This window comes from Carex rostrata, chromosome 13 (genome assembly GCF_964058835.1).
Source record: "Carex rostrata chromosome 13, lpCarRost1.2, whole genome shotgun sequence".
Lineage (NCBI taxonomy): Eukaryota > Viridiplantae > Streptophyta > Magnoliopsida > Poales > Cyperaceae > Carex > Carex rostrata.
The window spans coordinates 9,577,885-9,722,063 of NC_135930.1; the positions used below are offsets into that span (position 1 = coordinate 9,577,885).

A 144,179-nucleotide genomic window follows, 5' to 3' on the forward strand; every position below is an offset into this window, starting at 1 on the left:
AGTAAAAAACAGTAAAATTTTCTGGACCATCAGATCAGCGACTTTCAAAATTGCTTAATAAATAGTAAAAAAATTCCAAAAAATGTAAAATTTGGTCTCCAAGCACATTTCAATATGGAGAACAAGATGAACGGTTCGGATCGATGTTTTGAACTTTAAAATCGCAAAATATGAGCGTGAAGTAAAATAGTCGCTTTACTTCGCAACTCACCGTAGCCCACCTCATATATATATATATGCAGGGGCAGATCTAAGACTTAGTCAAAAGTGGCTAAGTCACCCCTATAATTTTAAAATTTTAATTATACATATAGAAATTTAATTGAATTTTTTTTATATAGTCTAGCCACCCTTAAATAATAATATATGTTTAGTTGTAGCCTAGTAGTTAAAACTCTATTTTATGGTTGATAGATCTTAGATCAAAATCCCACTAACTTCAATTGTATATTTTAATTTTGAGCTATTTCTATCAAAATTTTCTAGTTCCGCCCAGCATATATGTAAGAATATGATAAATGATGAAAATGAAAGATCAAGACAACTATTAATACCTGACAAACATGTTTTGACTTTATCAGAAGTGCATGATAAATGATGATAATTGGTTTAAAGTTTAAACTGAAAAAACGGAGAGTATTTATTTTGTTAGTTTGTTAAGTAGTTATCATGGCTAATGTAAATATCATATTCCTAAAGAGAATTAAAGAATTCTTTTTTAAAAAAAAAACATAAATTACAGATGTGAAATATAGAAAATTAATATGTAATGAAAAGGGATCACTTGACAAAATCATTTATTTCAACATTTGATAATTTTCAAAACCAACCTAAATTTGGAATTCTATATAGTTTATATGATGCACATATCATGTCTATAAAAACAATAAATTATATATATATTTCATCATTCAAATAATTTAATATATCAACAATTCTGGCGCTAATCTAAAGTTCAACCACATTAATTTTAATTGATAGTCTATATGTCCAATAATATTTCGATACAATTAACATTTAATTTTCAGTTAAAGTTAAATTGATTTGAAAAATTATTGTTAAAATTGTTATAATAAACATTTTTCTTTCGAAAGGCCTCTGAAAATCTCACAATCCCCTAATTTAATGACCCCTTAAAATGGTTAAATCAATGCCTAAATTATACTTTCGCGAAGGATCAAATACCAACTTTTATTAAAAATACTACTATCATACCCGTGCGTTGCAACGGGGACATATTATAAGAAACAAATATATCAATGAAAATAATAATTATCTAAAAATTAAAACACATGTTAATAGAAAATTTATATGATTCTGTATTTTTAATTAACTTTAATCGTGATCTCTGATAACAATTTGATGATGTGATGATTTTTTATTTTTAAGTACCAATGATATCAAATAATAGCTCGATTGGAATCTAATATCAAATATCATACAACAATTCAATATCAACATATAATATGATATCAAAAAACATAAATAAAAAGTGTTATCGTGTGTATGTATAGAATACACACACACACATATTATAAGAAAAATATATATTCACACACACGTTCTAATTTATATTTTTCTTTGTTTTCAATTTAGAATACACACACACACATTGATATATTCTATATCGGAAATATATATTCTAAATTGCCCACAACAATATGTACAGAAACAAAGAAAGAGAAATAAGGAAATAAAAAAAAATGATTTCCATTGTGATCCGTATAGAAACGAATAAGTAAGGAAACAATAAATAAGAAAATAGAAGGTGGAGTCTTCTCAATTGAAGAGGAGAAATATGGAAACAAAAAAAATAAGGAAACAGATAAATATATCGCTAAATTTCAGAATTTATTCAATTTTAATTGTAATGTATCGTGTGGCACCATATGTGGTGGGTATGTTTTTAACTAAATTTAGACTTCTATACATAAAATAGATGTATTTAATCAAAAGAAGACAAAATATGTAATTGAAGAGCTGAGATCAAATCAGAAGTTTCATTTCTCAATCGTAGCTATTAGCAGATCAAACACCCAATGTGCTTAATAATAAAATAGAGATAGAGATATCCATTAACCAAGAAAGCTCCCTTTTGCCAAAAGCAAAAAATCGTACATTACCGACGTCAATTTGACAATACTTATTTTCCTTTTGGCGGCTAAAAGATACCCCAATTGGAATATTTCATAGCCTTTAATTTAGTACCAAATATACCTTCCTTTTAATTTATCATAGAAATGCATATGCAAATATAATATAAAATGAGGTTGTTAATTATATGGATGCGGTGCCAGGACGGCACATGGTACCTCAACTTATTTTTAACCAATTCTTCTAGAAAAATAAATAGGTAAGTGTGCACCCATCATATATATATGCAGGGGACGGATTTAAGGTTTAGTCAGAGGCGGCTAAGTCACCTCTATAATTTTAAAATTTTAATTATACGTATAGAAATTTAATTAAATTTTTTTTAATTTTTTTTATATAATCTAGCCACTTTTAAATAATAACATATGTTTAGTTGTAGCCTAGTGGTTAAAACTCTATTTTATGGTTGATAGATCTTAGATCAAAATCCCACTAACTTCAATTGTATATTTTAATTTTGAGCTATTTCTATCAAAATTTTCTAGTTCTGCCCAACATATATGTAAGAATATGATAAATGATGAAAATGAAAGATCAAGACAACTATTAATACCTGACAAACATGTTTTGACTTTATCAGAAGTGCATGATAAATGATGATAATTGGTTTAAAGTTTAAACTGAAAAAACAGAGAGTATTTATTTTGTTAGTTTGTTAAGTAGTTATCAGTGCTAATGTAAATATCATATTCCTAAAGAGAATTAAAGAATTAAAAAAAAAAAAAACATAAATTACAGATGTGAAATATAGAAAATTAATATGTAATGAAAAGGGATCACTTGACAAAATCATTTATTTCAACATTTGGTAATTTTCAAAACCAACCTAAATTTGGAATTCTATATAGTTTATATGATGCACATATCATGTCTATAAAAACAATAATATATATAGAGATGGGCTATGGTGCATTGCAATGCATAGGCCATGGTGTGCATTGGACCATAAATCACCGATTCAAAGTCCAAATGACCGATTCAAACCGTTCATCTTGTTCTTCATATTAATATGTGCTTGGAGACCAAATTTTATATTTTTTGGAATTTTTTTACTATTTATTAAACCACTTTGAAAATCGTTGATCCAACGGTGGCTTCTGATTTTACTGTTCCAAACAGTCACCGTTGGATCAGCGATTTTCAAAGTGGCTTAATAAATAGTAAAAAAATTCCAAAAAATATAAAATTTGGTCTCCAAGCACATATTATTATGGAGAACAAGATGAACGGTTTGGATCGGTCATTTAGACTTTGAATCGGTGATTTATGGTCCAATGCACACCATGGCCTATGCATTGCAATGCACCATAGCCCATCTCAATATATATATATATATATATATAGAGAGAGAGAGAGAGAGAGAGAGATGGGCTATGGTGCATTGCAATGCATGAACCCCCTTATGCATTGCACTATAATCACGGATTTAAAGTCCAAACGACCGATCCGAACCGTTAAATGTTTAATCCATATAGAAATGTGCTTGGAGACCAAATTTTATATTTTTTGGAATTTTTTTACTATTTATTAAGCATTTTTTAAAATTGCTGTTTTGCTGTGAACAGTAAAAAACAGTAAAATTTTCTGGACCATCAGATCATCGACTTTCAAAATTGCTTAATAAATAGTAAAAAAATTTCAAAAAATGTAAAATTTGGTCCCCAAGCACATATTAATATGAAGAATAAGATGAACGGTTCGGATTGGTCGTTTGGACTTTAAATCCATGATTTAGAGTGCAATGCATAAAAGGGTTCATGCATTGCAATGCACCATAGCCCATCTCTCTCTCTCTCTATATATATATATATTTCATCATTCAAATAATTTAATATATCAACAATTCTGGCGCTAATCTAAAGTTCAACCACATTAATTTTAATTGATAGTCTATATGTCTAATAATATTTCGATACAATTAATATTTAATTTTCAGTTAAAGTTAAATTGATTTGAAAAATTATTGTTAAAATTGTTATAATAAACATTTTTCTTTTGAAAGGCCTCTGAAAATCTAAATCTCACAATCCCCTAATTTAATGACCCCTTAAAATGGTTAAATCAATGCCTAAATTATACTTTTATTAAAAATATATCCATTACCCAAGAAAGCTCCCTTTTACCAAAATGCAAAAAAATCGTACATTACCGACGTCAATTTGACAATACTTATTTTCCTTTTGGCGGCTAAAAGATACCCCAATTGGAATATTTCATAGCCTTTAATTTAGTACCAAATATACCTTCCTTTTTAATTTATCATAGAAATGCATATGCAAATATAAAATGAGGTTGTTGTATCGATGCGGTGCCAGGACGGCACATGGTGCCAAATTCCAACATCGCTTTTGTTTTTCTCATTTCGTTACCTAAAATTTCAAAAAAAAATTATTGGTCTTCAAAATTTCCCAATTCGTACATTATTATATCCATGTTGGGAATACACATAAAAAAAAATATTATCATAATATTTGCATACTAATTTGCTAATTTTAATGAATTATTTTAGTGACATAAGATGATGTAGTTACCATTAGTAATATTTATGTCAACAACACAAAAGGATATTCATGCACCCAAGGAAGCAATATAAATTATATAAATGATATTTTAGTCTATAATTACTTTATCATACATCAATTAAAATGGATACTTTTTGAGAATTATGTTTCGATTAGTAGTTGAAGTATTACATTTAGTGTGAAAACTCACAGGTTCAAAATTTAATACCCGAATTAATAAAAGTCAATACTTACTCTCATCTTTAGCTATAAATACATAATAATAAAATAAATATTTTTTATCATTCATGATATCCGTATCACTATTATAGTTCAGCAATACATTTTTATAGCTGATGTTTTCGAGTAAAGACTGGATTAAGTCACCTAATTATTTAATATCCACAAGAAATTTTTCTATATAATTTTCGAACCTGCGATCTCCCACGAGGGCATTATCTTTGTTACTATATTAAAGATTGATTCTCATTTTTATAACTAATATTAATTGGCAACACCACCAATATAATATGAATATGAAAATTAAGGATTTTTTTTTAATTTTAGAGATCAAAACAGAGTTCGCCAATATAATATGAATATGAAAATTAAGGATTTCTTAAAATTTTTTTTGAAATTTTAGAGATGAAAACAGAGTTCAGATGGTTGAGGAGCATTATTGTTTTTGTTTTCATGCGTCTGTTTTTTGTTTGTATTTCATCATTGCTGAAATATTCTATTCCCTCCTGATCTCTCTTTGTCGATGGCAATGTGTTCGGTTTTACTAATTTCTAATGTACGACCGTCGACCGTCAATTCTTAATCAATTAATTAAAAATAAAATAAAAGGCTGTTTGTTAGCCGCCCATTGGACATTTGATTGGAGGAGTCACTGTGGCTGTGATGTAAGATTACGTAAGAAAGTGGAACTTCTAACGATATATTTTTTTTCCGGGTTCTTCTAAGTTCTAACGATTCTATAGGTATCTTTGTGCATAATTTTTATCTCAACATTATAATTTTACAAAGAAAAATACAGGTGTTTCTTTCTTTATCACTTCGTGTCCCGTAAGAAATACGAAAATCTCTTTATTTGGTGGAGGGTTAACCGAGAACAAAGCTATCATGAGTTAACTTTATTATTTTTATTCAGCGTATCATATTTTTATGTTCGAAATCTGGATGGGTCCATTATGAATAAGGCTAGTTCTTGGTCTAATAATATGTTATGTAACTGTAATTGTTGTTTGAGGAGGGATTAAGTTACAATAATTTTTGAGTTACAATAATTTTTTATATTTTTAAAGTTCAAATTCTCGATCCAAACCGTTAGATGTGATCTCTACAATAAAATGTGCTTGGAGACCAAATTTTACATTTTTTGAATTTTTTTTACTATTTATTATGATGGGTACAAAATTCAATGGTCTGAATTTGACTAGTTTTTGTACCCATCTTAATAAATAGTAAAAAAAATTCAAAAAATATAAAATTTGGTCTCCAAACACATTTTATTGTAGAGATCACATCTAACGGTTTGGATCGATGATTTGGACTTTGAAAATGTAGAAAATGGTTGTTGTAACTCAAAAATTGTTGTAACTTGATCCCTCCTTTGTTTATATTGATAAATGTACTGTTTTTGGTATAGTTTATTGAAATTTAATTTAGTGTTTTTGTACTTATATTTAAAATTTGATTTAAATTTAGATTTAAAGTCTTATTGAATTTTTTTTTAAATACGAATTATACACGGTTGTTAATATTTTTATAAAGGAAGCTGATATGAGTACCCGCACAGTACCCACACCTAAACTGCCATAACTGCTTGTGGGGACCGCAACTGTTTCAGATCTGTAACTTTTTTTTTTAATATTAATTGTCAAATCTTGAAGTATGTAGTTCAAAGAACACAAATATTTATATCTATATAGTAAACAATGTAAACGATAAATTAATTATTTTTAAATAATCGTACCCGCACCTTTTTTTGAAATTTCTGACGTCGTACCTGCACCTAAACTGCCATAATTACTTGTGAGGACTGAAAATAATCGTACCCGCACTTTTTTTTTGAAATTTCTGACGTCATACTCGCATTAGGAACCACTCAAATGGCATGGGGGAACCATAACTGCATGTGGGGACTGAAAGTATTAATATCTAAGTATTGAAAGTATTTATATCTATACTACGTTGTGCTTACAACAATCTCAAAAAGTGTTTATAACTATACAGTTATCATAAAATGAAAATTATTTATCTTGTATGCATAAATCATCTAAAAAATACACATTTAGATCAATATCCATTCTGATATTGAACAATAAAATGAAAATTATTTATCATTTTATATATTAGAGATGAAAAATATTAATATCTATTATAAGTAATGTAGATATATATCCAATCAAGTATTAACATAAATGTAACAAAGTATTAATGCCTATAATGCTGAAAAAGAGGCGGCGAGTAGAGGAATGTGTTCGGTTTTACTAATTTCTAATGTACGACCGTCAATTCTCAATCAATTAATTAAAAATAAAATAAAAAGGCTGTTTGTTAGCCGCCCATTGGACATTTGATTGGAGGAGTCACTGTGGCTGTGATGTAAGATTACGTAAGAAAGTGGAACTTCTAACGATATTTTTTTTTTCCGGGTTCTTCTAAGTTCTAACGATTCTATAGGTATCTTTGTGCATAATTTTTATCTCAACATTATAATTTTACAAAGAAAAATACAGGTGTTTCTTTTCTTTATCACTTTGTCTCCCGTAAGAAATACGAAAATCTCTTTATTTGGTGGAGGGTTAACCGAGAACAAAGCTATCATGATTCTTTTTATTCAGCGTATCATATTTCTATGTTCGAAATCTGGATGGGTCCATTATGAATAAGTCTTGTTCTTGGTCTAATAATATGTTATGTAATTGTAATTGTTGCTTATATTGATAAATGTAGTGTTTTTGGTATAGTTTATTGAAATTTAATTTAGTGTTTTTGTACTTATATTTAGAAATTTCATTTAAATTTAGATCTAAAGTCTCATTGAATTTTTTTTAAATACGAATTATACACGGTTGTTAATATTTTTATAAATGTGTATTTTATAAAAAAAAATACCAGGTAGAATTACTGTTTTTAATATATAATTTTATTTTTAAAACCGTGTATAATATGTTTTGGTGAAAAAATCAGCCAAAAAAAATATTGTAAACGATAATTCTTCACAACTATTGAGAATTATATCAACATGAGCTATTATTAATTAGGAGGAAAAGTTCTTAGTTGAATCATCGGAGCACCTCTTTTTTTTGTCACCAATGTTAGTTCTCTTAATTAAATAACCACATTGTAACTAATTATGAAACATGCTTTGAATAATTAAGATAAGAATTTAAGATACTGCCATAATGAGCGTTTAATATAAGAACGAATTAATTTTTAATTAAATAAATGATAATAGAGGCAATAAATAACAAAAGAAATTAATTGGTATTATGTTATGAATCTTATTCTACTTAGGATAACGTAACTCCACACACATGTACTTCATAAAAATCAAAACAGTGATACATTATAATGAATAGAATTATGGTGTTCATAACTTCACTAAGTTTCTTTGTGAATTCAATTCTCAATTTTATTAAATTGACTTCAAATGACGAATCTAAATCATTAAAATTCTTCTACCTTACGAGTGATGTGTCTACATACGAAACTTTTAAAATTTTAAAATAATTTTATATAGAGTCAAGTAGTTAAAAAACATCCAAAATATGTATGCATTAAAATTAAGTTGTATATCTTCTAATTTTAACCGCTTAACTTTATACGATTAATTCGAAAGTTAAAAAATTTCACTTGTAAACACATCACTTGTAAGGTAGAAGGATTTTAACATTTTGAATCCGTCATTTGAAACCAATCTGATAAACTTTAGAGTTAAGTTCACAAAGAGTTTTTTTTTTTTTTTTTTTTTTTGAGAAAAGACCCGTAGGTATAGTTCACAAAGAGATTTGGTGAACGTAAGAACACCCTAGTTCTACTCATATTATAATTGCTCTATATCGATCATATCAAATTAAAAAATATATTTTACAAAAATTCAGATGCAATACGAGATAATTAATTTTGATTAAATGATTTATATCAAATTATAATGTACAATTTATCGCAGATATAGATTCTAGTTAAATATATGTGGTCCATGTTGCAACACATATCTCCATATGTGGTACTTGGAATCTGAAAAAAAAAATCCTAAAATATTAAAACATAAATTGATCAAAAATCACATTTTATTTTTCAGTACAATGACAACACGAAATCAAAATAGAAGGATGAGAAGTCGTCCTTGCTAATTTCATAACCAAAACAACTATTTGACATTTTCATACAATAATTAAGAACTGTAAACACCAACAAAAAAAATTAAAATAGGAGCAGAGGATGATGATTTGACCGAGGAAACAAATTTTCTATTCTAGTTCCTCGTAGGCTACTTTTGACCACATGGAATTATTGAACTAAAGAACCAACTGTGGGCCTGTAGCTGTCACCTGAGGCGACTCTGGATTTATCGAGAGAAGATCACCTGTCCTCCGGGGTGTAGGAAAATTCTGCCCCCTCTATTTCTGTAACTGGGACCGGTCACTCTTAAAGGGAGCTGGTCACTGTTCATTTTTGAATTTGGGTTCCACTAACAGTGACTCTGAAAGCAGGAATTTCCTGCCCCCAGAGAAGCAGAGAATTCGATCTCGGATTTATCTCTATTTAAGTCACTGTTCATACTGATAGATAATAAATTTATACATAACCAGCTACTGTTCGCCATGCTTTTTAAAAAAAAAAAAAAATCAAAGTTACTGGCTCCGATAATTAATAGGATAATACATCATAATATCATACCTATGACTAGATAGGTAGTTCATTGTGAGAAATCTGTGCACTTTATTTTAGAGGCATCCAGCCAGAAAAATAAAATAAAACACATACTAAAATAAAAATGTGTACAAATGAGGTATATATACAACCAGGGCAAAGACATGATTATTGGACTATGAGGGCTAAATATGTATATAAAGTTGCTACTTTTAATTTTATCTGAAGATATGAGGATCATTCTTAGAAAATTTGTAAGTATGACTTTATGAAAGAATTTAAAAAATACGGCAGTAATTTCTCAAATATCTGAAGACTATTGACGCCCTTGAAAAAAATATATAATGATACATCACTAATTAATATCAACAATTGTCATGTAATTTTCGATGTGACTTAGATCCAGGGAAAAATGCAGCCTTTGTGATCAGACTTTTTTATCTTCTGACAAAAAGCAAAACATTATTGATCACTAGAAAGTAGAAAGCCAAAGGCCCAAAATTCGGAATGCATATCCTCTGCATTAACTCAAAAAGGATTCTTTTTGAGTTAATGAATCTCAACCGTCTGATTTTAAACGGAGCCAATCCGATTCCTTCTTATGATATAGGGGGGCCTTTAATATTAGTGAGGATTAGTCTGCACGAATCTTAAAGCAGATCGGATGGTCAATGTTCATTAACTGAAAAGATGCCCTTTTAAGTTAATGCAGAGGATACGAATTACAAAATTAGTGGTGGAAGTCTACATCAATAGATTGGAGTATTGGACCACCTGTAATTTGCAAATTGGATAAAAGGTTTCTCAAACAGTGCAAAAGCAGAGTAGATATATAACTCCAAATTCAACATAAATTGGGTACTTCCTGAGACTTTAAATTATAGTGATAAATTTGGAATTTGAATAATGATTTAGCTCCCGTACACCATTTTTTTTAGAGAACTTATTATTTTTTTCGATAATTTAATCGAAGTAAGAGCAAGTAGTGAATTTTTGGTCTACTTTTAAAACTAGTTCTAATCATTTACATCCTTTATATATTCTAATAAATAGGATTATGATAAAATTATTTTTTTATATCCTTTTCATTTAATTTTAGAAATATTTAATAACATTATATTACCATATGATCAAATGAATATGAACCATCTAAAACAAACTTGGTTTACTTGAGCAATTTCTAAATCTATTTAATTTTGTGAAAAATACATAATAGTAACATGATTCAACTCTTAAGTGCAAAGATTTAGAATGTTTATTTCATTGATCTTTAGTATTGCTCTTCAGAAAGACAATCTATCTTATATCTTTGTTATTTTATTTTAGAACACCTTAATAACATAGGATAACAATATAATCAAATAAAAATATGAACCATATAACAAAACTTGATTTACCGAAGCAATTTTTAAATATAATTATTTTGTAGAGAGTACATGATAGTAACATGATCAACTCTTGAGAGCAAAAATTTGAAATGTTTATTTCGGTGATAACTAGTATTGCTCTCTAAAAGATAAATCTGTGGGGCTATGTGTGCCAAAAAGCATGCAAGCCAATTACCCCACTTCCATGTGGCAATTTGTCATCTAATACAGAATTCCATGTTCAGTCATCTACCCTTCAAGAGAGAGAGAGAATCCCAATTCTCTCCTTTTTTTAAAAAAAAAAAAAATTGGGCAGCTCCAGCCAATTTCTTATAGAAAAGAAGGAAAAAGTGTGAGAGAGATAATCTTTCACATCTCATCCACCTAATTAAGGATATTAAAAGAAGTATACTTTGGTGGTATCACTTATCACTTATCACTGTTAGTCATAGTATTCTCCTTACTGAACACAAAAGGAAATAGAGATATTTTACAAGACAAATGAAGGTTCACTATATATTTAAAGATTTCTGACTTTTGAAGCTCTCTTAAAACACTTTTCTGCTGTCTCTCTCTCTCTCCTCTCTCTCCAAGCTGGAGCAATGGCAAGTGAAGAACAGCAAGAAACAATTGAAGAGAAGGTAATTTGCTTATAATTTTTTCTTTGCTTTTTTACTAGTTAGTTATTTTATATGCTCTTATATATGTAACGAGTTATGTTAGTTGATATGACATATATACTAAAGCAGTATACGTAAGAGAAAAATATATAATTTCAGTAATATACTCGCTTTCCATGTTTTCTTCGAAAACTCAGATCTCTTTTTAGTTATTAATACTATTTTCTTGTAAGAAAGAGGAAGCTAGCTAGCCCTTACTTTTCAGAAGCTTAAATTTGTCGAAATGTCAATAAAGTTGATATTTTCTTTTAGAAAAAAAGTAGAGTTTATAATACCCAGTTTCAAACTTTGCAAATTCCTTTGTTTTGTTGGGAAAACTGGATGCAGATAGAAGCATCTACACTTTTTTAGAAATTTCAAAACTACCGCCACCACTTTATCTAATTTTGTGAGCAGAAAAGCGGTGCCAAATACGCACAGCACATGGTGCTTCAAGATCCCATATCGTTATTTAATTTGGCCATAGTATTTTTAAAATATTACCTTATGGACTGTCACGTCGAGCTGTGCATTAATTGTTAATTATGTACTACATAATAGAAGGGGCATTATTGACCAGTGATTACCAACTTCACCATATAAAAATTATAGATGTGATCCTTGTTAAAATACAACTTGAGAATCATGTAATTCTTATTTTCTGTATACCTGTAAATTACAATTTTCATTTGCTAAATACGTAACAATGCCTAATTATCTGATTGTGTATATTTTGTACAGAAAGCGTCCAATGAATCTATAGATTTACAAGCTATTCACAATCCAATTACCACCGAGAGCAAAAAAGGACAAATGGAAATCAAAAGCGATGTTTTAGATGAAAATACTGTAAATAAAGAGGGGGATTTCGTTAAAGAAGAGATAGAAGTTCCATCTAAACTTGGCATCTTTGTTGAGCCAAATCAAATTATCACAGAGAAACCAGAGAGTTTGGAGAAGTGCACAGAAAAGTTGGAAGGGGAATTAAAAGAACATGAAGTACTAAGACATGAAGAGGCTGTTTCTCCACTTGAAAAACCAACTGCTCTGGAGCAACAGGAGAAAGTAAATGGAGAAACAGAAAATGAACTATATTCAACTCAATTTACTGAGCAACTATCGCCGGAATTAGTCTTGAAAGGGGATGCAATTCCGGAAAATGTGACTTCCATTTTATCAGATGAGGTTCAAGAAAAGATAGAAACTGAAGAAATTACGAAAGAAAATGGACATCAAAATCAGGTGGGCAATAAAGAATTTTGGTGCCATATTTTACATGACTGTGCTAGTAACATGTATATCTACTAGCAACTGATATATTCTTGACCCTTTTTTATTTTTATTCTATTGTTTTTCTTATGTTGGGTCCAGTGTAATGCGCAACTAGATGGTTATTTACTCAATAGTTTTTTTGCAGTTCTGCATTGTTAAGTAATTGCAAAATCCATAATTTAGAGGATAATTTACATCCTTGTACTCTACAATTCCATCTAACTACTTATTTTTCTCTTTCTTGGTATCACAATTAGATCTCCGAGAAAGATCAGACTGAAAAGGATGCGATTCTGGTCTCTTTGCCTGAGAAAGATTATCAGAAGGAAGTTGAATTACCCATAGGAAATACAAGTCAAAATCCTGAAGAAGATGTTACCAATGAAGTAGAACTTCCATCAAGCACAGCACCTCTGGTTGAAGAAGAGGTTTTGGAGGAGGCGAAGGAAGAAAATGGTGCTTTAGAAGAAGTTCAAAAAGAACAAATACACCAAATTGAGGTAAATGAAAGGGAGTTAAATACCAATAGTACATATCAGTTTGAGAGGCAACTGGTACTGTATCAAACTGGCTCTGTACTCAACCATTTAGTTAGTCCCATGACAAGCCATCTCAAATTATTTATCGTTTTCTTAAAGTACTTAAATGTCTATTTTACCCTTTGTAGACTGCCAAAGAGACTATGGCTGAAGAGAAGGAATGCCCAGATGAAACAGAGGATCAAAACAGAAATGTTTCTGTGGTAGTAACTCCAGAAGAAACCATCCCAGAAGAGGCAAGCCAATTAAATCAAACTCCAGAAATGGTATGAAACAAGGGATACTGTACCAGTACTAAACTTGCTGGGGACTCTTATTTACTGAAAATTCCAAAAAAAATACTGAATCCTTAGTTGGCCCTTTCCTAGGGGTTAGACGATAACAAACAAGTTTTATCAGATCGGTATTTTCAGATACATACTTTTATATGTCACAAATAAATTTCATGTACAAGATAGGTGGAACATATAAATTACTAGAAGCTGTAACAAGTTTGATGGTTGTACCACACAATTATCTTGAACAGATTTGTGAAGAAGTCAAACAAACTGAGGATCCAACTTTGTATGATCAACCAATTACAATTGAAGAAACCGGCAAAAGTGATGAAGGATCTGAGCATATGTCAGAAGAGGTTAAGGAGAATGATGTTCCTACAACCACGCCTCTGATTTCAGAAGAGACTGAGGAAAGTGCAGATATCAAAGAAGATACAAAAGAAGAGGCACATCAAGATCAGGTACGCTATAGGGATTTCTATTTCTAGCTAATTCAACACTTGCACATGATTGAGGTAATAAAATGCATTATGTACTGGCATGCGCTAGATTAATTTGGTTTTCTATATTTTTATTGGTACTTCTGTTGCTATTAGGTTCCTAGCTATGTTGCACAATAATAAATTGTACTAGTAATGAGTTTTTTTTGTTTTGTGTGTTTACAAGTAACAACTTAAAATGACTCGCAAAATCCAGAAACTATAACATCTTTACATTCTTACATTGAACATTTCAACTACTAAATTTTTCTCTATTTCTTGGTATTCCAATCAGATCTTAAAAGAAGATGAGACCGGCGAGGATGCCAATCAAAGTACTTCAGTGGTGTACTTGCCTGAAAAACCATGTGAAAATGAAACTGAGAAGACAATAGAAAATGCAAGTGGAAATCCTGAAGAAGAAGAAGAAGTTACAAAGGAGGTTGAAAGTGTATCAAGTGTGACACCTCCAGTTTCAGAAGAGGTTTTGGAAGAAGCAAAGGAAAAAATTGATGCTGTAGAAGAAGTGCAAAGCGAACAGGTAAACCAAACTGTGGTAAAATGAAGAAAGTAAGGTACCCAATATTAGATATCAATCAGTTCACAACACAACTGTACATTACCAAGCTGGCTTTTTGCACCAGGATTGCAGGTTCTTTATTAGACCAAACCATTTAGGTTTCTTCCCAAAATAAATCATCTCAAGTTGAAATCACCTTTCTTAAATACTCTTATATAGGCTGCCAAAGAAAATTGGGCTGAAGAGAAGGAATGCCCAGCAGAAGCCGAGGTTCAAAACAGAGATGTTTCAGAAGAAACCATGCCAGAAGAGGAAAGCCCAGAAAAGGAAACTCCAGAAATGGTATGAAGCTAATTTAGTAGCATCGTCGCCATCTTTTACAATAGTCATAACTAATTTTATACTTTTACCGCTTCATTTTTTAAAGCAGATTTCTGAAGAAGTTGAACCATCTGACGATGCTATTGATATGGCCGAAAAGGATGAGACGAGGCAAAATGACAATGAAGAAAATGCTGTCCATAAGGATATAACTTCATCACATCCAACAATAGCAAATGTTGAAACCTCCAAAACCAATGATAGTTCAGAACACATATCAGAGAAATCTACCCTTGAATCTGTGACAACAAGAGATATAGCACCCGAAATTGAAATAAAAGGTGCTGAGACTGAGGCTCTGACCAGTGAAATAGATGATAGGACTATTGAGAAATTGGAAAATGAAGAAGAGGAAAAGGTTGGTGCTTTATATATTGTGTTACTCAAGTACATATCCTGCATTGTTGATCTCATAGACATATTTTGAATTATTCCTAGCAGAGTCCTGAAGAAGTCAAACTGAGTGAGAGCAAAGATGCTCCAATGGAAATTGTGGAAGAAACTCTAAATGACTTTGAAGAAGAGAAATCAGGAGATAGCAAGTCGAAGGTAGAAAAAAAAAAAAAGCAATTCTCATAAGGCACCTTAATGCTTTTTATTAATAGTTGGTTTGTCTTCATTCATAATAAGAAAGTATCATAGTTTTTATGGACAGAAATAGACTAGAAACAGGACAAAGTAAATATGTTTTTGAAAACATCTCTGCTTTTTTTTTTAATATATGTAAAGCAGCAGAAAGAAACAGATGATGAGAAAGAAGTCAAGTCTTGCTTTACAACTGAAGAGCAACTTGATGAATCAAAGGCTCCTCCATCAGAGGAAGATATATCTGCTGAGAGGAATACAACAGAAACAAAACCGATTAAAGTAACAGAGGGGGATGAACAGAATGTTGCGCAAAATGAGATTACATCAGATTCTAAAGAAGCATTTAGTAAAGATGATGATGTTGTGAATTATGACGAAAAAGATGGACAAGCAATGGAGATGCATATAGATATAGCTGAAGAACACAATGCAAACAACGACATTAATGGAGATGAACTAGGGGAAGGAAATGGTAAAGATGATGAAGCCAACAAAGGAAATGTAGAAGAGGTATGTAATTAAGTAGTATCATCATTTTTCAAGTAAAATTAAGTATTAAATTCCGAAGGACACTTGCTCTGCATATATATATAACTTTAAATGTACCAATTGATAATTAAGGTACAAGTGTTATCAATGTTTTATTTATACTTTTTTCTCATTTGCTTTGCTTGATGGCTCGAGGATAACAAATTTAAAATTAAAATAATCAATCTCAAGCAGATATCTGAGCCAACTGAACCAATCAATAACACTGAAGCCTTGATAGATGCTGAAATCCAAAGAGAAGAGATTGAACTTCAAAGTGATAATCCTGTCTCTGCACAATTATCAGAGGGTGAAGAGGCTCTCCAAGATACACCATGTGAAAGCACAACACTTTCTGAGATGGACAAAGAGAACGAGGGGTCTAAGGCAGTTGAAAATTCTCATGAAGACGATCCAAATGAGGTAAATTTTTCTTAGGTTCAGTCATGTTTAACATGTGAGATATCAACTCTCGTTGCACCAGATTGACCTAACCTCTCATAATTGTCACTTATTTGCTGAAAAAAGAGATAATTTTAGTTTGCGTAACCGAGGCAACTTGACATTTTTGATTAATTTGAGGTTTTAGTACAAACTTGAGCATGCTCTAGACTTATATCTTATTATTTTCATTCTGCATTATGCAACAGCTTCCAGATAAAGCTGATACAGGTGCAAGCGCATCAGAAGATCACACAAATGAAAATCGCATCGAAGAGGATGGAAAGGTTGACATAAATGAGAATGAGGAAGTTGAACAAAAACTTGAAGTTGAAGAGAAAACAGAGGAGAATTTGTTTGACAATATTGAACATGAAATAGCACCAACCATTCAAAACGAGGAAAATCCATCAGAAAAAGATGAGAACATCAAAAATGAAATAATAGATGAGGTGTGTTTCTTGAAAAATTTCATTTACGCATTATGATGATGATGATAATTTTTTATTAATCTTCCAATAGAAAACTAATATTATCCGTGAATTGATATTTACATCTGCACAAGCATTAAGAAACTTGAAGTGTGTATATATTTATTTCAAACTACCACAATTTATATTAACAACAAACTTATTTGACAACTGTAACAATAACTTACATATGGTCCGTATTTAAGTTTACTAAGGATGTCCTATAGTGTTCGAGCAAGAAAGATTTGTTAGACTAGATTCCAACCTCCATTCTGCTGCTATATGAATTTAAAATTTCCTTCTGTAATTGTTGAAACAGAATCAATCTTCAATTGATGATGACAAAGTTGACACTGAGAGACTTGAACCTGGTATTGAATCATATCTGCATGTAAGTTCCATAACCCTACCTATAAGCCAAGAGGAGAGCACTGGAACTTCAGTCACTGAAGGGAATTCAGATGATGCCGTGCTCCAAAATAGCAATGAATTGGAAAGGGAAGTGGAGAGTACTTCTGAAATCCATTGTAATGAGGAAGATCCAATAATTAAAGAACAATGTGTTCAAGATAAACCCAAGGTGTGTTAATAGTTTGATATGTTCTTTTATACGTGCAATTTTTTATTTTTTTTTCTTTTGAAGTGAAACTGAAATTGGTTGATGGTTAACTTATATTTTTAGCTGGCAATCACATCATATTTCATTTCATACTTGTCATATATATTCTATTCATTATTTTGCATTTCTTATCACCAATAGAGTAGTGACGTCGTAGAAGGTTCAACTGAGGTCACTGAAGCTCCAGAAGAAGATGGCTTGAAAATCTCATCAAATGACAATGAATTTGAGACTGAGAAACTTGAAATTGGTGATGCATTAAGCCATGAAGAAGAGAAATCCAGTGTACTCGTTCAAAATGATGATGAATTAGATTTGAAACTGCCCGAAGAGAAGATCGAAGCTGAAACCCTCTCAAATGAGGAGATCACTCAAAGACTAGAGGAGGTTGAAGAACCACCCATCACACATAACAAAGAAGAGGTATCCATGCTTTTCAGTACCTCTAAATTTTATGCATTAATTTGCTTGTAGAGTCTTAAAATGAAATTTTGTTATTTAACACCTCTTAATTAAGCATATAAAACGCTGAAGCTCACATTTTCAGTATTATTCTTGAGGTACTTTACTATTGTTCAATTGTTCTCCACCAAATCAGTTGAGGTTTTACCAGTTCACATTTATTTTCTTTTTCTTTTTTCTGAAATCAGCTTCCCGAAGCAGAGAGTACAATCGAGTTCAAGGAAACTTCGAACGAGCCCAGCATTAGTACTATTCAACAAGATCAACAAAGTGAAGTGTTAGATGCAATGCCAACTGAAGCAAACCAATCGACAGATGACACCTCATTAGAGGATGGCTTGGAGACCAATATAACATTGATCTCAAGTACAGAACAAATTGATGAGAGATCAATCACTAAAGACGAAGGAGACAAAATGCAGGAAGAGATTATTGTTGCCGAAACATTAAAAGAGGAAACTGAAGGAGAATCAACTGAGAAGCAAATAGAAGAGGTAAAACCTTTACCTTACCCAAACAAAAACAAAAACAAAAACAAGAAAAGAACCTGCCATCTTGATGATTTAAAAACTGGTACCGACCGGTACCAATTTCCACTTGCCATTTGGTGCTCAACCCATGAGTTTCTTTAAAGAGACTTTTTTTTTTATCATTTAGTGCTGAACCAAAACGAGTTTCTTAAAGAGATTTTTTTTTTTTGCTAATGAAAAGTGACTTTTTTTTTAAAAAAAAAAAAAAATTCAGATATACCCCCTCAAAAATCTTGAATTATGTATTTCTCCTTCTAAAATTCATAATATCATATTTACCTTTCTAAATTTTCAAAAATCACAAATTTGCTTTATTTATTGTATTTTCTATTAAAATTAATTTTGAATTTATAAGTACCAATTTTATTATTTATTAAAAAAATATGTAGTTTGTACAAGAAAAATATTCTGTCTTCTAATTGGTCAGTTTTCAATGATAAATGATTTATTTCTCTACTTGTGATGCATACACCATGGCATTTAAACATGCACTTGTATTTGTGTCACAAATGAGCCAATTAAAATGAATCTGTTTATGAAATGAATCCGTGATTGGATTAGGAAGATTCACATTCTGTTAATATTTTTACTTGTAGGGTTAATAATCATAGTTAATATTCTCTAATTTTCTTATCACCTAAAACAGATTCCTCAAATTACCAATCCAAGCGAGGCCCCTGAAGTAGACCTTAGCCAAAGTGATACAGCAGCTCCTGAAACAGAAAACTTAGAGGTGGTCTCAGATGAGAAATTTGGAGATGAAAGCAAATCCGCTGATACGGATTCAAAATCAGTAGAATTGGAGAGTGCGGCAAATGAATTAACCGAGCTGAAGGAAAGTTCAATCGAACACAGCAATGCAAGAGAAGTGCAAATTGATCAACTAAGCCTAGAATCAGATGTAAAGCCAACCGAACCAGACAGAGCAACAGATGAAGTCTCAGCACAGCAAAACTCAGAGGTTGATGCCACATTGAGTGCAAGTGAAGAACAAATTGGAGAGGAATCAGTTGCTCCGGAGGAAAGTGTAATTTTACAAGAAGAGGATCTTCAAATGCCAAAAGAGGGTGCAGAGATGATAGAAGCAGCAGCAAATGAAAGACACATAGAAGAAGAGGTAAATCTTTACCTTCTAATCTCAAAAACAAAGAAAAATCCATCTGAGTGGGTTTCACAAAATTTAAGGGAAAAAATGAAACAGATTCCATACCATATTGGTCAGGTCATTCTGGTACGGTACTGTGTACCACTTGGTGATGAACCCAATGGGTTATCGCAATTTAGCACCTATTCAATCTTTTACTGAAACTAGTTAAAACGACCATAAAAAATTAGCCAATCACTTTATCTTTGTGAAGAGAATTTTACTCAGAAAATTTGCATAATGAAAACACTAATGAAGTATTACGTGTCATTTCACTCCTTTTAATGCACCGATCATTCTGGCCACGTGTCAATTCTCACGGTTACTTAGGCGAGCGTTTCCGAAACCCCAGGCCCAGGCCCAGCCTACGGGCAACTTGACAAAAAGGGGGGAAATATGGCCATGTGATGTGTTGGGTTCCCAATTGGAAAACATTTTCTATTATTCTTTTTCAACATTTTTTTCAGATTATTTTCAAATTTATCGAATTATACCAACAACATACAACTAATCCGATATTAAAAATGAAATTTATGACTTTGTTATTTATGTTATAAAAATATAATATTTTGATGTATTATTTATATTATAAAATAAAAAATATATTGATATATTTTATCTGGAAATAACAAATTTAGACATTGCTGAATTATTCTTAATTTAGGACCTTGTTGCTATGGTTCAATTCCGTTCTAGTACAATGGAGTTGATTAAATAAGATGTAAATCATTAATTTCTGATCACCCGGTTGAAATCAAACTTGATGTATGATTAAGAGGTCATTTCAATCATCCGATCTGAATCAGATGGTCCAAACTTTTTAGAATGATTCAACAACCCATCTGGTACATTTATTGATGAGAGGGAATAGTATATTATTATGCATGCTCCTCAAACATTTTGAAATCACGTATTTCCTCCTCTAATATTCATAATATAATATTTACTATTTTAAATATTAAAAACTCACAAGTTTACTCAATTTATATAATAAAACTAGTCAGATTTATATTCATTTCATGGAACTATATTATAAAGGTCATAGTGTTCATACATATTACGGCGCTTGGAAAACATATTCATCGTTGATAAAATAAGATCAAAATTATGGTATTCAAATTTGCTTTAATTTGAATGCATGCTATTTTTCTCAATAATTTTGTTATTAAAAGTAGTTGCTTGTGCTTGTTGAAATAATCTCATTGCGCAACACAAATATTCTCTATATTATATCCTAAACATGCCTAGATAAATAAGATGTAGCTTGAATACACAATTAATTTTGCAAGTCTTGCAAACGTGTTATTGTTTTTTCTTTCACGTTTATAATCTTTATTGATATTATTTAATATTTATCTAATAATTTGTGATATAATAAAATTTATAACATTTCTTGAGATGATGAGGGCTCAAATATCTCAATTTTTTATGCCACTAATATGCATTCATGTCTCAATTTTTTTAATTCTCCAATAACACTAATTATAAACTTTATATGTTAAAATAAAACCATTATATATGATCTATGTTAGCTTCTTTATATGCACATTAGTAATGATCATTTTTTAATTTTATTTTTATGTAAATGAATAAGTTAACAAATCAAAGTTAAAAATTATATGAAATGTATTTTTACAAACTCTTGAACAATCAAAATAAAGTTAAAATGCCGTAATATTTAATATGTAAATAGAGAAGATGATGTAAATCATTTTTGTTTTGACATTTAAAATTTTAAGTTTTAAGTTGTAAAAATTTTAAAAATAAAACACGATAGAGAAAAAAAAATAAAGATATTTGAACTCTCGTCTTCTAAAATATTTAATTATAAGTTAATTATGATTAACACTTTGCTTCATAAACTATACTAGTATGACATCTGTGTCACCCTATATATTACCAACTCCAAAACTTATCTAATAAACTTCAAACGATGAATCTAAACTGTTCAAATCAATATACTTCATTAGTTAAGTGTTTACTTGCAAAATTTATAACTTTTGATATTTATTTAACATCAAGTTAAACTATTAAATATGAGAACTTTTAAGTTAAATTTAATATATTGATTTTTCAAATTTTTAATCGATTGACTTAACACTAATAACTTGAAAAATATAAATTTTATATATAAATAAGTTTGAATGCAAATTGGTTTGAATTCGTTATTTAAAGTCTATCTCTTATGACACCTAATACTAGCTGGAATCTAAACTATAATATTATCAGTACGGTCGTACCGGGTTTGGATCCCCTAAAGTAACTCAATCTTTGAGTTTTAAATTGGGACCGTCCGATTCAAATCTGTTGCTCGAGATTACTTCGGAATTCAAATTCATCTTTCGGAATGTGTGCCTCCACTTCGAATAGATTATTTCGGATTCAAATCGGACGGTTCCAATTTAAAACCCATTCTTTGAGTTACTTCAAAGGATATGAACTCCAGTCGTACCTGCTAATTAAGAATGGAGTTACTTCAAAAGGATATGAACTCCAGTCGTACCTGCTAATTAAGAATGGAGTTACTTCAAAGGATCTGAACTCCAGTCGTACCTGCTAATTAGTGAGTTCCTGCAAGTGGAAACTTGAATAAAAGTTAAATCAGTGCTAAGAAGAGGATTGGCTATTCCTGGCAAATAGGGAGGTGGGAGGTAACTTTTAACAGTTGTGAGGAGGGCCAGAGCCAGAGAAGAGGTGGTAGTGCGGTATGAGTGGAGGAGGTATAAGAGGAGAGGGGATGGCCAGCGGCTTCCCTCTCATTGAGACAGAAAAGGGTAATAGGAGGGGGAGACGGAGAAAAAAAGGTCCAGTGACTCCTTCCCATTACCAAGATCTAAAGGTGACGCACTGGTTAAAAAGAGAAAGAGGAAGAAGCGAAAGGGAAGATGGTAGACTGGTGCTACCTTGAGATGCGTTCAAGTAAGAGAGAGAACAAACTTATGTGCGTTAGTTTTAGATAAGAAGAAAATGAGAGAGCCATAAGATCCATTAGCAATGCAACAGCATTCCTTGATTGGCCTCTAAGATTTGGATTTTTTTTTTCTTTCTAATTTTTTAGGTTTATTTTAGTTAAACGGTTTCTTCATCTACCTTTTCTCTTTTGTCACAAAAACAGATTCCTCAAATTGTTCATCCAAGTGAGATCACTGAAGAACAGCTTGTTGAGAGTGAAGTAGTAGGTTCTGAAGCTGAACACTTAGAGATTGTCTCAAATGAGAAATTTGGAGATGAAAGCAAACTCACGGAGACTGATTTAAAATCAGCTCAAATGGAAAGTACACCAGATGAATTAATCGAGGAGAAATGGAATGCCAATCTTTCCTCAAGTGAAAGATCTGTGGAGAGTGAAGTTTTACTTCAAAATACTGGTGAGCGGGTACAAGGAGAGAAATCAGATGCTGAAATGCCAAAAGAAGAAATCTGTCAAGCAATTGAAGCGGCTGAAGAACCATGCGACAAGCATATAGAAGGAGAGGTAAATTTGAGCATAACATCTCTCTCCATTTCACTGTTGAAAATTTACTGATTACATCTTTTCATTATATCTGATTGCCTGTTTATAATTTTGTTATTGCTCTAGTCCTGGCTCTGAGGTTAGTATTTTCCTAATTGGCACCACTGCAGAGCTCAACTTTGAGATAATCAAAAGAAACAAAAAAGAAGATAAACCAAATTATAAAAAAAAAAACAGAACTTTCAGAATAGGTACTTTATTACGACACTGTATGGTGGCCTTTGGGTGTATGTACTGGATGATATTACAACTTCTTGTAGTACTGTGGGTTAAAGCGGATCCTGGGAGTTATTTATGCTTGTTTCCAGACTCCAGCAATACAACACATTACCTGAAATTCTGTTACTTCTCTTTAACATGGTCTTAACATCAAGTTTCAATTAAAGAAACTTATGTTTCTGTGTGCTGTTAGTTTCAAATTGTGTCCTTACCAGCTTCATAACAAGTAAAACTTTTTGTGTTTGTTTATCTCAAACAGATTCTTAAAACAGCAGATTCTGAGATCTGCAATGCAGCAGAAGAAAAGGAAGTAGATCCTCAGAATTTTGAGACTCAAACAGAATCACCTGAACAGGAGAAAGTGACAGAAGAATCAGCCTCAGTAGAGGAGAAATCAGATGCTACTGCTATTTTGGTTCCCAGTGAAGGGCATATCGAAGAAAAAGAAAATGCAATCAATGAAAGCAATGTTGTACCTCAGAGTACCACTGAATCAGTGCTAGAACCTGAAGAGAAAATTTCCCAAGGAGTTGAGACAAATGAAGAACCAAGTGACATGGTCATTGCTGGAGAGGTATGTTCTCCTTGTACCATAGCACAGAGTACATGCTTTGTCTTTTCCAAGACCAAATTGGTGAGTGAGTATCCTCTGCGGTACCGGACCACGTAAAATACTTGTAGTCGAACCAAAATCAATTCAGAGCCTATTTGGAATATAGGGGTCTGCTTTAAGATTTGTACCAGAATAAAACAGAATGCTGCATTGGATCTGAATTCCAAATTGCTTGGGCCTGAATTGGCCAATGTAGCTCTTGGCTGGCCAATAAAATCCATTAGCAATTCACAATACAACAGCAAACCATGATGTCTCTATGATTAAGATTTTTTTTTTGCCTAATTTTTAAGGTTTATTTTAATTAATGTTTTCTTCATCTGCCTTTTTTAATGTGGCCCAAAACAGATTCCTCAAATTATTCCCACAAGTGAGATCACTGAAAAACAGATTGTTGAGAGTGAAATAGTAGGTCCTGATGCCAAACACTTAGAGATTGTCTCAAATGAGAAATTTGGGGATGAAAACAAACTCAGCGAGACTGATTCAACATCAGGTAAAATGGAAAATACGTTAGATGAATTAATCAAGGAAAAATCAACTATCGATCTCTCTGCAAGTGTGGAACAAATTAGTGAAAGATCTGAGGAGAGTGAAGGTTTCCTCCAAAATACTGGTGAACAGGTACAAGGAGAGAAATCAGATGCTGAAATGCCAAAAGAAAAAATAGGTCAATCAATTGAAGTGGCTGAAGCACCATGTGACAAGCATATAGAAGGAGAGGTATATATCATCTCTGTCCATTCAACTTTCAAAATTAGCTTATTACTTTTTTTCTTTATACCTGATTATCTATTTATAAATTTTGTTATTGCTTCATTCCTTACTCTGGGGTTAGTAAATTCCTAATTGAGACAACTGGACATATCCATTGAATTGAACATTGAGATGAGAAAAGGAAACAAAAATATAACAAAATTAAAAAACTGAACTTTCAGAACTGGAGAGCTCCATTAAATATATACTTTATTGCGTTGGCCCTATATGGTAACTGTTGGGCCCAATGGTGTATGTACTGGACAATTGTACAACGTATTGTCGATTGGGTACTTCGAAGAGGAATTGGGGTATTTTATGTTTGTTTCCAGGTTCCAGCCATACAACATATTGCCTGACTTTTTGGTACTTTTCTTTAACTTGGTCTTGAAGCATCAAGTTCCAATTAAAGAAACTTTGTTGTTGTGTGTTGTTAGCTTGTAATTATGTCCTTATGGGCTTCATAACTAGTGAAACCTTCTCATATTTGTTTATTTCAAACAGATTTGCACAACTCGAGATCTTGAGATATTTGACGCAGCTGAAGAGTCGAAGGCCATATTAACTGAAATGGAAGTTGATCCTCAGAAATTTGGGACTGAAACAGAATCACCTGAACTGGAGAAATCAACAGAAGAATCCGCCACAGTGGAGGAGAAATCAGATGCTACTGCTATTATTGTTCCCGGTGAAGGGCAAATTGAAGAAATAGAAATTGCTAACAAGGAAAGCAGTGGTGTACCTCAGAGTACCACTGAATCAGTGATAGTATCTGAAGAGAAAAATTCTCAAGTCATTGAGACAAATGACGAACCAAGTGACAAGGACATTTCAGTACAAGTATGTTTTTTTTGTCCTATAGTCCAAACTACAAGTTTTTTGGTTTTAAGACCGAATTGGTCTGGCCTGAACTCCCATGTAGCTCATGGCTGGTTTTAATTGAAACACTTTTATGAATCTATTCTTGTATGGTACTTCAATTGTACATCATTTTTTTTTTTTGTTAAAAGAGAGTGCTTGTGCTTGGTCTCTTTAGAGAGCGGTGAGAAACAACTGTTGAGAGATAGAGTTGCCTTTGGATTTGTCTGGGACTGGTTTCAAACTGGAATGTAACTGAGAGATTGTATTCAAGACAATTTGGACTTAGGGTTTATCTCCTTCTCAGAATAACAAGAGTTTGTTGGTTCATTGCCTCGCAGTATAGACTAGGACTAGTTTGTGGCAGACATGGTGAAACACTTGAAATCAGTATTCTCTGGTTGATCCTCACTTTTCTTAATACTGCCAGTGTCAAATTGTTCCCTGGTAGGCTTCATAACAAGTTAAAATTTTTCTTCATTTTCTTTGTCCCAAACAGAGTTCTGAAATTGCCAATCCTGAGATCCATGATGTGGCAGTGCAGTCTACGATTGTGTCAAATGATGAGGAGGTAGATTCTGAGAAACTTGGGACTGAAATAGAATCAACTGAACTGGAGAAAGCAACAGAAGAGTCCACCTCGGGAGAGAAGAAATCAGATGCTGGTGCAGATTTGGTTCCTAGTGAAGGGCAACTTGAAGAAATAGAATTTTCAAACAAGGAAAGCAGTGTTGCACCTCAGAGTACCGTTGAATTAGTGACAGTTCCTGAAGAGATTGTTTCTCAAGGAATTGAGACAAATGAAGAACTGAGTGACAAGCACATTGTAGGAGAGGTACTTTTTTATTTATAACATAGCACCACTTAAAATACTAACTTGTTGGGTTTTAGATAGAAATCATTTTGGCCTGAACTAGCCCAGCAAGCCCAATGCTGGTTTTATTGAGTATAATTGCTTAAATGGATCACTTGCCTTAAATTTAACAAATTTCTTTTGTTATTTGACCTTTCAGTTTCATGAAAAGGATATATCAATTGATAATTTTGAAGCTTCAGAAGAAATCAACCTTGTTCTGGAAGACAAGGTTGACCAAGGTCAAACTACAGCTTCTCCAGTAGAACAACCTGATTCTAAGAATGTCAGGACTGAGATGGAATCAATTTTCTTGGAGAAAACAAATGGTGACATAGATGTTAAGGCAAACCTTGAAAAAACTACTGTTACGTCATTTGTAGAAGATGAAGGAGCTGTGATAAATCAGACTGATAATGGATCAGAGACTGTACCAGTGGTGGAACAAACACATGAAGAGGTACATAAAAAAGCTTAAATATCCAATATCAAGAAAGAAAGTTTCATCTCTTTCTCTTAGCACCTAATTCCTAGAGAACTTGGAAATCGAATTCCATTTTAATCTTCCAATAAATTATCTGTTTGTTTTGTCATGCAGGAAACCAAGCTAATTGATACTGCAAACAACACAGAAACTGAGGAGCTACAAGTACAAGAAGAGGCTTTAGACACTGTTGTTACTGAGCCCGAAAATGAAACCAAAGATGAAGATCTGATCAGGACTGAGACAAAAGAAGAGATCTCTGAAATAGAAACGGTTGGACAAGAGAAGGATATTCCCACAGAATTCCTGAAAACTTCTGAAGAAAAGGTGGTAGCTGTTGAAACCAATGAAGACACAGAAGAAACTGTGCCAAATTCTTCTGACCAAAACAAGGAGGTAGAAGAAGCCTATCAATCAGAAGGACCAGAAGAATCCGCCTCAGTGGAGGAGAAATCAGATGCTACTGCTATTATTGTCCCCGGTGAAGGGCAAATCGAAGAAATAGAAAATGCAATCAATGAAAGCAATGTTGTACCTCACAGTACCACTGAATCAGTGATAGAACCTGAAGAGAAAATTTCCCAAGGAGTTGAGACAAATGAAGAACCAAGTGACATGGTCATGGCTGGAGAGGTATGTTCTCCTTGTACCATAGCACCGAGTACATGCTTTGTCTTTTCCAAGACCAAATTGGTGAGTGAGTATCCTCTGTGGTATAGGACCGCGTAGAATACTTCCAGTCAAGCCAAAATCAATTCAGAGCCTATTTGGAATATAGGGGTCTGCTTTAAGATTTGTACCAGAATAAAACAGAATGCTGCATTGGATCTGAATTCCAAATTGGATGGGCCTGAATTGGCCAATGTAGCTCTTGGCTGGCCAATAAAATCCATTAGCAATTCACAATACAACAGAAAACCATGATATCTCTACGATTAAGATTGTTTTTTTGCCTAATTTTTAAGGTTTATTTTAATTAATGTTTTCTTCATCTGCCTTTTTTAACGTGGCCCAAAACAGATTCCTCAAATTATTCCCACAGGTGAGATCACTGAAAAACAGCTTGTTGAGAGTGAAATAGGAGGTCCTGATGCCGAACACTTAGAGATTGTCTCAAATGAGAATAAACTCAGCGAGACTGATTCAACATCAGGTCAAATGGAAAATACGTTAGACGAATTAATCAAGGAAAAATCAACTGTCAATCTCTCTGCAAGTGTGGAACAAATTAGTGAAAGATCTGAGAAGAGTGAAGGTTTTCTCCAAAATACTGGTGAACAGGTACAAGGAGAGAAACCAGATGCTGAAATGCCAAAAGAAGAAATAGGTCAATCAATTGAAGCGGCTGAAGCACCATGTGACAAGCATATAGAAGGAGAGGTATATATCATCTCTGTCCATTCAACTTTCAAAATTAGCTTATTACTTTTTTTTCTTTATATCTGATTATCTATTTATAAATTTTGTTATTGCTTCATTCCTAACTCTGGGGTTAGTAAATTCCTAATTGAGACAACTGGAAAGCTCCATTGATTGAACATTGAGATGAGAAAAGGAAACAAAAATATAACAAAATAAAAAAACTGAACTTTCAGAACTGGAGAGCTCCATTAAATATATACTTTATTGCTTTGGCACTATATGGTAACTGTTGGGCCCAATGGTGTATGTACTGGACAATTGTACAACGTATTGTTGATTGGGTACTTAGAAGAGGTATTGGGGTATTTTATGCTTGTTTCCAGGCTCCAGCCATACAACATATTACCTGACTTTTTAGTACTTTTCTTTTACTTGGTCTTGAAGCATCAAGTTCCAATTAAAGAAACTTTGTTGTTGTGTGTTGTTAGCTTGTAATTATGTCCTTATGGGCTTCATAACTAGTGAAACCTTCTCATATTTGTTTATTTCAAATAGATTTGCACAACTCGAGATCTTGAGATCTTTGACGCAGCAGAAGAGTCGAAGGCCATATTAACTGAAATTGAAGTTGATCCTCAGAAATTTGGGACTGAAACAGAATCACCTGAACTGGAGAAAGCGACAGAAGAATCCGCCTCAGTGGAGGAGAAATCAGATGCTACTGCTATTATTGTTCCCGGTGAAGGGCAAATTGAAGAAATAGAAATTGCTAACAAGGAAAGCAGTGGTGTACCTCAGAGTACCACTGAATCAGTGATAGTATCTGAAGAGAAAAATTCTCAAGTCATTGAGACAAATGACGAACCAAGTGACAAGGACATTTCAGTACAAGTATGTTTTTTTTGTCCTATAGTCCAAACTACAAGTTTTTTGGTTTTAAGACCGAATTGGTCTGGCCTGAAATCCCATGTAGCTCATGTCTGGTTTTAATTGAAACACTTTTATGAATCTATTCTTGTATGGTACTTCAATTGTACATCATTTATTTTGTTAAAAGAGAGTGCTTGTGCTTGGTCTCTTTAGAGAGCGGTGAGAAACTACTGTTGAGAGATAGAGTTGCCTTTGGATTTGTCTGGGACTGGTTTCAAACTGGCATGTAACTGAGAGATTGTATTCAAGACAATTTGGACTTGGGGTTTATCTCCTCCTCAGAATAGCAAGAGTTTGTTGGTTCATTGCCTCGCAGTATAGACTAGGACTAGTTTGTGGTAGACATGGCGAAACACTTGAAATCAGTATTCTCTGGTTGATCCTCACTTTTCTTAATACTGCTAGTGTCAAATTGTTCCCTGGTAGGCTTCATAACAAGTTAAAAACTTTCTTCATTTTCTTTGTCCCAAACAGAGTTCTGAAATTGCCAATCCTGAGATCCATGATGTGGCAGTGCAGTCTACAATTGTGTCAAATGATGAGGAGGTAGATTCTGAGAAACTTGGGACTGAAATAGAATCAACTGAACTGGAGAAAGCAACTGAAGAGTCCACCTCGGGAGAGAAGAAATCAGATGCTGTTGCAGATTTGGTTCCTAGTGAAGGGCAACTTGAAGAAATAGAATTTGCAAACAAGGAAAGCAGTGTTGCACCTCAGAGTACCATTGAATTAGTGACAGTTCCTGAAGAGAATGTTTCTCAAGGAATTGAGACAAATGAAGAACTGAGTGACAAGCACATTGTAGGAGAGGTACTTTTTTATTTATAACATAGCACCATTTAAAATACTAACTTGTTGGGTTTTAGATAGAAATCATTTTGGCCTGAACTAGCCCAGCAAGCCCAATGCTGGTTTTATTGAGTGTAATTGCTTTAAATGGATCACTTGCCTTAAATTTAACAAATTTCTTTTGTTATTTGACCTTTCAGTTTCATGAAAAGGATATACCAATTGATAATTTTGAAGCTGCAGAAGAAATCAACCTTGTTCTGGAAGACAAGGTTGACCAAGGTCAAACTACAGCTTCTCCAGTAGAACAACCTGATTCTAAGAATGTCAGGACTGAGATGGAATCAGCTTTCTTAGAGAAAACAAATGGTGACATAGATGTAAAGGCGAACCTTGAAAAAACTACTGTTACGTCATTTGTAGAAGATGGAGCTGTGATAAATCAGACTGATAATGGATCAGAGACTGTACCAATAGTGGAACAAACACATGAAGAGGTACATAAAAAAGCTTAAATATCCAATATCAAGAAAGAAAGTTTCATCTCTTTCTCTTAGCACCTAATTCCTAGAAAACTTGGAAATCAAATTCCATTTTAATCTTCCAATAAATTCTGTTTCTTTTATCATGCAGGAAGCCAAGCTAATTGATACTGCAAACAACACAGAAACTGAGGAGCTACAAGTACAAGAAGAGGCTTTAGACACTGTTGTTACTGAGCCCGAAAATGAAACCAAAGATGAAGATCTGATCAGGACTGAGACAAAAGAAGAGATCTCTGAAATAGAAACGGTTGGACAAGAGAAGGATATTCCCACAGAATTCCTGAAAACTTCTGAAGAAAAGGTGGTAGCTGTTGAAACCAATGAAGACACAGAAGAAACTGTGCCAAATTCTCCTGAACAAAACAAGAAGGTAGAAGAAGCAGCCTATCAATCTGAAGGACCAGAAGATAGAGATTTTGCTTCAATTGTTAGCAGCTTCTTAATTAGTAAGGTAAGTACCAAAGTAAATCAATGTAAAAAGGCTTGTAATTAGATCTGCACCTCCCTCTCCCTAGATATTGTTTACAAAAGAAGTCTTTGTTGAAGAAAATTTCAATGAACTCATCATTGTGGTACGAGCACATAATTATAGAAAGGAAATCAGGGGAAAATGTTTAATGTAGAAAATTATTGTTACATTTCTATGCAATTTTTCCTATATAAGACCTATTTTCTTTTCTTTTTTCTTCTTTTAATTTAGGTATTATCTGAGGAAAACCCGAGGACCGATGATGGTGCAAAACAAAACAATGATGCCTCATTTATCCCAAAAGCATTAGATGAAGAAACCATATCAGAGATCACAACTGATAAAAAAGAACCTGAGACAGCAGATGAGGAAATATCATATGCAACCAGTTTAAGAGAAGAAGGGAAACCAGAAATACAAGAGCGAGAAGAGGAAAATGGGGAGAAGAAAACAGTGGAAGATGGGGAGGGAGATGGAGTTGAGCAAGATTACTTGCCAGTATCTCGGTTTTTGATGGATAAGATACTGAGGCAAGAAGAGAACAAAAATCTTGGGGAGGAGAAAGCTATTGAGGAGACTGATAAACAACTGATCACAGATGATGGAATTCAAGTAGAGGAAAAGATGGAGTATAATAGCAATCCTGTGGTGGAACCTGAGCAAAAAGGTGAAACACCCTCTTCTTTCGCTGAAGTGGCAAGAGATTTTGAGAAGGAAGAAACCCTGATAAAAATGGTGGATGACACATTTGTTGGTGATGGTGGAATTTCCATAGAAGAAAAAACCGAGGAAACTAGCTCTGTTGCGGCATTACCTAAGCAAGAAGGAGAAGGAAGCCATTCTTCCATTGAAGTAGCAAGAGATTTTGAGGAAAAGAAGCCAGCTGACAATGCACTGAAACCTGTAGAGGACAAAAACAAAACCGTGGATAGTGATGTTGGAATATTAAGTGTAGAGAAGAATGAAGAGGTAAATAGGAGTGTTGGGGTTGTAACTGAGCAAGAAGGTGAAAAAAACATTTCTCCTATTGAAGTGGTTAGGGATTTTGAAAAGGAAGATAAAATCATAGAGCAGAAGAATGAAGGGTTGGTTACTAATGAGGGAATATCAATTATTGAAAAATTTGAGGATAACACTGGTGAAGAGACGAGGGATTTTGATAAGGATGTGAAGCCTGCTGAGATAAAGGATGAATCCTTGGTTAGCATTGATGGAGCCTGTAGTCCAAAAAATATTGAGGAAAATTACAAAGTTGCATTAGATGAGCAGGATGGTGAAACAGAACCATCTGTCGTAAAAGAGGTAGATGGTTTGGCCAGTGGAGAACAGAACAAGGATTTGGAAGAGATTTTGGTAAATCCTCATGAATTTTCGAAGCCAGAAAAAATAATTGATGAAAACAAATCTGTGGTCACGCACGAGGAAGAAGAGCAAACAACTGAGTTGATTGCTGATGAAGAAACACCGATAGATTCGAAAGATGTTGAAGAAAATTATGTTCTAGTAGAACGTGAGGTCGATCAATTTGAGGAGTCAAAAGAAATACCCATGCCGCTAAGTGATGCAACAATTCCGAACCTGGAAAAGAAAGAAACTAATTTGTCGGCTGAGATCCAAGATGTCGAAAGGAATTTAGTTCAACAAGTAGAAATTACTGAAAATAGCATGAAAAACTCATCAGCAAGTTCCAACGAAATTGAAGAGAGCCTTCCTGATATACCCCAAGTCCCAATGGCTGGAGTCAAAACAGAGGCAATTTTGCAAGAGCCATTAGAAAAACAAAGAGATTTAGAAGCTACTGAGAATAGGAAGGAACTGGTTGGCAATGAAACAAATTATACTCGTGGAGAAGAACAAGTGAAAGAAGTTACTGGTACGGTGGTTGAGAGAACTCAAAACAAAAATCAAGAAATCACAGAAACAGAAGCCACCAAAATAGAAAAGAAAAGTGAAGAGATCAAGGATGAGGGACACAAAGAAGAGGAAAAGGAAGAGGAAGAGGAAGAGGAAGAGGAAGGAAAGCATCAGGATGAAACTGAGATAATTGGTAGGGATCTCACAGTCAAGACTGAAGCAAAAGAGATAGAGATGAAGTTGGCGCAAAAGAAGTCTCATAATATACTATCAGGTGTGGGATCAAAGGTCAAGCATTCCCTTGCAAAGGTGAAGAAGGCCATCACTGGCAAATCAAAGAATGTCTCGCCATCAGCAAAATGAGTGAGCTCGTATTTTATTTGGGCTGGTTTTTTTATGGATTTGCTTTTTCTTTAGTTGTGTGTATATATCTGTTGTGTTGTATGTAGTTTTGTAGGATGTACATCTCCATAGGTTAGAAGAGTGAGTTTTTTGCCTGTTAATTTGTTCATTTTGTAAATTTGCTATGCTCGTTATGAAAATGCGTGGTGTGCTTGTACTTGATATTATTAAATTATGGAAGTTGTCCTGTTGTATTCAAAGTTGGTATTTTTTTTCATTCATCTTTTGTATTAACCACTCCTGGAGTCCTGGGCAAGTGCTTTGTGGAGTTTCATATGCTCTATAGATTAGCAAGTACATCATCTGATGTATATATATTAACTTTTAGGTCAGAAAATCATTTTTTTTTCTAATGAATTGTTTTTCAACGCTTGTAGTACAAAAAAATAGTTATATTGTACAATTAAAATATTTTAGAAAAATAAATAAACTAATGATATATTATCTTTCTATTTAACTTATTTTTATTTTCTTTGGTAACATGTTTAATATTTATTTGAGCACTATTTTTTTATTGAAATATTATTCTTGCACCTCGTGTACAGACCTCTTAACTGTACTTCAAAAGTGTTTATACTTGATAGAATTGCTTATATGTGAATTCACAGTGGATTAAATCTAGCATATAATTTTTTTTTCTAAATAATCATGAGAAAGTTCAAGCTAAATATTTTGCAAAATAAATAAACATACATGCAGTTTTTCCTTATAATAAAATGACATTGGAAAAGAAAACAAAAATGCTCTTGCTGAAGTAAAGGTTTTAGCAAGCAACACAATATATCCTGGCATCACCTTTGCTTATTTTTCTGTTCATGTTCAAGGGAGAATTCATCTCTCTAAAATTGATTTGAGATTTTTTTCACAGGACAGTTGAAATAGGCACTGCATAAAACTGATTTAAATGCAATCTGTTCAAAAGGCAAAAACTAAGCATCCATTGAAAATAATTTCAGTTGTTACACAAATAGTTGTTTCGACTAAAAACAGTTCTGAAATTGATTGAAGTTTTCTGGGTATTCCATTTCAACTTTGTCTATTTCTTTGTGTAGGGGGCATGGGTATCCATTTTAACAAAGCAGCAGCAGTTATGACTTGAGTAACTGAAATATTATACGCAAGCTCTTCTCAAATATTAACAAGTTGATCACATATGTCACATATGATCTCAAAAGAACTATGTCATTGTTACAGTTTCTCTGAAAAAAAAAAAACTCAAAGTCTACCACATCATGCCAAAAAACAAACTTGGACAATGGTATACAATGCTTCTATTAAATATATAACTAATTTGAGTTTCCAATGTTGCTATTCTGACCTAACATAAAGAAAATACGATTTCACCAATTCAACATAACAAAAGAACAAAGGGATATAAATAACGAAAAATGGTTCCTCTTTTCTTTGCTTCGTAGAAGTAATAATAATAAAAGACTAACTATGCCTACCTTGTTATAAAATAATCTGTCAATAACTGGAGAAGATTAATTCTCAGAGCTAATGAGAGCTTTCCTTTTTGCAAATGCAAGAATAAGGGAATTCATGGAAATCACCTCTCCCAGGTCTCATCTCGTCAGGCTCCCCCATGAAATTGCTCTGGGCAGACTTTACCTTTATCGAAAAGGCTTCCCAGTCTAATTTCATCTGGTTTCTTGCTCTGAAAAGAATGCTGAGCTTCTTTGCATTGGGCCGGATAGTTCTCTTGTGGCCCATGTACCTCCTGTAAAGGTCAAGGGAGAAAACATTACATACCATATGAACTACTGGTTTGAAGTACACTTTAGCAGAACATGCAAAATTTGACCTGACCAGAGAGTCCTACCATACCATACAGTGGTACCAAGATCAACTCCACCTGTGCTTTTTGAAAAGTTGAATGGCCTTGATTTACCCAAACTGAAGCCAACTGGTAAAAAAACCAGACCTGAACCAAATTTACCTGGAGACCAGGAACCAAAGTAGCATGCAACTTAAATGACTTATCTTGTGTTGTAAAGTTTCACGTGAGGTGACTGAACCAAACCTAAACCAAACTTAGTCAAGATATAGGTTTTGCTTGACCATGCACTGATAAGAAGCCTAATTAGGCGATAAAGCAAAAGTAGAAAAGAACGGACACAACAAGTGTTTATTAAAGCATGAAATAGACAGACCTTCGACCAGCTAGTATCTTGGCCATGTTTCCATTATTATTTGTGACAAAAACATCACTTTCATCAGACACGATGAAATCGAGAGCAGCAAGCCGAGAAGAGAAGGGAAGCAAAGGCTCTAACTCACCCGGGTCAGCAAGCATTTCTTTGGTGTAATAATTTGGAAAGAGGTTCTTCAAGGGCTGAAGTGTCTTTTCCCCTCCATATATTTCTCCTGATGCTACATAAAGATATGTGTCATTTTCGAATCCAAGCGCCTTTAACATCACGCCAATCTCATGTGGGGTTAAGGGACATTTGCCCCTGCTTCTCTCTCCCTCTTCACTTAAATCCTGTTAGAAACGTTTTTGTTCTAGGAAATTACTTTCAAGTACTTTTTGAATAATTGTGTAACTGTGTAATACTTCTTGTATTTTTCAATTTTAATCAATACCCAACAATTTTTGAATAATTCATAAACTAATACACTTAGTATAAAAAAAATGGTTAAAATGCCCCTCGACTTCCTATCCCTACACAAAACCCCTTTCATTATTGATATAGATAACCTGTTCACCCAAGATAGATATCCAATTGACTTGATTTTAGTTTGATCATACTATCCAAACACCAGGTATGATCTGCATACATGTCAAGACTTGATGATTTTTTCTGTGAATATAAAAAAAAATACTGATATCTCAAAAGCAAATGACTTACAAGCTTGCAACATTTAAATATTAATGTTAACCTACAAATCGCAATTGTACTCCTATAATTCTTTTGCACAACTGCTGAGTGTTTGTAAGTGTGCACATCAGCCAGTGAGAGAGAAAGAGAGAGAAAGAGAGAGAGAGAGAGAGATAGTACTGGTAATGTTGCCCACCGCTTCCTAATTTCACCAAGCTCGGCACGTTCTTTGTCACCACCACCGTAGTAACAACCAGAGAAGGCTAGCATATCAGGTTCAAACCTTACCTCATCAAAAAAAAAAAAAAGTTAAAAAAATAGAAAAAGCTGATCAGTAAATAATTGTCATTTTTAGGGACAATGAAAGTTTTAAGCATTCTTCACAGTACTTGCTCCAAAAGGATCAATACAGGCATAATAAATACCTCAAATGAACGGAGACATATCTTGAGCTCATACCCCTCATTTTTTGCACCAATTTCTGACCTATACTTTCAATAGATGATGTAAATCTCAATGCATGAAAATTAGCCCGGCATCTCAACTTCTGCAACTCTTCATCAAGTCTATTGGTAAGCCTGTAATCAAACTTTGTCAACTGCAAGACCTGAAAAAAGAAAGTTTTAAGTTTTTAAATAGCTTTTATTTGTCCTCTTAATATATTAAAAGTTACACGAATGTAATTGAGAACTAATCAGCTGGTACAAGGATCTCCAGCTCCTTGCGTAGTAAATTAAAATGTACCTTTTAACGTAAATATCTCAACAGCTGGCTATCTGATTATTTTTTCATTAATGGGTAGCTAATTATGTGTTTATTGTTTCACGCAGTGAATATTACTGCTGCAAAATGTTTCCATAGAGTTTAGGGAAAAAAAATGGAGAGTTTGCTAATAATTAAAAGCAATTCTTTGTCGAGATGGCATGAGGAAAATATTTGGAAAATGAAATGTGGCCCAAAATTGCTACAGGAAGGCATGGCCAGAAGCTTTACAGAAAATGTATAGCAGAAAAACAAACCAAGTAAAAGCAGCACATTGCAATTCAAACATAGTGACAAAAAGGGTCATTGGATAAAAAAAGGTACAATGATAAGAAGGGTGCACCAGTTGAAGGTGGTATGGTTGCCAATTGCAATAGAATTCAATTCCAAGTAACATGGAAAGGGTCCCTATATAAAAGATACTCACATGCCTTCGCCTTAGTATGGGCAGTACTTGTTCGAGGTAATATTCTGGCATGGATTTACGTGGGGGACGCATTGTCCAAGGCAGTTTCTCCATCGACCTCATTACTCTGTCTGGGATTCTTTTAACCACAGGCACATCGTTTGAGAGGTAGGAGATAAACCAATCAACATCAAATATATTCGCAAAATCACTGCATATTTCAGTATGTAAACTAATTTTTGAGAAATAGTGAAACCATATTCATCCCACATTTCCCGTCAGCTATATTTGCATGTCAATGTCATATGAAGGTGACAAAGTTTATAGACTTATTTACAAATGATGAACCAAAAGAATGATAATACCAACCTATCATCCTTCCAAAACGATTTATGATCCATCTCGGGAATTACAAGAGTTGCATTCAAAATCCAGGCTACTACAACAGCATCAGAAATCTGAGAAAAACAGGAAACAACAGTATTTTGATCATGCACGACGCTCGTTTTGTTATGTTAGTTCTCAATTTTGTTCAACTCAAGAAACTTGTGCTGCTACAGCCTACAATCAGTTAAATCTCTGAACCATAATTGTAGCCAAGGGCATTCCATTTCTTGATATTATCAGAAGAAAATATTGATACTACTATCCACTCTGTTTCTAGCTGATAGCTTGTTGTGGCGCATGCGCTTCTGTGGGGAGTATTTAAAAAAGACTTAAAAAAAAAAAATACAGAAAGTGGGCTATTAAAAATACTTTTCCCGGGCACTGTTCATAGACACAATAACTAAAATCACACTTTAAGAAGTACCCATAGAATGGAAAAATAAAAATACCTTGCTGATATGTAATGATTCGATGCCTTTAGCACAAAGCTTAAAGTACCAAAAGTTGAAACAGAGTAGAAAACTCACCCCGGTCCGTTGTTGGTTTAGACCTCCACTTGTTGCAATCAGCAAGTAGCCGTTAGATCTGTTTTCAGGCACAGCATCTAGTCAATATGAAATAAAAGTTTGTTACAGTTGCTTGCTTAAAAAAACATGCAACTAAAATAGAGCAATAAATTATCAGAACCTATTGGGTGGAATTGAGAAAATGCAGAACTCACATCTAAAGCTAGCACCTCTAACACTGCAGCCATAGTAAAGATCTGAATAGTTTGATTTCCATATGTCAAGCCTTTTGTTGTGAAAAACCTGTGAAGTACAACATGTACAGATTCTTCACCATAAAGATAAGAAAAATTATTGAACAAATCATCATGATGATACTGACGACCATTTTCTATCTTTGATTCAAAATTTCCTTCTTTGGGACCCAATAATTTTGAAGAAATTAAAGAAACAAAAGTAATTTTGCTTGAATTGGATTTCATTGCGTGTCAAATTACAGCATCATGGGTTTTATTATTGTTAAAGAATACAATATTAGAAATATTTTGGAGATGATTAGCTTTACTTTGTTACACTTAGTTACAGTTAGAACTTCTAGATCATTGGTTTGCAGCCTACATATACACATTGTACATGGACATTTGTGGGACTGATATAGGGTGATTCATTTTCACTACTCTCTCTTCACTCTATATTCTCTCTCTCAATGCTTGCTGTTTATTCTCTCTCTCTCTGGAACTCTCTCTCCCCTCTCTATTCTCTCTCAATGCTTGCTGTGTATTCTGTCTCTCTCTAGAAACCACAATTAGTGAGATTCATCACTCATCAGCTCCTAAAATCTCTTCAAGTTGCAAACAGTGTTCAGATGAGGATCAATCAGAATTGAATTTATGAATGAATTTAATCTACATTCCATCTATACTTGTCCAAAGCTCGAAGAATCCAAAAGTTCACTACTGTTAGCGGCATTTTCCGAAAGAACAAGAAAGATAATCAAATACAGAAAAGGTAATAGCTTTTGTATGTTACAAATTGAGAGACAAATAATAACAATAATGATACTTTGATAAAAGTTAAATTATCTTATTCCAGCACATTTTAAAAATTAAGAGGTTCAATCTTACACTTTACCTTCGGCTGAATCCGACGCCTGAACTGTGACCAGTGAAGATTAGATGCGATATTTCCCATTAAAAGTGAGGTCAGACCAAGTACAAAGAGCATTAAACCTACCCCAAAGGAGCGAGAGAACAATGCCTTCTTCATACAAGGCCAAGGGCGCCTAAAGCGTTTCTTCTCCATCAATTTCCAAACCAAGGCACATCGAAAGCTAAGAAAATGTGAATTGGTTTCAGTTGGGATTATTTAGAGTCTTGAGCTCTGCTCATGCAACGTCAGCACAATTGAGGTCACTTATACTTGATTATAATACCACCTACGAAACTTATTGGGGATTATTTGGAGTCTGATAGTGTGTCGTAGGATCCAAATATAGAACTTACTCCCAGAAAGAGGGGCCTACAGTTCTATGCCCTCCTACAAAAATCAAGTTTCAACAAACATCATAAGTAGTTCAGAGAGAGTAGTTGAAATGATGCATTCTGGTACATATCATGTACCAGCAAAAATGCTATTTTTGGTAAAGTAGCTCAAAGTAACAAAAAAAGGCTATTGCTCAACTACACAACTACACAAGCCAATAAGGGTCTCGACGGTCTCATTCAGAACAGTATAAGCTTGTTTGGGATTGGTATCATCAGTTTGCAAGTGAGGTAGAAGATCATAAGCTCAGCAAGCATGGCATGTTTGCATAAATCATCCAAATATAGGCTTACATTAAGCATTGTAAACAAACAAAATGGCTTATACCATATCATTACCTTGTCAGATGCCTATTTGCGAAGGTTTATAATTAAGAGTACCTTGTCGTGATTGGCTCGTGGCTTGCCAATCCGAGCTGAGTTAGCTCATAAAGGATGCATTGTCTCAAGGAATGGAGGTGTTTCTGCCATGACTGTTATTTTCATGTGCTCGCCTCGTCACTGTATGTACAAAAGAGTGAGAGAGTTGTGACATTTGCTAAGGTAAAGAGAGAAGAAACTAGACTTGATTGAAGGAGAGGGATCTACCTTGTTGAGGTTTTGAGACGCTCAACGCTTGAGGGCTCGAGGGAGATAGAGCGACCGCGGCTTTGACTGGGGCGAGGTAGACTGGGCCGCTGGAGCGTCGAGCGCGTCGCGATAAGAGGGAGACGGGGGATTGGGGTGGCCGCGGCCGCGAGAGAATCAAAGAAAGAGAAACGAGAGGGGGTGGGGGAGAGGAGGGGAGAAACGAGAGGGACGGGACTGGAAAATTGGTTAGCTCGTTTATGGGCCGAGCTGGCCCGAGCCGAGCCACGCTCAGTTCGAAAATTGTTAAATTCCGGACCAAGTTTGAGCCGATCTGGCTCGGTTCAGGAAAGAGCTACCAGTTTTCTTATCACCTCTGACCCGGTTTATATGGCAGAGGCCGCAGAGCAGAAGTAAAGCTCGTATGAAAGTGAGGCCGACATGGAGTAATGTTATCATAATTGGGCTGAACATTAATTTGATTAAGTTTCAGATTAATAGTTTATCGGTCAGATTAGTGGAGCAACTGACTCAACTACCGATTTTTTTAAAACAATCGTAATTTATATAGTTACACATGTACACATAGAAAGTCAAATAAAAAACATACAATTATATTGGTTCATCATAGAAAATCCACCAGAAATTATTAAAAACATAAAATAATAAAACTTCCTTTATAACCCCAAAAAAACCTAAATTAACATTAAACTTGATATGTTCCTCTAAACACAAGCGTTGTTCTTAAATATACATAAAATTGAAAATTGAAAAACCTATATGTGATTACTTTCTCAAATATATACAAACAAGAAATTAGAAAAACCATGAATTAACATTTTCACATGCAAAGTACACAATTTCATCCAAATTTAAAAATTCATCTAAAAAATCATGAGTTCTAGTAGTAATGTAATCAGAATTTTGAAATAAATTATATTAAAGTTCATAATTCTAGCTAGTTTATGAAAAAAATTATCATTATCTTCATTAGTCTGTATCTTGAGTGCAGTCATTTGCTTGAGAAATTCCTCAATTTCATCAACCTCAAGAGTGGTGGATCATCCTCCAAAATCCACTTGTCCTTTAAAATAAAGATTATATTTATTCAGCAACAACATTAAAAAATACAAAAGTTCAGAGAGAACATAATTCAATTAATGTATCAATGAAAACTTTTAAGTATCGTTGAATTCAAAATGTAAAATTCTTTTGTTAGTGAATTCAGTTTGTTGTCTTTATTTGAAACATGGCTTGCTATGACAAAAGAAAAAAAAAATTACAGTTATTCTACAAATAATGACTAACACAACAACATTATTTATTGGCTTTTTGTAAACAATAACTTGGTGGTGGTATTATTTCAGATCATTTTCTCAAATATTTTCACAGATGTATTCATTTTGACCCGAAATATATGCTGAACTTTTTAAATTTGATGGCCACCACCACAATCCCATGATGATCAATAGTTTTGTATTTTTTATAAATAAAAAAATCGATAAAATTTGTACCGATTTAAACTTTTAAATCGGTACAGGTTTTACGGATCGAACATATTTTTTATTTCTTTTATTCAATTAGTCAAATGAGAAATCTTCCTTGAGGAGTCAAATTTTAAATTATATACTTTCAAGGAGAAAGCAAGGGCCAAGTCAGAGCAGCGGAAAAGGAAAAAAAAATTCTGATTCTTCTATCCGTAGAAATTTGTTCTTATTCTTTCTGTTTTCTTTCTCTTCTATTTTAATATTTTCTATGGATAATAAATTCTCGGTTATCCGGTTCTAAAACGGGAAGCGTATCCTCTGCGGAGGTTTTACCTGCGGTGCTGTGCGGTGGTTTTGATCTGGTCCGTTCGTTTGGAATCGGACGGACCAGATCAGATCTTGCCCGAATTTAAAAAAAACTCAAAATTTGGTGAACCCTTAATCCAGCCCGTCCGATCCGAAACGAACGGACCAAATCAAAACCACCGCAGGTAAAACCTCTGCAGAGGATAGCGTTTCTCTAAAACGGGTAAGGATAGAAGGATTGACCGATTTTAAATGCACTTTCCTGCTGTCCGGATTCATGCCATAACAGCTATGTGAACAGTGAACCCGCTACCCCGGGAGAGGATAGAAGTTATCCCATCTCAGCAATGGCGTCCGCCCCTTACTCCCCATTTCGGACTCTAACCCTAAACCCAGAACCCAAACCCGCATTCCCTGCCCGAATTGGAACCCGAAATCCCCTCCTTTCCATCTGCCGCAAATTCTCCTTCCGTGCCCAGTCACATGTCGACCTCTCACCGGAGATCGCCGGTGGCCTCCAGCTGAACCTCCCGATGCAATCATATAATCCACTCGAACCAGCGGCGGGGGCGGTGGTGGGCCCTTCCGTGGCGTTCGTACCACGGCCTAAACGAGCGCGAAAGAATGTGCTCTTGTTCTATTGCGAGGAGATGAAGGATCTGGCAAGGCGTGTGGTATCCGAGAGCGATGCTATTGAGCTCAGATCTATCTCTTGGAAGTAATTCTTCTCTAATCTCTTTGAATTTTCAAGTTTGTGGTGCTTTTTTTAAAAAAAAAAAATTTAGTTTTGGCTGTGGCTAACTTGAGAAAAGTTAGGTTCTTTGAAATGCGCCGAGTTCAGCATACTGGTAAATTTCTAGCTTTAATAATATGATAACTAACAGTAGTTAAGATTGGAGTGTTTGTAACTTGCGAGGAGTACTAATGCAATGCTGGTTTGCTGGTTGGTTTAGTGACTTGCAGTCAGTTTTATATCGGCACCAGCACATAACTGTGTGAACTCTGAAGTCTTAATTTTGCATTCAACAAGCATATAAGCTTATTTATGTCTTTTTTTGCATTTTTTATGCTTGACTTTTATATAATAAAAGGAAAGCTTCTATGCATAAAGCTCTGAGTAATATTCGACTTGCATTAACAATACCGTTTCTCTGGCTAACAGACTCAAGTTCTAAGTTGCGTAAATGAATGAGTTAATTTCCCTCAAATGTTTTATACTTCATAATAAAACCTATCGATGAACGTTTCATTTGCTTTGACTTTTTAACCCTGATCTTAGGTTCAGAAATTCGGAAAGAATCTCATATGAGTAGGGTCAGAGTTGTCAATATAATATGTTGGTTTGACAAAAATGTTGATGTGTTATTTTCCAAGAAAATACGACGAATTATTGACTAATTGTTAAGTGACTAAAATGTTTCAAATTCTAATTAGTACATGTGAACCTTAAATCAGCCTAATCCTCTTGGCATTATTTAAGCTTAATTTATGAAAGAAGCTTTCAGTGATAGTCGCAATGAGAGAAAATGCTACTTAACAATAATTGCAAAATATTTCAAAAATTGTCTTGCTATTCTTCACAAGCATAATAAAGTACTGAGTGTTGTTTTTGAATAGAGAACTAACAAATTACTCTAATTGTTTTTCTTTTCTTGCTTTTTTCGAAGAAAATTTGAAGATGGATTCCCAAATCTGTTCATAACAAATGCACACGAAATCCGAGGCCAGCACGTGGCCTTTCTTGCCTCCTTCAGCTCTCCACAAGTCATTTTTGAGCAGCTCTCCATTATTTATGCTTTACCACGGCTGTTTATTGCCTCTTTTACCGTGGTTCTTCCTTTTTTTCCCACTGGCTCTTCTGAGAGGATGGAGGATGAAGGTGATGTGGCAACGGCCTTTACCCTCGCAAGAATTTTATCAAATATACCCATCTCGAGAGGCGGACCCACAAGCATCGTGATTTTTGACATTCATGCCTTGCAAGTGTGTTTAGTCTTCTTTATGTGCCTTCACATTTTTATTATATGCAATAGAATTATTTCATATCACATGTTTGTCCAATACATACCTGTAATTACCTGCTTAATACAAAAATGAATTCCTTATTTAGAGATGTTGATGGTTTTTACAATATAGCTTTATTATGCTTTCAAAATTTCAAGGAATACACGTCGTAGCATCATGATTAGGTACTGGTGTCAGTAGGCCAAGCCAAAATCAAGTGTTTCTGTTCATTTTAATTCTTTTTTGTTGTTTTTTTTTTCCTTACTTTCCATCTTGACATGCAATCGTTGATATTATTCTAGGTGTTCTCCAAGTTCAAACTGCAAAACCAAGAACATATCTGAATGTTTGGTATTTATAGTTTTGTAATGTATATACTTAATATGATTATGTCTAAATTGATCAGGAGAGGTTTTACTTTGGGGATAATGTTTTGCCATGCTTTGAGAGCGCGGTTCCTTTGCTAAAGAACCGGCTTCAAGAATTACCTGATTCTGATAATGTTAGTCAATTTTCATCCATGTTTTGATTCTTTTTAACATTTTGAAGAAACTTAATCTAAAAGTGAGCATGGACATAAAATATGTAATAATTAATCTAGAAGAAATTTTAGCTTCGTTGTTTGTTTTAATATGTATTAAAGTAAAATTTTAAGTTTATTTGTAAGAAAAAAAGTTGCATAAATGCTTTTTTGTTATTTAACTTTTGTCAGATATCCATTGCTTTTCCAGACGATGGTGCTTGGAAACGGTTTCACAAGCAACTTCAACATTTTCCTGTGGTATCTATTTTATTCTCTTTTCATTTATTTTTAGTTCTTCTACATTGCTTAGCTATTTGTAAATGATAAAATTATGCAAAGTTGCACTAGTAATTCTTCTGCTGGTGTTAGCATGGATAACAGTCTTTTGAAAAGCTAGCAGACTTTTCAGCTGAGTTTTTGTGATCAAAAGCATTACTCTCTCTTTTTTATAGATTTTTATTTTGCTTATACATTCACTTCTATTTTCATGGCTAGATAGTGTGTAACAAAGTTAGAGAAGGTGACCAAAGAATTGTGAGGATTAAAGAGGGAGATCCAAGAGGTCGTCATGTTGTCATTGTTGATGATTTGGTACAATCAGGCAGTACCTTGATTGAATGCCAGGTGAAAAATCTTTATCAACTTTTGAGAATTGCAATAGTTTCCTTGATCTCAGGAGAAACCTGAACTTATGACATGGAAGGCCCACAGGGAACATGTGTATTGCAAATTGCACCCAGTTGATTGTAAATGACACCCAACATACTTTCAAATAAAAGGCATCTGTTTTTCTGATATTTTGCAATAGCTCACAATCTAGAACCATAATTAAGCAATTAATGATATCTTGCTCCTGGCCTTATAATTTTACTTGATAAATTGCTCCATGGCAGCCCTGCAAATCCCAAAATATCTCTTTGAAGTTTCCCTGGCTTCATTTTATTTTAGTTTGGTTTAGAGAAAAGTGAAGCTAATTAAAGGGTGAAAATGTCAATAGTTGGCACTTAGCAGCTAGCAATTATTGTGTTATTTGGATTTAATATTAACTTATAGGTGCTATTATGATTAAAAAAAGTTATTGTGTCATTGTTGTCCAAGGGCTGAAATGCCTCTATTTTCATCCACTCAAATCCTTAATAACAAAAATTCTGAAACTCAAACAACAAAATGAAGATGTAAGATTTGATCACATAAAAGAAATTATCGCATTTCGACTTTGATTTGATGGGAGCCTAGTTGAAGTATTTACATCAATCGTTTTTTACAAGCTCTCGATGCCAATTAAAACAAAATCAAAATATCGTAATTTTTGTGCATAGAAAAAGTGATATATCACATCTAACGTTTTACGATATCTGAGTTATTAATGTTGTAAAAATGAAGGCATAAAGGAGGCATTAGTTCGGAGGTATGTTCCATAGCTTATGTAACACACGTCATTTTCTCTTTGTAGAAAGTATTGGCGGCTCATGGAGCAGCAAAAATCAGTGCTTATGTAACACATGGCATTTTCCCAAACCAGTCATGGAAGAGATTCAAATATGACAATGGAGGTACGTTCCTTGCTACTGCATGCCACTTCTTGGTAGAAATTACATGCACCACACATACTTTGATATTTACTAAATTGTTAATTTGATAATATTTCAGTGGGCCCAGAAAATGGACTGAGTCATTTCTGGATGACAGATTCGTGCCAGTTAACTGTTAATGAGATTGAAAATCAGGCTCCATTTGAAATCATTAGCCTTGCTGGTGCCATAGCTGCTGCACTTCAAATATGATATATATGTTGAAAACCTCAAACAATCTCTATGCCTGTTTTTGTGTGTTTCCCAAGTTCTTCTTGATTTTGTTCTCATAAGCCAAATAATTTTGTGTTCATTTAGCGGCTTTAGTTTTTTTTTTTCTTTTCTAGTTAACAAAGAGGAAGAGATGGTACAAATAAACTATTTAAATCTTATGAAGCTGGAATACTGAGTTGTCTGCGTATATAAATGCAAGTACATATAAATGAATTATAGTTTTCAAGTTCGTAATAATTCATTGTAAAAAGATATTGGACAAAAACCTCGTCAATAGGCTTCTCAATGGCTAATTTCATGTACAGGCTTGTCTCATGGTCATTGGTCCCATAACAATATAACATGCTAAACTATAATTGGGAAATAAATCTGCTAGGAACCTGTAATTCTGATCCCAACCGTTCGAATTCTTTCATGTGCGAATCTCAACGAGGATCAACGGTTGGGATTGGGATAACAGGTTCTATTCCTTGCAGATTTATTTCCCTATAATTGAAATGACCACCCTATCTCATGGTCTAGATCAGAGGAAAGTTAAAACACATTTAGTTGCTCATGCTAGACTACAGATGTTATAATAAACAAGAACCTTGTATCTAGATAACATTAAGACAGATAAAAGAGGAGAATGGTGCAGAAGAGGGGTTGGATGACTATATTGTGAGTAACATCATAAGTTTAGCTCATCTTCAAGTAATTTCAATGATTGGTACACAAGAAGTATGAAAAAATGCATGACAAATGCAAGTAAAAGAAGTGTGAATTAAATTGTGTTAATCTTTGGTCTTTACATTAAGTAGCTATTTTCTTTTCTTTTGAGGAAACGATCCGTTGTCTACATACAAGTATATATATATATATATATATATAGGCTGTGGCTAAATTGCTGCTGGCAGCAGTTCTGTCCAGGTGCTGCCGGGGCTATTTTTAGCCATGTGATGTCCAAACAATAAATCCAAACCGTTAGATGTTTAATCTATATTATAATCTACTTGGAGACCAAATTTTACATTTTTTGAATTTTTTTTACTATTTATTAAGCTGGTTTGAAAACCGCTGATTTCAATGCTGCAGAAAATTACTGAAATCAGCGGTTTTCAAACCAGCTTAATAAATAGTAAAAAAATTCCAAAAAATGTAAAATTTGGTCTCCAAGTAGATTATAATATAGATTAAACATCTAACGGTTTGGATTTGTTGTTTGGACATCACATGGCTAAAAATAGCCCCGGCAGCACCTGGGCAGAACTGCTGCCAGCAGCAATTTAGACAAACCCTATATATATATATATATATATATATATATATATATATATATATATATATATATATATATATATATATATATATATATATATATATATTCCAATCGTTTGTTTCTCTGCTTCCAATTGACTGAAACAAGTAAAAGAAGTGTGAATTAAATTGTGTTAATCTTTGGTCTTTACATTAAGTAGCTATTTTCTTTTCTTTCGAGGAAACGATCCGTTGTCTACATACAAGTATTATTTTTTTTTTCCAATCGTTTTGTTTCTCTGCTTCCAATTGACTGAAACAAGTCAAATGGATAACCTGTAACTGTGGTATTAGAGAGAACTGATTATGCATTGCAATTTCTTCTTTTGTACTCTGTAAGTGAATTTCCTAAACCTATTTATGGACTATGACAAAGAAAACACAAAATATTATGATCGAGGCCATACGACCTATATTTTTGTGGGGTTCTGATTTTAAATATCATATGAACAACGTTATATGCTCAGTAACTTTAATAGTATGAAATTTATTTTTGGAATAATTTCTAGGTGCTTATATAAACTTATAAAGATAGCTAATGTTTCTGTGAAAACACCGTAGTATCCAATATTTCCATAAAATCATAAATTTGTTCTTCTATCATTTTTTATCTATTTAATTTTTATTTAGTTATTTAAATTTTTTTTTTTGCAAATTTAACCTTTCATTTTAAAGGGGGAATTTCATGTATCCATCTCAAAAACTTGTATTATGTATTTTCCCCTCAAAAGTTTATAATATCATATTTGCCCTTCAAAAATTATAAAAACTCACATATAACTCTACGATATATTAAATATATCTAAAACTTATTAAAAAAAAATTTCGAGACTCTAATTCACTTCAGACCATTATACTCTTCTATCTTTACCTTTCTCGTTCTTTCTCTCTGATACTTTCTTTCCGTCTGATGTCCGCCAAACGCTTCACTCTCTCGCCAAATATTTTCTTATCAATCTTAAAATAAGGTGACACTTAATTTGGTATTCAGTATGTCAAATAAGTAAGGGTTGAGTTCAAATTGAGGAGCTAATGCCTGCTTCCAATTTTATCACCTAATATTAGACTCCAGAAATTGATGAGAAACCTTATCTCATATTTTCTTTTATAGGGTTCAAGAAACAGATATCAAAATGACCAGCAATGATTGAACTTTGATTTCACTTGACTGCATTCACCTTGTACTATCCAAGCTGAGATGACTGATGGCATCATCACAACTAAAATGACTGGTTTCGAGCCGTCACCTTACCAACAGTACCATCTTGTTCAATTTTCACACTAAATGCTTGTGTTGTGAGGAGAACAAAGAGAATTGAGTTCAGTAGTATAGAAAATTAATAGAAAGTTTTTAGTACAAGAAATAAATGTTAAGATTTTTTCCCTTAAATAGTATAGTGTTTTTATAAGTAAATTAACTATATTAGAAATTTATATGGACACACTAATTCTTTTTCCTTTATTGTTCTACCTTTTTAATGAAACCACCTCCAGCAAGATTAATTAGCTGAAGCGCTAACTTTGAATTTTTTTTTTTTTTTTTTGAACACGAGCAGCAGAGATGAAATGCCGCATTTGATATTAGCCAGCTCGCCAATTCAGAACAGGGCTGATCTAGAGAGAACTGGTACATTGTTGTCAGAAAAATCGAGACTCGAGATACACCTCATCAACACAAGCATAATTTCTTTGTTGTTTACTGTGTTTTTTTTTAAAAGTACATGTTAACTTGAACCAAGGAATGGTAATAAAAAAAAAAACTAAGGGGTTAACTGGATTAATTAAATCATGATCCTGCAATTATGACATTAAAGGGACCTAATGCTGACCTTAAGCACAGTTTTAGAGGATACTAACATTCGGTAATCGGTACTACTGCTAATTTTGGAACGTGTATATAAACTGAAATAATTAGAGAAGATTCGCTAATAAAAACAATTTGCCTAAGAATAAAATAGAGAAGCCCTCGTCTCTCTTTGAGGAGGGGCTGGAGAGCGCATATTCAATTCTCGAAAATAACATCTAAATTTCATGTTTGATTGTGACCTAAAGCTAACGAGGCCTAAATTAGTTATTTCAATTTAGGCCGGTCTAAATTATTCATGTTTGGTTGAGGTCTAAAGTTAAATCATAGCTTAAATTATTCCTTGTTTGGTTAGAGTTTGTGAAGAACTAAAGTTTTGAAAGTCTAAATTAGTTAATTATTTATGATAAGATACTAATTATATAATATTATTAATAATAACTGTAATATATTATATATTATTATAAAATTTATTTAATATATTAAAAATATAAAATATTTATTATAAACTAATAATAATTATTAATAATAAAATACAAATTATATAATTATAAATTAATAATAATTATTAATAAAAAGATACTAATTATATAATCTTATCAAAATAATTATCTAATATATTAACAAAATAAAATATTAATTATATAATTATATATTAATAATAATTATTAATAATTATTAATAATAAGATACTAATTATATAATATTAATATATCAATAACAACTATAATATATTATAATATTATTATAATAATGATTTACTATATTAACAATATTAATTATTAATTATATAATTATAAATTAATAATAATTATTTAATATATGAACAATATAACATATTAATTATATAATTACATATTAATAATAATTATGAACAAGAAAATATTAATTATATAATATTAATATATTATAATATTATTATAATAATTATTTAATATATTAACAATATAGGATATTAATTATATGATTATATATTAATAATAACTATAATATATTACAATATTATATAATAATTATTTATTAATAATAATTATTAATAAAAAGATATAAAATTATAATATTATTATAATAATTATTTAATATATTAACAATATAAGATATTAATTATGTAATTATATACTAATAATAATTAATAATAATAATATATTAATTATATACAAATAAATATTATTATAATTATTTAAGTTAGGTCACGATGTGGAATAAAAATTAAACCACAATGTGAGGTGGTTTAATTTAGGCCGGTCTAAAGATTAGCTTATGCCATCTTAGTCCGGCTCAATTAAGACACGTTTGGTGGAATAACGAGGTCTAAACTCTTTATTCCACCCTTTAGGCCACAACCAAACACGGTGAAAGATGTTGGATATACCGGGATACTTTAATAAAAAATAAAAATAAAAATAAAATAGAGAAGGCGGAATCTCATATATTCATTTCATAACCATGATTAAAATTAAATCTGTAGACCATAACCATGATTCATGAACAGTTGTCAAGGAACAATATATTGGGCTTTTGGCCCAGCAATAACAAAAGGCGACTGATTTTAGAAAGCCCATTAACACATCATTGGGCCGTGATAAGGCCCTAAGCAAAGGTCGGATTTGTTACCTTCCTCATCGACCGTAGATTCCCAAAACCCCTATTTCGTGCTTTAATCCCATTTTTCCTTCTCTCTCTGCTCTTGCTCTTGCGGCGGCGCGGCGACAACAGCTACTGCGCATCCATCGGCGGTCTCTCTCTCTCTCTTAGTCGCCCTATCTATTTTTCTCTCTTCTCTCCTAATTTGATTCTAGGGTTTATAATAGACAAATCGGGTTAGATCCTTGTTTTGGTTTCCGATTTACCAGATTACTTTTATATAAATTTGGTTGCTTTTTGTTCAGTAGCTTGGAATCGAGCAATTTCCTTTATCTCTCTGCAAATAAGTGGTAGTGTTATTTTTTCGTTCTGTCGAAGGACCTGTTAAATACCTGGCATGAACGAATTTTATGTCACATATAGCATGACAGAGTTGGAATTATTCCAGGTTTTCAGAAGGATAAAGTTTCGGTTTCCATTGTGTTGGGAATTATGCATTCGAAATCTCAATGTTGTTATTGGGCTTGATTTCTTTTGCGCATCTGAGGATCCAAAAGTTATTTGAAAGTCATTGTATTGTTTCTAAAATTGCAACCTTTTTTCCCTGATTTTAATATAATGATTTTTGCTGCAGTTTGTTAAGTACATCTCAGTAAAGCCGCAAGCTACAATGGGTTCTCGTTTCTGGGTAATTACCATTTAAAACTCTAATTTTATTTAATCATTTTTTTAGATTTCTTTCTCTTCATCCCCCCCCCCCCCCCCCCCCCCCCCCCCCCCCAAATTGTAAGAAACAAGTTAGGGAAAACACCAAAATCTTTTGAGGGTCGGTGTTGTTTGTAATATGAATATCAAAATATCCTGTAATTCTGCAAATAAATATCATGGTTACTCATTACCCCTAAAAACAACATCATTATTTAAGAAATTCAGTTACTTTAAAAGACTCCCAATCCACCTTTCCTTCCTCAGTAAATAACATTGTCATTCTTTGAATGGTTGTGAAATAAGACAGAAGAAGGTTAGTGACACTTCCATATTTTTAAGATGACTGTATAAGATAATTCTGTTTGTAAGGGCACACATGGAAGTATTCTTATATCCACTGCTTTCTCTATTTTATTCAGGCAGACAGCGAATCCGAGGAGGAGGAAGAGGAAGTAGCTCAATCTGACGATGAGGGGAGTGAAGAGGAATCAGCTGCCGCCCCCTCAGGCAAGGCTGCTGGGGCGTCTCGCTACCTTGAGAAGTATGCCCACAGTGACAGCGATGACTCTGACACGCAGCGCCGCACTGTTAAATCTACCCGTGAGCGCCGCAATGAGGAAATGCAATCCACTCTGGAGCAGATCCGCAATGCCACTAAGATTAATGACTGGGTTAACCTAGTTGACTGCTTTGACAAGCTCAACAAGCAGCTCGAGAAGGTGTCCCGTATCAATGAGTCGAACAAGGCCCCCACCACCTATATCAAGGCGCTCGTGCTACTTGAAGACTTCCTTGCTGAAACACTTGCGAATAAGGAGGCAAAGAAGAAGATGAGCAGCAGCAATGCTAAGGCACTGAACTCCATGAAGCAAAAGCTGAAGAAGAACAATAAGCAGTATGAGGAGATGATTGCCGAATATCGTAAAAACCCAGTGGAAGAAGAGGAGAGTGATGAGGAGAGTGAGGAGGAGGCAGATGTGTCTGATGACGGGGGTGATGATGTCATTGAGTATCCGTCTGATGCAGACCAAGAGAAGGGTGAAGAAGACGAGGATGAAGAAAAAGGGGATTGGGTGAAGAGTCAAAGCAAGAAGGATAAGCAGATGGACAAGCAGTTCATGAAGGATCCAAGTGAGATTACTTGGGACATAGTGGATAAGAAGCTCAAGGAGATAGTTGCTGCCAGGGGTAAAAAGGGAACTGGACGTGTTGAGCAGGTTGAACAGTTGACCTTCTTGACACGCGTGGCAAAGACACCTGCACAGAAGTTGGAGATATTGTTTAGCGTCATATCGGCACAGTTTGATGTGAACCCTAGCTTGCTGGGACACATGCCGGTTGGTATGTGGAAACGGTGCGTGGCAAACATGCTACTTGTTTTGGATATACTTCATCATTATCCTAACATTGTTGTGGATGATACGGTTGATATGGACGAGAAGGAGACCCAGAAGGGGATAGATTACCAGGGAACAATTAAGGTTTGGGGTAATTTGGTTGCGTTTCTAGAGCGGCTTGACTCAGAATTTTTCAAAAGCCTCCAGTGTACTGACCCTTACACCAAAGACTACATAGAGAGGCTCAAAGATGAGCCCTTATTCATGGTTGTGGCCCAAAATGTGCAAGACTATCTAGAGCACATTGGGGATTTTAAATCTGCTGCTAAGGTAGCTCTGCGCCGTGTTGAGTTGGTTTACTACAAGCCCCAGGAGGTGTATGATGCGATGCGCAAGTTGGCTGAACTGAGTACTGGAGCGGATGGAGAATTGGAGGGAGAAGTTCAGGAGAGGAGCAGGGGCCCACCAGATTTTATTCAGGTCCCTGAGATTGTACCCAGGAAGTCCACCTTTCCTGAGAGCAGCAGAGATTTAATGGACACCTTGGTGTCACTTATTTATAAGTACGGGGATGAGCGTACCAAGGCCAGGGCTATGCTTTGTGATATTTACCATCACGCCATCTTTGATGAATACCCTGTGGCAAGGGACTTGCTATTGATGAGTCACTTGCAGGATGGTGTACAACTCATGGATATTGCCTCTCAGATTTTGTTTAATCGAGCAATGGCTCAGCTTGGCTTGTGTGCATTTAGGGCTGGTTTGGTAAATGAGGCCCATGGATGTCTGACTGAACTGTATATGTCGGGTAGGGTTAAGGAGTTGCTTGCTCAAGGTGTGTCTCAGAGCCGCTACCATGAGAAAACCCCTGAACAGGTATGAACTAAAATAACTAAATAAAATTTCCTCTTTCTCATCTACTTTATTATAGGGTCTTGTACTGGGGTTGTAATAGCAGGCTGTACTAGTGGACTATACTATGCAAGAAGACTTGTCTATACATTTCTTGTCAGCGCTAGATTTGATCATAAGATCTGGTAATTTGTTGTTGAATTATCGTGCAGACTGCATTTTAGTAAGCTAATTTACTTGGAAACTCTTTCCTACAGTAGTAGATTACACAAGTTTTTTTTGTTTTGTTTTTTGAGAGGGTCATACATAGGCTTATACAACTGCATGTTGATTGTTACCTTCTTAACTGCACAATATTTGTTATGTAAAATTTATCTTCCAACTGGGCGATCAAATTTATGTGTTCTATGAATAACTGAATCTGTTTCACCTGTGTGTAACCTATACTCATGCATGTTCCTAATGTAGGAAAAACTGGAGAGACGACGCCAAATGCCATATCACATGCACATAAACCTGGAGCTGCTTGAAGCCACTCACCTGATATGTGCCATGTTGATAGAAGTCCCAGGGATGGCTTCCCCTGCCTATGACCGGCGCAAGCCTGCGAACAAAACATTCCGCCGCCTACTTGAGATTAGTGAGCGCCAGGCCTTTGTGGGCCCCCCAGAGAATGTACGTGATCATGTCATGGCTGCCACCCGTGCACTGACCCGTGGAGACTACCAGAAATCCTTTGACACCATTGCCAAACTTGACACCTGGAAGCTGTTGCGCAACAAGGACCAGGTGCTGGACATGCTGAAAACAAAAATCAAGGAGGAGGCACTTCGCACCCACCTCCTTACCTACTCCACTTGCTATGAGTCCCTCAGCCTTGATCAGTTGACCTCTATGTTTGACCTGTCCGAGGGTCGGGTGCATAGTGTAGTTAGTAAAATGATGATGGTTGAGGAATTACATGCAAGTTGGGACCAGCCAACTCGTTGTGTGGTTTTCCATAATGTTGAGCAGACCCGTTTGCAGGGATTGCTTTTCCAGATGGCAGATAAGCTGTCTGTCTTGGTAGAGAGTAATGAGCGTGCCTACGAGGCAAGGACAGGCGGCACACTTGAGGGGCTGCCAAGGCGACGCGGTGAGAACCAAGAGACAGGTGGTGGTGGTGGACCCCAGGGGAGGTGGCAGGAGAACTTCGTGGCAAATTCACAGGGACGGGGTCGGTTTGGGTATAGTGGCAGGGTTGGTGGGACAGGAGGCGGGTATCAGAAGGGGACACGTGGCGGATATGGAGGCATGAGGTATCAGGATGCAGCACATGGGGGACGTGTTGGAGGTGGAACAGGTGCAAGAGGTGGCCAGGTTGATGGTGCGCCTCGTATGGTTAATCTTAGGGGAATCAGGTCTTAAAACTTTTAGGAGGGTACAAGAGAGATTCTCGTCATACACTTAATTATAATCGTTTGTTCTGCTGCCAGTTCGGTTTAAGTCTACAGTTGAACTTGAAAATTTTGGTGGATTATAGTAATTGTTGTTGTTGAGTATTTGTGTTTGTCTTTTTTTGTTATGGATCTGTTAAACATGGTGACTCGTTGTAGCAACCTATTTATTTTGTTAGTATCTTGTGTTTTATTAGTTCCTCTACTTTTGTCTCGCATGAGCTGTTTTTTGGTTGCATATTGCGGTCGTTGCGGGAGGTTCTTCTGTTGTGTGAGGTTACATTTTTAACTGGCTTGGCACATTTTCTTTGGATCAATTATTCGACCTTGTGGCACTTTATACTTGCGCTTGAAATTAATCACATTTTGTTCCTTTTTGTTCTTTTTTTTATTATAATTTTTTTATGCCAGCGCACATTTATATATAACATGTTAACATCCGTGATGTTACTTTTGAATTTCAAGTGTAAATTTTTAGAGGAATTCAGAGAGTTGTAGTGAATGCTGATACAATAAATAACAAGAGTACAGTTACTAATTTAGAATCTCATAGTTTATCTACGACAAGTAACTTTATTTCTTTTGTGTTTTATTCATAATAGAAACCTCTAACACCAACCAGCTCATTTGAAGAACAAAATGCTCAAGTAATTCATATTCTCTTCTAAATGATGACATGTTGTTCCGTAAATGTATTGCTCATGGCCAGACTAACAGAGAAATGAAATGAAGAGCCGCTGTGCTAACTGAAAAAAAAAATTAAGAAATGAAATAAATGAAAAAAAAATATTGTAAAAGTGGGAAATTAATTTGAAATAATTAATTATTTTTTTATAACAAAAATAGGTCAAGTCTCTAATTTATATTTTATTTAAAACGAACAACAAATTGGTTTTGTCCCTGCTGGCCTGCTATATGAAATCAACAAAAAAAAAATCAACCTATATGAAATTACTTGTGTGTGCCTGCTATAATATTATAAGAAATACATTAAATTTGAATATTATAGCTTAACAAAAAAAAAAAAAAACTTCCTATATGAATTTATTTTTGACAATCAATTAAGAGTTAACTTTAGCTCTGTCGGGTAGGTCCTACCAGCCTCCCTGATCAGGTGTAACGGCCTCGGCCTCACTGCTCATTTTATCACAGACCTCGTCACTTCTAATTAATTATACTAAAATATACTAAATTATGCTAATTATAATAAAAATAAACTAAATTATGCTAATTATACTAAATTAACTAAATTATGCTAAATTAAACTAATTAACACTAATTAAAACCAATTGAGAACTAAATTATACTAATTTTGGTATATTTGTAACAATTTTTAATAATTTATAACTATTTTGGACTTAAAATTAAAAAAAAAAATATAGGAACTTTTTTGAAGGTTGACGGGAAAAACCGCCAACAATTATATTAATAAAAAAATAGATCAAAGTGATTCAAATTACTACAATAGGAACTTGTATGCAAATGTGGAAAGAAGAGGAGAAATTTGGAAGAAAGATAGAAAGTGATGAGAGAGATTGTGAATTTTGTGAGAGTGAAATTTTGAGAAAAACGGATCTCATGTCCAGAATTATATAAACATCGGAACAGGACAGCCAAAGTCTTGGCAGTTTGAATAAAAATTTGGCCGGCCATTTATTCAGATAGTGTTATATAGACTGAAATAACACTGATGTTATATTAGCCATACTCCTGAATTGATTCAGGAGCTCTCAAATTAGCATTTATCCAGGAGCTCTCAAATTCTTGCTTAATAACTAAAGTTGACTCTTAATTGATTGTTAAAAATAACTGATCTCTTATGCTTAATTTGATTTATTGAACAAAGCTTTTATATTAATTGCATCCGTAATTTCCTAGTTATTTGTTATATTCTACATATTTGTTTTTGTCAAAAAAAAAATATCTAGAATCAATGCTAATTGAAGTGACACGCTCATTTCTTTATTTATTTTATTGAAGAAAGATCAGATAATAATCTTTCTTTTAATTGAATAAAGATTAGAAAATGATGAAGTTGTTCGAATGAAAATATAGTTTATAAGAAAACTAATTCACAAAATTATGAGAAAATATTGTTGTTATTCAGATATATTTTTTCTTTTTCATAACTTGGGTTTTTAATTGTGTGCTAATCCTAGTTTATGCATAAAAAGAGCTAATGATGAAGATAAGTAATTTAAAAGAGTTAATAGAAGCACCATTTGTTTTATACAAAATATTTATATATTTCTTTTCAAAACAATTAAAGGTCCATTTCACCATTATAAATATCATCCTAATCTAACGAAGCAGGAAATCTTTGAACATAATATGATCCAAAGACCATCGGACAAATTCCAGACCAAGTAATACAGCGAGAGTAAGCATGTTTGGATCAGGATCGTTTGATTCGAATCTGTCGCTTGAAATCACTTCGAGATTCGGATTTGTTACTTGGAATGTGTGCGGTCCACTTCGGATGGATTATCATGGATTAGAATCGGACGATCTGGATCCAAAATCCAAAAGTTGGGTTACTTTACTCTAAGAAGTTGTTTGTTTTATTAGAGTTTATCAGATTTAAATTTTTTTTTAGATTTGCAAATTAAATACCAAAATATCATCACAAAATAGCAAAGATTGTTCATAGAGAGTATGAGAAGAAAAAAAAATGAAGCAACAAAATAAATAAAATGCAAAAAAGAAACCAATTAAAACCTGCAAAAGAAAATAAATATTCCTAAAATACAATTAGATGATTTATTACCATTTAATTAAGAGATATCGAGGTCAACCCTCTCTTAACAATATGAAACGCATTTACAACATCCTTCTTTTGCTTTCTGATATGAAGGCCAGATTAAATATGTAAAATGAGAGTGAGTTATCTACTTAAAAGAGTAAATAAGAGAAGGCACGTGGAAAGCACGGAAGAGAGTCACGTGAAAACTTTCTATAATTCATTTGGACCAGTTTTGTAAAAAAAGGTCTTAACGGTCGTTTAATTGTTAACGGCGGTCAAACTGTTACGAATATACTTAATGGATGCATGTTTGCGGATAAAAACGATTAATCGACCATTTTATCATTTAAGTAGTTTAATTAAAATATTAAATTGTCCGTATAATTCTGATTAATCGACCGTATACTGATTAATCGCTTAGCGGTAATCTGTCCGTCTAACTGAAATTGAACCTCGGAAAAATCTAACCTACAAAACGGAGTCAAATTCAAGACTAAAATGGGAGAAAAGGAGGATGCAGCACAGTCAGATCCCTGACCGAAGCTCTTTCCCCGCAAACCATCCGGACTGGGCCTTGTCTCCCTCCGCGCGGGTTCCTTTCTTCAGCTTCAGAACGCTCTTCCGGTTTCTTTTTATTTCCCGGACTCCACTTGTCAGCAAAAGAGCTCTTAATAAAATGCCTGACCGAAACTCTTTCCGCGTTGACCGTCCGGACCGGGCCTTCGTCTCCCTCCGCGCGACGCCCAGACGGGTCCAAATTGACCCATTCGAGCTCGGATCGTGACATAAATTTTTGAAAAAATTAATTATTTGTTATTCCAAAATCTTAAAATTTTAAAAATACCACTCCGAAATTAAAAATTATCATAATGTCACTCTAACTTAGTTAATTTTTAATTTTGTCACTTCAAATAATTAACGACTAATCTCTCCTCCCCCACCTCTTCTTGTCTCTTCACCACCACCTTCTAAACTTTCTGCGAAGCATGACTAACCGAGCATAACTCAAAGAGTATACAGCCGATACTCCACATATCGCAAGCATAAGACCATCGAAGCAAGAGGTAATACGGGTAATTAGGTCAATTGCCCACGATAGCAGGATGATTTCACAGAATAATACGGGTTATTATTCTGTAAAATTATCTTACTATCGCGGAACCTAATTACCCGTATTATTTTTGGGCAATTGACCTAATTACCCGTATTATTTTTGAATAATTGCATGGTTCCGAACATACTTAATTTCCGAGTCTTCTTTCACTTCGCGGTGCCGCACTCGACCCCTTCATTGCAACCTGACAATTCATGGCATGAAGTCCTGTCTCTTCTCTCCTGCCTAAACACTAGATCATATTCTCCCGCCTTCTTTCACAAAACGCACTTGCATCTACACCCTTCCCAATCAGGTGTCGCTCCATTCCTATTTTCATCTTTTGATAAATCTTAACTTTTAGATAAGTTATTTTGAGATTAAACTCTGATTTAACCAAGTAAGACAAGGTTTAACTCGATTTACTTACTAATTAAGCCCCAAATGCAGTCAATTTTGTTCAGACCATTTCAGTTTGGGTTGAATTAGGTCTGATTTGTGATATTCTGCATTGGCAACGAAAATCACAAAATAAGGATCAGTTATAATTAATTCAGTTAATCGAGCTGTAATTGCAGAGTTAGGACAACTCGGTAAAATGTGGCTTATTTGCACTTTTTTTTTCATTGATACCAAATTTCTTTTGAGGTTTGAATGAACGAAGACAATCATCTTCTACTTCCCTTTCATTCTTTCTGTCAATTTGGCTTATGATTTTCAAATCAACAAATAAAGACAATTTTTTTTTCCTTTATTTTGCCAGTCATCTGAAACAACTATTTGTCAATTTCTTGGTTCATATGAGCTCTACATTACCCACTTTATTTCCTTTAGTTGATCTCAGAGAAATTCTATGTTTGTTCTCAAATTAGGAACCAATCGGGCTATTAGATATTGTTTTTCTGGTTGTACATGATTTCTTTTCTTTGTTTGATTTTATATTAATTGTATTAGTCTTCAACTTATGTAGAAACTGGTATTGCAATTTCTTTAGAAGAAGTTATGTTTCCTTTTGTCCAATTATAATATCAGTATTGAACAATTGTTAGTCATAACCTCAAAGAAATTGTCTCTTTTATTACCAACCAAATTAGTAAATAAAACAAACACAAATAGAAGACCTGGTTTCGAATTAGATTTATGTTTTAACCAAATTAAAGGTTACAGACTTCCATTCAAACCTCGGAAAGTGAAAATAAAATATAAAGGATCCTATGCTATGCATAGCACAATTGTAAAGCTCGCCTAAATATGAGATGTATATAACATATTTGAGTAGGAGTAAATGTGTCAATTGTTACTTATGACCAGGAAACTGCGAAAACAAATCAAGATGTATATGTTAGGCCTCATCTGTCAAATGGTAGTTGTTGGCGGTGTATGGAAAGAATAAGAGCCGAATGCATGTAACAATTTGTTTAGTGATAAGGCTTGGTTGGAAAACCATGGTGCCACTACTCTCAAAAAAAAAAAAACAAGGTGTTGTATTATAGATTCCACTGCACGTGGCACTACTGCAGGACTCGTGGCACTAATGTGGTATTCGTGGCACTCACAATTTCTTTCCCTAAAGGGCTAAGATTTCTTCCTGGCTGCTATAAAAGAGGTAGCAGTAGGTGTTCTCCAAAAAATAGAATTAACATTTATTTGGTATAAAATATGGTAAACTTTTTTCTAATTAAGGGGGAGCTTATCATAGGAGAGGATGTTAGGATTTCAATTTTTCAACCTCAGACTATTGGTATCACTTGGAAGAATGGAAGTTTTGGCAGATTCGTTGTAAACAACGTTAAGTCAATTTATATTTGTAATTTTGTTTGATTCTGTTGTTTATTTTTTCGCTCCCCTCCCATTCTTCAAATTATCTGGTTATGGTGAGTTCTAAAGTATAACTTTTTTTAGCTAGTTCATTTTATTCTCTGATTATACACAATGATTTTTGAAGTCCGTTAATTGTAGTACAACCTATATTTATTCTCTGATTATAATTTCTTAAATTTTTTTCTGTCTCAAATATTTGAGTACTTTAGAACCTCATTGCAGTGCCCCTCCACGGCATTCCATGTCAATCAATATAACTATTAGTACTGCTTGATGTCATTGATACATCTCATAATGTCTGTAATGGCAGGTGTTTTTAAATTTTGAGTATCCAAATTAATACTATACTACCAGTTCTAAATTATAAAGAAAAAGATACATTAAAAAAATTTATATAAAACATATGTTGAAATAAACTTTACTTTATACTCTTCACTTCCCCAACAAGATTAGCTCTGGTGAAATTCATATATATAGTTGTGAATCAACTGTGTTTTCTTAACAATCTCAAATCATTTTTTCAGTTGCGACTTGTGGGGGAATCTTTGTGGGCAATTTCCATCCCAGAGTGAAGATATTCACAAGATCTTCGAACTATGGAAACAGACCCTTGTCCTCTTCACTTCTGGTATTTTGTTGCGATTAGTTCCTGTTTGGTAATTTTACTATTTTCACTTTGAAATGGTGTAAGGAGTACAAATTGAGTAGAGATTTTTTTATATATATAAATATATTCTTCTCTTGATATCACATTTTTTATTATATAGGTCTCTCTTTGCAGTGAATCTGGCTTTTTCTTGGTTAGACATGTCATATGGAGCACCGATGGCTATTTGTTTGGTAAGTTTATTCAGCATTTAGTGGCAATTATTATTACAAGTGTAAATATTGCAAAAGAAGAAATTAGATACTTTTTTTGCATTCAAAAAATTAGATCTTCTTCTTCTTCAAAGTCTTTATTTCCAAACAAGTTGGGGTACGCTATAAATGAAACCCAACCAGAGTCAACAACACAGGGACTTCCCAGGAGGTCACCCATCCCAGTACTATTCCTGCCCAATTCGTGAGGGTTTCATTTCCATAAAGAGCTGTTTTTTGATCGCTGACTCGCCAAGCCTATCATGAACCGTTCTCCTTTTTCCTGACTTGGGACAGGCTGTGTAGAAACTACACAGGCCAAGTTCATTCAAGAAATTAGATACTAGGAAAAATCTGCAAAGCTATTGTAATTTATCAGCTTTCTTTAATGGTAGTTGGTACATCAAGGAGAACAATTCAGATATTTTACATCCTTCATTTTGAGTTAATATTGTACATCCTCCATAATCAATGATGAGTTAATATGATTTTCTTATTTAAATTAGATTTTGGTCAACTCTAATAGAAATGATACCAGACTAGCAGTTCTTGGTCCAACTATCTAATAAACAAATTGAACTGACAAGGGATTCAGTGCATAGCTGAAGCTCAATCCAGGATATTTGGGGCTTCTTACAGATGCAAAGGGGAATAAACTCTCCCTTCTTGTAATATTTAGTGCAATTTGTTGAACTTTATGGCAATAGCAAAATTAGCTTGTTTCTTCTCATACTCAAGTTTATTTTGTTAAATGTTTTAGATGTTATACCTCACTAATTGTTTCATTGTATCGTTATTGGTCAGGTAATATGAAGAATTCAGTCAAGGCAGAGATGAATAAATGGTTCCTTGTTATCAAACTGTACCAGTTCTTAGTCTGATCCAGGGGTCACCTAGCAGATTTTGGGTGTAATTTGTTTCTCTTTTACGAGTTTGTCAGTAACTGTTTAGATTGGTAGGCTAGGACCGGGTCCCATGTGTGGACTATGTTTTGTTTAGGATTGTTTCTGTGAACATTTGAATGGTAATTTTAAAGGGGTGGTTTTCAGACATTGTTGTCACCTAAACATATATATAACATGTACTATATTGTGTATTTAATTAATTTTACTATGCAATGAATTATAGGCAACGATATGTTGCTTCTTTTCTGAGGAAAAAAAACGAGTAAAAGAAAATTGACAATAAATTCGAAACTATATACGTAATACAGGTCTTAGTAATACAGATCTTAGTGTAAGTGAAAGGGTACTTAGTCATCTATGATTAAATTTTTTTTAATTATTCAGCTTTAGTCGATTCCAAAAAATTGGAGAACGTTTGCATGCGCTCCTTTTTAAATCCTTTTCAAATTTCTCTCTTCTGATCCTTATATCTATCCAAGTCCGGCTGAGAACTGTAAATTTAGCATAATGTAATATATTAAAGTGTCCTAACGTATGTAATATTCTGAATTTAGCTCTTTGTTTTGAAAATTCTCTTTTAATTTGATACAGGTATTAGGAAGAAAAATCAAGGGAGAATTTCATATATACCACTCAAAAATTGTGAAATTACGTATTTACCATCCAAATTTCTATAATTACGTACTTACCATCTAAAAATCTAATAACTTACATATTTACCCAATATAACTTTAGTATATATCAAATGTATCCAAAGCTCAAATTAATTATGTTTAATATTCTTAGAGAGAATTCATATATACCACTCAAAAACTGTGAAATTACGTATTTATCATCTAAATTTATGTAATTACATATTTACCATATAAAAATCTAACAACTCACATATTTACCCAATTAATCAAAAAAATGAGATTAATTAAGTTTAATGTTATATAAAAAAGTTTATTTAGTCTCTTCCCCTTCTCTACCACTTCCTCTTCTGCGCATATATTTTGCTCTCACTTTTTTTGGCGTCACTTTCCCCTTCCCGCTGAAACTCTCTCCTCATCTTGTCTCTCCCGCTGAAACTTGGAGAGAAGGGGGCAGCAAACTCGAAGATTAGGATTTCAGCTCCAGCTTGATCGTCTAAAAACAATATAACCACTCGTCTTTTTCAACATAACAACTCTAACTGAATTCGATGCTGATATCGCAGCCAGTTATCAAAGTAATAACTGAGTTTGAAAATCTGCATTTTGTTACTGGCTCAGTTTGGAATATCTATTTAATCTCTTATATTGGATATAAAGGAGAACATATCTAAGGGAAAAAAGATAGAGTGTTAAGTTAATTCTTTCTTAGAGGGAATTTCATGTATCTAAATCTTCACATGTCATTAATCTAATATCTCAAAATTTAAGAAGGTTTAGCTACAATAATATAGCACACAAAGCAAGCTTGTTGTGTTAGAAAAATAATTACATAAAAAATCCAACTGTACAAAATATATTCATAATATTATAATAATGGAGAAAACCAACAATATTTTATTTTTTCCAAATTCTTTTCTCCATTTCCAGCAATATTCGACAACATATCCGTGTACAATTTACTAGAATTCTATCGTCAACCTCACAATTAGATCCAACCACAGAGTGAAAATTGTTGGATCATAATCCAACGGATCACAATATCTCACCCTCCCAACCCAAAATTTAATAACATATCATTGGTATTGTTGCCGTTACTTAGCTACCTAGCTACATCTATAATTTTTTAACATTAATTACAAATAACTACATTCCCACGACAAATAGTTAAGTTAATATATATCATTTTAACATTCTTGAAATCAGTTATATTATTATTCAGCATCCCTCAAACCTCCAAACCTAGCAGTAGGGGTCACAGGTTATACCTTGGTGCATTTGCGTGGTTGTTTATAATATTTCAGCTTTTACAATGGGTATATGTGATTTTACCCTAGTTCCCATGGAATTTTTCGTTATTTATGTTTGGCACAGCTGAAAATGCGTGATACCGTTACAGATCCCAGCATGGTCTGCATACGAGTTTGTTCTCCCATTTCAATTAATAAATCATTTGTGGTTTGATCAAATTCAAGTCATTAAATTATTTAATATTCTTATTACTACAATAAATAAAATAATTTTTTTTTCGTCCGAATTTCAAATCTATGACCTCTCTCATAAAAAATCATGTATTTTTGTTATTAAATCAAAGGCTAGTTATTTCGTTTGATAAAATTTATATCTTGCGTCTTCTCTTCAAATTATTAGCTTACTTGTCAACTTGACAGATAAAGCAGGCCTTTATGCCTTTCGTTTATATCCAAAACAAGAGAATGCTTGCAAAAGAATTTTCTAATGCTAGGTGAATATTAAAGAGTCTTTGGTTCTTTCTTCTTAGTTCTTACAAAGAATTCACAAGTTTACTTTTAATCGATTCAAAATATCATTTTGAAGTACGAAAGATCCATGAACTAGTCATGCCTGACTACCATAAAAGATAAATTATTCGGGGCATACAAATCCTTCTCCATTCCAAAAAAAAATCAAGCAGAATTACTTTTGAAGAAAAGAAACAAGTAATTGAACATTATCATGACATTTCTACTTCAAAAAATTAAATAAAAAAAATATCATGACATGGGTGCTACAAACTGACTGCTGCACTTTGAAGTTTGAACTGACAAATCTTTACTGGTCTTATCTTGGTTTTATGTGAATTTCAAATATCAAGGTTATTGTTTTACCCTGGGAACTTCTGTGTAGGAAAACTGTGAAGATTATTTATAATTTATCCTGCCGCAAAGTGGGATCTCACACAAATATAAACAAAGCAACTTCCCCAACCCAATTAAAAGGATAAGGAAGTGATTACTAAACTTTGTGAGATAATTTTATGAAGTTCATCAGCCTCTTCAAAGCCTCACCGCTGTCAATAGCCACTCTCGCTCGATCTAGGGCTGATGTCACATCCTCGGCCCCGCTACAGCCTAATAAATGGTCCACCATTCCAGCATTCAATACAATCCGGTCATAGGCTGGACCTCTCTCGCCACCCAATGCTGCCAACCCTAGTCCGATGTTTCTTGCGACCTAATACATAAAGAGCATTGCAAAAAGAATATTTATAAGAGTTTAAAATAACAGAATCATTGATAATTTTATAAGTTAAATAATAAAGAAAGTTAAGTGCACTCAGTGTTCATTAATCATGAAGGCCAAAGCAGCAAAAATAAAAAACATATGTATGAAAGAGAACAAAAAACATAAGCTTACTGATCTATCTGTTCTTGGAGTTTCTGATGACTCAAACCCATAATCCTGTGCATTCACCACCATACTAAAGTTCTCACGTGAAATCCCTAAAAATTAATATTAACAAACTAATTACAACAAAACTGTCATTTTAGATGCGATGAATTATGTACTAGAACCCGTAAGGATCAAAAATCAATTTACAAACCTAACAAAACTGAAGGTCCAGAGAGAGAGAGAGAGAGATACCATCAATTTCAGAGGAGAACACAGAATTTGGAGAGCGGAAGCCTGAGCAATGATTAACTGGTAACCCTTTTGAAGCATGTGCTGATTTTGCTTTTGTTGTCATAGACAGGGCTCCTTCCTCCCCCTAAACAATATAACCATGTTGAAGCTGATTTATACCTTTAATTGCAGTACCAGTCAACTATACATCCCATACGAGTACTTATGCAGAGTGTCATTCTTTATTTATTTCCTTTTTAGTTATTTTTCTTTTCATTTTTTATATTCCTCTCTTTTGGTTTTGGAGGCAGATAAGACAAATATGGGAAGCAAAGACACTAACCAATAAGAAGGTATACATGATGCCTTAAAGAGCTAAAATCCAGAAAAGAAAAGCTTGAATGAAATAAATATAAGACAAAAACAAAGTTCGGAATGATATTTCATGGCATACCTTAACAACCAAACCAGAATGGACACTTCTTCTCTTCATAAGCATCAGCAATGGATCCTCATAGCCCTCATGATAAAAGCCCGCAACTATGGCTTCCTTCCCTCGTGCCTTTATGAAGCCAATAATGAAAAAAAGTCAAACTTCTAATCAGTGGTGAAAAAAATTTGAATTTGATTTCGTACTCGTATACTATTATTTTCCCTACTCTGACATATTGCTGAACTTTTTCCGATGTTGCCAATGGTGGTCGTTTCTTTATGTGTTCTCTAAGCCCAACCAGTGAGAATCTACAATATAAAGAAAAAGTAAAGAGCACAGAAAAAATATATTTTGATGGCTCAAAGGAGAAACAAAATTGGAAATTTTTTATTTAAGCAACCTTCAATCTGTTTCGAACTAACCTAAGGTTTTACAGAAATCCTTCCTGCAAAGAGTTTCTTTCTTATTAAAAATTATGGTTTGATTTATAACACAATTGCTGTTTCACTCAGATGACAACACAGTGTAAATCACATGAATAGGCCTTCCAAAAATAAAACAAGCTCTTCTTTATCTAACTTTAGAAATGCACTATTTTAAAACATGAGCTGTCAATTGATTTAATTATGGTTATTTTTGTCACTTCAGTAGCCACATCATCCTGTTGTTGTGATGTGTTTACATGTTGTTCATGACCCACCAATGAAGGGCTTTTATTATGTATTTCAACACCAAAAAGTGTGCTTCCGCTAAAAAAAGTGACTTCCCTCAATTCTTGACAAAAGACGATACATGTCATGCTAGAAGGTGACTAAGGAACATTGCCATAGAATGACTAAAAAAAAGATAGCAAGAGAAATAAAATAGGGAGCCAAACTATGTCAAATCTTACAAAGATGGCCTAGCTTCCTTCAAATTCACATATGAAAAGCCAACACTCTCGTCCTATAAAATTGAGAAAGGTTACTGAGCATGGAAAAAAAAAACACAAGAAGTTGAAATAGAGCAAAGGATATATACCTCCAGCAAACTTTTAGCTTGATCAGGAGACAATTGTGTATTTGCCCCCATGAATTTCAGCAATTGCCCTTCGGTAATGCCCCCCTGAAAACCTTGACATTTGCATAACTTAGACAATTCCATTATAATAAGGCTTATTATGGTGAAGTATTGAGTTGGCAATTAGTCATGATAATGACTGTAATTGGCTTTGTTTTTCTCAAATAGGAATTGGATATTGTACTTTCCAGGAAGGAATTTCTGGAGCGAGAATGGGGGTTAACCTTTTGTACAGATTCACTTTGATTTTGAGATCTAAGTAAGAGGTTATATTTTTCTATTTAATAATTACAAAGGTAACTCCAAAGTTTAATAGGAATTAGTATTAATCTAGAGACCCAAAGCTGAATATCCTTTTCTCATGAAATCTAACCATTCAGGAGTCACAGATTATGAGCTTCCTCAGAATTAAAACTTTTATCACTATTCCATCATACAGTCATCAAAAAGAAAGATTAGAAAAAGAAGACTAGATAAGATGGAACTAACCTTGGGTGGCATCCATTCGACTCCATGAAGAAGACATGATTCCCCATAACATGCTCTGACAGCTGCTACAAAAAGTGTGCTCTTGAAAAAACGTGTATTTCCATCATATGGCTCACCATAGTGCGTCAAAGAGCTTACGTCAGCAATAGGAGGAGGCCCTAAATATGAAATTTTATTGTAATAATTTATATCAAATAGTGCATTTTAATCGATGCCCAGGTAGGGTTTCCAAACATGTGGGAAAGGACCCATTAAAAGGTACAGTACACCACTGTAGTAAAAAAAAAGAAACCTAAGGTCAAATGTGTCTTCTACGGAAAAAATTACAGCCACACCTGTCAAGAAGCTAACATTTTCAAATTACCTTTCATAAAGTAAAATAGGATCAGTATTTACCAGATATAACTTGTTTTGTTAGCAAAGTATCATATTATAGGTAGCGAAATATAATGTTCAATAACCTGCATTATACAATTTTTTTATAAGCTATAATATTCAAATTTAATGTATTACTTAATATAATATTATAGCAGGCACAAAAATAGTTTCATATAGAGAGATTTTTTTGTTAAGACCTTGTATTAATGTTGACTATGATGAATAATGTAACATGTGATGTCACTGGCATGGCCCTTGTTGAAATGTTTTTAAGTAATTATAATTTGGAATTCTAATAAACAAAATGACATTTGCAATATAAAATACACTAGGCTGCAAATCAACAAGTGAATGGAGCTGTGAGCCTCTGGGGTAAAGGACAGAAAAGTGGTACATAACCAAAATGGAACGCAGATATCATAGATCAAACTTCAAATGATTGATTACAACAAGATATCAAATATTCAAAATTTTCAAACTTAAAAAATGAACTTGCCCAATTCTTCATCGAAAGCAAGACAATACGCCTTAAGTTCTCTATCGGTCTCTCTATTCATCCTCTGGCCAATCAAAAATGCCGCCAGAAGAGCCTCTCTTACCTTTCTCCTCTCCTGCTCACCCTCTTTATCGAGTGGAAGCACATCCCTCAGCACCCCTAGCACCTCCTCGTACCCCAGGTGAGCCCCAGATAAAACCTGATCAAATGCACATGCAGGCTTAGAATAAGGGTTCGGTTTTCAGAAAGAGAGAAGAGGGAGAGGGGAAAGGGGGTCCTTCCAAAAAAAGTTTCAGTGAGATACACTCAAATTTTATTTTGAATATCAATAATCCACAGTCAGAGCTAAAGAACACTGATCTAGAAGGTCTACTTTATGAAAAGAAGGTCCCAGAGTCCAGATTAAAGGAATTGACCAACATTTGTCATGTTTTTCCGATACCAAACATTTCCCAAATTTGCAACTAACAGCCAACATACTTTGAGATATTTGCAACACCTTCCAACTGTACATACAGGTAATGGTGAATGCATAACCTCTCTGATAGACCGTTTTGCCTAACAGAATATACAATTACTCTTTTGCAGTACCAAGTTGAACTACAACAAAGAAAATGTATCCACAATTGGTCTGCAGATTTCTATAATTGAAAGATTCCACTGAGATTATTCCAGAAAAACTTGAGCAGTCTTTTCCGAAACAACCCAAAACATAGATTTTAGCGAGAAAATTCCAACAAAAAAAAAGACATTTTTATGGGAATCTGCAGCACCTCTCTAAGGGCCCCCACAAGACGCATCTCGCCAGGGCCTCCATTTCCACCAGAGTACATAGGCCCAAGCGAGCTGCCCATTATTGCCCCCTCAGGGTCGGCAAGGAAAATGATCTCTGGAGGGAGAGAGTGGGCCAGGTCAGGCCAGCAGGCCTGCATGGCGGCCCACTCCCCTGGGCTCCACTGGGTCGGCTCAGGGAAGGCATTGGCCCGAATAGTCATGCCAGCAAAGAATGCACCTAGCTGAGCCTGAGAGACAGGCTCCTCTCCTTTCAGCTCTCCCCTAGCTTTTAGAAGAAATTACAAAAAGAACGTTATTTCTAGCTGTGATGTTGCCTTTGTGTGATAGTAAAAAGAAAATGGGGAGTGGATGTATGTAAAACTTAACACATCAGCACACAAAAATAGCAAATCAAAAGTAAGTTGGCAGGCTGGTCCATCTTGATAATGCACCGATTATGTTACAATTTTGGCTAGGTAGTTCTCATAGTAGCATTTGTACCAGTCAGCTCTATACATGTAAATACTAAAGTAATCATGAGGCCCCAGTATGTTTCTGTGCGAATCAATACACCCAGATTGTATCAAGTATATACAGTGGTGCACCTACACTATACACCCAGCCGGGTCAAGTGCATGCAGGTTACAACTATGCATACAGTCAGATCTCTTATATAGGGGTACATACCTAAACCAGTCATGTCAGATCCTGTTCAGCTCTGGTACTTTAACTTCCTGGCAGCACTTAGAAAATACCTAGTATATGGATCCAGCACCTATATGTACCAGTAATTAATTGGTATCTATTGGTCAATGCTGCATATGCACCTGTGTGTACTAGTTAAGCAGTTGGTAGCAACAGTTTTCTCTGGAAAATGATGCTAGAAGGTTGCCTATACATTCAGGTAATGGCATGTAACAGAGAATCGATACACAAAGTGATTAAATCTGATTTGGCATTAGACTCAAAACTTCAGTCCAAAGCCGTATGATATGTCTCAATCAAGGACAAACACCAGTCAAACCAAGTACCTATAATACATAAATAAATCAAAACGACAAAGACATATCAGGAAAATGTCTCCTTCGTCTATACTCGAAAACATTACCCGGTGTTACAATACGAACTAGGCTGAGCCAATGGGAAGTAAAGTGAAAAGCTTTATTGTTAACGGAAAATGGAAAGAAAAAAATAGAAATGTAAAAAGTGCCGCTTATCTAACACACCTGATCTAACAATCGTATCCAGAACAGCCATGGTTTGCGCCTGATCCAACGGTCGAGTCTGCGCCGGGCCAGTGCAAACTCTCTGCTGGGCTTCCAGAACCGTTCGATTTGGCGTCGGTATATCCAACGGGCGGTACGAGGTGGAAAGCGTCGGGTTTTTGGTCGCCTCGCTTCCCAAAACGCCCTTCATATCTATCGCTGATTTGACGGTCAAATTCATTCTTTTGGTTCGAGAACGGATAGAAGGCCGCATGGGCTTAGCATAATGGATTGGTTTTGCTAGAGAATTCATGGCGTATTGGACATAGAGAGAGAGAGATGGTAGTGAAGCTAGAAGAGGTGGAATCGTAGGAGAAGGTAATTTTGACCCCTTATTCTGACATGTGGGGTCAGATTTTGGTTTGACTTTGGTATACTGTCTGCGAGTCTGAATCTGGGTTTCCTGTGGCTTCTCTGAGAAATATATCAGTGCGGCATGTCACTGACAGGTTTATCCTTAGAAAAGTGGATCCCACCTTATCCAAAATTCATACGTGAGTTAACTGAAAAGTTGGATTTATACCTCAACCGTCCGATCTGATTTGATCTGATGTAGTACGAATATTTAAATCCTTTATTTATTAATAGGAAAATATCAAATAAAATATCGGAAAAAGTTAATAAAATAAAAAAATTCTAAATCTAAAAAAAATGTTATGGTTTATAACGTCCAAAACATATTATTAACCACAACATCCAGCCAAATTTTCATATTACCCTCAATCCAGTTTTATAAAAACAAAACAAAAGTTGTAGAAAAATGTTATGGTCCATAACATCCAGCTATAGTAATTTATTTTATTCATTTTGTAAAAATTTACATATTATAGAAAAAAATTAGAAAATGAAATCTTAAAAAACATCACTATAGTAGATCATAACATCCATCCAGCTACAGTAATCTTATTTATTTACAGGACTCAAAATAAAGTAGAAATTTAGCTGAACGTTATAATTAATAACGTCTATTGGCTGTTATAAAGCAGGACTTTCTCTTAAATTTGAAATTTCTCCAATTTCTTTAACTTTTTCCTATATTTATTTATTTTTAATAAAAAAAATCGGATATTTAAAGGGCCAGGTGTCCGAATTGGATTCGGCCCGTATTTTGATTGGACGGTCCAGATGTAAACTCAAAATTTGAGTAACTTCGACGATCCGGACTTCATCCAGCGAAATATTTTGCCCTATAATTTCTTTTTTAACATACAATTCCTACCGGTTCCATTGCTGGAGTGTCTGACTAATCTGGACCGTTAGATTCTCATCAGCATCTTCTCTACGAGTAACACAAACAGATCTATTTGCAGGACATTCGGTTCAACAAGTCGATCGACAAAATAAAATGATACATGTTAACAGTACAAGTTGCCTCATGATAGAATTTACAAAAAGGTGTTTTTCATCGCCTGAAGGCTGAATCTCATACGTACAAAGCGAACCAATGATATCATATCTAGTATTAATAAGCAATCAAATAGCCAATACTACTAGCAATAAAATTTGCACTGTACAATTTCCCCCATTAACAATGAAAAATTTATATGGTTATATAATTACACACTAATTTGTTTTCCGTATACCCCCCTTCCCCTTTCTATGAATCAAGTTCTTCAAAAGCTACCAAGCCCAAGAATTTGCTTCTATTATCAAAGAAAATTATGTCCCATCTTCTCTTCATTTTACTGGATAATACGATGCTGGAAAAAACCTCTCTAAAAGATAATACTTCAGCTTGATCAATAAAGGAAGTACAGCATAGCATGGTATTTGCATCAACGCCACCGCAAGATACCTATTAAAAACAAATGCATCATAAAGCATTGGTTACACTGCATAATTTATTTTTCTCGTTTTCCCCCATTTTCCTTGTTTCTTTTCATGGACAATGTTCTTTTAAGATAGTTTCATGAACAAGTTTACGCTTGAGCACTCTAGTATTAGTGGAACGGATTCCAAACTTAATAAATTTAAATAGTATCATAAATCTAAATTGGCCAATCTGTGTTGAGATTTGTGCGAACGGATTTCAAACTTACCAAATTTAAATGGTCTCGTAAATCTAAACCGTTCGAGTGAATTTTGGTACGGATCAGACGGTTTATGCACGACTTTGAATAAGATTTAGCCCTTTTGGACAAGAACCCCACCTTTTTAATGATAATACAAAATACTTGTTGTTAATACATATTGATGTATGCATATAATTTAACTGTTAAGCCTAAAAAACATGATTCTAAAATGAGAAAAATTGAAGTACCACAATGGGGCACGACTGGATGACAAATCTAGAAACGGGTAAGGCCACCTGCAGTAAAAGAACATGCAGCATTAGTATAGTTGTTGCAACTCAGTTCACTGCAAGCAACATTTTTTTTGTTTTTTCAATTATTTTTCTCTAACAAGAAAATAAGGAATTCACATACCATATTAAAACGCATGCATGGATGGTCCACTGGAAAATGACATATGTGGATGTCCAAAGAAAGAAATAGGCAATGCGAAACCATGGGAACCTCTACATAACAAAATAATAAATAAATATGACTCATAATTTTAGTAAAATTGCTAAGTTTAGATAAATCTAAAGTGTTCCCTTGTAAAAGAAAACAGAGAAAGTTTATGTACCAAGCTATTTAGAGCAGTATCACCAAGAAGAAAGACAGCATTGACTGAATGCATCCCAACAAGCAACTAAAAATTAAAGTGTTGTAAGTATTAGTAGATGCACAGTTCATTATTGTAACTTGAGAAGAAAGCATTGTACTTAGATTGTATGAAGAAAATAGAAACAGAGTAGAATTACATACAAAGTTGAGTTCATAATCTCTGATGAAAAGAAATGGAAATATTATGAACCAAAACACGCAATCTGTCAGCATCACTGCTCCAGCATTTGTCTAATTAAAGAAGAACAGTAGAAAATCGGAGAAGTGAAAACAGAGTATACATTTTCTGTACATAATATACAATTTGTTATATAATCCAAAGCATTTTTGCTGTGTTTTTGCATATTATTTCTTTTGTGAGTATACTGCACCATTTTTACATTATCAAACTTTGGAGCAAAGTACAAATGAGTCCAATGCATTAGCATTATGATTTATATACAAATGCCATTCATTATTTTGTAGAAGTCTAACAGGAATTTTAGCGCTTCACATTTTCACAGCTAGAATTATATCACACAATAATATAACTCAAAGTATAAAAATAAATTCAATAGTAAAGGTACTCAATTTCATGCAAATATTGCCTAATCAACTTACCTGATAAATAATCTGAAAAAGATACCCCCAAAATCCAGCAATCTCCCTTTCTTCACTTACTCCAGGCGAATTCACAATTTTGTTTATATGTGAATTTGAATTTTGATTTGAATTTCTTCCAATCGAAGGCATATACCTGCCTCTCTCTAGCTCTGACCTCAACAAATCAGCATTATCTCCTTGTTCTTTGCTCATATATTGGTGGCATCCGTAAATAGAGAGCAAAGAACCAAGCTGAACAAATAACACATTTATTAGAGACCTTTCTGAAAAAATGACATATGACTAAATTCATTTTAAGAGAACTTACCCCAAAGTAACATGTCACTAGAACGAAAGTCCACCTGTACAACAAAACATATGAAAAATTAATACATTGGCAATTAGAGAATGAAGATAAATGATAGAAGTACTACAAAGTTATCTTGATTTTACATCTATCCACCCCTAAACTTTGAAATTCTTATAAAAGTAACTAGTAAAAAAAAAATATACAAACCAAACAGTTTTAGATGTTCAAATTCTTGTCAGGCTTGGTCCCAAAACTGTACCAGCCAAATCACCACTAGATCTTGTATTTAACCAAGTTAAAATAAGCCTTTAGCAAGACATTTTGGCATCACCATGTAAAAATTGACAAAATTATCTCGCATAAGGTCATGAACATGAACCATAAAAATTTGATGCAATAATACAGCTAAATAGTGGTCCTAGTCCTACTATAGCCAACTAAATCTATCAACACATATTTCTTGCATCAGTAATAAAAAATTTGATGATATTATATATACTATCGTGTCATGAACACGGACCTTGAAAATTTATGTAATAATTGCAAATGATCAATAGAAACAAAAACATGCAGCTTAAGTAGGGTCCAATTAGTCACATGCAAACTGTACTCATTTAATTTCAACAACTAGGCAACAAGAATTATCCAAATAAATTGCTAATGACAATGTGACATGCTAACTGTTATGAATATGGCAACCTCTGCAAGACACAGGATTTTTCCATGAATTTGCAACAGAAATAGCAAGAAAGTACAGTGCATAGACCCGGTATGACATACTAAATATCACAAACCACAAGTACAGATGAAAATTCCCTATGTTGTTAGTATATATATTTTGTTTTTTTATGGTTAATGACAGAGGAATATTTCCTATGTTGTTTCACAAAACTATCTATGCTGTATCCTGCATTGGACAAATAATAAGTTATTTCTCAATGTGTATTTCTTCATGGGCCATCTAGTTGATTGAAAAGTAAAAAAAAAAAATTGTAAATTTAAGAAATTGAATGAACTTACTGGGTATAGTAATAAAATATGCTTCCTTTATCAACTACAATGATCACAATAAGCAACCCCAGTAGAACAAAAAAAGAGACTAGCCGATATGCTAGAAGCCAGGCCGGGTGAATCTCCTTCAAGCACGGCCGCCATGCCTCGTCATCATATAGCAATCCTTCTCGTTCTTTCTCTGACGATTGAGGCCTTGAACCATGCCCTTCGTATCGCCATATCAGAATTGAGGCAACAATCATACATGCAAGAATCCAGATTGAGCACAACAGGACCCTCCAGTTTAGCCAATAACTGGAGGAGGTTGTTCCGACAGCCATTGTAGGTTCCCAAGATGTGCCTGTTGTAGGCATTTGAAGAATAATTTATTATTTTTTACCACTATGATTTTGAAAGGTTGAACTGTGAACAGGAAGAAGGGTGCTTGTGGAGAGAAAAATCAAGAGAAGATGTCAACTGAGACAGAGCATGTTATGAGATTATGACTTTATTTGAGAAATTGGAGAAAGGCATGAATAATCAATCAGTTTCCCAAGTTGCCTTCTTTCAACAAAAATTGATAGGGAACAGGATGCTAAGAGAGACAGAGAGAGCAATGTATGAACAACCAGAATAAAGCGGTGTCTTATATGGGAAGAAAGAAAGAAGAGAGATGTAAATTGTAAGAGAGAGGTTTCATATGTGTGAAAAAATGTGGCAAAATAGGGAAACTTGTACCGGAAAAGAGCCCCAGATTGTGGTAACTGACAAGCCTAGTCTTTTTTTTTACAGAAAAGATTCTTTGACTACTAAAAATTAAGAAATGGTGAGAAGGTTATTAGAAGTGTGAAAAGCAGAAAAATCAGAGGCGGTCTGTTAGACAGCTCATTTGGCATGCAACAGACACACTGTACTTGTGAAAAAAAATGCTCAAGGGAGAGAGAAGAGGTAACAGAGAGGGAAGGGATTAAATGGTTAATAGTTCATGGAAAAAAGATGCTAAACTTTGGTGACAACCCATTAAAGGCTGGTAAAACCTTAAAATAATGCATTAGATGAGGGAATTAAAACTAAGGGAGAAGTGAGAAGAGAGAGAGAGGAGGGTGTACAGAGAGAGAAATGGGAAAGTGAAGATGCTTACACGCAAAAGAGAGAAAAGGAATGAGATGCTTTGCTTCTGCTCTCTTTGGAGGGAAAACAATGTATGATCTATTAGGTGGGGTCAGTTTTAAAGTAGAGGATTTATGCGCGATTTCTACCCTCTAAAGGCTCTAACAATTAATTCTACGTGCGCCTACGGGCTTTCAACCAAAAAAATTAATTCTACGTGGATTTGATCCTGTGTTAATAGACTTGGAATTTGGAAGTTTAGCTTTTCCTGGAAGCAGCTTTTGGAGTAGGCTACCGCCTCTGGTAGACCCCACCTCCTTGTGCAACAAATTTGCTAGACATGTTACCTTGAATTAAATGCTTGGACCGGGAAACTTCTTAGTGAAGCTATGGGGTATCAAATGTAGCTTTTGAGTCATCTTGTTTTTCTAACATGATAAAGGAATGATAAAAGTGTAATTTGTAAATTGGTGAGCATATCAGGATAAAATATTTATCTATTGAGTGATTAATAGATAACAGAATTCAGTTATCAATTATAAAGGAGCATGTTTGTATTAAGTCTAGTTATTTATATTAATAATTAGAAAAGTAATAATAGTTGTAAACTTTTATATTTTTATTCATTTTATTATAACTCATAAGACTTTATCATTGAAACTATATTCTCTACATTAAAATTATATAAATTAGAGTCAATATTTCATTTTAAACATCACGACAGGACTTTGCAGCATCTACAAAGGTATTAAAAAAAAAAATCACGACCAAAATAACTTAGTTGTCCAAGTATTTTCATAAATTTAGTACGGTTAGAAGTTATTATTGGCTTCGGAACTAAAAGAGAAAACTGGTTGACCAGAGACAGAAATTAGTGCCGGTCAAAATGTACAACACTCTTCTTCAAGTTTCGAAATTATATGTGTGAATAAGGAGCAAAAAAATCATAGTATATATATAATATGCTAAATTTACTAGTATGTCCCCTCTAGCCCTTTACTTTTTAAGTTTTAAAGTTTATATTTGAAAATCGATGCTTTGATATTATATTGTTTCTCTTTAAAATTTTGTTCAAACTTCTGCTACTTATATTAACAAACAAATGGTTGAAGACTTGAAAAATTCCTCTTATGTTAGCTTTAGTTATAATTTTTTCAGTAAATTAAATTAGAAACTTGACTCCTATCATATTAATAAAATAAAAATAAAAACTAATTACATGCTCACGCATTTTATTTTATTTTAATATATAAAAAGGTTTATCTAAAAATTTATTTAAACACGGACATATTCACAGTAGATTAACTAATTTATCATCTTCTAGTTCTTTTATAAATAATCTAATAGTTCAAACATATCAAATATTACTATTCATAATTGAAAGTGCTAAATAGAAAGTTTCGGAACTCATAAAAAGTTCATCAGCCTTCCGCTGGCAAGTCTCTTCGGTCCACAGAACCAAAATCAGACCGCGTTCATGTAGTTCGTTGTACTGCTTATGTCATCCTCAGAACGTAGGTTGACCATAGTCAAACCAAAAGACAGTTTCGGTCCCATTAAATTCTGGAAGAAAACAATTAAAAATTACAATATTCGTATCTGCTATGCATTCACGTATTACGTCCCATCAAACAAAACAGAGTGTCAGGCGCTTTATCGGACTCTTCCCCTCTCCAGTTATTTATAAACAGAGAATCCATTTCCTTTCTCACCGCCACTCTACTTGTCCAGTTCAATTAAAAACTGTACATAAAAGGAAGCTAAAGAAAATAACAAAACAGGGTTTAAGTCTGTAATCTTAATTAATCATTGATCGTTTGTACTTATGTGGAAATGTGGAACCATTTTTTTTTGCTAAAAATTGCATAATGATACCGGTGCGATTTGTACGAATATTTTATCAAATCAGTCATTTTCAGTTTTGGACATTAGCCTGAAATGATTGGTTTCATACTTTCCGTAAATAATAATTTTATGATAGGAATTAAAAAGTGTAAAGATTCATTTCAATTCGTTAAAATACTACTAACTTTTTTATTTTGACATTCTCATAATTATAGTAGGTCGTTATAATTAGAATTTGTCCAATTTTAACCTAAAACTAAAGTATGTTTTAAATCGAGAAAAATATTATATATCAGGTAAACACTATAGTTTTTAATAAGAGGAGGGTTCCGATTACATCATTTTTTGGTGATACCGGATTACATCATATGTTTACAAAGTCCAAACAGTCGATCCAAACCGTTCAACTTGTTGGATATGTTAAAATGTGCTTGCAGATCAAATTTTACATTTTTCTGATGTTTTTTACTATTTATTAAGGTGGGTACAAAAATTCAACGGTCTGAATATAGCGATTTGTTAAATACTTAATAAATAGTAAAATAATTCCAAAAAATGTAAAATTTGATCTGCAAGCACATTTTAACATATCCAACAAGTTGAACGGTTTGGATCGACTGCTTGAACTTTGTAAACTTTGAAAATGGAGAGTGTAATTCGGTGTCACCAAAAAATGATGTAATCGGATCCCTCCTCTTTTAATAAATACAATTACATAATAATTAATTTCGGACATAATTGAAAATTTATTAGTAAAATAATTTGACGTGTCTTAAAGATCAATAAAAAAAATTATCAATTATAATTAAAATTGCTTGTTTGAATGCACAGAGCAAGTATTTATGCCACAAATATATGTACTCATGTTATAATGAAAGAAAAGAATGTTTTCCTGCTTAAAGTCCCAGGCTTAATTTTCAAGTCCCTTTCTCTGATTTTTAATGATTACAGGTCTAGAATGTCTCTTGTTACATTAGCAGACATTAGTCATTTTCAACAAAATCTTTTTTTTTTCTCTTAAACCCTTTATCAAAGGTGTGATTGAGAAGTGCTAATTACCAACTAGATTTTTATGCGCTTGTCTCTTTAAGTCGTCATCTGTGTAACTGTAAAAATGCGACATTTCAACCGGTTAATTTATTACGTATTAATTCTAATTCATGTTTCTCATCTTCTCACACTTATAATTCAGTACGGATGTAAATACGTGACGCACTGACCTATCATGTCGTACTGTAATAAACTTAAATTTTCATGGGTAAGGCTAAGGTGCTATGAGTTGTATAGAGATTTATGGTGTTACAGCTCAATATTTGAATTTTCAAAATTTAAATGGTCGATCCGAACCGTTTATTTTGTTCTTCATATTAATATGTATTTGGAGACCAAATTTTATATTTTTTGAAAATTTTTTTACTATTTTTTTAAATAGGTAGAAAATCAAATATCTGAATGGTGCAGAATTTTTTAGATCAAGTGATTTTCTATCTATCTAAAAAAATAGTAAATTTTTTTCAAAAAATATAAAATTTGGTCTCCAAATACATATTAATATGGAGAATAAGATGAATGGTTCGGATCGACCATTTGGATTTTGAAAACTCAAATATTGAGCCGTAGCACCGTAGGTCTCTATGCAACCCATAGCACCTTAGCCTTACCCAATTTTCATACTATATCGTGCTATGATTACATTTGAAAGGATAGTCATGATATATTTATCGTACTATGATCAAAACATGCCGTGACCATGCATGATGTGTTCAAATATAACTTGTCACAATTAATTATTTTTTCATTAATTTAAATTTATTTATTCGAGATTTATCATTTGATTAATGATCTAATGGTCATGATCACTTATGACTCGCGTAACCACATGTCGTGACCAAGTCTTTCCCATGTCGTGTCGTATCCTGTCAATGTTCTAAAAAATAGTATGTCATGTAAATGATCACAACACGGGATACACAAGTCAGACACGTGACCGGCACACATACGTGTAATATCGCACCATGACGTATCCGGTTAATTACGGCTTGACTTTTATTGAATCCCTAAATTAAGTTGTATTGGGATTTTTCTAATAGAAAAGTATTAATTATGTAGGATGTATACAATCTATGTAGTAGTTGTCCACAGAGAATTTCGCCGCTTATTTGCATGCATGGATTGCAACATGATTTTTATAAGATAATAATTGCAACTTCCAAAATGGGTTAGTTGGTCGTGTCTTTGTACAGCTTCGTGTTATAAAAATTAGTGGGATTAGCCAACAAAGGAGGAGGCTCTCATGCGACGTGGTGAAGTACTGACCATCATGCCGTAATGATTAAATTAAAGCTTAATCTGAATATAATTATGCCTTAGTTTTGGAAAGCTATTCCTACATCTCCGTATCTGTCTCGGTAGTGCTATTTATACTTATATTAAAGTGTTACTACTTAATGAATAAAAAAAAAACTATATCTTTAAATTGTATGTACAACTATATATATACTTATTCATTATAACAGACTGTAATATTGTACTCAATACAATCTGAATATTTAAAATCTCAACTTTACAAAAGCAACAAAAAAAAAATTATATCTACGAACTATACAAGAGGTAGAAAAAAAAAATTCCCTTCTTTATTGCCCGTTATAAACACTTTCTGAATGAAAGTAGAAATTTTTTTTAGAGGCTTAGGAATATATAATTGTTTCCTTAGCATTAATTGAAGGTTTTACTATTTGGAAAAAAAAAAAAAAAACGCTTTAAGTGGGAAAAAAGTTTACATACTTGCTCATGCTCTTTCTTTTCTGATATATGATTTAACTATATATAATACAAAGAAATTATTTCATATAATTTGTTATACCAAGTAAAAACTTTAGAAACTCTAGTACAAAGGAGTCACAAAATCAAAGGAAGCAATTGTTCAAACATGAGAAAATTTCTAAGATGATAATCAAGTTAAATACGAAAAAAAATATTCTAAAAATAAGGATATAATTGTACCAATATAGACATTAAACAATCATATACATATATTATATATTAATATTACTAATACTACCAATAAATACGGTTAATTAATGCAACGTGTTATAATTTTGATATATAGTGCTAATTTTTTATTGTCCAAAATGCCCGTAATCTCTCTCTCTCTCTATATTTTTTTTTTTTGAGAAAATGCCCGTAATCTCTATATGTATTGATAGATACAGTGCTAATTAACCTCATTTGGAAGCACAAGAGGTCCACCACACAGGAGGCAGTACAGTGTAAAGTTGCGGTGTATCCTGAAATAAAGATATGTAGGCCATCCATAGATAGATATCACTGGGAGTAGATTATGCTTTTCATTTGATAAATAAAATAACTAATTAGAGTATCACATAGGGAATGAAAATGAGATTGCTTGGTAATATTTTAGTACTTCAGAAACAAATAAACAATGTAAAAGGTAACAGGAAGGGTTTAGACATCTTTGGGTAAAGTATTGTATAATAAAACCAGATTCTGAAGTAGGTTGTATAACAAGTCATCTAATAAAAAAAATACTAAATGCTAAAAGGCTAAAAGCACAAAGTGTTGCAATTTCTTTTAATAAAATTTCGGTGACAGCGAGTTGGAACACAAAAGGAAACATGAAAGCATCACAAAGGAACTGGACATGAGACAGTGGTTAAATGCTATAATGCTGTCATAAGCTATCTATTATTTGGATAGAGTAGTTGATGCCAAAAAATAAGCTAGCACTGGAATCACATTAAAAAAAAATTAAGGTCAATTGATAATTGAAACTTTTTTGTAATATTTTTTTTAATTAGCATGGTCCTTAGAAGGAGCATTAATGACTGTACAGCCTACAGGTTGGAAACTGGAAACTGACTTGCCTGTAACTGGAGATGCCGAGATGCATTGACCACAGTTGCTGTCTAGAGAGAGAGAGAGAGGAACAGAGACACACTGGACAAGTGGACAGCCTCTGGCCCTCTGCCAAGTTTTAAAAGAGAGAGAGAGGCACGATTTCTGAGATAACCAACAGGAGGCGTGCTGGTACGCGTTGATCGATGTATATTTTTGTGCGAGAAACGAAAACAATCCATGCTGTTCTAGAAAAGCAAATTAATTTGATCTTTGATACCGTTTGATAACTTCATTTTAGGAAACCTAGCCTAGCATAGCATGTATTGTCCTGAAGGATCCTGATTCCTGCTTGCCATTTGTAATTTGTAATTTCTAAACATTATGAACTCTGATATTTGAACATAATAAATATTTAAAATGAGAATAAAACCAATTAAACAAGATAACTTTGTATTAAAATTTGATTAAATTTTATAATGACAATTTATTTACTTTACAAACGCTCTATATTTATCACTTAAATAATTAATAAACGTAAGATATAGATAATATCTACATTAAAAGTAGACAAGTGAATCTCTTACAGTCACTCAAGATCCCAATCTATACAAAAACATCCTTGAGTACTAATGTGAGAAATTTAAAATTAGTACTAGTACTGATTTCCTCTGTATCGTATCTCAGTTGTTTCTAACGAAACAAATCATAACTTCTTTTCACCTCGTGCTACTGCTAGTCAAACACAATTTTACACCTACCAACCTGATTAAATCATTTTCTTTCTCAACTATTTATTGTAGCCAACACTAAATTAGATTGGCTGATTTTCAATTTAGGGATTTTTTTTTTACCGATATGTTCGGCTGCTCAACAATTGTTCAAAAGATCATTGCACTGTTCAGATCCGATCAGACGGCACAAATACAATCTTTTAATAATTTTATTTTGTGTGACGAGTTAGGATGTAAATTTGTGTCGTGTCATGTCATGCTGTGACTGGTCACGCAACCACTTGGGTCATGTGTCGTGCTGTGATCAAGTCTGATTGTTACATGATATGTTGTGTTGTGACCACACGTGTTGTATTCAATTTGACTAGTCATGTTTGGCCGCGTCAAACTTTTTTTGTAATTAAAATTAGTTTAATCAAAATTTCTCATTCAATTAAGATCTAATGGTTCTAATCACGCGTGACTCGTGTGATCACGTATCGTATCATATTGTATTATAATCAGATCAGTTCATGTATCATGCCATGTTATTTTTTTTTAAAGATGATCATATCACACGAATTATCACAGCGCACACATACCGTGCTATAACGTATCCGTCGTGACAGTTGCTGTTGAGACTCACCGACTCAGAGAATGCTGGAGCTCTGAAAATGGCATCTCCGTTTTGGAAGTACTGGAGAGGACCAAATCTCTCTGTATATTGCAACTTGTAAATTTCTCCGAGAAAGAAGAGATGAGGGAAGTTGGGAACAGGAAAAAGGTAAGATTCAGAAAAAGAATAAAAATGGATCAGGAAAAAGGAAAAGGAATCCATTAGGAAGTCGTGAAGTACTGCACTGCATCGCTGACTATGTACTGAAACAGAATTATAGATATGGAAAATATTAATAGAAATTCACATAAAACCAAATTCATGAGGCTTTTTATGAAAGCTTGGTTTTGTTGCATTGGTCCCCAAGCCAGTTAGCCAGATAATAATTTTATTGTTTTTTTCCCCAAGACCAGAGCAAGACAGATTTCTCTCGTGAGAAACAAACATCCCATATGCTCGCTCTCTTTCGTGCATAGCTGTCAGAGATCGGAAACAGCTTCTAAACATTGATCAGTTTTGCTTTTTTTTTTCTTTTTTTTTTTCAAGAAGATAAATTAGAAGGAATTAAACTTGTCTGGTGAGAAAAGGTTATTAGGTCACTGTATAGGAGCTTGACCTAGCGTATTTCCCGGGAAATGAGGAGAAAAATTAGACGAGATTCTCAGAAGGTTGATTGATTGAAAGCAATTTATTTTCATAGATTTAAATCAAGGTTTATGAATTTTTTTCTTTCCGTGTGGTTTAGGCTAGACTTAACTTCTAGGAGAAGTTGTTTCAAATGTGAGGTAATTATTTCTCTTTATTTTCAACGAAGAATAATTGTGAATAATACCTATGCTTTATCATATTGTCAAAAAATTACTTTATTAGTAACTGTGCAATAACACCTAAACTTTATTAGTAACGGAATCAGAAAAAAAAAAGCCCTCGGCTTTACTATTTGTTAATTATATAATTCTCAACTTAATAAGAGAAAATAATATGTACTCTCTTTTTTTAAAGCTTCGCAGAAATTACAAAGTCATGAGAAAAGTTCGAACTCTCGATTTTTTAGTAACCGGTATGAGAGCACAATATCTTAGTCAATTATAATTGACGTTAATTATTAATTTCGCCTCACACATTTAAAATACACGAAAGTAATTTTTGTCAACAAAACTAGATGTTATTGTTGAACTGAAGCGCTTTCTCATAAAAAAAAAATGTTATACCGAAGGGGGATTTTCAGTAGATCGAAACTTAACAGAAAATAATTGTTTAATTGAAAGTTCGTTGTTAGTATTCTTTCAAAATAATAATAATAATATTTGTGGCTAGTGACTGTTGCTTACTCCGTGTAGGAAAAGCTGTCCTTGTTTAGAAGTGATGTGGACTGGCAATCAAGACAGTAAAAAAAGAAAAAAAAAAATCTAATTGAGCCACTTTTTATTGTAAATTTGTAATTAAATTGGTCGCTTGCAATTTTATTCAAAGACTTGTTGCAATAAATTCGGCCATTTTTATTAATATCCTTAAAAAAAAATTAATTTTAAAAATACTCCCACATTGAATTTCTTTTTAAAAATGCCCCAACAGCCAGGCCCACGGGTGGCCCAAAACAAAAGCGGACCGCCCGTGGCATGGGCGGTTCACTGTTCACTTTTTTTTTTTTTTTTTAGAGATATTAGTATTTTGATTTGAATAATTTTGTGAAATTTTTTTTTCTTATTTAGAGTGTATGCCAAAAAATAAAATATTTGATATATTTACGAAGTGATGTCGTAAATCTTTATAACTTTGATTTTTTTTTTTTTTTTTTTTTTTGGTGAACTTTGATTTTATTTGTCAATTGGATATCACAAGTCTAAATATAACAATAATTAAGGACTTGGCCTTTATTCTGATTTTTATTTGGTCTCCAAGCACATTTCAATATGGAGAACAAGATGAACGGTTCGGATCGACATTTTGAACTTTAAAATCACAAAATATGAGCATGAAGTAAAGCGACTATTTTACTTCACGCTCATATTTTGTGATTTTAAAGTTCAAAATGTCGATCCGAACCGTTCATCTTGTTCTCCATATTGAAATGTGCTTGGAGACCAAATAAAAATCAAAATAAAGGCCAAGGCCAAGTCGTGTATATGTGTATATGTTTATATGTGTATATGTGTATATGTGTATATTATACATATATTATAAAACCAGAATAAAGGTAAGTCCTTAATTAGTGTTATATTTAGACTTGTGATATCCAACTGACAAATAAAATCAAAGTTCACAAAAAAAATAAAAATAAAAAAATCAAAGTTATAAAAATTTACGACATCACTTATATCAAATATTTTATTTTTTGGCATACACTATAAATAAGAAAACTTTTTTTTCACAAAATTATTCAAATCAAAATACTAAAATAAAAAAAAATAAAAAAATGTGAACAGTGAACAGTGAACCGCCCGTGCCACGGGCACCCCGCTAGTTAAAGTGACCCGCCAGTGGGACGGGCGGTCCGCTTTTGTTTTGGGCCGCCCGTGGGCCTGGCGGTTAGGGCATTTTTAAAAAGAAATTCAATGTGAGGGTATTTTTAAAATTAATTTTTTTAAGGATATTAATAAAAATAGCCGCAATAAATTTTGTTCCGAATGATGTAATTATAGGTTCTATACAAATCCAACTAGGGATGAAAACAGATGAGATACGAATCAGATAGTGGTAAAACTATATCCGTATTTATTTTTATTTTTCAAACATAGATGCGGATCACATTAATAATTATTAAAAATATATAAATGGTATTAAAAATTAGAAGGTTAATAAATTAATTTTAGTGCATTTATTTTTTGAACTTTTTTTGACCGCTTAACTTTATACTAAATTAATTCGAATATTTAAAATTTTCACATGTAGACTCATCACTCGTAAGGTATACGGGTTTCAACGGTTCGGATTCGTCATTTGAAACAGATTTAATAGGTTTTAGAGTTAAGCTCACCAAATACTTTAGTGAGCTTAAGAACACCTAGTTCTACTCAAGAAGATGTAATAAAAAAGATTGCACCGAAACCACTGTTATTTGCAAGGTGCAGCTTACATTATCTTATACTTACTGCATTATGTAGTGATAAAACTAATTTCATAAAATGAACTACGGTAATAATTGTTCTATTTAATTTGAGACCTTTGTTAACATTGTTGACTAAGATATTATCTTTGTCTGTATGAGAAGTGTGGGTTCGAAATATTTTGTTATTGTATTTATATAATATGAGATCACAATTAACATTGTTGACTAAGATATTATCCTCTATATGAGATGAGAGGCGATTTCAGAATTTAGCTCTCATCCTTTATAAAAAAAAAAGTTATTATAAATATACAGGTTTTGCAATTTACAAATAACACGGGGCTTACATGTAAGTTCGCTAAATATTAAACTGCAATTAGTTAGTTCCACTTCAAATAAATGCTTTGAATCCGTTATAAAGGTAAGTTCCAAGCAAAGAGTATTTATGATTTATGAAAGGTAGGTACTGTAGCTTCTTACATCACCTTTTGCCTAAAAAAATGGTCGCTGAAGCCTGAAAGTAACAGGGGAAGTACTTTCAGAATACCCCGACCGGGGGGGGGAATTTTGGGCCAAATTGGGCCGATATATTTCAAACTCAGTAACCCAATTATCAGGAAGATTTGTACTGGGTTTACGATTAGTTGGGTCAACATATTTTGAGTATCTATGCGGTTCTCTGGATCCTTCGTTTATATTACTGTAATGGATATCCAATTGAGATCCTTATTTAAGTAGCTGCCATGTGGTCCCCTAATTTATCATATCGTCAACCTACTGGTGAGAATTGTGAAGTTGCTTGGGATCTATTTTGGAGAGCTAGAAAGAAATATATTTATCTGTTCGTGGAGTCTATTTTGTTATTTTAGTTTTTTGATTGTAATGGCGAGCTCAGTACAAACCTCCATAATAAATATATACTGATAATAGATCAACATCACAATTTTACTATCATAAAAAAAATGTAATCTTACAATTGAACCAATAGAATGTTTTCATTTATATCATCACGTGAAAATAAATAAAAAATTGAAACGTGTTCTGTTGTTTATCAAACTAAACAACAAAACTAAATAGTACTCAAATAATATATAAAATTTTATACACAATCAATTCACAAGGCCATAAACGTATCTATAAATTTTATTCTTATATAGCTTGATGTGAAAATGTATTGTCAAAAGGGGGGGCATTCCAATTTCCGACGCATTAAAAGTGCAATTAAATATGTTAATTAAATATATAGTTAAATATGGACAATTTCATTCAAGTTACAATTTTATTCTTATAGCCTTAAAAAGTGTAATTAAACATTCGGGAGGGTATAACTTGCATTATGATACCGACGCCCATGTATCGAAAAACATCCATAAAAACGAGGAATTTGCATAATTGTTGAATAAAATCATAAATGCACTTGAAAAAATGATAGGATAGAAAGGAACAAGTAATCACATGAGCCCCAGTTCCTAATCAATTGAAAGAGAAATTGTAGATATTTTCATATTTTGCAGAAAAATCTTGGCTAAACATGGTCCAATAAGGCTCTCATATCACTTAAAAGTAAAAACATATGGTGAACAGTGAAGTTGCACTGCAGAAAACAAAATCTCTATTACAGATACAACATGTCAAACAATTGGTGAATCCAAATACTACCGAAAGAACAGCACAAAAAATCTCTCAACCTATAAAAATTTATCTTACTAGAGATGAACCGCATTAATGAGTAAAATAAATTAACCTAACCAAAATTGACTAATGCATCATAAATTACCCTTTTCTTTCTTTTACTTGGTCTCCGTCTTGAAAGGATTAAAAGCTGCACCAAGTTGAACTTCACAAAGCGCACAAACTTCAGGTTTTAATGCTTCCACAAATTTTTTATTCAGATGTAGTCCAGATACTATATTTAATACCCTTGTACAAAATCGCCGCACATCAGCTCTCCTGGACTGCTTCCGGGGAAAATTCGTCAGAAGCTCTCCTATTAATCCACAGATAATTTTCAGGTGCTTCTTGACCAGCTTGGATGAACTGGAGGTGTCTTTTTCATGTGATTTCATGATGGAGTCGAGAAGATCTAGGGTTTCAACCCGCCTGAACTCAGCCTTGGTCGAGCCACACTTTTCTAATAAAAGGCCGACAAGGGGTGCGCCCACCCAAGGGTACCTCCTAACAACCTCTTTCACAAATCCTAGTTTTAGCCTAGACTTCTTATTGTTAAAATAGTCTACCAATGTGTTCTGAAAGACTTCAACCACACTCTCCAGTTTGGAGTTTGGGCAATTCATGGAGGTGATGATTTTAAGTAGCCAAAAGGTCGCATTTTGAGCCAGGTTGATGACATCTTTGAACCGGGAACGTGAAACCAATTTAAGACTTTTCTCAATTAGGGTTTTGAGAGTTTCAATCTGGTTTTCAGGGAACTTTGGGTATTCTTTTGCTTTGAATATTTTCTTTTGTATGATGCCAGATATACGTTGTCTAAATTGTTCGCCACCTGTATTGGCATGTGACTTTACATAGGCTTGCAACAGGAAGGAGTACACGGTCAAAACTTGGATTTTCCCTGTTCATTTGAGGAAAAAGAAGAATTAAAAAGGTGTTCAAACCTCCCAAGATGTATGATGACGTTTTGCTTCTTCCCATATGTAATTTATTATACAAGAATAGACCAATAGAAACAGTAAAAAATTTGGTCCTGAGGGAATAAATTAGTACTCGGCACTTGGGACCCGTTCCACCAGTACATGCACCTACTTATTGGAGCTGGTCTCAGTCTATATTCCATGTAACTGGATAGCAAGAAAATAAATGGCAGATTTGGACCAGACCAAATTAGCTCAGCAAATGGCCAGATACTTGACAGGAAAACACGAGATCGTGATCTCCATAACACAAACACAAAACAGATCATGAAAAAATAGGTAGAGATGAGTTACCCGGGTTCTTGTGGAGGTAGATCTCGAGGAGGGAGAGGACCCGAAATCTGAAGGACAGGAACTGTGACTGAGCAGCAGAGTCATTGCCCGAGATCCTCTTCTCATTGAACATTGCTGCCAGATATGCATCCATCCTGAACATAGCATCGTCATCCATCCCCTCTGAATCCTCATCTTCATCAGCCTGTTTCAAACCAAAACAACATGGATGTATGATTAGAAAAGTAGCATACCTTTTTTCCATTTGTAATTTCACCTTGTTTGTTGGGTTTTCAAATTTCTTGTTTTTTATGGCTTTTCCTAGCTGCTATTAGTCAGCACTAACCTCATTGGTGGTTGTGTCGACATCCATCCCATCCTCCCTATCCTCATCATCTCCATCAATTACAGAACCGGGCTCTGCTACCCCTTCAGACTCGTCACTCAATCCGGCCCCGCCAGTCCCAGCATCATCGTCATCCTCTTCGATTTCAAGGAAATCGTCTTCATCTTCATCCCCACTATCGCCTTCAGCCGGTGCCAGGCGGCGTGGATTCAGCTCTTTTTTTACAATTCGTAGCATCCGAATAAGCCCTGCATCAGTTACTTCCTCACAGAAGCATCGGAATACCTAATTCAATACAAAAAAAATAACTGAGGTCACCAACAGCTTCCAACAAATGAGAAGACAGAAAAAAAAGGATAACAAGGCTGCATTTACTGCTAGAGTAAATCAAACTGGGGCTGATAGTAGGAGGTGCATAATATATGAGCTTGTAGCTCCTGCATTTATTTAATATAACCATTTGAATTAAAGCAAAAGGCACTGAAGCTAGTGAGATCAATACAAGATTACAAAAATACCAATGCCACAATTTTTCATATTTTCTTTCTAATTATTATATTTTCAGCTCGCAAACCATGAAGCTAAGATTAGCGATTTTGGGTGTTATATGAAAATGGGGGGCAAAATCTAGGTACAATTAGTGAAAAGGAAACACAATATCCCTCATCTACTTGCCTGTTCAATAGCATAGTTTAGCGGGCCTGAAGAATGGGGCAAGAGGGAAAGGAATGTGTCGACAAGAACATCCATGAATTGAGGTGCAGGACCCTCCTCTTCCTTCTCTTCCTCCTCCCCCTTCTCTTCATCCTCTGAAGAGAGAAAAGAGAAGGTCTTCTTGCAACAGATAGTCAAGTCGATTGCCGCCTCGTGGAATTCACCAGGATGGAGAAGTATCTGGAGCAGTAGCTGGATTAAAAGGAACTGCATTGCATGCATTCTAGATGAGTCGGTTCCAGGGCTCATTTTTCTTTCCTGTGTGAAAAAAAGGCACTACAGATCAGCTAAAGTGTGATGGATTATTTTTCTTTTTATGATTTCTTGTCTTGTGTTTAGGGATGCTTTATGTGGATTAACTGGAACCTGGAGATCTGAAGCATTAAGTTACTGCTAAAATACACTGACGAATTTCTCTTTATTGTCAAAACAACAATACTGACCGCTAACGTACTACAATTTATAAAAAAAAGACATCATAATTTCACTTTATTCTATTTTATTTTTTCCCCCTTTGCAGTTGTGGTATGTAACTTCATCACCTTGGTCAATATCTTGGCAAAAAAAAAAAAAAACCCAGAGAAAATGGCACATTTAAGCATACACAAGGAAGCCCTATATTTATTAGTAATAAAACAACACATCATCCATCTTACTTATTATTCCCCTAAGAATATTATCTTCAACTTCTAATTTATTTTGACTTTAAAATGTAAAAGCTGCATCCACAGATCAAAAATAAATCATCTGATAGAATGATTGCTGGAATTACCTGCAATAAAAATGTTTAAACATGATACAGTGTTTAAGAATAACTTTGATATATTTTTCTTTTTGAATTTCTCAAACAAGGCTTAGTGAAAACAGTTAATAAGACATGGGTTATTTTCTTTTTGCAAGCTTCTCAAATGATCATTGCAAATTGAAAGAGACTGAGAAAGGGAGGGAAAGAGGCTTGGGGGTTCGGGGGTGTGGAGAGATTACCTCCTTGGACAGTTTCAATTCCATTTTCAGGAGCTTTTTGAATGCCCTGTCATCCTCATCCCCTAAAGCCGTGAAAAGTGACACTGAAGGAATGCTGGACACTGTTTCCACAAATCTGGTGAAGTAGGAGGCAAGATCATTTGGCTCAATCTCGTTTAGCACACGGGCCCCCTCCGACTTATGTGCCTCTTCCAATAATACCTGCAGGTGCTCAATGCATGACTCTCTTAAAGCGTTGGAGATTGCAGCTTTTGGCCACTTGAACTTCTCTTGCAGCTCAAAAGATGTAACCTCTGTACCTGTTAGGAGCAAAGAAAATAAAATCAGTAAATCTTCAATAGCATAAATACACCCTTTTTTTAATCTAGTTTCATATCAGAACCAGAAAAGTTCTCCCCTTAGCATATTTCAACCAGTTAAAAGTCATGATGTGTTTATATGCGTGTTCATTCTCTTTTCTTTGATATCCTTTTTGAGAGGGCAGGGAAATTTTCAGTAGCAACACAGTTCTCATACTGTATTTTTTTCCCATCTATTTGTACAAATTTACTGTGTTTTTATTAATTGTCTTAGAGCTAAAAGTTCCTGCCTATGTGTGCTCATGGTCAAGTCTTCCCGTTCCATAGCTTACCTGACACGCATAAGCTAGGGTTTGAAAAACTGGGTAGTTGCTAGTCAAGCTCAAATTATTTATCCAAGTTTCTAAAACTCTTGGCCAAAAGAGGACAAAGTTACCCAAAAGCCCCTTATTTATTAGAGTCCAACATGATGATCATGCGAGCATGCAAGTTTTTTCATACACGCCACTTTTGAATTTTCAACTATACACATCCTTATATTTATAGTTCAACAATCATGTAACCATTATCTAAATTTCACATCTACACAACTACAAATGAATAAATCTTGCAGCCATAACGCACCAGACATCGTATATGATATCATGCGAGTACAATTCCCCACAACAATACCAACTGATTGGTCACTATAAATGCAAAAAGGAGGGATGTCATAGGTAATACATTGGGATATATAGTACCTAATGAAGCAGTAAATAGACCCTGAACCGTGAGAAACTTCATTATCGCAGCTTCGACCTTAAACTTATCCTCAGTAAACCTAACAATCTCTTCGTCCGACAAGGATTTCAAATTTGAATCCAGTTTCAAATTTTTAACGACACGCGGCATGGTATCAACCACCCAGTTCTTCAACGTATCTGATCCATTCCCATTTCCATTTGTTAAGAGGTCCTTGTCCTCAGCAGAACCCACCTCCGAGTTCTCATCAGTTGTCTGGCTCTGGTCTGATGGCTCATCAGAAGTGGGCCCCTCATCAACAAACAAAGACACCAAACTTTCCACAAAGTGCATGCATCCCTCAGCATTATCAAACTTTGCAATAAGTTGTTTTACTGTATGGGTTTTTGTGATGTTATCAAATCTACCCCGGCTATGCTTTTGCAAGGACACTATTGCGGCAACCATTCTATCCAAATTTTCACCAACAAAGTTTATAACCTCGGTTAAAAAGTGTTGACCTGCCTTGTAAAGCCATGACGACTTGTTCGATAAAATATCCATTAAACAGTAAACAACCTTGCTAGAAAGAATAACTTGTAGGCTTGAAGCAGGTAATTTAGGTAGGGTCAACAGTAGTATGTTGAGTGCCAGGTACTTCCGGTCATGGGAAGAGAAAAGGAGCGATGATTCTATTACAACCTCGCAGAAATTGCAAATGTTGACAGAGCTATCCTCAGTTGAGCTGCCTTTTCTACTTTTTTTGTGCTTTTTGGTGGCTCGGGTTGTTGGGTTTGTCTCTTCTGGAGGGGGCATCTCTGGTAATAGCATGTTTACCACCACTGGCCAAACTCCATGCACACGTGGCAGGCAAAATGCTGATTCCTAATTGTTCAAAAGACATTTCAGTAAAAAGCAGTCAGTACTTTATTCATTGTTTGTCTTTTGTTATTTGGGGTTTTTGAAACTTACATGAAAATTTCTCAATGTTTCCAAACAACATAAAAATGAAAGTTTTTCCATGTTTGAAACAAACCTCCAATATTCCCAAGATACCAGTAGATTACAGCAAATGTCATATCAAAATTCATGAATACAAGTAAAAATTTTCATTATAAATAATGTAGCTGCCTTACTGGATTTCTGAAAACTAAATAAACTCTTTTTAATGCTTACCACAAAAAAAATATATATATATATACTGGAACTTTATAAGGCTGGCTTTCCTATTTTTGGTTTTGGAACAATATAGTATTTACTTTTCCAATAGACACAATAAATTTCAAGAATCATCAGCTTTGTGTCTAACCTCCTACATATCTCTAAATTACCTGAAGAAAACAGGTAGTTATTATTTGGCCAAGCTCGCATAAAATAGGGGACATTGGTCAGTTTTTGCTTGAGTAAATGGACCTATCCGCTAAAAACTCAATTATACCAATGCTACTTTTAGGTTTGCTAAGTGGTTGGCTTTTTAAAGAAATCCAAATTGCACTGTTGATTTAAATTTGCAGAATATCATTATACATCCCAATACAACATTCAAAATCTTACCTTGAAACAAGGTGAGAGAAACAAGAGATGGTCCCGAGCGAAGAACTTGTCAGCACTGAAAGGACATGGGAGTAAATTTCCAAACACATCATTTTCAGTGTTTACCCTCTCCTGTAACTTGAGTGCAAGGAAAAGTGCATCAGGGTCCCCATCTTTAGCAGCTCTTTCAAACCAGTCCTTCAAGCCTGGGGCTTCCAACACTTCAGTTAATACAGCCTCCTCAGGTAACTGCAACATAAAATGGTTCCAAACATATCTCATCAGAACCGCAAACTATTACAAAATTAGTTTTCGAAGTAACTCTAATACAAACAAGAAAAGGTACTGGATTTCAACTGTTATCAGCTGGGACATAAATTAGAATCTTTTGCAGTTCCTTGGTTGTTTTTCTTGAAGATTTGTTACTCCATTAAGATACCAATCAGAATGGAGCTCTATATAACATTACAATACCAAGAAGGTAGAGCAAATTGTGCCAATTGCAGGTTCCAAACATATATCATCCTATTGCCTGGGTTTTTTGTTCTTTTTTGTTTGGGACTAGAGGCTTGGTTGTTGTTGTCATCCTGCAAGTATCTATACCATAAATGTTTGGTCCAGTACTAGCACATACTAGTACTGGGTAATCGGTGGTTTGGAAATCCTTTATTCTTATCAAAAGAAGAGTACCAACAAAGCCAAACATGCACAACACTGCCACAGACCTTATTGGCCAAATCCAAAATGACAGAAACAGCTGGCTCGCTCAAATAGCGCTTCTTCGCTGCAAGTGAAGTCACAGTACCAACAAAATCCTTCACAATTGATGAACTCTTATCTGACTTCCATTGTTCAGAAATTCGTGATGATCTGGTGAGTGATCCATATGCAAAAAGACGGCCCAAGAGATTGTCTTTTGCTTCCTGTAAAATAATGCCCAAGGAAACATTAAAAAAACACATCTCTATGCAAGTTAACAAGCCAGTTTAGATAATTGTAGTTCACTTTTTGTCACAATTTTACAAAAAAATTGCCAAAAATTCTCAACTTATCAAAAACTGCAAAAAGAACTTATTGATGCCTAGAAAAATATCTACCCCTGCAGTTTTAGTTAGTTGATAATCCTATGTTAGTGGATTCAAGATAACAATTTTTGTTTTGTCTATGGTACCAGATTGCAGTTTCTAGCAGAATATGTTGTATTCCTGAAGAACCAGCTCATTGGTATCACAACTGACACCAAACTTTTTGTTTGTTACAGGTACAGTGACAAAAACAGTTACTAAGATCCAGTTAACCTCAATAATCATGCCTCTATCAAGCACTTAACAAGTCCTAAAAAGAGGTATCAACAAAAAAAAAAGATAGCTAGACTGGTACAAACTTGGTACAGGTTTCAGTTGCCAATACCTGACCCTTCATGCCAGATGAAACTTCGAGCTCTTCCACAATGAGCTTCATCAAAGAATCCAATTTTATTGCATGAATTTCACCAAGTACAGCTGCTAAAGCCAGTGCAAAACCTTGCCTTGCAAACTGCAAAAAAAAAAATTACAAAAAAAAAATGAATCAATAATACAAAATATGAGCAAATAATAGCGATGACATAACATAACAATTACCACGCTGAAGATTTAAACCAGAAGTTCATCTATTTTTTGCAAATTTCTACTAATATATACTAAGAGTGTCGTATCCTTATTCATCAATGGCTGTGATTGAATTTTTAAAATCAATTTTGGTCTCTCAGGGAAAACCGACAGGCATTTCTCGTCCCCCCCCCCCCCCCCCTCCAGTGCAGTGAGTGTCATTTAGGGTAGCTCTTGAATATTTAAAGAGCATGTCTCGCGTATCCTTCTATCCAACACCATCAGCAGAAATTCTTTGTTTAAGCATAATAAATCTATTCAGTTAAAGCTTATAAGTTATCACTTTTCAAAAGAAAATCCCAAAGAAAGTATAAGGCTCATTTGATTAGGTATTTTGCATTTAAGGTGTCAAGCATGGTAACAGTATCGAGTGTGACTTGCATTATTTGGTTCTAAAGTTATAATAGAACTGCCCTTTGTGTATTATCTTTTTTTCCTTTATCTTGTCAGATATATTTACTGATCATTCAATATGCAATCTGTCTCTTCATCTTTGAATAATAGAAGCTGATATAAGAATCTTACTAGGTAGATCTAATTATTTTTCTCTAATTCAAGTAGTCAGATATTCCACAGCTAAATAACAGTTACTAACTTCAACCAGTAGGATACTATTTTGTACAAACTGGACAAAAAATTAAACATGTATTTCTCTCACCTCCCTGGAAGAGGATACACCGCGAATAAACCTCCTAATGGCATATCTCAGAGAAGGTGCACAATTCTCCATTCCATCATCTTTCTTTGCCTCCATATTGACCACCTCCCCGGCCCCTCCATTCTCCCCATTGCTCTCCTCGTAACTCCTCTGTACATCCCTTAACTCTCTGACCAATTGTTCAGTTGCCTCCTCTCTTACAGAGCTCTCTTGTGAGGAGAGGCCGCTGAACAAATCCAAATGCAATCCTGGCTGTGCCAGAGAGGTGCTAGTCACGCTTGTACCCGCTTCTTTTGATTCCTGCTTCACTTGCTTTGATTCCGATTCTTCTTTTGGTGCTTCTGTTGTAGATTCTAATTTCGATTCCGCTTGTTGCTTGCCTTCTGAGGCAAGGCGACGCCTTTCCTTGTCGAGAGCCTTTCTCGCCTTGCGCTTCTCCATTTGTTTGAGGTTTTCAGATATTTTGCTGGAGGAAATGGTGGAATCAGTTGCCATCTCTGTCGGGCCGTTGGTTGTTTCTTCCATTGAAGCTGAAGTTCTCTTCTTAACACCCATTAGTTTAATTTGCGATTGTCAAAGGGATTTGAGGTGGAGTTTTGGAAAATCAGGTCTAAAGTTAGGGTTTAGCGAGGTAGAGGGAGGGACGAGGGTTTTGTCTGGAGAAACGATGGCGGCCGAGTTGTGAAGCATTTTGATCCGTGAATTTAATTATAAAAATAATTGAAAAAACAAACTTGTGTTGTACCCTTCTACCCTCGTGAAAAGGTACAATTTGTACAACAAGCCCGGATCGGTCCAACGAATTCGTATCCTCTGCATTAACCCAAAAAGGAATCTTTTGAGTTAATACATCTGGACCGTTAAATAAGCTTTACGATTCGTGTGAATTAAATTCGCACTAATATTAAAGATCCCTCTATGTTTTAGACCGGGGCCGGATGGGCTCCGTTTACAATCGAACGGTCAATATATATTAACTCAAAAGGTGCTCTTTTGAGTTCATGCAGACGATGCGGACTCCGGTTCAACGACTCAAACCTGTGTGTTTTATGGTGTCTATTCTCTTAAAATAAGCAATATAAGCATTTGAATGTCCTGATCAGCAAAACAGACTTAATTAAAAGATAAAATTTCAACTTAAATATCAGCTATTCAATCAAATATTCCTTTTTTCTTTTATTCTATGAATTTTATTTATATTATTTTATATACAGAAGTCTAAATTTAATTAAACATGTACTCGTCACAACTCAAATATTCTTTTTTTCTTTTACGTGTTTCTTTTTTTTTAAATATCATTCAAGGAATTTTTAAATTAATGATAAATTATTAGTCACATCTTCATTTCTTTTTATTTTTTATATCATTTAAAGAATGTTATTTATTATTTAATGATTTTATTTAAATGAGCACGTTTTTATTCTCGATTATTTTTGTTCTATTTCTTTTGCATCATGCTATATCTTTATTTGACTAAATATATTTTTTGCATGAAGGCATAGTTTGAATTTAGAACAATTTTTTAATATTATTCATGTTGAATATGTTTATTGGTCTAATTTTTTTGTAAAAATATATTATTTTGTATGAGATTTTTTTTCTTCTTATAATATGTCCCCATTGAAATGCTATTTTTTTTTTAAATAGCGCAATTGTTAGCCGCTTTAATGTCCGTACTATTTTAAAAATATAAGGTCCGCTACATCATGTATTTAATGAATTTATTTTTTAATGTCATAAAAATCGAGTCTACTACAACTTGAAGTTGGAAATAAAAGCCATATTTTACTTGATTTAACATTATCCACCTCAAATACTGAAATTATTTAATTATTTATAAAAGATCCCAACAAATTTGAACCCATAACCTCATACAGTATTTGTCAGTAGACTGAAAGCTAATTCTATCGTATATGAGTTTTGAAAGCTAATTCTATCGTATATGAGTTTTGTTGATTGTATGGTTTAAAATTAATTGTAATAAAAAATCAGTATTTGATTTTGTGACAAATATAAAGTTGTACCATATGTATCGAAAAATTATCCCTCGATTAAAAGTTTCCTAATAAGTTGAGAAGTTTGACTCACAAAACCTTTACTTAAAAAATTAACTGAACTTAGAAACTATCTCTCGGACAGAAAGAATTAAAATACAGGTCGATTTTTTTTGTTTTTTTTTTGTGCCAACGGAGGTATGAAAGCAAAATAAAAAGAAAAATCTCCCAATTTTCTGAGGATGTTGAAGACATGGCCCATTTGTCATCTCACCTCTTGAATATTCACAAAATAACTTTCATGTCATTATGCATTAATTTATAAAAATAATGCAACTTAGCGCGAGTTTAATCTCGTAAAAAGAACTTGTCAACTTTAAAATATCTTTTCGGACATAAATCTACAAAATTAAACTATTGCATTCCATAATTATGAGGTATCAAGTTTGTTTTATAAATAATTACGATATTGGAATTAAGAATTTTATTCTGGAACATTATTTTTCAAATGGGCTTTAAATATTTTCAATTTAGAAAGTAATAACGGGAAAGGTATCAATATTATCTATTTATCCATAAGAGAATCTGTAGGAAAAAAAAAAAAGCAAATGAAGAAAGACGAGAGAACAACGGCTAAGTTTGTATAACTGAGAGTTCGTATGCTGCTATTAGTCTGCTATTAACATCATTGTTCTTGAACTAAATCACGTTATAATATATATTTATACTTTGAAACAATTGATAAACTTTAGCTCACTTAGATTTATTATGTGATTCAACCAAAATTTTATATTCACCGTGATAGAATATTAATTATCTCAAGAATAAACCGGCACTAGTATTTTCCACATGTTTATTGCCATATAAATTTGCAAGTTGCATTGAATTTGAGAACTTAATGAAACGATAATTGCCACGTGTGACGTTGCATTGTTAACAACAATCTTGTGCCTACTTATGAGACCTTTATCTTATGACTTCCTAAAGATGACATTTGATCAAATTGTTTAATTGATGATTTGCATTGCATTTCATGTCTAGAGTTGTACTAACTCATCATCACTTTGTGGTTTGATCTAAATGAAAGGTTGACAATACAGTTCCAAGAATGGTACACAAACTTATTGTCAAATTTGCCAGAGAATAGAGAGTTCTCCATTATCATAATTTTGTAAATATATTTAGCATAGTTAAATTTTTTATATGATTATTTATTAGCATAGCAGCCAAACCTTCATAAATTTCAAGATATTAGATTTTTGACAATACGTTGAAACCTATATAGTATCATTTAAGAAAATGGTCCAAATATGCATGCTTGATCATTCTAATAATATTCTTCACCTAACTATATCATGAAAATGATACAAACTTGAGGAGAAGCAAATAAATGCATCTTGTATTCACCCTTCAGTGGTAAAATACGTAATGCGTTCAAACATCAGCTCTCCTGGACTGCTTCCGGGCAAGTTCCTATCAATTCACAGATAACTTTCAGGTGCTTCTTGACCAGTTTGGATGAAACTGGAGGTGTCTTTTTCATGTGATTTCATGATGAATTTCATTCCGCCTGAACCCAGCCATGGTCAAACCGCACTTTTCTAATAAAAGGCCGACAAGGGGTGGGCCCACCCAAGGGTACCTCCTAACAACCTCTTTGACAAATCCCAGTTTTCGCCGGGACTTCTTATTGTTAAGATAGTCATCCAATGTGTTGTGAAAGACTTCAACCACACTCTCCAGTTTGGAGTTTGGGCAATTCATGGAGGTGATGATTTTAAGTAGCCAAAACGTCGCATTCTGAGCCAGGCTGGAGACATCCTTGAACCGGGAACAATAAACCAATTTAAGATTTTCCTCAATTAGGGTTTTGAGAGTTTCAATCTGGTTTTTAGGGAACTTCGGGTATTCTTTTGCTTTGAATATTTTCTTTTGTATGATGCCAGCTATGCGTTGCCTAAATTGTTCGTAACCTGTATTGGCATGTGACTTTACACAGGCTTGTATCAGGAAGGAGTAGACAGTCAAAACTTGGGTTCTTCCTGTTCAGTTGAGGAAAAAGAAGAAGTTAAAAGGCGTTCAAGCTTCCGGAGATGTATGCTGATGATTTGCCTCTTCCCTTTGTAAATTTAGTAACCAAGAACAGACCAATAGAAACAGTAAAAAATTTGGTCCTGAGAGGTACAAATTAGTACTCAGCACTTAGGACCAGTTCCACCAGTAAATTACAACACACACCTATATTGGAGTCGGTTTCAGTCTATATTCCAACTAACCAGACAGAAACAAAATATAATGCAGATTCCGACCAGACCAAGTAAACCACCCAATTCAGCCTGTACAGCAATAGCTAGATGTACTTAAACAGGAAATGTTTTACATGAACTCTTTATAGCAGTAAACATGACATCATGAAAATATAGGTTGGAATGAGTTACCAGGACAATTGTGGAGGTAGATCTCAAGGAGGGAGAGGACCTGGAATTTGAAGGACAGGAACTGTGACTGAGCAGCAGAGCCGTTGCCCGAGATCCTCCTCTCATTGAACATTGCTGCCAGGTATGCATCCATCCTGAACATAGCATCGTCATCCATCCCCTCTGAATCCTCATCTTCATCAACCTGTTTCAAACCAAAACAATATGAACGTATGATTAGAAAAGTAGCATACTGTTGTTCATTTGTAATTTCACATGGTTTGTTGGGTTTTAACATTTTTAATTTTTGACAGCTTTTCCTAGCTGCTTTTAGTCAGTACTGACCTCGTTAGTGGTTGTGTCAACATCAATCCCATCGTCCATATCCTCAACATCTCCATCAATTACAGAACCGGGCTCTGTTATCCCTTCAGACTCGTCACTAGATCTGGACCCACTAGTCCCAGCATCATCATCATCCTCCTCAATTTCAAGGAAGTCATCTTCACCTTCATCTTCATTTCTCTCTTCATCTTCCACTTCATCCCCACTATCGACTTCAGCTGGTGCCAGTTGGTGTGGATTCAGCTCTTTCTTTACAATTCGTAGCATCTGAATAAGCCCTGCATCAGTCACTTCCTCACAGAAGCATCGGAATACCTAATTCAATAGCCCAAAAATAAACTGGGGTTACCAATGGCTTCCAACAATTGAGAAGAAAAAAAGGACCGGGCTGCTTTCACTACTAGAGTAATCAAACTGGGACTGATAGTACGAGGTGCACTATGTATGAGCATGTAGCTCCTGATCCATATGAATTTATTTGATGTAGCCATTTGAAATTATAGCAAACAAGCACTGAAACCAATGAGATCAATGCAAGATTACAAAAATACCATGCCACATTTTTCATTTTTTCAGGTGGCAAACCGTGAAATACTAAGATCAGTAGTTTTGGGTGTTATCTGAAAATATGAGGGAAAATCTCGGTACAATTTGTGCAAGGAAAATAACATTCCTTATCTACTTGCCTGTTCAATAGCATAGTTTAACGGGCCTGAAGAATGGGGCAAGAGGTAAAGGAATGTGCCAACGAGAACATCCATGAATTGAGGTGCAGCACCTTCCTCTTCCTCCTCTTCCACCTCTGAAGTGGCACCACCCTCTTCCCCCTCTGAAGCAGCACCCTCCTCTTCCCCTTCTAAAGCGGCACCCTCCTCTTCCTCCTCTTCCTCCTCTTCCCCTTCTGAAGCAGCACCATCCACTTCCTCCTCTTCCCCTTTTAAAGCGGCACCCTCCTCTTCCTCCTCTTCCTTATCTTCCCCTTCTGGAGCGGAACCCTCCTCTTCCTCCTCTGAAGAGTTACCTTGAGAGAGAAAAGAGAAGGCCTTCTTGCAACAATTAGTCAAGTCAATTGCCGCTTCGTGGAATTCACCTGGATGGAGAAGTATCTGGAGCAGCAGCTGGATTAGAAGGAACTGCATTGCATGCATTCTAAATGAATCAATTCCAGGGCCCACATTCCTTTCCTGTATTAAAACAGAAAATACAGATCAGCTCAAGTGAGATGAATAATTTTTCTGTTTATGAGTCCTCCGTCTTATGTTTAGGGATGCTTTATGTAAATAAAGTCGAACCTCAAGATCTGGAGCATTAATTTCCTGCCAAAAATGCACAGACATACTTTTCTTTATTGTCAAAACAATACTCATCACTTATCCAAAATTCTTCAAAACTTCTGGATCAATTATAAGAAAAACCCGAAGGTGAAGCCTCCTTGTCAACAATACTGAGTGTTCCCATACAGCAATTTATAACAAAATGACATCATATTTTCACCCAATTCTTTTATTTTTCCCTTTGTAGCTGTGGTATATAAATTCATCCCCTAGGTCTGTATCTTGCCATAAATTCAGCATTCACAACAAAGCCCTATATTTATGTAGTAAACCTAAGCAACAACACATCAACCAACCAATCTTACTTATATTTGTTCTAAGAATATTATCTTCAACTTCTAATTTATTAGGATTTAAAATGTAAATTAGATCCACAAATCATAAATAAATCCTCTGATAGAATGATTGCTGCAATAACCTGTAATAAAATTGTTTAACCATAATATTCTTTTTGAATTTCTCCAGCAGGGCTTTGTGAAAACAGTGAAAAAGGCATGGGTTCTTTTTGTTCATGATGATTTTGATTCTTTTCTTTCTGCAAATTTTTCAAAAGATCATTACAAATTGAGAGAGACTGAGAGGGGGAAGGGGGGACAAGAGAGAGGGATTACCTCATTAGACAGTTTCAATACCATTTTCAGGAGCTTTTTGAATGCCCTGTCATCCTCAGCCCCTAAAGCCATGAAAAGTGACACTGAAGGAATGCCGGACACCGTTTCCACAAATCTGGTGAAGTAGGAGACAAGATCATTTGGATCAATCTCGTTCAGCACATGGGCCCCCTCTGATTTATGTGCCTCCTCCAATAGTACCTGCAGCTGCTCAATGCATGATTCTCTTAAAGTGTTGGAGATTGCAACTTTCGGCCACTTGAACTTCTCTTGCAGCTCAAAAGAAGTAACCTCTGTACCTATTAGGAGAAAAGGAAATAGAATCAGTATAATTACGCCCTTTTTATCTCATTTCATGTCAAAACAGAAAAGTTCTACCCTTGGCATATTTTCAACTAGTTTAAATTCACGATGAGTACAAGTACATGTTCTTTCTTTTTTCTTTTTCTTAATTTGAGAGGACACGGAAATTTTCTGTAGCAATGCAATTCTTGTACTATATTTTTTCTAACATCTGTACTTTTTTATGTTTCCACTGATACAAATTTAGAATGTTTTTTAAAATGTCTTAAAGCTTGAGGTTTCTGACTATGTCTGTTCATGGTCAAGTCTTCTCATTCCATAGGTTCTCTAACACACATAAGCTAGGGTTTGAAAAGCTTGGTTAGTTGCTAGTCAAGCTCAATAACTAATCCAAGTTTCTAATACTCTCGGCCAAATGACGACGAAGTTACCCTTAAGCCCCTTATTTATTAAAATTCAACATGATGGTCAATCATGTAAGCCTTATCTAAATTCCATCTACACAACCACAAATGAACAAATCTTGCAGCATAAGGTACAAAGTATTATAGATGGCCACTATAAAGGCAAAAACGATGAATGTCATAGGTAACATTGGGATAAGTTGAATATTATATAGTACCTAATGAGGCAGTAAATAGACCCTGAATTGTGAGAAACTTCATAATCGCAGCTTGGACCTTAAACTTATCCTCAGTAAACCTAACAAAATCTTCATCTGTCAAGGTTTTTAAATTTGAATTCAGTTTCAAATTTTTAACAACACGTGGCATGGTATGGACCACCCAGTTCTTCAACGTATCTGACCCATTTCCGTTGGTTAAGAGGTCCTTGTCCTCAGCAGAACCCACCTCTGAGTTCTCATCAGTTGTCTGGCTCTGGCCTGATGGCTCATCAGAAGGGGGCCCCTCATCAACAAACAAAGAAACCAAACTTTCCACGAAGCGCATGCATCCAGCAACATTACCAAATTTTGCAACAAGTTGTTTTACTGTCTGGGTTTTTGTGATATTATCAAATCTACCCTGGCTGTGCTTTTGCAAGGACACTACAGCTGCAACCCTTCTATCCAAATTTTCACCAACAAAATTTATCACCTCGGTTAAAAAGTGTTGACCTGCCTTGTGAAGCCTAGACGACTTGTTTGATAAAATATCCATCAAACAATAGACAACCTTTCTAGAAAGAATTACTTGTAGGCATGAAGCAGGTACTTTAGGCAGGGTCAACAGTAGTATGTTGAGTGCCAGGTACTTCCGGTCATGGGAAGAGAAGAGGAGGGATGATTCTATAACAACCTCACAGAAATTGCTAAGGTTGACAGAGCTATCCTCTGATGAGCTGCCTTTTTTACTTTTTTTGCGTTTTTTGGTGGCTTGGGTTGTTGAATTTTTCTCTTCTAGAGTGGGCATCTCTGGTAATAGCAGGTTTACCAAAACTGGCCAAAGGCCATGCAAACGTGGCAGGCAAAATGATGATTCCTAATTGTTCAAAGACATTTTAGTAAAACTAAAGCAGTTAGTGCTTGTCTTTTGTCATTTTGGGTTTAAAAATTTACACAAAATTTTCTCAATCTTTCCAAACAACATAAAAAAAATCTGTATCTTTAAAAATAACATAAAAATAAAAGAATTTTCACGTTCGAAACAAACCTCCAATATTCCCAAGATACATACAGATAACAGCAAATGTCATATCTTGATTACATTTTTCACTCTAAAAAAGCAAGTTTCCTTGCTCTTATGGGATTTCTGAAAACTAACTAAACTCTTCTCAATTCTCTTAAAATAATATATTGGAACTTCATGAGGCCGGTAAAAATTTCCTATTTGGGGTTTTCTAACAGTGTACTATTCACCTTTTCCAATAGACACAATGTCAAGAATTACACCTTATAGACAACAGGTAACTATTATAAGGCCAAAATCACATAAAATAGGGCAATTGATCATATCTTTCATTCGAGTTAAAACCTATCCTAAAAAAATCAAATATATCAATGTTACTTTCAAGTTTGAGAAGCGGTTGGAATTATAAAGAAGGGTTAATTTTCTATTTACCCTTGTACTCTTGATTATATCTAATATATCACTCAACTCTCATTTTTCTTTTCTATTTATCTTTTGAGTTAATAAACTACAATTACATATCGTGTGATTTATTTGTTTCCCATCATACCCTTGCCATTTTTCTGTGATTTAAATGTTGTAAGAGGCAGAGGTGCATGGACACAGGAGAGATGGAGAGTGAAATAAAATAGGGAGTCTGTATAAAAAGCAAGGTGCGGAGGCACGTCAAAATCACGAGGAGAAAAATAATGGTGAAGGCTCTGAGCAGAAAAATAAAGGCTATAATGGAATTTTATATAATACATTGTATCCTGGGAGAAAACACCTCTGCCCCTTGCATAAGTATTCTTATATTTAGGGGAAAAAATACCTAAGATTTGGCAGGAGCCTGATGCATACAATTCAATCAAGATTTCTACCAATCCAACAATACATCTCTAAATTGGATAGCATGCGAGTAAAAAGCAATGATCGCTGGTAAAATTCTAGGCTACAACGACGGAACAGGGTCATTTTTGAAGCTGCTGGTAAATGGAGACAAGGCTATCAAAGGGATATGAAAAAAATACCAATTGATTCTCCATGTTTTCAATTTTTGCAAATTGGAAGGGACGGATAGCTGCTGTCTTTAGTGATTTAAATTAGTTTGGTAGTATTATTTTAGAATTATTTTACTTTCGTAGAAATGTAACTTTGTATAGATTATTTTCAATTAATGCACTGTAACTACGGGTTTTCCTAAAAATAACAAGAAAAGGTGAAATTGAGAAGCCAATGGAGTTTCAACACGGCATGGTTTTAACATCTGACACCCTACCATGCTGTTTTGCCTTGTATTCGGTCTTGCTAACAAGGATTTGTAAAGATTATAATCTGTCATTGAAATTGGTGGATGTACCCATATTTTTTAAAAAGAAAGGCATTAGCTTGATGTTACACCCAATAGTACTCTTATAGAAGGGCAATGGCCAATGTTAGAGATTAATTTTCAAAAGATCATCCCATTGGTAGTGTCAGACCTCCATATTGCAAATTGAGTTGTTTCATTGTGAGAGAAGGAAATATAATCCCAAATCACAAGAGAGCACAGGAAGGAGGAAATATCAACTTACAAGAAAGGGCAAATTTGTCTTTTATTATTTTAACTAGAGATTTAACTAAAATTAATTTCATAGTTACTGTATAATGGGTAAAAAGGAAAAAATTTCAAGAGTTATGGGATAAATTAGATAAATTGAAGTGGGGAGGGATATATAGGAAATTAGAGAAGTCTTGGAGGGTATACTAAAAATTAACCCTATAAAGAAAACCAAATGCACTATTGGTTTCAATTTGCAGAATATCTTTATTTATCCCAATACAGCATGCCAGAATCTTACCTTGAAACAAGGAGAGAGAAACAAGAGATGGTCTCGAGCAAAGAACTTATCAGCACTGAAGGGACATGGGAGTAAATTTCCAAACACATCATTTTCAGTATTTACCCTCTCCTGTAACTTGAGTGCAAGGAAAAGTGCATCAGGGTCCCCATCTTTAGCAGCTCTTTCAAACCAGTCCTTCAATCCTGGGGCTTCCAACACTTCAGTTAATACAGCCTCCTCAGGTAACTGCAACATAAAATGGTTCCAAACATACCTCATCAGAACCGCAAACTATTACAAAATTAGTTTTCAAAGTAACTCTAATACAAACAATAAAAGGTACTGGATTTCAACTGTTCTTAGCTGGGATGTAAATTATCATCATTTGCATTTCCTTGGTTGCATTTTTCATGAAGATTTTTGCTTTATTAAGATACCAATCAGAATGGAGATTCATATATCAATACAATACCAGGAAGGTAGAGGAAATTGTTCCAATTGCCATCACTGTAATGAATCTGTAGTCGACCTATCACTTTTGTTTTTTGTTCTTTTTTATTTATGGTTGTCATCCTGTAAGTAACCATAAACATTTGGTCTGGTACTAGCACATAATAGTACTGGGTAATCGGGTGGTATTAGAATCCTTTGTTCTTGTCTAAACCAACAAAACCAAACATGCACAATACTGCTACAGACCTTATTGGCCAAATCCAATATGACAGAAGCAGCTGGCTCGCTCAAATAACGCTTCTTTGTTGCAAGTGAAGTCACAGTACCAACAAAATCCTTCACAATTGATGAGCTCTTGTCTGACTTCCATTTTTCAGAAATTCGTGATGATCTTGCGAGTGACCCATATGCAAAAAGTCGGCCCAAGAGATTGTCTTTAGCTTCCTGTAAAATAATGCCCAAGTAAACGTTAGAAAAACTGATCTCTGTGAAAGTTAACAAGCCAATTTAGATTATTGTTGTTCACAGTTTATCATAATTTTACAAAAAAAAAAAATTGCAAAACATCTCAGCTTATCAAAAAATTGCAGACAGAACTTTACATGCCTGGAAAAATATCTACCCGTGAAATTTTAGTTGATAATTTTATTCCAGCTACATTGAAATGCTACGATAGTAGGTTTCTTTACCATTTTATTATAATAGAGGGGATTTGGTAAGGTAACAACTTTTGCTTTGACTACGTTAGTGTATTCAAGGTAACAATTTTTGTTTTGGCTATGTTAGAGGATTGCATGTTCTAGCGCAGTATGTTTTTTTACTGAAGAACCAGCTCAGGTATCACTACAGTGACAAAAGAAGGTACTAAGATCCAGTTAATCTCAATAACATGCCTCCATCAACCACTTTACAAGACCAAAAAGGGGGTACAATGAACAAAGAAATCAAAACAAAAGCTAGAATTGTACAAACTTGGTACAGGTTTCAGTTGCCAATACCTGACCCTTCATGCCAGATGAAATTTCGAGCTCTTCTACTATGAGCTTCATCAAAGAATCCAATTTTATTGCATGAAGTTCACCAACTACAGCTCCTAAAGCCAGTGCAAAGCCTTGCCTTGCAAACTGTAAAATTATTTACAAAATAAAAATGAATTGATAGTTTAAAATATAAGCAAATAACAGTCATGGTGTTAAGTAGCAATTACCATGCTGAAGATTTAAACCAGAAGTTCATCCATTTTTTGCAAATTTCTACTAATATATACTAAGAGTTTTGTATCCTTATTCATCAATGGCGGTGATTGAATTTTTAAAATCAGATTTGATTTGGCCTCTGCATGCAAGTTCTGATACAGAAACAGTTCAGATTGACCAACTTGAGTCCGGAATCAATCCCTGCCACCTGAACAATTGACTAATTTGATATAAGAATATTACTAGGTAGATTTAATTATTTTCCTCTTTTTTCTCACTAATTTAAGGAGTTAGATCTTCCTAGGCTAAATAATAGCTACTCAATTCATCCGGTAGGATACTATTTTGTACAAACTGGACAAAAAAAAAAAAATTAAACATATCTTTTCTCACCTCCCTGGAGGAGGATACACCACGAATAAATCTCCTAATGGCATATCTCAGAGAAGGTGCACAATTCTCCATTCCATCATCTTTCTTTGCCTCCCTATTGACCAAGTTCCCTACCTCTTCATTCTCCCCATTGCTCTCCTCGTAACTCCTCTGGATATCCCTTAACTCTCTGACCAATTGTTCAACTGCCTCCTCTCTTACAGAGCTCTCGTGTGAGGAGAGGCCGCTGAACAAATCCAAATGCAATCCTGGCTGTGCCAGAGAGGTTGTTCCCGCTTCTTTTGATACCCGCCTTTTTTTGTCTAGAGCCTTTCTCGCCTTGCGCTTCTCCATTGTTTCTTCCATTGAAGAGGAAGTTCGCTTCTTAACACCCATTAGTTTAATTTGCGATTGTCAATGGATTCGAGGTGGAGTTTTGGAAAATCAGGTCTAAAGTTAGGGTTTAATCGAAATTCAGAAATAGAGGAGGGAGAGACGAGGGTTTTGTTCGTATAAACGATGGCGGCAGAGGAAGCTTTACAGTCTATTCATAGAGACTCTATTTCCTAACCATCACCAATTCTCCTATTTTGGAATGAACGGGGAACTAAATGGAGAGCTGGCCGATCCCTTGATCTGCGCCATCTTGAGCTGAACGTGCTATTTCCCATCTTGGAATGAAAATTGGTGATGATACATGAAGATTTGCACATTCCCCATTGGTTCGAGCTACCAAGCTTGAGGATTTGCAAATTAATAAAGAGGATCCACATCTTCGTCTTGCCACTTTTGCATTTCTTGCTTTTACATGCACCAATCGGAGAGCAGAGGGATTCCTGGGTTTGGATATTTTCTATATTGGACAGTGAGAGGGAAGCGTATCCTCTGCGGAGGTTTTACCTGCGGTGCTGGTTTTGATCTGGTCCGTTCGTTTCGGATTGAACGGATCAGATCAGATTTTATCTGAATTTTAAAAAAACTCAAAATTTAGTGAACCCTTAATTTAGCCCGTCTGATCCGAAACGAACGGATCAAATCAAAACCACCGCACAGTACCGCAGGTAAAACAGAGGATAGCGTTTCGAGAGACAGAGGGCGGCAGCCTGATAAAGGGGTGATGATACATGATATATAATTATTATTTTTTTATATTAACACAACAATTTCAAAAAAAATATTTATAAGGACAAATTTGTCCTTACATTCTCCTCTGGATATCATATCTTTTTAAGATGCACTTTCTTTATGCTAATGATCATTGATTATTTATTTTATATCATTATTAAAACATCTAATGAAATCTTTAATAATTTATTAGGAATGTTTCATTTTTTTTTTCAAATTTGAAAAGTATACATTTTTTTTTTTTTGAGAATTATATGAAAAGTATAACTAGCTAGAGGAAAGAACCTAAATTATAATTTCATTCTTACTACGTGATTAAAGTACATACAAATTCAAAATAACAAGAGCGAAAAAAAAACTGCAATAAAAGTTCATATAAGATTTGTCGAGCATAATAATCATATGCTATTGTCTGGAGAAGGAAGGGATGAAGATGATATAGTGAACTGGGATGAGATTGTTTAGCTAGTATAATTAGGGCTTTTGTAGGGTCTTATATGCAAATTTCTGTCATATACTTGTCAATGGTAGTCGTTCTATGTTTTGTTAATATTGTGTTGTTATGGTTGTAAGAACAGATGTAATACTTGGCATTTGAATTTGGTATCTTTTTTGGTACTAAATCAAATGCTGATGTGATTTCAATATGAAATAGGTGGTACATACCACTTTTATTCAAAAAAAATAATCATATGCTATTATTGTTGTTTCTTTTCAATTGATGTTGTTTTGAATTTGTATATGCTGTAGTAACATAGTAAGAATAAACTAATTATGTTATAATTCGTTAACAAAAACATAATATTATAAAAAAATTATATTTTTATACCAAATATATATATATATATTCAAACAACAAAGGACCGAAATAAATATTTACAAAAGCTAAAATCATTGATGCACAACTAGAGATGCATCGGTTGATTCTTCTTCTTTTTTCCCCTCAAATTAGATAAAGATCTAATAACTAATAATATATAGTAACTAATTAATAATAACGAAGAATATATATAGTAACTAATAAATGATTCTTTAGCGTAAGATTGCATGATTTCCGAAGAACAAAATAGCAGTTGAAAGAACTATATATGTACAGGGGTAAAACTGTCTACAAAGTTAAAAAAATTGAAGTTGTTGTGTTAAAATAAAAGTTATTGTGCTAATATCAACATCCCTGATAAAGAGTTTTTGGGAAATACAATCAAGGAGCTATTAGTTGATCGGAAGACTGATATTTAATCTGAAATTTCATCTTTAATCACTACCGTTGACGGATCAGAACATCTAGTGCTTAATATAAAAGAAGAGATATATTATCTGCATTATAAAAATTCGAATAATTATTTATTTATATGCATGTTATATACAAACAACTTGTAAACCTCATCATAATTCCGAATTTATTACTAACAAGTAACACTGTATATGTTAAATTGGTTGCAATGTAAGTCTGTGAATGGTGGCATCATGTTTTGAATTTAGTAACTCAGAATTGAATTGTAATACGAACCAATTGGACTAGAGGTGCTATCAGGTCGGGTCGGGTCTGGATACTATTATATTTGGATCCGTACCCTAAAAGTGCCCGGGTCCAAATTTCGAACCATATACTTAATTACTTATTTGTTTCAAATCGGGTCGGGTCCGGATCCGGATACCTACCCGTAGATATTTTGGGTTCGGTCTTTCGGTTCTGGGTAGATAAATACCCATAACTTATTTGTAAATTATCAGGTCCGGTTCGGATACGGGGCGGTTCCGGATCCAGAGCATATATATGTCACAAAAAAATCAGGAGGATGGAGAGAAAATAACTTTTGAAAATAAAAATATTAAAGAAGAGATATAATTTTTAGAAAGTAAAATATTGGAGATGACGATTTCCTTTTCTATGGTTCAAAAAAATTTATAAATGGAATACTAATAATTTGTAGAAATGACATATCAATGAGAGCAATAAATTTTCATTATTATGCAGAGGATATCAAGACAAATATTGAAGGATGTATTCATGGCAATAAAATTTATTTGAAAAATTAATGCGGCTATTATAGAAGGAATAAATTTGGCATCCATCTGTGTATATAAACATAATGAACATGTGACTGTAATCTATTTTCTTACATTAAAAAAAGTACTGGGCTCACCACGGCTTATGCAAAAATTAATATGCAAAGTTATATTTTTATATATTAATAGTTATTGATATATGTTTTATCAGGTATTTATACGGGTATCCGGTTGGATTTGGTTATGGGTCGGATAATTAAATGAAACTCATATCCTACCCATTAGAGTATCGGTTCCAGTTCGGATCCGGATCGGATATTAAATTATTAATTTTGTAACCGTACTCATAATTTAACCAATTATATTTTTTAAACCATACCCTATTCAAATTAATCGGGTAAAAGTAGCACCTCTAAATTGGACTTCATCAGATTTTTTTTTAAGTATTCGTGTAGATTATGACAGAACGGTCCGGATCCAAACTAACATTTTAAGTTAATTTAGGTGATCTAAGTTCCAATTTGGACCAATAAACTATTCTCCAGCCCCACTTATTTCGTATTCTTTAATCGATTTTCATGCCTATATCATACAGTAGGCAAAAACGGCTCATTTTTTTTTTTTTTTTTGGAAATGTCAGCCCGTTAAAATATCAATCATGTCAAAGCACTGGTTTTGCGTTTACCAGTGGCGAATTTCCAGCTGCTAAATTTCTATGTCGGATTTTCATTTTCTTAACACCTTCTCCAAGCGGTAAAACCATGGAAAAAAAAAAAAAAAAAACCGATGGTTAAAAAGTAAGATTCGGTCCATGATTTTCTTTTTCTTTTCAAGAAACACTTGCTTTTGTAAATGGATGCTGGATAATTTTGTTGTCTTAAAAATTGAAGTTTTCTTGTATTTGGCAGTTTGAAATTGGAAAATGAGTTATCTTGATAGTTTTTTTGCGTTCTGCAATTTGAAGTTGGAAAAACGAGTTATATCTTGCTTGATTTTACATTATCCCCCAAATTCTGAAATTATTATATATGGGTTCTGATAATATTGTGATTTAAAATTAAGGAAGCTGATATGAGTACCCGCACCTAAACTGTCATAACTGCTTGTGGGGACCGCAACCGTTTAAGATCTGTAACTTTTTTTTAATATTAATAGTCAAATCTTGAAGTATGCAGTCCAAAGAACACAAGTATTTATATCTATATAGTAAACAATGTAAACGATAAATTAATTATTTTTAAATAATCGTACCCGCACTTTTTTTAAAAATTTATGACGTCGTACCCGCACCTAAACTGCCATAATTACTTGTGAGGACTGCAACCGTTTCAGATCTGTAACTTTTTTTTTAATATTAGTGGTCAAATCTTGAAGTATGTAGTCCAAAGAACACAAGTATTTATATCTATATAGGAAACAATGCAAATGATAAATTAATTCTTTTTAAATAATCGTACTCGCATTTTTTTTTTGAAATTTCTAACGTCGTACCCGCATTAGGAACCACTCAAATGGCATGGGGGAACCATAACTGCATGTGGGGACTGAAAGTATTAATATCTAAGTATTGAAAGTATTTATATCTATACTATGCTGTGCTTACAGCAATCTCAAAAAGTGTTTATAACTATACAGTTATCATAAAATGAAAATTATTTATCTTGTATGCATAAATCATCTCAAAAATACACATTTAGATCAATATCCATTCTGATATTGAACAATAAAATGAAAATTATTTATCAGTTCAACATTTTATATATTACAGATGGAAAATATTAATATCTGTTATAAGTAATGTAGATATATATCTAATCAAGTATTAACATAAATGTAATAAAGTATTAATGCCTATAGTGCCAAAAAGATGTGGCGAGTAGAGGAAGCACGCAGGGGGGGCGCAGACGGAGACTAGTGAGGTAGAGGTGATTTGGGTTGCAGAGGCTGTCGACACGATCTAAGAATTTTTTATTTTCTCTGCAAGCGGATCAGATTGGGAGCCGATATATATCGCTAATGGAGGTGGGGGAAGAGAGAGAGAGAATCTATTTTAGAAAGTTATTAGTTAGGATGGTCAAATTAGAAGGTTGACTGAGTTGGAAATTATGTGGGTACGGTGCGGAGACGGAGGTGTGGGTACTAAAATGATTATTCTAAAATAATTGTAACATAGAATCAATTTTTTATCTAGTTTGTTATGCCTTCTGTTTCTGTGCTATAACTTTTGAATCCAACTAAAATTCCAAATAAAAATTAAGTTAAAAGGTTTGAGTTTGACTCGCAACCTTTGAAGCCCAAGAGAGGTCCGAAAGTAAAATAGAAAGAAAAATCTCAAATATATAATGATTACGATATGTTTTGTAAAGATGATATATGATTAAATTATGAGGAGGAACTCAATTACATTATTTTATAGTGACATATTTTGACAATATATATATTTATAAGTTATTGTTGTGATTTTAAAATTTAAATAGTAAATTCGAACCGTTCAACATGATTATTATATTAAAATATGTCTAGGAACCAATTTTTTTTTTTTGAAAATTGTTTACTATTCTTTTAGAATGTTTTAAATTCTTTGTTTTTTTAGTAATTTAGAATTGTCTGAAAACAATAATTTTGTACGCGTCTTAATACATACTAAAAAAATTCAAAAATAAACGTAAAATTTGGTCTCCAAGCACATTTTAATATGGAGACATTGTTGCACGGTTCAAATCGACAGTTTAGATTTTGAAATCACAAAATTAATTTATAAGCGTATGAATATATGATATCAAGATGTGTCACCGTAAAATAGTGTAATTGGATCCCTTCTCTTAAATTATATAATTATTGCATTGCATTTTATGTCTAAAATTGTTCCAACTCATTCTCATTCTGTGGTTTGATTGAATTGTATGGTTGACAATAACAAGCTAGTTGATTGTATACGGAATTTGTTATCAAATTTTCTGGAGAAGATAAGTTTGGAAAAAGTAGTATTGTTAGTTTCTCCATTATCATAATTTTGTAGATATATTTTGTATAGTTGGATTTTTTTTTATATCATTATTTTTTAGTACATCAAGCATGATTTGAGTGCTATATATATTATTGTAGCTAAATCTTCATATTCGAGATATTATATTGTTTAGAACATGTTAGGACTTATAACTTTCTCAAAAAAAATGTAAGAACTTATATACTATCACTTGAGAAGTGAATACTTGATCATTCTAATTATATTTTTCACCTAAATATATCAAATAAATTATCTTATATTCGCCCTCCAATGATAAAATACTTCACGCATTATTAGAGCTCCCACAAATTGATATAACATAATTAATGCATGTGCATTTTTTTCTAATAATATTCATATTAAATTTATATTATTCTTTTTCAACATCGAATGAACGAATAGACAAATTAAATAGGTGTCCCCAAATAATTCACCATTATTCACGAAATTACGAATTTTATTAATAATATTCATATTATTTTCTAATATGTACCAGAATTATTCATGGAAATTACTCCTTTTTTTCTGATTTGTTCTTTCAAAACTAGTATTATATATATTAAGGAATAATTTTTGAATTTTATGCGTGTTATATATCTACGCAACTTTTAAATTAAATCTCATAATAATAATGATTCTGAATTTATCACTATAATGTATAATGTATGTGCTAAATTTTAATTGATTGCACTTTTAAGCCGCGTCATGTTCTGAATTAATTTAGTCTTTTTATTTTGATACTTTCGGCTATAGATTTTACGCTGCGTGTGTACTCAAAAGAGTATTTAATTGGGGCTTTTCTTTTCAAACACACATGGAGCTCCTTTTAAACCCCAAAACCGTAATTAGAAGTCCAAAATTTGTTTTAAAACCTAATAAACAAGTAAGCCATCAAATTGAGGCTGGACATGTCAATTCAAAATATTTAGAATTTGATTTGTTTGAAGCCGGGAGAGTCAGCTGAATTTGAGTTTTAAATTTAGATTATTTTATTTTGATGGTCAGAATGACATATAAAAGTCTCGTATCAGGTGGTTTCTATTAATAAAACTGGTGGTTTTTCGGCACCATTTCTTTAAAAAAAAAAAATAGCAATAAATACGGAAACTAGATATTGCTTTCATTTATAGACTATAGTGTTTTTTTTTTTTTCAGAAAAACTTGTAATTAGTTCGTTGGATTTCAGCTCAGCTCGTTATTAGCAAGTTTAAGTTTGATCTAACTTAACTTGTGTTGGCTCGGTTTATTTCTCATTTTGTTACATGAAGAAAATGAAACCATTTTCCATGAGAGAACGAAGCTTATTACAAGAAGAAACTTTTTTTTTAACTCAAGATTTATGAGCTGTTCATGACATCAAATTGACAAAAAAAAATATTTTATTTATACACAGCTCACAGTACGAACGAGCTGACTCAACTCGGCTCATTCTGGCATGAGCTAAATTCAAACTCTGACTAATTCGACTTGATTCGACTCGACTCTTTAGGCCGTGCTCCAGAGAGGGGGACAGCTCCTTCATTAAAGGGAAGGGGGGGGGGGGGGGGAGGGGGGGATTTGCACAATCACGGTCAGCCCATGGCGTTCACCTGCTTCAGAATGTAATCGGAGAGGAAAAGGAAGGAATGCGAGCACTGTAGCGAGGGGAATGCGGGGGAATAAGCTTTGCAAAGTTACGAAATTTATACCCTCCAAATCAGGGTATATGTTTCATTGTAGCGAGAGTAGCGGCACGGTACTCCCCGTTCTCTTCTTTCCCCTTCCTCTCCATACTAAGATTGTGGAGCACAGCCTTAACATCTTTAGATTCAAATTTGAGACAACTTCATGTTAGATCTGTTAAGGAAATTGCAGCCACGTTTTATTTTTTTTTATACTTAACATTTTTAAATAAATTATAATATTATAAAAAATAAAATTTAGTAATTTTCAAATCATGAAAGAAAATTTAATATGAATGAGAAAAATAACCTTCAAAAATGTTATTAAAATTGTCGGATGCTACACCTACACCTCCAGTTATACTTGTAACTCCTCTTGAATTGAGGCACCAGGAATTGAGAGATTCTTCTTGAAGGATTGGAAATAGACAACTAAGACCAGAAGGACATTTATGTCAGTTTATAATTTTAATGAATTTGTAATCTTTATTTAGTAAAAATAAAACTTTGTTATGGGCAAATATTCAAAGTTGTTAATTTTCTGATACCTCATTTTTTTAGTGAAGAGTTCAGGTACACTCCAACATTTTTTAGATGTTATTTTGAAAATTAAACACACGTGTCCTGAAAAAAAAATGATAATTCGTGCTATTACACTAATCCTGCAGTTTTTAATATTCACCCATGCAAACAATAAATTTTAATATACTAATTCTTCAATCTCTTTCATGTTCCTCCTTAGTTAAAAAAATATCTAATTAAATTTAGATTTTAAATAAATTAAATTCGAAAATGACAAATTTACCCTTTATATGAACTGCCTAAAATCCCACCTGATTTTATCCATTTAAGCCAAAAGATCCTCCTTTTTTTTGGGTCTACGGACTATCACGAAAAGAAAAACATTTACTTTTTCAGTGTAAAGAGCTCCCTTTTGACACTGAATCAAAGCACAATATTCTGTTTTCCACTTTTCCCTCGTTAAATAAAACTATCTCACTTCGACGGGATTGAATCGTCTGCCTTCCGGGGCAAGAAATTCTTGCCTCCAGAGTCACTGTTGGTGGACCCCCTAAACCCTAAATCCTAAATCCGGCCCCACCCCGCAGTGGCTGAGGGGGCATGATTTTCCTACACCTCGGGGGGCAGGTGATCTGCTTCCCACTTCGACTCGTGTAATCGTGTTCTCTACCGTCTATATTAGTTATCAGGTTCGAAGAAGTTAACGGAAAAAGGACCTAGCTGTTGAGAAATAGCGAATCCAGTAACTGTTACATGTAAAATTAATTTTAAAAATCTATGTAACATCAATTTTAAAAATCTATCAAATTAATTTTAAATTATGAATTTAAATTGTTCAAACTGATTTAATTCATTAGTTGTGTTATATGTAAAATTTATAATTTTTTGAATTTATTTAGTATGAAGTAAAGCAGTCAAATGTGTGAGTATTCAAGTTAATTTTGACGCATTCATTTTTCAACATTTTTAACTGCTTGACTTCATACTAAAATAATTCAAAAAATAATTTTTTTGCATGTAAACACATCATTAAAAAATAAATCGGTTTGAACAGTTTGAATTAGTCGTTTAAAGTCTACCCAATAAATTTTAAAGCTGGTATTGTATGACACCGATATCAGATATCATACTGGCTGGACTCATTTATAATTGATAGATTTTGACATATGGCATTTTGTAATTCCCGTTAAATACTTTCAAGCAAAATTAAACTGATACGCAGTCATATAAAGTACAAACTCACTTCTCTCTTGATTCAGCACAACCATAGCCAAAAATTTTATTAATAGAAAATTAATTAATTCAATATCGATAATGGAGAACGAATCTGAGTTTTTTCGTGATATAGGGAAAACATGATATTTTATAACGTCTTCTGAACGTTATAGACTATCACGACCTAGAACAGTGTCATTTCCTGCCAAAACAGTTCTAGTTCATGTCAAAACATGGTCTGTTTTTGGCAGAAACAGAGGCCGAAATAGGCTGTTCCTGGTCGTGATGATCTATAACTGAAATCCATTATCCATTATCGATATTTATTTAAATAATTTTCCATTAATAAAAATTTCGGCAACCATAGTCACGGGTATATATGGCATAAGTGTGATTGTGACCCACACGAGTACTTGGTACTATTTATTTCAGGTGCCCTCTCAGTTTTGGATAAAATTGACCCAAATGGCCAGATCTTCTACTTCGTAGCTCCGGCATGATCGTTTCGGGTTTTCTGACTTGCTGGCGTGTTCGTCAAAAATTGGGTGAGAATGTCACCAAAGGTGTAGACTTTGATCCGTGCTTAGTTGTGCGTAATCTGGAATTCAGGTCTAACGTGGTACCGGACCGTGTAGAATGAGATCCTGAATCGTCTGCTTTATTCTAACACAAATCTCGAATATATTTCAAAGAGTTCATATCCTCTCAGGTATTGTAGAGGATTACCCTCACTTTACGGTTTGAGATTAAATCTCAACCGGTTTGAGATTAGGGTCACCATAGAGGGCAGTATTTTTGGGCTTTGAGATTAATGTCAAGTTAAAAAGAACAGTCCAGATCTAACAATTGTAAAAGATTCTCTTATCAAGTATTGGAGAGGATGTGAATTCATATTTCAAATAGGCTCTGAAGTCACTTTTGTTTGGCTGGGAATATTCTAACGTGGTCCGGTAGCTTAGAGGATACTCAGTAAGCTGTGCCCTAGTGTGTATATGATATTCTTAAATTATATACATATTCGATTTGATTTTTATCACGAAATAACATCAAATATCTTGTATTTTGAATATAAAGTTAATAGAATACACATAGAATCAAGTTACTACGTTTGTTTGGTTTTAATTTGCAGAAAATAAAGAAAAACGAAAAAAAATGCATAGTGCGGATGAACGGTTTGCTATACGGCCGTATTAAGTACTTAGATTGATTTCTGGACGCGCGCCAATTTTAAAAAGGTATAATAAGCTATGCATCAAAAATCTGTGCGGACGCACGGATCTCGATGCAGCCGCACTCTGATTGCACAGAACGCAGAACTGGAGCCTGAACTTAAAATAGTCACAACTTTTTACTCGTAACTCCGTTTTGGGAGTATGGCCACTTTTTGGAAAGCTAACGAGAAGATCTACAACTTGAGAATCTAAAAAAGGAAACTTAGAGTCAGTGCGGATGCACTGGACCCGCAGACAGTCAGAATTACACGGTTTGACAGTTTTTCTATTTCTGGCGCACCAGGGTCACGTTTTTACAGCCAAACTTGGACATGGTAGTGTGGGAAACAATCCAAAGATAGCACCCACTAACTCCACTAACTCCACAATTATGCCTTTTGATTGGGCATGGTTTTTTGCTATAAGGGGGGGGGGGGGGGGGTCCATTCCTATTCAAAAGACACAACTCTCATCTCTCTCTTTCCCTTTGGTGCATGTCCATTTCCATAAAACACACACTTAGCGTAAAATTCTGCAGCCAAGGAAGCTTTTCAAGGAGGGAGAAGAAGAGGATCCGAGCAAGAAGTCGGCAAGATTGAGGGGTCTAGGTCAATGCATGAACTTGTTTAATTCTATTTTATTTGGATATTTGTTTTTATTATGATTATTTTATGAGATTTGATGGTTAATTTTTGTGAGTTATTATTTGTGTTAATTACATAATTAGTGCTTGAATTGTAGTTATCTCGTTTTGGATTCGAAAGAACCAAAATTGACTAGGATCAATAGGATAGTACCAAATTATGAATGCAAATACCCTGGATTTGAATTAAGATCTAATCAATTTGTAATCTAAGCCGGAACTATAGAAATTAAGGTTAGGGACTTGGTGAAGGACTTAACTGTGAAGTTAAACCCTAATTAGGACATCTCAAATCGAATCGGATATTGGTATGATGGACTTAATCGTGAAGTACCAATATTTGAGGAGATGAGAGACTAACAAGAGCTTATGGTCTAGGTAGCTAGGGTGAAGAACCTAACCGTGAAATCCGAATTACTTAAGCACGTTATTAATTCACGAAAGTGACCCTTAATGACATATTAGGTTAGAAACCTCATCAAATCATACATGAACTTAAACAAATACCGAATAGATGGAATTATCAAGGGATTGTAGACCGAATACCCCTAGATCTCCTAAACTTGAAAGCAAACAAATCTTTCTTTTCTTTGTTTTATCTTCATCTATTGTTTAAATCTCATTTCTTTCGGGTATTGAACCCAAACTTAGAACTATTAGAACAAACCTCCCAATTTACTTTATTTGCACTTTACTTTCTTTTATTTTTTGAAATTTATTTGACAAAGTCTAAGCTAAGTATTTACCATACTCCTTGTGGATTGATACCCAAAGTACTACAATGATAGGTTGTCCACTTGCAACTAATCTTTCTTTGAGTATTTAGATTTATAAATTTAAAAGTCTGAAGAGTATAAAAACAAGCATAAAATCCTATATCCAAAATACTCATCAGTATAGAGGTTTGAAAGGCTTATTGGTTTCCTCCAGCAAGAAGAGATTTTTCAACGAAGATAATCCTTAGTTTTCTTCTATACTTAATCCTCACTATACAACCATTTAGTATTGTAAAGTGGAAGTAATTGGGAAAAATGATAGGACAATGTAAGAATGGAGTCAGATTTTCAAATTATAGAGATTGATCATATAAAATTTTCATGCTGCCAATGATAATTTATTTCATAGTATAAATAACATTTTACTCTGAACTATATATAAAATTTTATATAAATACATAGATTTTGAAAAAGGATAAGGGTCAATTAACCCTGTTCGATACTAGTAGATCTTCTTGTTGGACAACATATGAACAAAAAAAAGATATAACGTTGGAAAGTATAACAGAACCTGAGGATCAATCGTAATACATTTTAAAATGTTAACAATAATAAGGGTATATTGTAAATTTTCTTTAAAATATTGATTTTGTTAGTACTTATTATAATATTAATATGGTTAAAAGGTTAAATGATGATGTTAATAAAATAAATGAGTTGAGATGGAGAAATAGCTAATTTTAATATTTTGATGGATAAATATCTTAATCATGAGTTTTGATGGATGTATATATAAATTTCTTTAAAAGTTAAATAAGGAAATTTTGATGGTGTATTCTGATGGGATATAACTCTGCTGCTTTTCCGATCCCAATCATAGAAAAGCAGCAGAGTTCATTCCATTCTGATGTTGGCATTAATGTAAAATAATTTACTATTATAGTTAAACAGCAGCGCGAGCTGTTGACTCGATTTAATTAATCGAGTTGAGGACCCGCACACGGAGATAACAGAACTTTCAGGGCATACATGCAAAATTCCAGAAGAGCCCAGAAAGTTGTAAGAACGAATTTTAAATTTGTCCTTTTTTTTAAGAAGTAAATTTGCCTTTTTCACGAGGGGTTACATCAAATTATAAACATTCGAGTTATAACAGCTTAACTTAGAAGGATATTCTTGAGCTTTGTTCCATTTATGAGGGTTTTTGGACAAATTTCTCCGATTTTTTATTAATAGCATTAAAAATTAAGTACATGCTTATAAAATTTGTAAATTAGGCACGGACGGACAGACGAAATGGTTCATTCCGGTCAGTTTTTTTGAAGATCGGTACGAACCATATCGGTTATGGCCGGTATAATTCGTACAGATCACAAATATTTTTGTTTTTAAGGATAATTTTTTTTTACTCCATAAAGTTGTACTATAATTTTTAATTCACACATAAGTTAAATAAAAATTAATATCAATTTTATGTAATATAAGAATATATTTTTTATGTACTTTCATATTAGCATATTACTTCATATATGACGTTTAACATATTCTCTCAAATTAAACCGCAATATGTATTCACATTTATCTTTTGATTTATAATATAATATAGTTTTTAACTATCAATATTGTTAAATTTGATATTAAAAATAATTGCTGAGATTGTCTAAATAATATTATTGACAAATTATTTAATTTTAATTTAATTAATGTATAAATTATTAATTATATTACATATCCAATTAAATAAAAAAATATCAAATTCATCCTTTTTAAAAGTGGTTCATATCGGCCGGCACAATAAAATGGCCGGTATCGTTCATTCCGGCTGCACAAAAAAAAAAAAGGAAAGTGATGGGGACTATTTTTGCAAAATGTTATTTCGTTAACACTATTAATAAATTTTTTTTGCAAACTTCCCGTAGAGAGAGACAAAGGAGAGAATAAAAACCGAGAGAGGCCTGGAGGCGAGAGAGAGAGAGAGAGAGTCGCTTCGCTGATTGATCTTATTGCATTTTCGCCACATTCCTGTGTCGATTGTTGTAAGGTACGGAGTTCCTCCGTTATTTCGTTTCTATCTGTTCAATTTAATTGATCAACTTTGATTTTGTTGTATTTTAGGGTTTATGATTTATAATTCTCCGTTGTTTAAATTTGGGAGTTTCAAAAATTTATCGGAGAAACTTTAATCTTCAATTTATTGATGATATCGGAAGAAGTTCCTTCTTCTTTGAAGTTTTCTTACTTAAGTTGCCTTATTTGTTTTTGTTTTCCGTTACTTGTGTAAGAGCATCTTCATCTTTGAAATTGTCAAAGACGATCCCTTTTTTTTTACATCAGCAAAGCAATTATCCCTCAATTAAGTTTCATACCATCTCCATTCCCACAATTCTAATTTCAGTTGTATTTAGTGATTCAGCAACTTTCCAAAATTAAATACTCTGCATACCTACAATCAAAATTACAATCACCCAGTCAGCTTTTGCAACTGGGATGGTGATGCTCTAAGATTGTTTTTGTTTCAATCTCTAAACTTATTTGCGATCTCTGATTTCCATGTTACTTGTTAGAACTTAGAACTAAAATCATGGTGAATTAGATTGCTATTTAACATGTATGTATCGAGTAATTCTAATCGTGGCTGTTTATTATTTTGATATGCACAAATCCTTTTGTAAATTGAGTGGACCTGAAAAGAAATCCTGTCTTCTCATTTATGTTTTAGGTCAAACTTAAAAACTTTTATAATTCTACTAACAATTTTTTGAGCATCAATCTTTTGCATCTGATTATTAAAATTTGGGAGGAGGTAGTGCAGGAGAATGTCCTTGGGCCTGAACTAGAGACTTTTGATACCTTAAAAGGGTTCGATTAAAATATTTTTACAAGGTGATTTTGGGTTTTGAAACTCAAAGGTGTCCTCTTTAATTGCAGATACTGAAAAGGAGGTCAAAAGTATTGAAAAAATGTTGGGAGGCGAGAACTTTATAAATTTCTTCCAGACTCCACTTGTTGAGAATTCATACCAGTTGGACTTGAATTTGAATGCTGCTTTTCAACCAAAGCTACTTGATACCGAATGTAAGTTCACATGAAACATTTCTCTTTTCTGATTTATCATTTTATCTGTTATTGTAACGATAATGTCATATCCCCATGGGTTTCCAAGAGTATTTAGAACTTATTGGAAAGATTCCAATTCTGCTTGTAGAGGATTTTCAACTCTTTAAGCCACCTCAGGATCAGTGTATACTTTGGCCATATTGACTTCTACAGTTCTACTAACAGGGACTTATACCCTAAGCATCGGTACACTTTTGATTGGCCTAATAGGCTGATACCGGTTTCTTTTTTTAAAATAAAATGAAGGTAAATGAATGTATGTTTTGTTCAAATGGTCATATATGATAAACAATGTCGCATCTTACCAGTTTCAGTGATCTGCACTATTTATGTATTCTTATATTATTCATGTTAACAAAAAGGTCTCGATAAAAAATTTACTGCTTCATGTGCAGGAAGTCAAATTTTATATTCTTGTAGGTTAATAAAGTAATTCATTGTTTAATTCAGCAGTCTTCTACTGCCCTTTATTTCATTATTCTGATTTTTGTTCTTTTGTTTCCTCATTCAGTAAATATCAATTTGAGCCAAAGGTTTTTCCAGCAACAAAGTGTCAGCCAGGAGGCTGCCAGCTATGACTTGTGCTCTCTTTCTCTCGGACACAATTCAAATTGGCTTGATTGTAGTCTGAATTTGGGTCTTTTGAATCAGAACCATAATTCAAACCAGTCAGGCATCTCAACTAGCCTGAGCCTGTGTTTACCAGCTTACCCACATGAACGCTATGCTGGTACAGCCAGCACAAGCCAAGAGATGTTCTCCAATTACAACGATATAAGGGCTGATATTAATCGACATGAGGACGACTTAAACAGATTCATCCAACAGAAGGTACTGTAGATGCAGTATGCATATACTGTAGGTGAATGTATGGTTGTTACTGGACCTGTGTTAATTTGACTGTACTTGACTAATTAATCCAACTAATCAGCCAGTTCACACTGTAGTAATGTCTTACAATCTGGCCTGTAGCAGTCCGATACGATCAAGAAATCTAGTATGTCTTGACAGTCTTACCAGTGAAATAGTTATATATGCTTGGCACAAAGAATAATTCTGAAGTGTATGAAACAGGAAGCAGAGATGTATAGAGAATTCCAAAGGATGAGAGAACAGCAGGCCACCAGCCTTGCGAACTCAATCGGGAGACTATTCGAACAAAATATGATTCACAAAAATCTTCAGCTCGAGCAGATGTATGTCAAAAACCGGGAACTCATGGAAAAAGTCAATGAAGCAGCAGCTGAGATCGGGCACTGGCAATATCAGGCTTTGCAGAGCCAGACAGCACTCAGTACCCTCCAAACCGAAATGGAGAGAGCCCGGGAGGAATGTGGCGAGAATGATGCGGCATCCTATGTGGCTGGTAGGGATGAAGGTGACATGGCAACAAGATGTCTCATTTGTAAAACGGCGGAGGCCAGGATTCTCCACCTCCCATGCCGCCACCTGTCAGTCTGTGGAGGGTGCGATGACACCATCAGCGCCTGCCCCATGTGCTTCTCAATGAAGACTCAGAGTATAGAGGTGTTTCTCCACTAGAGAGACACACTGGGTTAGGAGGTAGTATTGTGGTTTTTTTTAGGAGTTTTCATTATCTATGACAAATAATGCAAGGTATTTCTTTTCAGGGGTGTACATGCTAATTCTTAGTTGTTGTAGGAATATATTTTTAAAACACCACCTCGTTTTCGAAATAGACATTTTTTTTTTCCTTTATAGTTTAGGTAAATGGTTTGACATGCGGTTGCTCAGCAAGAAGTTTTGATCTTTGCAGAACAGGAAAGTAAATATAGAGTTCATCTGCTTAATTAATTGTCGCTATGTAAGTTGGGTAGTCTTATTTATTTTATTTTTTTTGGTCAGAAAGTGGAATAATGAGCTCATTAATTGATTTGATAAAATTGGGAAAAGTCTTGTGTTGTTTATATTTTTGTTATTTGATATTTTAGTCATTTAAATATTTCAGAGTTATCACATAACACTTATTGTTTAAAAAGAAGGCTAATATCATAGGAGTTATGAGAAACATGTCCTCAAAACCTTTTAATGTAAATTTTAGTTCCTCAACTACTAAACTAACATAATTAAATAATTTATGTGCGAAATAATCATAGCACTCTTGTTTGATTTTAATTTAACATTTTTTTCTCACTTTATATGGTTTATTTTTCATGTATAAATAAAAAATTAGGTTATACCAATTTTAATTATTTATGAAACTATATTTTTCTTATAAAATAAAATAGCACATACAAAATGAAGATTAGAAAACCAAAAGGCAACGTTCATTTATTTGTTAATACGTGATGAAAATGCCTGAAAATTTTGAAAATAAAGATCTTTTCTATGAATTAAAAATTTATAAAAACTCGAAGTCCTACTTATTACAAACTAAGAGGTCTGTGTTTGTAAAAAAAAAGAAATTCAAATTAAATACTCTTTTGAGTACATTGGAGGTAAAATCTATACCCGAAAGCTTCAAAACAAAAGAATAAATTCAGGATATGACGCAACCATTTTACATACGTCAAGTAGTACTTACATTGTAGTAATAAATTCAGAATTATGATGAGATTTAAAAGTTGTTTGGATATAATACACTTATAATTCAAAATTTGTTCGGATTTTTATAATGCAAATAATATATAATGCTATTTTTTAGAACAAACAGAAAATTAGTAATTTTCATGAATTATTCCGGTATATATCGAATTTAATATGAATATTATAATAAAGTTCGTAAATTCGTGAATAATAGTGAATTATTCGGGGACACATTTGTCTATTCGATCATGAAGATATTGAAAAAGAATAATATGAATGTAACGTGTATTTTATTAAAAAGAATTTTGTTTGTTAAGTATCAAAATGCACACGCATTAATTATGTTATATCACTATGTGAAACCTATATTGCATGAATACGGATACAGATATCGTATCCGATACGATACGGATACGGCGATAAGTTCATTTTAAAAAGTTCTAGATAAGACCCGATTATCATATATATTTTATTTTAATTATTTTATTAATATATAGTACTTATTTTTCCATAGTATGAGAACATAGGTGAGAAAGAACTCTATTAACGCGTTAATTTTCTTTTAGAGAGAATACAAGATGCATTTACTTGCTTCCCCACAAGTTTGTATCTTATTCATAATATATTTAGGTGAAGAATTTAATTAGAATATTCAAGCATACATATTTGGAACATTTTCGTGGAGGCGGGGCAAAAAAATATCGAATCGGGTTTAAATAGTTTATCGGATTTAAACCCATTAATTAATTGGGTACTCGATAAAGAAACAATGTTTTGATTTATATTTTCCAATACCCTGATTTATAATTTATGATCCTATAAATTATAATTAATATTACCAATCATAATTCAAGAATATTTTTTTTGACTTTAACACTAAATTCAACTCGAATTACAAATCAAACATCAAACATTCACGGGGGGGGGGGGGGGGGGGGGGGGGGGGGGGGCAAAAAAAATTTCAGGGAGGGGCAAAGTCGATCGGTACCAATAGATCACCACTAAAACTCAAAATACAGCGGGGCTGCCCCCTGGTTTATTTTTCAGGTATAAATAAAAAAATAGGTTATATCAATTTTAATATTCATGAAACTATACATTTCTTATAAAATAAAATAAAATAGCCCAGGTAAAATGAAAATTAGAAAACTAAAAGGCAATCTATTTGTTAATACGTGATGCAAATGTCTAATTTTTTTTTAAAAGAAAGATATTTTATACCAATTAAAAAATTATCATAATATCGAAATCCGACTTATCACAAACTAAAATGAGATCTGTGTTTGTAACAAAAAAAGAAAAATTAAATACTCTTTCGAGTACACATCTACATGACTTAAAATCTATGGTCGAAAGCTTCAAAACAAAAGACTAAAGTCAGAACATGACGCGACCATTTACATTTGCAAGGACAATAGTTTCATGCCAATCAATTTAGCACATACTTTGTAGTAATGAATTCAGAATTATGATAAAATTATAAAGTTGTTTGGATATAATTAATACACAAACATATATATAATTCAAAAATCGTTCAACTTTTGGTAATGAGAATAATAATAATAATAATAATAATATATAATACTATTTTTGTGAGAACAAAACAGAATAATAGTAATTTTCATAAATTTTCGGATACGGAGTCGGATATCCGAATATCCGTATTAAATTTTCGGATACGGAGTTGGATACGGTCGGGTAATATCCAACCCGTTTGCACCCCTAGCTATTTGCAATAGCTTTTTTTGTTAGCCTTTCCACTATGACACGATAATCGATATTTAAAACCTTAATTAATACACATAATTCAAAAATCGTTCAACTTTCTGTAATGCAAATAATAATATATAATACTAATTGTTTAAGAAGAAAACAATAAAAAAAATTTCATGATTAATTCTGGTATATATCGAAAATAATATGAATATTATTAGTAAAATTTATAAATACGCGAATAGTAGTGAATTATTTGGGGACACCTATTTAATTCGTCTATGTGTTCATGAAGAAATTTAAAACGAATAATATGAATATTATTAAAACAGAAACCTTGTTGTTAAGTATGAAATGCACATGCTTTAATTATGTTATAATATAATATTTTATAATTTATGAAGGCTTATACCTACAATAATATAGCACTCAAATCATACTTGTTATGCAAATAAATAATGATATGAAAAATTCAACCATGCAAAATTTATCTACAAAATTATAATAATGGAGAAAACCAACAACATATACTATATATACATTTTACAGACTTCTCTTCTCTATCTCCATTCTTCACCTCCCATACAGACTTCTGTTCTCTATCTCCATTCTTCACCTCCCATACAAACTCATGCCCCATATGCTTCTCTTCAAAGACTCAAGAGTATAGAGGTGTTTCATCGATCACTATAGCAGAATAGTCTATCCGATCGCAAATACCTCGGTTGCTGAAGGCATTGTTGCAGATACTCTCTCGATGACGTCACCCGGTTGCTAATACTATCTGCGACCAATTTTTTTTTTGTCGTTGTTTTTTTTTTTGCTGACGTCATGAAAAAGTATCTGCGATCAGCCGCTGATACCAGTCGCAGAAAATCCATTCTGCTGTAGTCGATAGAGAGAGACACTGGGGCAGGAGATAAATCTCTTTTTGTTTGTGTGTGTATAGGCCGTGGGGTTGTTGGAGGTTCATTTATTATGAGCTGTCCTGATATTTGCTTTGGACCATAAAAGAAGGGTAATATCTTTGAAGTTTTTAATGTAAAATTTAGTTCCTCAATTACTAATTTAACACAATTAATTATTTTTATATGTGAAATGATCACAGTACTCTTTACTCTTTATCAATCATAATTTAATATATTTTTTATTTCATATGGTTTATTTTTCATGTATAAATAAAAAATATTCATATCAATTTTAATTATTTATGAAACTATATTTTTCTAATAAATAAAATAGCGCATACAAGATCGATGAAAATTAGAAAAACAAAAAGAAAAAAAAAACTATAATTTTCGTGATGCATATGCCTGAATTTTTTTTTTGAAAAGAAAGATGTTTTCTACGAATTAAAAAATTATCACAAACTAAAAGCTGGAGGTCTGTGTTTGAGTACACAGCTACATGATGTAAAATCTGTAGCCGAAAGATTCAAAAATATAATAGACAAAATTCAGAACATGTCGCAACCATTTTACATACGTCAGGATATATTAATTTCAGTGGAATCAATTTAGTACATACATTGAAGTAATAAATTCAGAATTATTATGAGATATAAAGTTTTTTTATAATACGCTTATAATTTAAAAATTGTTCGATTTTTTTATAATGCAAATAATATCTATAGAGTAAGGCTATGGTACTATGTATAGCAGATTGGCCCGCGCTATGGACTCAAATATTCCGTTTGAAAGTCCTAACAGTCGATCTGAATCTTTTAAAATGGTCTTCGTATGAATATGTACATGTGAACTAAATTTATATTTTTTAGTATTTTTTTACTATTTTAATGGGTAGAATTTAGCACAGACGTACATTGACCGTTAGGATATATAATATATATAATACTATTTTCTTAGGAACAAACAGAGAAATAGTAATTTCTATGAATAATTATATACAAATAATATGAATATGATTAATGAAATTCGTGAATAATAGTTAATTATTCGGGGTCACATTCGTCTATAATTCGTCCATTAAGATATTGAAAAAGAATAATATGAATACAATATGAATATAATATGAATATTATTCATAAAACTTGTTGTTAAGTATGAAATGCAAATGCATTAATTATGTTATATCAGAATATATGAGAACTCTAGAAATGTGTTAAGTATTTTACCCACTGAAGGGTGAACTTGCTTCTCCTCAAGTTTGCATCTTTTTCATGATAAAGTTAGGTGAAAAATTTAAATAGCATGATCAAGCATACATATGTAGACCAAATGATAGTATATAAATCTTATCATGTTGTCAAAAATCTAATATCTCGAAATTTATTAAGGTTTACCTACAATAATATAGCACTGGAATCATGCTTGCTGTGCAAAATAAATAATTTTATAAAAAAATCAACTTAACTATTTAAAACATATCTACAAAATTATGATAATGGAGAAAATAAAAAACATACACCATACAATTTCGAGACTTCTCTTAGCTTCAATAATAAGTGCGTATACAATCCACTGAATTTGAAGGGTGCGATGATATTAATTCGTCAGCACTTGCCTCGATCATATGTTTCTCTCCAAAGATATTAATTTGGGGCTTTTTGTTTTAGGGGTTTTCATTTATTTATGAGAAATGTGTGCTTACTCCTATAAAATCTCAAGAAATCAAGTAAACAAATAATGCTCCGAAATGAGTTTTGATCTTAATTTGCATAATATAAAAGTAAATATAGTGTCCATCTGCTTAATTGAGTCTATTAAACAGCTGACATTGTTAGAAAGAGGAATAGTGAGCTCATTTATTGGTTTGATAAAATTGGGAAAATACTTAATTGTGTGGTTTTTATTTTGTTATTTGATAAGTTAGGCATTTAAATATATAGAATTAATTAATTCGATATGAGACAAACAGTTTCATAGTTTGTTGTACAATTAATTAATTCGATTTTCTTAATTAATTTCAATAGATACAACTAATAAATTTATGTAGTTAATCTATTTCTAATTATTTGCAGTCATGTCTGGCAAACAAAAGCACGTACTTGGAAAGCTAATTGAAAAGCATTCTAATGAAGAAAATAACTTATAATTATGTGCGTTAATTTATCTTTGATGATTTTTTTAATTTGTTAGGCTGAAAGTCTTCTCAAAATGGAAGTTTTTGTACAAAAAAAAGCTTGTTGAATTGCCCTCATATATATTTTGTTTAATTAATTTGGATCATAAAAGAAGGGTAATATCATACAAGTTTTTCAATCTTTTTGTTCGTTATAACTTATAACTAGACTATTAATTAAGTATCTTTTGATATATCCTCCAACAAATTTTTATTTTAGGAAAAACAAGGATCCTGTCCCTGTTTGTATTGATTAAAAAGTTTTACAAAAAGATTTCAGGTTTGGAACTAAAACCTGTGTACAGCAGTAAAACAAAGCCTAGGATCTACTCTTTGAGTTAGAAGTCTATCTATTCTAATTAAAACTCCAGCTTACATTTGAAAAACCAAAAAAAAAAATAAATGAAAATTTAAACACTGAAACCCATTAAAAGAAATTTCAAAAAAAAAAAAAAAAAATCAAGAGACCCTATATCGATCCTTGAACATTTTAATGTAATAATTTGTTCTTTAACTAATCTAACATAACTATTATTTTTACATGTCCGTACGTTGCAACCGAGATATATTATAATATTAAACATTAAGGTTGAACATATATATAGAGGCAAATAACATAACAATAAAAGAAACCTTAACAAATGACTGGTTTAATTCAACATATTCCTTCTGTGCATATCAGTGTTAGTTTGTAATAATCTAGAAGTCAATAATACGATAATTTATCATAAAGCTTTGTTCATGAATTGAATGTTTATTTATATAGCATTTTGTTGCCTTGAGTATTATTGAATTTATGGATCATTTCGAGTTCATGACTGAAATTGTGAAACTCCATAATATAGATGATATATACTCTTAAAAGGTCACTGACCAAGGTAATTAGCAGGAACACTAATTACCGCGATAAGGTTAGTATGTGGATTAAAAGATGGTTAAGTTTTACAAACCACCTGACACGAGATGTCATTTTAATCACATAGATACATGTTTTAGAAACATGGTATTTGACAGACCCCGAATGAAACATTAAATAGAATTGTGTTCGTGTCATTTATGTTTTCATTCAGTGTCACGTTCTACAGTATGAGGTATTTATCGTTCCCACTGAGAAATATGTATGTGTGATTGTTATCCACCGCTGTCCGTAAAAAGCAGTCATAACGGTAGCTTTTCCATATGTATAGCTTAGCTGAGGAAGTGATAGTTTACCAAGAATACTATTTGTCCCTCGTATCTCTATACGAGCTATAGCATCACTGGGCCCCTTGATAGAGTAAGATTATCTGCTAGCGGTATAATTACAAGAGTAATTATATTTGATAATCTGCTCAAGATCAAGAAAAGATTAAGTTAGCAAGGATGACACACATCTACCTTGAAACTAATCTGATAGCTATGAGACAGAAGAACAGACACAAGTAAATTGTTTACTGGATCGTGATATTGTACAGTACAGCATCATCTGTGTAATTGGATGGTCATGATGTGTTGCCAGATGCCACCCATGACTAACAGAAGTTAAAACAGTTTTAACTCTGTTTACCAACATAACACAGATCCTATTGGGTCACACCATATAGGAGCTACTCGGAGAATCTTACTGATTAATTATAAATTGATTATAATTAATATTAAGATGGTTATAATTAATTATACGTGTTATAATTAAATTATAAATGTTATGTAAAAATAACAAGCAAAAACATTGGTTAATTTATAAACGTGTATGACACGTTGTATAAAAGTTAACCGGTTAATTTATAAATGTGCAGGACACATTGTATAAATTATCGAAACAACAAATAACCGCAAGAAAAATATATATAATTATTCAGAATAATTATACGAATATTATTTGTGTTCGGGCCGAGGGCATTCGAGTCTTTTCAGATTCGTCCTTATCCGCATGACACGTCATCGATCCTATCCAGATGACACGTCATCGATACCGAAACAAATAACCGAAAGAAAAATATATATATAATTGTTCAGAATAATTATACGAATATTATTTGTGTTCGGGCCGAGGGCATTCGGGTCTTTTCAGATTCGTGCTTATCCGCATGACACGTCATTGATCCTATCCAGATGACATGTCATCAATCCTATCCACAAGGGCAAAATGGTCATTTCACACCTATGCCACCTTGCATGTGTAGAAGCATGGAGAAGAATGTGGAAGGGTGTGGAAGGGGTATTTTGGTCATTTCACATATAAAAGGATGAGGTGTCAATGGCATATCTTGTAAATAGGCCGAACTTGGAGGGCATTTTGGTCTTTTGCAACCGAATCTAAACACTATAAATAGGGGTGGAGGGGTAGAGAGAGAAAGACATATTCACATATATACATATGCACATTCACATGTATCTTTTCGTGCAGAAACGAATCGGTATTTTCTCTCTTTCTCGGTTTCTCTCCCAAATAGTGTTTCGGTTGAGAAAAGAAAGTTATACGTAGTTGACGTATAATCTTGCGGGTTGTTGTGGAGAATATTTACGGGATCGATGAATAGTGTTTTACCGAATTTAGCGGTATGTCAGTTTTGCATATTGATGAAACTGAGCAACCGAAAATTCGTGTTTACGGGTTTTCGTCTTTTCCTCGTGAATAGTGTTTTTGCAGAATTCCGCGGTTTACGGTATTTCTGGCAGAAGAAATAAACCGCTCTCCGGTTAGTCCTGGTGGATAACCGATAGAGGCATCAGACGTCTGATGCTCCGTTCCGAGTCGATTCCTTCCCTGGTGAGGCTCTACTCGCTCGGTCTGCATTCCAACTGTGATTTGGAAACAAGGTATAAATATGTTATATTAATCTATTTAATTTGTAAGTAGATTAAAGTTTTAGAAATCAATCATGGAGTAGATCTGTAAAAGGATTAAATTGGGTTTTGATGCCAAAGGAATACTGAAGGTGGACCGCCTTGGAAAGTTTCCTGACATACCCCGTTTAATCCTGAGCTTAAGTTGGCCGTAGAAATTTTTGTTCTGCGGTCATTCCGCACCTTAAGCCTAAAAGGGGTTTTGGTTAGAACCGCGAAACCCCAACAGTGGTATCAGAGCACAAGGCTCTCCCGCTGATTGATTTTCTAAAAGTTATAACTTATGCAAATTAGGTGCATATACCGCATATCAGTTTAATTCTTACATTTGCAGCTTAAGTCCAAAACCGATTAGAAATGAGATTTTCTTGGATCGGTTCTACCGACTAAGAAAGTTAAATTAGATTTAAGCTTTCTTTATGCTTTCTTATGAAATGTAAACTTTTACATTTCTTGGATCGGTTTTCCGACCGAGAAAGATAAAATAGGATTTTATGCTTTCTTTATGTTTTCGTTTTCAAAACTTTCAACTGCATTTGAGTATATCTAAGAATGTGATGAAGCAATAAAGTACCCAAGTAAGAACTGCTAATCTCCACCCGTAAACGACAAGGTTAATGACAAGAAAAGTCTCGGCTTTTCGTCTAACCCTCGTTTACGTGTCCTGATAGCTGGCCCAAAGGGGACTTTGTCACGTTACCAAATTACTCTATGCTTTTGAAATGGCAAAATTTAGTGTAAGTTTTTCGCCTTTTCGAAAACCTTCGGATAAGTAAAGTTAATCGAAGAATGTGATGAAGCAATAAAGTACCTGAGTAAGAGCTGTCATTTCCACACAAGAAAGAGATGGTTCTGTCTAGGAAAGATTGAGTCTAAGCGGTCCTCGTGACCCCAATCTTTCCTGGGAGCCCCTTTCACGTGTCCTAATGACTGGCCCAAAAGGAACTTTGTCACGTTACCAAATTGCTTTATGGACCGAAAAAAATATCTGATTTTAAAACATATAAATTGTTTATGTGCTTTAAATGGTATAAATAAGAACTGAGCATAGCTGCAAAATAAAGAATTGGTAACTGATAGATTATATACCCGACTTGGTCCTGTATATAAGTAAATTAGATTTACAGCTTATAGTAAATTAGATTTACTACTTTAAAATGAAAAATGAGTAAAATTAGATTTACCGTCTTTCTAAGGAACCGTGAAAGAAAACTTTCTTTGAAGAAAAATATGAATGTGAGATCACATTTGACATTGTTTCTTTCTGACTTCCTTTCCACGACTGCTTGCTGAAGCATATGAAAGAGGTCTTTTAGGAAAATGTAAATGAGATCATATTCACTATTCTTTCTGTCTGACTTCCTTTCCACGACTGCTTAGTGAAGCATATGAAAGAGGTCTTTGAGGAAGATAGGAATTGGATCACAATCGATATTTTTCTGACAAGCAACTTTCACGTGTCCGTAACGCTGACCAAGGTCAACATTACGAACTGAAAGAAATATACGTGACTCGGTCACATATATAGGTAAATCAGATTTACTGCTATCATATAAAAACGTATAGATTAGATTTACCGTTTTTATAAGAAACCATATAAACTACCTCTACAAGATAGACGGTAGCTAAAGTCAGTTACAAGAACTGACTGCTTAACAAAGCTAAGCGTATCAAAGAGGTACTGATAAGAACATAAACTAATGGAGATCACATTTCGTATTCAAGACTTCCTTTCCACGACTGCTTAATGAAGCATATGAAAGAGGTCGTTATAAAGATACGAATAGAATCACATTTAGTCATTCTTACATATGCTGAGAAAAGAAAGTAATGGGGATCACATTCGATATTTTAGACTTCCTTTCCACGACTGCTTAATGAAGCATATGAAAGAGGTCGCTATAAAGATACGAATAGAATCACATTAATCGTTCTTTCTGACATAAGATAAGAAAAGAAATGGAGATCACATTCAGTATTCAAGACTTCATTTCCATAATTGCTTAATGAAGCATATGAAAGAAGTCGCTATAAAGATACGAATAGAATCACATTAGTCGTTCTTTCTCACATTCCCCTTTGGAGATTGCTGGCACTGTTAAGCATAAACACCAACCCATTAAATATTAAGTAGTATGCCCTTCCCACTCTATCCTCCTCAAACCACTGTTCATTGGTTGATGGGTAAACTACTCAGTAGACATCGCCTTTTACCTTTGGTGGTCGAGGGTTATGTCCGACATATCAAACCAAATAGAGTGAGGTTACTTACCGATGATTTCCAAAACAGTTTTGGGCTCGGGGCAAAGTCTTCGTTAAATACACGTGATGTTTTAACGAAACCAAGAATCACAAAGAGATGTGATTAGTAAGTTTGCTTACCTAAGATAACTAACAGCCATGATATGCATACACTGCCTTGGTTATTAGTGAAAATATGGATCTTGGTCCTACTGCAAACGGGAATAGAACAAATTTGCAGTGGGAGTTTTATTATTGAATAAAACATTACATGAACAAAGCTAAAATCTTTACTTTAAAACGTTGTAGAAATATGGCTAAAGAAACGTCTTTCTCTTTACGCTACCTACTCGAAAAGGTAGACATACATGAGAAAAAGGAATATATCCTAAATACACCGGTCCCTGCTGAAATAGTAGAGAGCAGCTCTGTCAGTACTCACACGCTTCGTATGACAAGCGATGATGAGAAACTGGAGAAGCTTAACTGTCCGTGGAGCCACGAGTTGGCCACGGAAGTTATCCTGAACTCATTTCCTCCCAGTTATTCGGAGTTCATTGTGAACTCCCATAAGAAAGAGTTGGATAAGAGCTTGCAGGAGCCCCAAGGGATGCTGAGGATCACTGATAAAGACATCGAGAATAGCTCTCATGTCCTCATGATCCAAGAAGGTGGGAGGAAGATCAAGAAAGCAAAAGGGAAAAACGGCGATTAAGTACAAAGGCAAAGGGAAGTTGGTTCCAGGAACGAACTCTCCCAAGATAAATGTTTCTGCTAACTCTGACTGCTATTTTAGCAATAGCAAAGGTCACTGGAAGAGAAACTGCCCGGAGTATCTTGGAGATATGAAGTTTGAGAATGTCTCAAAAGTCTCAGTCTCAAGTATTTATGTTATTGAAATTAATGTTGCGAACTCTCTTAATGATTGGGTACTGGATACCGAATCATGTGCTCATATTTTCACGAATATGCACTCACTAAGAGGAAGTTACGCAATAAGGAAGTACAACTCCGAGTTGGAAACGGAGCACAAGTTGCAGCCGTTACAGTCGGTAGGATAGAATTGTACTTGCCTAGCGGGTTTATTCTGGAACTAGAAAATGTTTATTTTGTTCCTACCATTTCTAGAAATATCATATCAATCTCATGTTTAGAGATGAATGGTTTCTCGTTTGTTATAAAGGACAATAGATGTTCTATTTATAAAAATGAGACATATTATGGATCATCTTACTTGTTAAATGATCTTTATATGCTAGAAATGGAAAACCACGTGTTTAACATCAATAACAAAAGACTCAAAACGTTTCATGAAAGTATTGACTTACATGAGACATAAGTCTGAATCCTTTGACGAGTTCAAGGAATTTAAGACTAAAGTAGAAAATCAACTGAACAAAAGTATTAAGGCATTACGGTAGGACCGTGGAGGCGAATATTTGAGTTATGGTTTTCAAAACGTACTTAAAGGAATGTGAGATAGTCTCACAACTCACACCTCTAGGGACACCGCAATGATTACGGTGTTGCCAAGAAAATGAAACAAACTATGCTGGACATAATTCGTTCCATGATGAGTGACGCCACCCTTCCAAAATCATTTTGGGGACACGCACTAGATACTGCTGCACTAACGATAAATATGGTTCCATCCAAGTCAGTTGAAAAGACTCCATACGAGTTATGGTTTGGGAAATCCCAAATATGTCTTATCTTAAAAATAGGGTTGCGAAGTATTTGTCAAACGCCTGACGTCTGACAAACTTGGTCCCAAATCTGACAAGTGTTTTTTCGTAGGGTATCCTAAGGAAACGAAAGGATATTACTTCATTTACCAGTCCGAGAACAAATTAGTTGTTGCTCGTCATGGTATACTTTTGGAGAACGAGTTTCTTGCAAAAGGAAGTAGTGGGAGTAATGTAATACTTGAAGAAATTCAAGATACATCACACAATATAATATCTGAAACAGATCAGATAATCCCACCACTTGATACTTCGGCTGATAAGCATCTGGAAGAACCAAATCCACAAGTAGCTGTGGAAGAGGTTCTAGTCCCGAGCTCAAGTGCTTCAACGCAAGTTGAAGAACAACTAAATCCGCACACTGTTGTGGATGAAGTTCGACAGCCAGAAGAACAAGTGCTACGTAGGTCAGCAAGGATAGTCCATGCACCCGAGAGGTACATGGGACTGCACGAGATCTCAGTTTTTGACACTGAAGATCCTCTGACCTATGCGGAAGCAATGGATAGGCCTGACTCTGATAAATGGCTGGAGGCCATGAGATCCGAAATACAGTCCATGTATGACAACACGGTCTGGAACCTAGTTGTACCACTTGATGGGGTGAAACCCATAGCTAACAAGTGGGTTTTCAAAAGGAAAACAGACATGGATGACAATATGACTATTTACAAAGCACGGCTAGTAGCGAAAAAGTTTCAAACAAATTCTGGGAATTGATGAAACTTTTTCACCCGTGGCTATGTTTAAGTCAATTCGGATACTCCTAGCAATTGCCGCATTTCATGATGATGAAATATGGCAAATGGATGTCAAAACCGCCTTCTTAAATGAAAATTTAAGAAGAGGATGTGTACATGACACAGCCGACGGGTTTTGAAGATCCAGAGAATGTTGGGAATGTATGCAAGCTTCTTGAATCCATTTATGGATTGAAGCATGCATCACGGAGTTGGAATCTTCGATTTGGCGAAGAAGTCAAAAAGCTTGACTTCGTCAGATGCGAAGAAGAATATTATGTGTACAGAAAAACTAGTGGGAGTGCCATCGCCTTTCTTAAATCTTATATGTAGATAACATACTCTTAATAGGAAACGATATTCCTCTATTGCAATTAGCCAAGTCTTCATTAAAGAAAAGTTTTCTCGATGAAGGACTTGGGCGAGGATGTCTATATACTAGGCATAAAGATCTACTGAGGTAGATCAAAGAGACTTATAGGATTAAGTCAAAGCACGTACATTGACAAAGTGCTGAATCGGTTCAGCATGCAGGATTCTAAGAGAGAATTCCTGCCAATGAATCATGGTGCACTGCTTAGCAAGACTCAGTTTCCTTCGACAACTGATGAGCAAAGCACTATGAGTAGAGTACCATACGCTTCGGCTATTGGCTCTATCATATGCGCCATGTTGTGCACTCGCCCAGATGTCTCGTATGCTTTGAGTATAACGAGTAGATATCAGGCTAATCCAGGCATAAAGCACTGGAATGCTGTAAATAATATCCTTAAGTTCTTGAGGAGAACTAAGGATATGTTTCTCGTCTACAATGTTATCACCTAATACGAGAGATTGTAAACATCATAAGATGCTTATAATTAATTATAAAAGATATAATTAATATAAAGGTGATGTAAAGATAAGTAGAGTTGACACAGTCAGCAACACAGCTGATCCACTCACAAAATCTCTTCCTCAAGCCAAGCACGAGATGCTTAATGCTTCTATGGGTCTGGAACACATAGAAGATTGGCTGTGAGATTTTCTCAGGATCTACGAGATCTTAGAGAATAAAGAGTTTTGTATATAAGTAGGGTCTACGATGATTGACTCCTAGCTTAAGTGGGAGATTGTTAGTTTGTAATAATCTAGAAGTCAATAATACGATAATTTATCATAAAGCTTTGTTCATGAATTGAATGTTTATTTATATAGCATTTTGTTGCCTTGAGTATTATTGAATTTATGGATCATTTCGAGTTCATGACTGAAATTGTGAAACTCCATAATATAGATGATATATACTCTTAAAAGGTCACTGACCAAGGTAATTAGCAGGAACACTAATTACCGCGATAAGGTTAGTATGTGGATTAAAAGATGGTTAAGTTTTACAAACCACCTGACACGAGATGTCATTTTAATCACATAGATACATGTTTTAGAAACATGGTATTTGACAGACCCCGAATGAAACATTAAATAGAATTGTGTTCGTGTCATTTATGTTTTCATTCAGTGTCACGTTCTACAGTATGAGGTATTTATCGTTCCCACTGAGAAATATGTATGTGTGATTGTTATCCACCGCTGTCCGTAAAAAGCAGTCATAACGGTAGCTTTTCCATATGTATAGCTTAGCTGAGGAAGTGATAGTTTACCAAGAATACTATTTGTCCCTCGTATCTCTATACGAGCTATAGCATCACTGGGCCCCTTGATAGAGTAAGATTATCTGCTAGCGGTATAATTACAAGAGTAATTATATTTGATAATCTGCTCAAGATCAAGAAAAGATTAAGTTAGCAAGGATGACACACATCTACCTTGAAACTAATCTGATAGCTATGAGACAGAAGAACAGACACAAGTAAATTGTTTACTGGATCGTGATATTGTACAGTACAGCATCATCTGTGTAATTGGATGGTCATGATGTGTTGCCAGATGCCACCCATGACTAACAGAAGTTAAAACAGTTTTAACTCTGTTTACCAACATAACACAGATCCTATTGGGTCACACCATATAGGAGCTACTCGGAGAATCTTACTGATTAATTATAAATTGATTATAATTAATATTAAGATGGTTATAATTAATTATACGTGTTATAATTAAATTATAAATGTTATGTAAAAATAACAAGCAAAAACATTGGTTAATTTATAAACGTGTATGACACGTTGTATAAAAGTTAACCGGTTAATTTATAAATGTGCAGGACACATTGTATAAATTATCGAAACAACAAATAACCGCAAGAAAAATATATATAATTATTCAGAATAATTATACGAATATTATTTGTGTTCGGGCCGAGGGCATTCGAGTCTTTTCAGATTCGTCCTTATCCGCATGACACGTCATCGATCCTATCCAGATGACACGTCATCGATCCTATCCAGATGACACGTCATCGATACCGAAACAAATAACCGAAAGAAAAATATATATATAATTGTTCAGAATAATTATACGAATATTATTTGTGTTCGGGCCGAGGGCATTCGGGTCTTTTCAGATTCGTGCTTATCCGCATGACACGTCATTGATCCTATCCAGATGACATGTCATCAATCCTATCCACAAGGGCAAAATGGTCATTTCACACCTATGCCACCTTGCATGTGTAGAAGCATGGAGAAGAATGTGGAAGGGTGTGGAAGGGGTATTTTGGTCATTTCACATATAAAAGGATGAGGTGTCAATGGCATATCTTGTAAATAGGCCGAACTTGGAGGGCATTTTGGTCTTTTGCAACCGAATCTAAACACTATAAATAGGGGTGGAGGGGTAGAGAGAGAAAGACATATTCACATATATACATATGCACATTCACATGTATCTTTTCGTGCAGAAACGAATCGGTATTTTCTCTCTTTCTCGGTTTCTCTCCCAAATAGTGTTTCGGTTGAGAAAAGAAAGTTATACGTAGTTGACGTATAATCTTGCGGGTTGTTGTGGAGAATATTTACGGGATCGATGAATAGTGTTTTACCGAATTTAGCGGTATGTCAGTTTTGCATATTGATGAAACTGAGCAACCGAAAATTCGTGTTTACGGGTTTTCGTCTTTTCCTCGTGAATAGTGTTTTTGCAGAATTCCGCGGTTTACGGTATTTCTGGCAGAAGAAATAAACCGCTCTCCGGTTAGTCCTGGTGGATAACCGATAGAGGCATCAGACGTCTGATGCTCCGTTCCGAGTCGATTCCTTCCCTGGTGAGGCTCTACTCGCTCGGTCTGCATTCCAACTGTGATTTGGAAACAAGGTATAAATATGTTATATTAATCTATTTAATTTGTAAGTAGATTAAAGTTTTAGAAATCAATCATGGAGTAGATCTGTAAAAGGATTAAATTGGGTTTTGATGCCAAAGGAATACTGAAGGTGGACCGCCTTGGAAAGTTTCCTGACATACCCCGTTTAATCCTGAGCTTAAGTTGGCCGTAGAAATTTTTGTTCTGCGGTCATTCCGCACCTTAAGCCTAAAAGGGGTTTTGGTTAGAACCGCGAAACCCCAACAATCAGAGCATACACATTTTTTTTTTTTTTGAGGATTATTTACAACATGAATGAAAGATATGTACTAAATACGAAGATGAATAGAAATCAATAATTGTTTTATTTCTTCATTCATCACAAATGGTGAAAAAAATATTCTTATTTATTCAATTGATGATGTCTAATTTTCTTACTATTTACACTCAAAAAAACAAAGACAAAATTATTTGATCTACAACAAACAAATCAAATATAACATGAAAAAAGTTCTTGAAATATCACTGCCAGTGTGATCTATCTGAATACATTTGATGTCCTAATCCAAAATTTTATTGAAATCTATCTGAATACATTTGATGTCCTAATCCAAAATTTCATCTTTCAATAGTAACGGTTGACGGATTAGGACATCAACATGTTTAATATAAGAATGGAGATATGTGAAATGATCATAGTATTCTTGATAAACTTATTCATGTTTAATTACCTTTGTGAGTTTATATTACTTTGGAATTTCAATATCAATTTTAATTTAATAGTTTTTTTTTCTCATTATAAGGTTTATTTTTCATGTATAAATAAATAATAAGAGGTATCAATTTTAGTTATTAATGAAACTATATCAATATTCTCATAAAATAAAATAGCGCATACAAATCGTAACTATGAAACCAAAAGTATCTATTTGTTAATACGTGAAGCAAATGAATGATTTTTTTTAATTTTCTACGAATTATAAAATTATAAAAACTCGAAATCCTACTTATCATAATCTAAAGGGAGGTCTGTGTTAGTCAAAAATAGTAATTTCTATGAATACTGGTATATGTGGGTTTTAATATCTCATATTTTATATCTTTGTTTTCAAAGATCAAATTGTTGATATGAGCCGCTCAACATAATATTATACTAAAATATGCATGGAGATGAATTTTTATAACTTTTGGAATATTTTTACTATTTTTTAAGATAGATACAAAATCATTGTTTTTGGAACGTTAAAAAAACAGTGATTTTTTACCCATCTTAAAAAATAGTAAAAAAATTTATAAAATTATAAAATTTCATCCCTAACCATATTTTAGCATGGATATCATGTTAAACAGTTCTACAAATATAAAGTATGATGAGGTAGGAAAGGC

General features: G+C 33.8%; 9 protein-coding genes and 1 pseudogene across 24 annotated transcripts; 5 read left to right on the forward strand and 5 right to left on the reverse strand.

Annotated features, from left to right (window-relative positions):
• The first annotated feature begins 11,182 nt into the window (after positions 1–11,182).
• Positions 11,183–33,664, forward strand: LOC144563782 (A-kinase anchor-like protein). 2 transcript variants are annotated; one of them, XM_078313240.1, is made up of 25 exons: positions 11,183–11,547; positions 12,307–12,807; positions 13,095–13,337; positions 13,505–13,642; positions 13,903–14,115; positions 14,429–14,674; positions 14,873–14,995; positions 15,081–15,392; positions 15,473–15,583; positions 15,764–16,132; positions 16,346–16,573; positions 16,801–17,043; positions 17,381–17,641; positions 17,822–18,103; positions 18,331–18,636; positions 19,319–19,789; positions 22,932–23,291; positions 23,809–24,123; positions 24,511–24,885; positions 25,423–25,758; positions 26,276–26,611; positions 26,790–27,089; positions 27,228–27,509; positions 31,110–31,190; positions 31,440–33,664. In XM_078313240.1, exons 1-25 carry the CDS (start codon positions 11,509–11,511, stop codon positions 33,423–33,425), a joined length of 8,457 nt encoding a protein of 2,818 aa, XP_078169366.1. In that variant the 5' UTR covers positions 11,183–11,508; the 3' UTR covers positions 33,426–33,664. The 2 variants fall into 2 exon arrangements, with proteins under 2 accessions (XP_078169366.1, XP_078169367.1); XM_078313241.1 differs by lacking the exon at positions 27,228–27,509 and having other exon boundaries at positions 17,381–17,643; positions 17,827–18,103; positions 30,828–31,190.
• Positions 33,665–34,575: 911 nt separating this feature from the next.
• On the reverse strand, positions 34,576–40,675 carry LOC144564213 (O-fucosyltransferase 29-like). 10 transcript variants are annotated; one of them, XM_078313777.1, is made up of 11 exons: positions 40,477–40,675; positions 40,270–40,389; positions 39,479–39,883; positions 38,563–38,650; positions 38,369–38,445; positions 37,824–37,912; positions 37,476–37,665; positions 36,712–36,893; positions 36,467–36,569; positions 35,618–35,949; positions 34,576–35,184 (listed from the first exon to the last, which is right to left on the reverse strand). In XM_078313777.1, exons 3-11 carry the CDS (start codon positions 39,647–39,649, stop codon positions 34,962–34,964), a joined length of 1,455 nt encoding a protein of 484 aa, XP_078169903.1. In that variant the 5' UTR covers positions 39,650–39,883; positions 40,270–40,389; positions 40,477–40,675; the 3' UTR covers positions 34,576–34,961. The 10 variants fall into 10 exon arrangements, with proteins under 10 accessions (XP_078169903.1, XP_078169906.1, XP_078169905.1 ...); XM_078313780.1 differs by having other exon boundaries at positions 39,581–39,883; positions 40,477–40,668; XM_078313779.1 differs by having other exon boundaries at positions 38,369–38,426; positions 38,529–38,650; positions 39,581–39,883; positions 40,477–40,668.
• A 1,822-nt stretch (positions 40,676–42,497) lies between these two features.
• LOC144564467 (ribose-phosphate pyrophosphokinase 4-like) lies at positions 42,498–46,763 on the forward strand. The gene is made up of 7 exons (XM_078314065.1): positions 42,498–42,966; positions 43,916–44,231; positions 44,659–44,754; positions 44,965–45,033; positions 45,271–45,399; positions 46,229–46,328; positions 46,426–46,763. Exons 1-7 carry the CDS (start codon positions 42,596–42,598, stop codon positions 46,557–46,559), a joined length of 1,215 nt encoding a protein of 404 aa, XP_078170191.1. The 5' UTR covers positions 42,498–42,595; the 3' UTR covers positions 46,560–46,763.
• A 4,525-nt stretch (positions 46,764–51,288) lies between these two features.
• On the forward strand, positions 51,289–55,776 carry EIF3C (eukaryotic translation initiation factor 3C). Its single transcript, XM_078313579.1, has 4 exons — positions 51,289–51,416; positions 51,899–51,952; positions 52,392–54,185; positions 54,630–55,776. Exons 2-4 carry the CDS (start codon positions 51,935–51,937, stop codon positions 55,566–55,568), a joined length of 2,751 nt encoding a protein of 916 aa, XP_078169705.1. The 5' UTR covers positions 51,289–51,416; positions 51,899–51,934; the 3' UTR covers positions 55,569–55,776.
• A 3,766-nt stretch (positions 55,777–59,542) lies between these two features.
• Positions 59,543–63,687, forward strand: LOC144564073 (uncharacterized). 4 transcript variants are annotated; one of them, XM_078313580.1, is made up of 5 exons: positions 59,543–59,749; positions 61,168–61,221; positions 61,779–61,882; positions 62,022–62,094; positions 62,917–63,687. In XM_078313580.1, the coding sequence occupies exons 1-5, from the start codon at positions 59,566–59,568 to the stop codon at positions 62,991–62,993; spliced, it is 492 nt and encodes a 163-aa protein (XP_078169706.1). In that variant the 5' UTR covers positions 59,543–59,565; the 3' UTR covers positions 62,994–63,687. The 4 variants fall into 4 exon arrangements, 2 of the variants coding, with proteins under 2 accessions (XP_078169706.1, XP_078169707.1); XR_013514542.1 differs by having other exon boundaries at positions 59,557–61,039; positions 61,117–61,221; positions 62,917–62,947; XR_013514543.1 differs by having other exon boundaries at positions 59,557–59,749; positions 61,117–61,221; positions 62,917–62,947.
• Positions 63,688–65,588: 1,901 nt separating this feature from the next.
• On the reverse strand, positions 65,589–71,787 carry LOC144564076 (anthranilate phosphoribosyltransferase). The gene is made up of 11 exons (XM_078313584.1): positions 71,367–71,787; positions 70,140–70,426; positions 69,367–69,565; positions 68,493–68,650; positions 67,965–68,048; positions 67,837–67,889; positions 67,171–67,252; positions 66,966–67,073; positions 66,533–66,656; positions 66,305–66,390; positions 65,589–66,121 (listed from the first exon to the last, which is right to left on the reverse strand). The coding sequence occupies exons 1-11, from the start codon at positions 71,656–71,658 to the stop codon at positions 65,903–65,905; spliced, it is 1,692 nt and encodes a 563-aa protein (XP_078169710.1). The 5' UTR covers positions 71,659–71,787; the 3' UTR covers positions 65,589–65,902.
• Positions 71,788–72,743: 956 nt separating this feature from the next.
• On the reverse strand, positions 72,744–77,215 carry LOC144564077 (uncharacterized). Of its 2 annotated transcripts, none has more exons than XM_078313586.1 (9): positions 77,101–77,215; positions 75,987–76,320; positions 74,985–75,018; positions 74,675–74,908; positions 74,216–74,305; positions 74,034–74,099; positions 73,832–73,923; positions 73,666–73,713; positions 72,744–73,200 (listed from the first exon to the last, which is right to left on the reverse strand). In XM_078313586.1, exons 2-9 carry the CDS (start codon positions 76,298–76,300, stop codon positions 73,083–73,085), a joined length of 996 nt encoding a protein of 331 aa, XP_078169712.1. In that variant the 5' UTR covers positions 76,301–76,320; positions 77,101–77,215; the 3' UTR covers positions 72,744–73,082. The 2 variants fall into 2 exon arrangements, with proteins under 2 accessions (XP_078169712.1, XP_078169711.1); XM_078313585.1 differs by lacking the exon at positions 77,101–77,215 and having other exon boundaries at positions 72,744–73,045; positions 73,076–73,200; positions 75,987–77,088.
• Positions 77,216–88,714: 11,499 nt separating this feature from the next.
• Positions 88,715–97,662, reverse strand: LOC144564074 (uncharacterized). Its single transcript, XM_078313583.1, has 10 exons — positions 96,975–97,662; positions 96,078–96,203; positions 95,393–95,590; positions 94,689–94,916; positions 93,155–94,019; positions 92,116–92,414; positions 91,093–91,389; positions 90,418–90,702; positions 90,093–90,276; positions 88,715–89,719 (listed from the first exon to the last, which is right to left on the reverse strand). The coding sequence occupies exons 1-10, from the start codon at positions 97,527–97,529 to the stop codon at positions 88,938–88,940; spliced, it is 3,819 nt and encodes a 1,272-aa protein (XP_078169709.1). The 5' UTR covers positions 97,530–97,662; the 3' UTR covers positions 88,715–88,937.
• A 2,557-nt stretch (positions 97,663–100,219) lies between these two features.
• LOC144564075 (uncharacterized) lies at positions 100,220–110,181 on the reverse strand (annotated as a pseudogene). The gene is made up of 11 exons (XR_013514544.1): positions 109,451–110,181; positions 108,860–108,985; positions 108,108–108,305; positions 107,427–107,654; positions 104,601–105,459; positions 103,676–103,974; positions 102,545–102,914; positions 102,417–102,508; positions 101,731–102,045; positions 101,407–101,590; positions 100,220–101,010 (listed from the first exon to the last, which is right to left on the reverse strand). The product of XR_013514544.1 is annotated as an uncharacterized LOC144564075 (transcript).
• Positions 110,182–123,462: 13,281 nt separating this feature from the next.
• Positions 123,463–126,582, forward strand: LOC144564787 (putative BOI-related E3 ubiquitin-protein ligase 3). Its single transcript, XM_078314388.1, has 4 exons — positions 123,463–123,580; positions 124,449–124,614; positions 125,168–125,487; positions 125,731–126,582. The coding sequence occupies exons 2-4, from the start codon at positions 124,500–124,502 to the stop codon at positions 126,196–126,198; spliced, it is 903 nt and encodes a 300-aa protein (XP_078170514.1). The 5' UTR covers positions 123,463–123,580; positions 124,449–124,499; the 3' UTR covers positions 126,199–126,582.
• Positions 126,583–144,179: the final 17,597 nt, after the last annotated feature.

Bases quoted from the DNA above. Each gene is read 5' to 3' on its own strand.
- LOC144563782 (XM_078313240.1), top strand. From the start codon at position 11,509: ATGGCAAGTGAAGAACAGCAAGAAACAATTGAAGAGAAG. The intron at 14,675-14,872 runs GTAAACCAAACT...ACTCTTATATAG, and splicing joins AAGAAGTGCAAAGCGAACAG to GCTGCCAAAGAAAATTGGGC. The intron at 24,886-25,422 runs GTATATATCATC...TATTTCAAACAG, and splicing joins ACAAGCATATAGAAGGAGAG to ATTTGCACAACTCGAGATCT.
- LOC144564213 (XM_078313775.1), bottom strand. From the start codon at position 39,649: ATGGAGAAGAAACGCTTTAGGCGCCCTTGGCCTTGTATGAAGAAGGCA. The intron at 37,666-37,823 runs GTTGGTATTATC...TGAAATATGCAG, and splicing joins TCGTTTTGGAAGGATGATAG to TGATTTTGCGAATATATTTG. The intron at 35,950-36,466 runs GTACTATCTCTC...CGTTTCTAACAG, and splicing joins AGCGGTGGGCAACATTACCA to GATTTAAGTGAAGAGGGAGA.
- LOC144564467 (XM_078314065.1), top strand. From the start codon at position 42,596: ATGGCGTCCGCCCCTTACTCCCCATTTCGGACTCTAACCCTAAACCCA. The intron at 42,967-43,915 runs GTAATTCTTCTC...CTTTTTTCGAAG, and splicing joins CTCAGATCTATCTCTTGGAA to AAAATTTGAAGATGGATTCC. The intron at 44,755-44,964 runs GTTAGTCAATTT...AACTTTTGTCAG, and splicing joins AATTACCTGATTCTGATAAT to ATATCCATTGCTTTTCCAGA.
- EIF3C (XM_078313579.1), top strand. The intron at 54,186-54,629 runs GTATGAACTAAA...TTCCTAATGTAG, and splicing joins ATGAGAAAACCCCTGAACAG to GAAAAACTGGAGAGACGACG.
- LOC144564073 (XM_078313580.1), top strand. From the start codon at position 59,566: ATGGTTCCGAACATACTTAATTTCCGAGTCTTCTTTCACTTCGCGGTG. The intron at 59,750-61,167 runs GTGTCGCTCCAT...TTTCAACCTCAG, and splicing joins TCTACACCCTTCCCAATCAG to ACTATTGGTATCACTTGGAA. The intron at 61,883-62,021 runs GTATTTTGTTGC...TTTATTATATAG, and splicing joins CCTTGTCCTCTTCACTTCTG to GTCTCTCTTTGCAGTGAATC.
- LOC144564076 (XM_078313584.1), bottom strand. From the start codon at position 71,658: ATGAATTCTCTAGCAAAACCAATCCATTATGCTAAGCCCATGCGGCCT. The intron at 66,657-66,965 runs GTATGCCATGAA...TATATTGTTTAG, and splicing joins ATTCTGGTTTGGTTGTTAAG to GGGGAGGAAGGAGCCCTGTC. The intron at 66,122-66,304 runs GTAAGCTTATGT...TTTATGTATTAG, and splicing joins CTCCAAGAACAGATAGATCA to GTCGCAAGAAACATCGGACT.
- LOC144564077 (XM_078313585.1), bottom strand. From the start codon at position 76,333: ATGCCTACAACAGGCACATCTTGGGAACCTACAATGGCTGTCGGAACA. The intron at 75,019-75,986 runs GTAAGTTCATTC...TTTGTTGTACAG, and splicing joins ATATTTTATTACTATACCCA to GTGGACTTTCGTTCTAGTGA. The intron at 73,924-74,033 runs GTACATAAACTT...TTTGTTATGTAG, and splicing joins ATACTGCTCTAAATAGCTTG to AGGTTCCCATGGTTTCGCAT.
- LOC144564074 (XM_078313583.1), bottom strand. From the start codon at position 97,529: ATGGGTGTTAAGAAGAGAACTTCAGCTTCAATGGAAGAAACAACCAAC. The intron at 94,917-95,392 runs GTCTGTGGCAGT...TTTATGTTGCAG, and splicing joins TTTTGGATTTGGCCAATAAG to TTACCTGAGGAGGCTGTATT. The intron at 92,415-93,154 runs GTACTATATATC...TGCTCCTAACAG, and splicing joins TCTATTTACTGCTTCATTAG to GTACAGAGGTTACATCTTTT.
- LOC144564787 (XM_078314388.1), top strand. From the start codon at position 124,500: ATGTTGGGAGGCGAGAACTTTATAAATTTCTTCCAGACTCCACTTGTT. The intron at 124,615-125,167 runs GTAAGTTCACAT...TTCCTCATTCAG, and splicing joins AAAGCTACTTGATACCGAAT to TAAATATCAATTTGAGCCAA. The intron at 125,488-125,730 runs GTACTGTAGATG...TGTATGAAACAG, and splicing joins ACAGATTCATCCAACAGAAG to GAAGCAGAGATGTATAGAGA.